A 144,179-nucleotide genomic window follows, 5' to 3' on the forward strand; every position below is an offset into this window, starting at 1 on the left:
TGACACCGACACCAGGCGAATATATCCCAATTTTCGCAAAGAAAATCCCGTAGTGCGGCATCGACCATTGGTTCTAGCTGTGCCCAATAGATGTTGTCTTTTTGGGGTCCATTGGATGGACCTGGAATTTGACTATTTCTTCCGCTGGCTTGAAGGAGGTGGATTTGGGGCATTTGTCTAAGACTACATCGTCTCTGTCCATCGTGGAGTGCAGTGCGGTTAATTCTTCAGCTGCGACGACTTCAGATAATGCCTCAAGGGCCAGGGATGCGGTTTTATTTTCGCCGCGGAGTGCTATCTCCGGATCACTGGCGAGAGTGATTATGCCGTTGGTCCCGGGAATCTTAAGCTTCATGTACCCATAATGTGGTACAGCTTGGAAGCGTGAAATGCCTCTCGCCCCAAGAGGGCGTGATATCCTCTGTTCAAAGGGGCCACTTGGAAGGTTATTTCTTCTGATCGATAATTGTCCGGCATGCCGAATACCACATCGAGTGTTATTTCCCGCACACGGCGCCTCCCGACTGGGAATGATTCCTCGGAAGGTCGTGCTGCTTTGCTCGATGCGGCTCCTGTCAATCTCCATTTTGTGGAGTGTATCTTCACAGATGAGGTTTAGTCCACTGCCGCCGTCCATGAGAACCTTGTTGAGCCGAAAGCCGTCCATGATTGGACTGAGGACCAAGGCGGCTGGTGCTCGGATTGTCCTGTATTTTGGTTCGTCACTGGAATTGAAAGTTATAGCCTTGTCGTTCCAAGGGTTTATTGCTGCTATTTGACAGACTTCGGCGAGTCCGCGGAGTGCCCTTTTGCGCCTATTGTTTGAGGCGAATGTCTTGAAGACCGTCAGTACTTTGGGGTCGTCGTCTTCCAGGGGGTGTTGTTCTGGGGTATACTCGGTGAGGATATCCTCGCCACTCTTGGCCACTTGCCGAAGTATCCAACATGCTCTAAGGCTATGTCTTGGTATATTGTCCGATGTTGCGTGTATTTTGCATGGCCCATCGAGCCATCCTTCCAGAATGGTTCCGCGCGTCGTACTGGACTTATATTTCTTTATTATTGGACCGGGCATGTTGCAAGGGTGCTCCCTTTTCGCCTGAATGAGGGGTTGAGTGGGGACCGATGGTGTTGCCTTGTCATTCGCTTGCATGTTGCATCTTGTCATGTCATCATCTGCATTGCATCTGCATGTTTTCTAAACTTGCATCCGTCCGGGTCTTCCGGTTCTCTCCGTTGTCCGTTCTGAGCCTAGACACACTTGCACGCGCCCGCGGCACCTTCGAATTAGTATTTTATAAGTGGCTGGAAAATGTTCTCGGAATTGTTTGAAAGTTGGCGTGTGGTCTTATTATAGTGTAGAGAGACCGCTTGTCAATTTTCGTCGCATTCGGAGCTCGTTTGATAGCCCAACCGTTAAACATGTAGCGGCATTATAGTCGGTCATATGTCGGACGTTTTCGGTCTCCGAAAACCGTGCCGGGCTGCATCTCTCCCCTCAGCCCAACCCTCCTACACAGCCCACCTAGTCCATCTATCTATCCTTCTTCACTGCAGGACCGTCTGATGGCCATCAAATGGTCTGGAAACGGCCTCAAACACCTCTAAACTCCTAACCCTAGCCCCCTTTCTATTTATAGATGTCTTCCCTGCCATTTTGGTCTCCTACCTACCCCCTTCGCAAATTCCATAGCCAGCCGCCGCCTCCCTCCTCGGATCAGCTGCCGGCCACCTCTCCCCACCACTTGGCAAGCCACGAGTGGCTGCGCCGCGCCAGCCGCCACGTGTGGTCTCTCCCGCGCCGCCATCTCCCCAGGCCAGACCCGCGTCTCTCCCTTCTTTCTCCTGTTTCTTACCCTCTCTCTCTCTCTCTCTCTCTCACCTGATCCATCTCTCACCAGGGACTGCCGCCGCCCGGAGCTTCCGGACCCAACGACCTCGCCATCGCCGGGAATGAGGTCCCCTGGGCCAGATCCGCCCGGATCCGCCTAGGCCCTTCCCGTCTCGCCTTGCCTCCTCTGTGCCCTGAAGCATCGCCGTTCTACTGCCACCGCCATGACTCGTCTCGCCTCGGCAGGAGGTCGGGGACGACCCCTCCGCGTGGGCCCCGTCCAGTGCCCCATGGGCCCACGGCCTCCATGGCCCAATTGGCCCGCTGGCCTGCCTCGCCTACTAGGCCTCGGTCCACTATGTTGAGGTCATTCACCCCAGCGCCCAGACCACTGTTCAGTTTCGGCACAACTCTATTTTTTTCCGTCAGCGAATTTATCTATTATCTAGGGAAATTCAGTTTCGCAGAATAGTCCCTAGACTTCATGCATTTAATAACTCCACAACCGTGCATCGGATTAAAATGATTTATATATGAAAAATGACTAGAATTTCATCTAGTTTCACAATATCCAACTTTCATGCATGTTTGAAATGTTTAAATTGTTATTTGCTTTAATTTGCTCCAATGCCATGCTAAAATGCTTTAATTCATAACTAAATAGCTGTAGCTTGGTTTTAAATAAGGTTTATATGTAAATGGGGTAGAAAAATTCATAGATTAACATGGTAGCACTACTTTGCATGTTAAACAACTCTAAAATATCCTTTAGGGCAAAACAGTACCAACCTTAAAATATGCACATGAGGATTTACCAAAATTGTTGTTTGTTGTTTCCGAGCTCATTTAAACCTGCCTAAATAGTTAGTTTATTTATGCTTCACCCTCTTGCCATGTTTAACAACATTTAACATTGTTTGGTACATAAACGGGAGATAACTAAATAAGTCATGTGGCGTTTCGTCAATATGCAACTCGTTGCATATTGAGCTCCACTTAACTTGTAGTTTTGCTTGTGCACTTTGCCATGCCATGCCTCATTAAACCGGACATGCATCATACGTGGTTGTGCATCGTGCCATGTTTATGTGATTGTTGTTTACTATGCTGCTTGCTTCTTTCTGGGTTGCTTCTCTCGTTAGCTTCGGTTTCGTTCCGGAGTTGTGAGGATCCGTTCGACTACGTTGGGTCATCTACTTCATGGACTCGTTCTTTTTTCCTTGTGGGATCTCAGGCAAGATGACCATACCCTCGAAATCACTTCTATCTTTGCTTGCTAGTTGTTTGCTCTATTGCTATGCCGCGCTACCTACGAATTACTATATCATGCCTCCCATATTGCCATATCAAGCCTCTAACCCACCTTTTGCTAGCAAACTGTTGTTTGGCTATGTTACCGCTTTGCTCAGCCCCTCTTATAGCGTTGCTAGTTGGAGGTGAAGTTGAAGTCTGTTCCATGTTGGAACATGGATATGTTGGGATATCACAATATATCTATTGTTTTAATTAATGCATCTATATACTTGGTAAAGGGTGCAAGGCTTGGCCTTATGCCTGGTGTTCTGTTCCACTCTTGCCGCCCTAGTTTCCGTCATACCGGTGTTATGTTCCTTGATTTTGCGTTCCTTACGCGGTTGGGTGTTATGGGAACCCCTTGACAGTTCTCTTTGAATAAAACTCCACCAGCAAGGCCCAACCTTCGTTTTATAGTTGCCTAACAACCCATTACCCTTCCCTTGGGTCGGCCAACCTGAGGGTCATCTTTATTTTAACCCCACCCCCCGGGCCAGTGCTTCTGTAATTGTTGGTCTGAACCAAGTAGACTGCGGGGCCACCTCGGGGAAACTTGGGGTTTGGTTTTACTCGTAGGATGTCTCATCCGATGTTGCCCTGAGAACGAGATATGTGCAGCTCCTCTCGGGTTTGTCGGCACATCGGGCGGCTTTGCTGGTCTTATTTTACCATTGTCGAAATGGCTTGTAACCGGGATTCCGAGCCTGATCGGGTCTTCTCGGGAGAAGGAATATCCTTCGTTGACCGTGAGAGCTTTTGATGGGCCAAGTTGGGACAACCCTGTAGGTTTGAACTTTCGAAAGTAGTGCCCGCGGTTATGTGGCAAATGGGAATTTGTTAACGTCCGGTTGAAGAGAACTTGACACTTGACTTAATTAAAATGCATCAATCGCGGGTGTAGTCGTGATGGTATCTTTTCGGCGGAGTCCGGGAAGTGAACACGGTTCTTCTGTTATGTTTGAACATAAGTAGTTTCAGGATCCCTTCTTGATCATTTCTAGCTTCACGATTGTGCGCTGCTTCTCTTCTCGCTCTCTTTTGCGTATGTTAGCCACCATATATGCTAGTGCTTGTTGCAGCCCTACCTCACTACCTTTTCCAACCCATAAGCTTAAATAGTCTTGATCTCGCGAGGGTGAGATTGTTGAGTCCTCGTGGCTCACAGATACTTCCAAACAGTTGTAGGTGCCGATGATACTAGTGCAGATGACGCAACTGAGCTCAAGTGGGAGCTCGATGAAGATCGTGTTTGTTGTGTTGTTTCGTTGATCAATAGTGGAACCCAATTGGGACGATCGGGGATCTAGGATTTGGGGTTGTCTTTCTTTATTTTGGTTCCATAGTCGGAACTTGATTGTAATTTGGATGATGTATGTTTAACTTGTATTTGTGTGAAGTGGTGATTGTAAGCCAACTCTTTATCCCTTTCTTATTCAGTACATGGGATTGTGTGAAGATTACCCCTCTTGCAACAAACTTACCATGCGGCTATGCCTCTAAGTCGTGCCCCGACATGTGGGAGATATAGCCGCATTGTGGGTATTATAAGTTGGTATCATGCGGGTATCTTGGAATTGTTCCGATAGTCTTGTGACGAGAACATTGTTCTTGGTGCCTCCTGACATTAAGGGTTGTGGCAGTGTCCCAGGGAGTTGAGCTCTGAGGTGTTATCCTCACAATTTTATCATTGCAGTTCTGGAATACCTGAGTTTCGCCGACATCGAAAATCTCTTTTATGCAGTTGTTGGTGAGATAACCTCGACGCCACCCAGTACTGGGGCGGGAGTTCGGGAGTATTTCCATAACTCGTATAACAGATGCTTTTCGAAGGTTGAGGTACATGATTTCTGAAGGTTTCTTGGTTATGTGTTGAAGGATGGTTACAGCTGGATGTAGGGATTGTTAGTTTGGGTGAGATATTATGCTTCCCCTGTATCCCCAACACCTGATTGCATAACCAGAAAGTTTCGGGAGTTTTATAGGTGGGAATTCAAGTAGCTCCTAGAATATCTTTCCAATAGACACATGATACGATATGGGATCTATCATATGTTTGTTTCCGGCTTATTTTCTAAGCCAATCCTTTGTTTTTTTTGAGCTGTGGTATTCGAGTTGCTTCGAAGTCAAATGTTGATTCCATACATTTCCTAAACGGTGTTCTCATATTTCTATGTGGATACTAATCCTTCTTGATCATTGAGGTTGTCATGTCAACTCTTTTCCAACCGGCGTGCTTCTCTTCAAGTGCATCCGATCATTTCAACATTTCGCAAGATCAATCCTAAGTTTTCCCAACGTTGTTCGTTTCATCCGTCCCCAAGTTGCCTTTGTTTATCCCGCACTCCCACCCTTTTTCTTCAAGGAATCATATGTTCTTATCCGGTGATTCTCAGGAACATACTAACGGAGCCTCAAGTTCATCATTATTCGTTCTCTTTCTTCTTCGGTGGATTCAAGTCAAGCTTTGTCGATCATATCCTTTCCTCTTTTGAAATGTCTTCTCATGCCAGTGCACCTCTTAATCATCCACTTCTCGCTATTCAATTGTTCCGGAGAGCCGTGTTGTAACATCCCAGATTTTCAATTTGGAATGTTATACATTTGGTCATCCTTGCATATCATATTTTATTGCATTTTGACTTGATCCTCGAAATCCTAAGCAACTCAAGGACCCTCGGAGAGAGAGTTGGGGATTTCACTGTTTTCATATTTGAGATTTTATCAAATATTGAAACGAGGATTTTGGTTTTATTTATTTTTCTCCCCAAAAATATTTCATCTTAAAATATATGAGAGTAGATAATATGACTTCTCCAAAATAAATGAAATATTGGATGAAAAATATTAAAATCAAATATTTTATTTTATTCTGATTTATATTGCTATTTTATTTGCATTAGAAAAATTGCACGTTTTCAAAATTGCATTTTAGGACCAAGAAAATGGTCAGCCTTTTCTAAATATTTTATTTAGACGGTGAAAAATTGTTTTGGCATTTTTTGATTTTTATATATTTTTCTAGGATTTATTTTAGGCGGAATATGTTTTAAAAAAACTTCTTCCGCGCCCGACTGCGCCAAGGCCCAGTCGAGCCAGGCCGCCGTCCCGCAAGCCGCGCCCCCGCCTCCCGTGCCGAGTCCGGCTAGGACACGGGCACCGAAGCCGTCGTCGCCCGGGACTCCGCCCCCGCCCCCTCCCCCTCCCGCAAGCAACGACCCCCCCTTTATAAGCCGAAGCCGGGGGCCCCTCGGGACCCCATGCCGCCGCCCTCCGCCGCCGCCTGCCCAAGCAACCGCCGCCTGCAAGCCGTCGCCACTACAACACCTAGCTGTCGTCGCCGCGCCTCGCTGCCGCCGCACCGCCGCCTCGCCGCCGCACCGCCGCCCCGTCGCCACAGCCGAGCCCCGCCGGAGCCGCCCCTCCTCGCCGGTGCCTCGCTTGGAGGTATACGCCGCCGTCGCCGTCGTTCAGTTTTATTTTAAAACTGCTTCGGTTTTTTTAGAAAATCCTAGGTTTTTTTATTAGAATAGACTGGTTCGCTGGTTTTCTCGGTTTAATTACTTAGCGGACGTTAGTCCGTACGTTCGTTTTATCGAACGGTGTTCACTCGTTAGCCACAGACAGCAAACGTTCATTTGTTAGCCTGTTCATCAGTTTTTCTTTTGCTCGGATTTTCGGCCATTATTTCCGATCGTGATTTCTGATCTGATTTTCATTTTAGTTTATCTTTTCGCTCGTTTATCAGAATCAGGCGATTCGAGCGCCTAGATCTTCGTCTCAAAACCCTCTTTCCGTTTAACCAACTTGAACAAGATTTTGATACAGTAAGATTTCACCTTAGTCCAGATTAGTAATTCGATCTTGTTTCTTTCGCAGTTTGAGTTTTGTTGTTCCGTTTGATTTGATTCTTTTTGCAAACCGGAATTAATCAGTTGAACTTTCTGGTTAGATCTCTTATTTGAGTTTTACCCATTCTTCTTTGCTTGATTTCTTATGTATGCTATTGTTTTTTGCGATAGAACACCCAGAGGGTGAAGCGTGCTACTATGAGTCTCTAGGTTTTGCGAATCATCAGCAAGGCAAGTAACACTTTGATCATATCCCTTTATCACCCAGTTTTGATGCATTAGTTTCGTACCTCAAACATTGCATGGTTAGGACTTGATAACATGTGGGATTGGGAAGTAGTTGATGAGTTAGAACCTATTGCCCTGTTATTATCAAACCCCTGGGAGTTACTTCTACGTTGCTTATATTGCTATGCTATGCTCGTAGATGTGGATTGGGTTTGAGTGAAACCATGAGAGATGTGATATTGTTAATTAATGGTTCAACTTAAGGTGGCAACTTTAATACACATCTGGGTGGATTGTTTGTCGGGCACGTGGAGAATCCAGTGTTGTCCTAGGATATCTCGGAGTACCCGTGTGATAATCCTACGGTGCGCCACCCAAGCTCAAAGGGAACTGAGATATTTCATGCTAGAAACTTCTGTGTGCAGCCACAAGCTATTATGGGCTCTAGCATAGTTGAGTAAGTTGCGTGAAGCTCTTGAAGAGGTAGAATAGCAGGTAGTGGGTTGTAGGTGGTATAGTCTATCCGGAGTAGAGAGTTAGTGCTTCTGAAAAACTGTGTCTCGGTCATCCGTTTCTCAAACATCATGTAGTGCGAGAAATCCAACGGAGGAGATCAAGTCTTGTGGGGAAAAGTGCGCAAACCTCTGCAGAGTGCACAAACTAATCATGGTTAGCCGCGTCCCCGGTTATGGACATCTTGAGTATCTAGTACTTGGATTATCATATGTATCTCATAAATCTAAATTAATATTGTTGGGCTGATAATTACTTTTAATTGGGATTGAGTTGGAGGAACCTTTCTGAATGATGTTTCAACTACCATGATAGTTAAATAAAATCTATTCCTTTGTTGTATGGAAAAATTGGCTTTTCGCAAAACATTAACCATAGAGCTTTCCACCAGCCAAATATGCATATAGTGATAGCATTATTCTGTTCTTGCTCTACTGTTACATTGCCAGCATATTCCATGTGCTGACCCGTTTTCGGGCTGCAAATTATTATGTTGCAAAATTTTCAGACGAGGAGTAAGGTTCGTTAGGTCGTTGCCATACACCTCAGCTATGCCGTTGGAGTTGATGGACTCACTTTATCTTCCAAGCCTTCCGCTGTTATCGTATTAGATGGCCTTAAGCCATATTTACTGTAATAAGTTCTCTTTTGAGGCATTGGATGTAATAAGTGTGTGATTGCTACTCTGTTATAAATCCTTCAAGTACTGTGTGTGTCAGCATTACCGATCCAGGGATGACACTGAAGCACAGAGACTTGACCGTTTGAGGTCGGGTCGCTACACGTGTTTTCATTCCTAATACGTTCAAGATATCTCGACATTGTTATCTCATTGAAGCCATTTAATTCAACAGGTGCAATCTCTCTTCAAATCATTTCAATGGTGTTTCTCTTGAGTGGGCCCTAACCCACAGGTCTTTTCCTAGGATCTAACCTGACTCTTCTATTTTTTCCGGAGTTATTCTCAAATTCATTTCAAAGTTTGACGTAAGAATGGATTGTCATCAGTCATATGTCTTTCTTCCAAATCTTTCAAATTCTTTTCATCGTTGGCTCAACCTTTCCATTCTTCATTCCGGAGTGCCTAAAAATTCATGGTGGTGTTTCTCGTTGTGATTTCTTGAATCTTCAAGACCGAAGAAGAGTTTCTCTTCAATCTTGGTCCGTTCTCTCGAAGATTCATGGTTTTGGCGTTATGCCATCCTCTCATAATTGTTTTTTCGATTGTGAGAATTATTTTCAGCCATTCGGATCAATTCAGGAGTCTCATCAGTTTGATTCTCTGGAGCCCATCATCTCAGAATTATGCATTCTCAGCTTTCAGATCTCATTCTCTAAATATTATCGGTGCATCATTCAAATATCCTCTAATCAGTTCATGATCTCTTCGTTCTCATGTATCCAAATCCCCGCAAGTATCTTCTTTCGTTTTCCAATTCTTCCTGGTGAATTGTGCCTTTGCTACTTTCATTTTCAATCCTAACGGTGGTTCATTGAAGACTTTTCTCAAGTTTGTGCTATATCTATCTTAATCCTTTTCACAGGAATAAGTAGTATGCCAAATCCATTGCTTGTCATCAATTTAAAGTGGTGAAGGATACGCATAACATAATTCTTATTCTTGCTTCATCCAAATGATGGATTCATTCTTCCGGAGTTTGTTCATGATGAATAAATTCTTGGTTTCAATTGTTTCATCTTTTCTTTTCCCGGTGTTCCATGCTCTCTCAATTATATCGTCGCGAAGCTCCATCTAAATCATCGCAAGGTTTTCACCTTGTGTTTTCAACTTCTCTTTCTTTTTATCATCCTTTTATTACCGGAGTTCTTCATGGAGGCTCTACATGATGGTTCATCAAGGATTTAATTCCTTCTTGATGTATTCATCAAGATTCTTTTCAGAGGAGGTCCAGTTTTCCTCATCTTGCATTCCGAAGTGCAATTCTTTCTACCTTATCTTTTGAGATGGTGTTATGTCATTTTTGACAATTTCCGTGTGCTTCATGATTCACAAGTTCAGGAATGAGATATTTAAATCCATCACTTTCTTCCTTGGAGTTATCTTGGTATAGATTTCACCTAAAGCCTTCTATTGGGAATGTTGCTCTTTGTGATGATTAACTATGATCCAAGTTCTCTGATCACCTCGGTGGGATAAGCTTTCTATCTTTTCTAGCTCTCAATCAGATCTTTTTCCCATGGGTGGCAGGTTGTTACCTCATAATTTTGAGATGTCTTCCATTATCCCATATCAAGCTTATGCTTTCGTTGTTGTTAATCCAATAACCCCGTTCAACCTTTTCTTCGTAAGCATGCTCTTTCAATTTTATTTGCGGGAGTTGTCATTCTTCTTCTCCGTTCTTTTTCTTTCCAACCATATAGTTTTCCATTCATTTGTTCCGGAGGCATGGTGATGTTGCTTTCTTTGTCCCACCATCCCATTTTTGCCAAATATCAGGTTCTTTCCTTTTGCTTATCCATTCAATCAGAGTGTCGTGTTCTTCATTCAAGTTCTCTCATCTTATCAAGTTTTGCCTCCCTTCTCAACCGGAGTGCTGTCTGAGATCTTTCTTACCCCTTGTGCCATTCTTTCAATTGTTCCGGACGCAGTGTGTTGATCATTTCGTCAAGTATCCTCTCATCTTGTCAAATTCGTGTTCAATTCCTTCCATTTACAGTCTGAGTGCTACCCAAATTATATCATTTGTTTTCCTCCTCTATCTTGTTTTAATCGGAGTGTGGTGGCTATCATTCCTCTTTTAACTGGAGTCTCATCCAAGTGCTTTCATTTTTCCAAGATCATATTCTTTACCTTCCATTTCCAACCGGAGTGTTGTCATAATTGATCCTTATCGTTCCTTGTACATCTCGTTTCAACCGGAGTGTCTTGTCCATTGCAACCGGAGTGCCTTGTCCATTTCAACCTTTTTCTTATGTCTTTCAACCTACAAGATTCTCGTAATGTTCCTTGTTCTTTTTTTTCTAACAGTGTGTTTTCAAATTTGTTCATCTTCGTTGTATTCTTTCATTCAATTTGTTGAACCTCTCAAGGTTTGTGGTTTCACTCATTTGTCAAAGAAGCAACTTAGTTTTACCTCTTCTCTTCCTCTTCCGCTTCTCTCCGGTGCCATTCTAGATCTCGGGACGAGATCCCCTTGTAGTGGTGGAGTGTTGTAACGCCTCGAGACCGTTGCACCAGGTGCCTTCCAGTTATTCACTGTTGTTGCCTTGTCATTCGCTTGCGTGTTGCATATTGCCATGTCATCATCCGCATTGCATCTTCATGTTTTCAAAACTTGCATCCGTCCGGTTCTTCCGGTTCTCTCTGTTGTCCATTCTGAGCCCAGACACACTTGCACGTGCCCGCGACACCTTCGAATTAGTATTTTATAAGTGGGCGGAAAATGTTCTCGGAATGGGTTGAAAGTTGGCATCTGGTCTTATTATAGTGTAGATAAACCGCCTGTCAATTTTCGTCGTATTCGGAGCTCGTTTGATAGCCCAACCATTAAACATATAGCGGCATTATAGCCGGTCATACGTTGGACGTTTTCAGTCTCCGGAAACCGTGCCGGGCTGCATCTCTCCCCTCAGCCCAACCCTCCTACACAGCCCACCTAGTCCATCTACATATCCCTCTTCACTACAGGACCGTCCGATGGCGATCGAACAGTCTGGAAACGGCCTCAAACCCCTCTAAACTCCTAACCCTAGCCCCCTTTCTGTTTATAGACGTCTTCCCTGCCATTTTGGCCTCCTACCTACCCCCTCCTCAAATTCCGCAACCAGCCGCAATCTCCCTCCTCGGATCAGCCGCCGGCAACCTCTCCCCGCCACTTGGCAAGCCACGAGTAGCCACGCCGCCGCCAGCCACCCCCTCTGGTCTCTCCCGCACCGCCATCTCCCCAGGCAAGACCCGCGCCTCTCCCCTTCTTTCTCCTATTTCTTACCCTCTTTCTCTCACCTGATCCCTCTCTCACCAGGGAATGCCGCCGCCCAGAGCATCCCGACCCACCGACCTCGCCGTCGCCGGGAATGAGGTCCCCGGGGCCAGATCCGCCCGGATCTGCCCAGGCCCTTCCCGTCTCGCCTTGATTCCTCTACGCCCCGAAGCGTCGCTGTTCCGCCGCCTCCGCCGCTGATACATCTCCAAGGATCTATAATTTTTGATTTGTTAGATGCAATTATATTATCTGTTTTGGATGTTTATGGGCTTTATTATGCACTCTCATATTATTTTTGGGACTAACCAATTAACCCAGAGCCCAGTGCTAGTTTCTGTTTTTTCCTTGTTTTAGAGTATCGCAGAAAAGGAAAATCAAACAGAGTGCAATTGACCTGAAACTTCACGGAACTTATTTTTGGACCAGAAGAAGCCCACGGAGTATCGTGGATGGACCATAAGAGTCCTGGGCTGCCCACGAGGGTGGGGGGCGCGCCCACCCCCCTAGGCGCGCCCCCTTGCCTAGTGGACAGCCTGGAGATCTACCGACGTACTTCTTCCTCCTATATATATATCCATATACTGTAAAAATTCGGGGAGCACAATAGATCGGAAGTTCTGCTGCCAGAAGCCTTCGTAGCCACCAAAAACCAATCTAGACCCGTTCCAGCACCCTGCCGGAGGGGGCAATCCCTCTCCGGTGGCCATCTTCATCATCCCGGCGCTCTCCGTGACGAGGAGGGAGTAGTTCTCCCTCAGGGCTGAGGATATGTACCAGTAGCTATGTGTTTGATCTCTCTCTCTCTCTCTCTCTCGTGTTCATGAGGTGGTACGATCTTGATGTATCGCGATCTTTGCTATTATAGTTGGATCTTATGATGTTTCTCCCCCTCTACTCTCTTGTAATGGATTGAGTTTTCCCTTTGAAGTTATCTTATCAGATTGAGTCTTTAAGGATTTGAGAACACTTGATGTATGTCTTGCGTGGGATACCCGTGGTGACAATGGGGTATTCTATTGATCGACTTGATGTATGTTTTGGTGATCAACTTGTGGGTTCCGCCCATGAACCTATGCATAGGGGTTGGCACACGTTTTCGTCTTGACTTTCCGGTAGAAACTTTGGGGCACTCTTTGATGTACTTTGTGTTGGTTTGAATAGATGAATCTGAGATTGTGTGATGCATATGTATAATCATACCCATGGATACTTGAGGTGACTTTGGAGTATCTGGGTGACATTAGGGTTTTGGTTGATTTGTGTCTTAAGGTGTTATTCTAGTACGGACACTATGATAGATCGAACGGAAAGAATAGCCTCATGTTATTTTACTACGGGCTCTTGAATAGTTCGATCAGAAAGGATAACTTTGAGGTGGTTTCGTACCCTACCATAATCTCTTCGTTTGTTCTCCGCTATTAGTGACTTTGGAGTGACTCTTTGTTGCAATGTTAAGGGATAGTTATATGATCCAATTATGTTATTATTCTTGAGAGAACTTGAACTAGTGAAAGTATGAACCCTAGGCCTTGTTTCAACGCATTGCAATACCGTTTATGCTCACTTTTACCACTTGCTACCTTGATGTTTTTATATTTTCAGATTACAAAAACCTATATCTACCATCCATATTGCACTTGTATCACCATCTCTTCGTCAAACTAGTGCACCTATACAATTTACCATTGTATTAGGTGTGTTGGGGACACAAGAGACTCTTTGTTATTTGGTTGTAGGGTTTCTTGAGAGAGACCATCTTCATCCTACATCTCCCATGGATTGATAAACCTTAGGTCATCCACTTGAGGGAAATTTGCTACTATCCTACAAACCTCTACACTTGGAGGCCCAACAACGTGTGCAAGAAGAAGGTTGTGTAGTAGACATCAAGCTCTTTTCTCGCGCTGTTGCCGAGGAGGTTAGCGCTTGAAGGTATATCTTTAGATCTTGTAATTGAATCTTTTTGTTTCTTGTTTTAGCACTAGTTCAGTTTATAAAAGAATACTACAAAAAAATATGGAATTGAGTTTGCCTCATACGCTTCGTATTTTTAATATCTTTTGTGAGTATGATGGAAAGGCAAATTGTTTCAAAGTGTTAGAAGAAGAATGCATTAAAATGTTTGGCACTAAATCTTTGAATGATGAGCATGATTGCAATGTTATTAGTATGAACTCTTTGAATATCCATAGTACTAATGATGATTGCACTAGTCATGATGAGAATGTCTCTTATAAGCATGTCGATTTTTGTGAAGTGAATAGAATTTGCAAGTACACACCAATTAGGGAAGATAGATTTTGCAAGAGGCATAAGTACTTAGAAACTAAATGGTTGAAGAAAGGCTGGATGTTTGTGCTGAAAATTTATATTTTCTTAGCCGTACTTGTGAACTTTGCAATGAACGTGGTCATTTAACCATCCGATGCAAATTGTTTCATGATCTAATCGTTTCCAAAAATTGTGATGACTTGATTTCCCTTGCACATCATAATGAACATAGTTTGCTTATGGGTTATGAAGAAATGAAACATATAACTAACTATCTTCTAGTATTTGCCCGTGATAAACTTCTTGATTTTTATCTAGAGGAAATTTATATGTATTGTGCGGTGAATTGTATTGAAAATCCTTATATTGCCAATTACATAAAGAAAAGAAAACAAATAGAAGATGAAGAGAATACTAATGAAAGGGAAGATACCTCCCAATATCCTCCTATTATTTCATCAATAAGATGCCAATTACATAGGTGATGAATCAGGTAACGAGGAGGAGCCTTCTATTCAACCAATCTCATCAATAAGGAGCTCCAAAAAGAGGGTTGAACCCACACATGATGTGAATAAGAAAAAGAAAAGACGGAGAAGCAAAGGTAAAAAGGCATCCCTCCCAAATGATGTTGCTCCTATTACTCATTGTGATGATGATAATTGTTATACTATCAGTGCTATCCATACTATTAATGATGAGAGTGATTATGCTTATGATATGAAAAGGCCCAAGCTTGGGGATGCTATGTTTGATGAGAATGACATTTTTAAGAATATATTTGCTGCAATTAATGTTTGTCCCAAGCTTGGGGATGCTATGTTTAATGAAGATGATATTTCTAGCCTCCCAAGTTTTGATATGCAAATTTGTTATGATGATAGCATGCCTCCTACTTATGATGATTATATTGATGAAAGTGGGTTTTGGAAGAGTGTAAACTTTAGTAAGTAATGATCCCAGTATTTTGGAGGATGTTGAATATTATTATGATAATTATGAAAGTGGATTTGGAGAGGTCATTGCTTTATTTAGTGATGATTCCACTATCTTGGAACAGGTTTCAATCGATTATGATGAGAAAAAAGTTGCTACTTATGATGATTATTGTGATGATACTTATGCTATAAAAAGTAGTGATGATTATATTGATAAAACTTTTCATGATTATGATTACCCCTTTTCTGAACAGTACTATTTTAATATGGAAACAATTTATGGTATTGGAGTTTCTTATGATACTCCCACTATTCTGAATGAGAAGAATTTTGCTTATGTGGAGAGTAATAAAATTTCTATGCTTGTAGATCATGAAAATAATGCTTTATGTTATTGTTATATTGTTGAATTCATTCATGATGCTACTGAAAATTATTATGAGGGAGGAACATATGCTTGTAGGAATTGCAATAATATCAAGTTTCCTCTCTATGTCCTTAAAAGTTTTGAAGTTATGCTTGTTTTGCCCTCCTATGCTAGTTGATTATTGTTCCCACAAGTTGTTTGCTCACAAAATCCCTATGCATAGGAAGTTTGTTAGGTTTAAATGTGCTAGTCATATTCTTCATGATGATCTCTTTATATTTCAATTCTTATCCTTTATGTGAGCATCATTGAAATCATCATGCCTAGCTAGGGGCGTTAAACATTAGCGCTTGTTGGGAGGCAACCCAATTTTATTTTTTCCTTGATTTTTGCTCCTGTTTAGAAATAAATAATTTATCTAGCATCTATTATTATTGAGTTTTTACGTTTTAATTAGTGTTTTTGCCAAGTAGAACTGTTCGGAAGACTTGGGGAAAGTCTTGGTGATCATGCTCGAAAAAACACTAACTTTAGCGCTCACGAGATTTGCTGCCATTTTTTATTGGAGAGTGATATTTAGTTAATTCTTTTTGAATATGATTAATTGATAAATTCCTCACGTCCAGAAATTTATTTCAGAATTTTTGGGGTTCCATAAGTATACGTTTGATCCAGATTACTACAGACTGTTCTGTTTTTGACAGATTCTATTTTTCATGTGTTGTTTACTTATTTTCATGAATCTATGGCTAGTAAAAGAGTTTACAAACCATAGTGAAGTTGGAATAAAGTAGTTTAACACCAATATAAATCAACAATGAGTTCATTACAGTAACTTGAAGTGGTGTTCTGTTTTCTATTTTGAGTTTTGTGTTGTGAAGTTTTCAAGTTTTGGGTTAAGTTTTGATGGATTATGGAAAAAGGAGTGGCAAGAGCCAAAGCTTGGGGATGCCCAAGGCACCCCAAGGTAATATTAAAGGACAACCAAAAGCCTAAGCTTGGGGATGCCCCGGAAGGCATCCCGTCTTTCGTCTTCGTTCATCGGTAACTTTACTTGGAGCTATATTTTTATTTAGCACATGATATGTGTTTTGCTTGGAGCGTCATTTTATTTTATTTAGTTTTGCTTGCTGTTTGAATAAAATACCAAGATCTGAAATTCTTAAATGTTAGAGAGTCTTCACATAGTTTCATAATTATTCGACTACTCATTGATCTTCACTTATATCTTTCAGAGTAGTTTGTCGTTTGCTCTAGTGCTTCACTTATATCTCTTAGAGCACGACGGTGGTTTCATTTTATAGAAATAATTGATCTCTCATGCTTCACTTATATTATTTTTGAGAGTCCTTTAGAACAGCATGGTAATTTGCTTTTCATATAATAAAAACCTTCATATAGAGTACATTGAATACTAAGAGAAGTTTGATGCTTGATAATTGTTTTGAGATATGAAGATAGTGATATTAGAGTTGTGCTAGTTGAGTAATTGTGAATTTGAGAAATACTTGTGTTGAAGTTTTCAAGTCCCATAGCATGCACTTATGGTGAACGTTGTGTAACAAATTCGAAACATGAGGTGTTATTTGATTGTCTTCCTTATGAGTGGCGGTCGGGGACGAGCAATGGTCTTTTCCTACCAATCTATCCCCCTAGGAGCATGCGCGTAGTGCTTGGTTTTTAATGGCTTGTAGATTTTTTCAATAAGTATGTGAGTTCTTTATGACTAATGTTGAGTCCATGGATTATACGCACTCTCACCCTTCCATCATTGCTAGCATCTTCGGTACCATGCATTGCCGTTTCTCAACTTGAGAGTTGGTGCAAACTTCGCCGGTGCATCCAAACCCCGTGATATGATACGCTCTATGACACATAAACCTCCTTATATCTTCTAAAACAGCCACCATACCTACCTATTATGGCATTTCCATAGCCATTCCGAGATATATTGCCATGCAACTTTCCACCGTTCCGTTTATTATGACACACTTCATCATTGTCATATTGCCTTGCATGATCATGTAGTTGACATCGTACTTGTGGCAAAGCCACCATGCATAATTTATCATACATGTCACTCTTGATTCATTCCCCATCCCGTTACACCGCCAGAGGCATTCATATAGAGTCATACTTTGTTCTAGTATTGAGTTGTAATCTTTGAGTTGTAAATAAATAGAAGTGTGATGATCATCATTAATAGAGCATTGTCGCAAAAAAGGGCAAAAAAAGAAAGGACAAATAAAAAAAGGGACAATGCTACTATCCTTTTTTCCACACTTGTGCTTCAAACTAGCACCATGATCTTCATGATAGTCTCTTGTTTTGTCACTTTCATATACTAGTGGGAAATTTTCATTATAGAACTTGGCTTGTATATTCCAACAATGGGCCTCCTCAAGTGCCCTTGGTCTTCATGAGCAAGCAAGTTGGATGCACACCCACTTGGTTTCTTTTGTTGAGCTCATACATGTATAGCTCTAGTGCATCCGTTGCATGGCAATCCCTACTCCTTGCATTGACATCAATTGATGGGCATCTCCCTAGCCCATTGATTAGTCGCGTCGATGTGAGACTTTCTCCTTTTTTGTCTTCTCCACATAACCCCCACCATCATATTCTATTCCACCCAAAGTGCTATATCCATGGCTCATGCTCATGTATTGCGTGAAAGTTGAAAAAAGTTTGAGATTACTAAAGTATGAAACAATTGCTTGGCTTGTCATCAGGGTTGTGCATGATGAGAGCATTCTTGTGTGACGAAAATGGAGCATGACCAAACTATATGATTTTGTAGGGATGAACTTTCTTTGGCCATGTTATTTTGAGAAGACATGATTACTTAGTTAGTATGCTTGAAGTATTATTATTTTTATGTCAATATTAAACTTTTGTCTTCAATCTTATGGATCTGAGCATTCATGCCAAAATGAAGAGAATTACTTAGAGAAATATGTTAAGTAGCATTCCACATCAAAAATTCATTTTTTATCATTTACCTAGTCGAGGATAAGCATGAATTATGCTTGGGGATGCTGATACGTCTCCAACGTATCTATAATTTTTGATTGTTCCATGCTATTATATTATATGTTTTGGATGTTTATGGGCTTTATTATGCACTTTTATATTATTTTTCGGACTAACCTATTAACCCAGAGCCCAGCGCCAGTTTCTGTTTTTTCCTTGTTTCAGAGTATCGCAGAAAAGGAAAATCAAACGGAGTCCAATTGACCTGAAACTTCATGGAACTTATTTTTGGACCAGAAGAAGCCCACGGAGTATCAGAGATGGACCAGAAGAGTCCCGGGCTGCCCACGAGGGTGGGGGCACGCCCACCCCCTGGGCGCGCCCCCCTGCCTCGTGGACAGCCCGGAGATCCACCGACGTACTTCTTCCTCCTATATATATCCATATACCCTAAAAACTTCGGGGAGCACAATCGATCAGGAGTTCCGCCGCCAGAATCCTCCGTAGCCACCGAAAACCAATCTAGACCCGTTCCGAGACCCTGTCGGACGGGGCAATCCCTCTCAAGTGTCCATCTTCATCATCCCGGCGCTCTCCAGGACGAGGAGGAGTAGTTCTCCCTCGGGGCTGAGGGTATGTACAAGTAGCTATGTGTTTGATCTCTCTCTCTCTCTCATGTTCTTGAGGTGGTACGATCTTGATGTATCGCGAGCTTTGCTATTATAGTTGGATCTTATGATGTTTCTCCCCCTCTACGCTCTTCTAATGGATTGAGTTTCTCCCTTTGAAGTTATCTTATCGGATTGAGTCTTTAAGGATTTGAGAACACTTGATGTATGTCTTGCGTGGGATACCCGTGGTGACAATGGGGTATTCTATTGATCCACTTGATGTTTGTTTTGGTGATCAACTTGCGGGTTCCGCCCATGAACCTATGCATAGGGTTTGGCACACGTTTTCATCTTGACTCTCTGGTAGAAACTTTGGGGCACTCTTTGAAGTACTTTGTGTTGGTTTGAATAGATGAATCTGAGATTGTGTGATGCATATCGTACAATCATACCCACGAATATTTGAGGTGACATTGGAGTATCTAGGTGACATTAGGGTTTTGGTTGATTTGTGGCTTAAGGTGTTATTCTAGTACGAACTCTATGATAGATCGAATGGAAAGAATAGCTTCATGTTATTTTACTACGGACTCTTGAATAGATCGATCAGAAAGGATAACTTTGAGGTGGTTTAGTACCCTACCATAATCTCTTCATTTGCTCTCGCTATTAGTGACTTTGGAGTGACTCTTTGTTGCAATGTGGAGGGATATTTATAAGATCCAATTATGTTATTAGTGTTGAGAGCACTTGCACTAGTGAAAGTATGAACCCTAGGCCTTGTTTCTGCGCATTGCAATATAGTTTACGCTCACTTTTACCACTTGCTACCTTGCTCTTTTTATATTTTCAGATTACAAAAGCCTATATCTACCTTCCATATTGCAGTTGTATCACCATCTCTTCACTGCACTAGTGCACCTATACAATTTACCATTGTATTGGGTGTGTTGGGGACATAAGAGAATCTTTGTTATTTGGTTGAAGTGTCGCTTGAGAGAGACCATCTTCATCCTACGCCTCCCACGAATTGATAAACCTTAGGTCATCCACTTGAGGGAAATTTGCTACTGTCCTACAAACCACTGCACTTGGAGGCCCAACAACATCTACATGAAGAAGGTTGTGTAGTAGACATCAGCCGCCATGACTCGTCTCGCCTCGGCAGGAGGTCGGGGACGACCCCTCCGCCCGTGGGCCCCGTCCAGTGCCCCATGGGCCCACGACCTCCAAGGCCCAACTGGCCCGTTGGCCTGCCTCGCCTACTGGGCCTCGGTCCACTATGGTGAGGTCACTCAACCCAGTGCCCAGACCACTATTCAGTTTTGGCACAACTCTATTTTTTCCATCAGCGAATTTATCTATTATCCAGGGAATTTCAGTTTTGCAGAATAGTCCCTAGACTTTATGCATTTAATAACTCGACAATTGTGCATCGGATTAAAGTGATTTATATATGAAAAATGACTAGAATTTCATCAAGTTTCACAATATCCAACTCTCATGCATGTTTGAAATGTTTAAATTGTTGTTTGCTTTAATTTGCTCCAATGCCATGCTAAAATGCTTTAATTCATAACTAAATAGTCGTAGCTCGGTTTTAAATAAACTTTATATGTAAATGGGGTAGAAAAATGCATAGATTAACAGGTAGCACTACTTTGCATATTAAACAACTCTAAAATATGCTTTAGGGCAGAATAGTACCAACCTTAAAATATGCACATGAGGATTTACCAGAATTGTTGTTTGTTGTTTCAGGCCTCATTTAAACCTTCCTAAATAGTTAGTTTATTTATGCTTCACCCTCTTGCCATGTTTAACAACATTTAACATTGTTGGTTAGATAAATGGGAGATAACTAAATAAGTCATGTGGCATTTCGTCAATATGCAACTTGTTGCATATTGAGCTCCACTTAACTTCTAGTTTTGCGTGTGCACTTTGCCATGCCATGCCTCATTAAACCGGACATGCATCATATGTGGTTGTGCATGATTCCATGTTTATGTGATGGTTGTTTACTATGTTGCTTGCTTCTTTCCGGGTTGCTTCTCTCGTTAGCTTCGGTTTCGTTTCGGAGTTGTGAGGATTCGTTTGACTACGTTGGGTCGTCTACTTCATGGACTCGTTCTTCTTCCTTGAGAGATATCAGGCAAGATGACCATACCCTCGAAATCACTTCTATCTTTGCTTGCTAGTTGTTCGCTCTATTGCTATGCCACGCTACCTACCAGTTGCTATATCATGCCTCCCATATTGCCATGTCAAGCCTCTAACCAACCTTTTCCTAGCAAACTGTTGTTTGTCTATGTTACCTTTTTCCTCAGCCCCTCTTATAGTGTTGCTAGTTGCAGGTGAAGTTGAAGTTTGTTCCATGTTGGAACATGGATATGTTGGGATATCACAATATCTATTATGTTAATTAATGCATCTATATACTTGGTAAAGGGTATAAGGCTCGGCCTTATGCCTGGTGTTTTGTTCCACTCTTGCCGCCCTACTTTCCGTCATACCGGTGTTATGTTCCTTGATTTTGTGTTCCTTATGCAGTTGGGTGTTATGGGAACCCCTTGACAGTTCTCTTTGAATAAAACTCCTCCAGTAAGGCCCAACCTTGGTTTTACATTTGCCTAACAACCCATTACCCTTCCCTTGGGTCGGCCAACTTGAGGGTCATCTTTATTTTAACCCCCTCGGGCCAGTGCTTCTCTAAGTGTTGGTCCAAACCAAGTAGACTGCGGGGCAACCTCGAGGAAACTTGAGGTTTGGTTTTACTCGTAGGACGTCTTATCCGGTTATGCCCTGAGAACGAGATATGTGCAGCTCCTAACGGGACTTTCGGCACATCGGGTGGCTTTGCTGGTCTTGTTTTACCATTGTTGAAATGGCTTGTAACCGGGATTCCAAGCCTGATCGGGTCTTCCTGGGAGAAGGAATATCCTTCATTGACCGTGAGAGCTTGTGATGGGCTAAGCTGGGATAGCCCTGCAGGGTTTGAACTTTCAAAAGTCGTGCCCATAGTTATGTGGCATATGGGAATTTGTTAACGTCCTGTTGTAGAGAACTTTACACTTGACTTAATTAAAATGCATCAACCGCGTGTGTAGCCGTGATGCTCTCTTTTCAGCGGAGTCCGGGAAGTGAACACGGTTCTTGTGTTATGTTTGAACGTAAGTAGTTTCAGGATCACTTCTTGATCATTTTTAGCTTCACGACCATGCCCTGCTTCTCTTCTCGCTCTCTTTTGCGTATGTTAGCCACCATATATGCTAGTGCTTGCTGCAGCTCTACCTCACTACCTTTTCCTACCCATAAGCTTAAATAGTCTTGATCCCACGGGTGTGAGATTGCTGAGTCCTCGTGGCTCACAGAAACTTCCAAAGAGTTGCAGGTGCCAATGATACTAGTGTAGATGAAGCAACTGAGCTCAAGTGGGAGCTTGATGAAGTTCATGTTCGTTCTGTTGTTTCGTTGATCAGTAGTGGAGCCCAGTTGGGACGATCGGGGATCTAGCATTTGGGGTTGTCTTTCTTTATTTTGGTTCCGTAGTCGGACCTTGATTGTAATTTGGATGATGTATGTTTAACTTCTATTTGTGTGAAGTGGCGATTGTAAGCCAACTCTTTATCCCTTTCTTATTCAGTACATGGGATAGTGTGAAGATTACCCCTCTTGCAACAAACCTACCATGCGGCTATGCCTCTAAGTCATGCCCCAACACGTGGGAGATATAGCCGCATTGTTTGTGTTATAGATGGTTCCCAACAGGCTGCCTGAGTTTTCCAGGCGCTTTCCATCGCACTGTACTTCTATACAATAGTTGCCAAGTCAGCGAACTTTATTATGTGACGGCGGTTCATGGCGTTGAGGATTCCTTCGTCCATGCAATTGTTGCGGAACGTTGAGATTGCTTCATCGTCGCGGTAATCTTTAATCTTGTCTTTGACAAGAAGGAATTTGGCCAAGAAGTGGTCGACCGTTTTCTGAGACTGCTGTTGTATGCTCTTGAGAGTGCTTATATTTGGGTGGGTGGGTGGTTTTAAATCTGAACCCTGTCCCAATTTTGGATCCGGAGTCTGAAGGACTTCCGAACTTAACAGATCGGGCTCCGGGATATCCACTGATTTCTTAGGCCCATCGTCCAATTCTATGTTCGAAGGGCAGGATGTATCTCCTCGCAGGTGGGTGTCCGGCTCTTCAAAGCCGGAGATCCGGACATAGACCGTCTTTAGTATGCGGGAAGAGTTGTCGTCTCGCTCCTCGACTATCGCTATCTGGTGGGTGATTGGTGGAGATTTGATTTCTCTCTGATCGGGTTTAAGCCCAATTCAAACGTAGTCTATGGCGACCCCTAGGGCGGTGATGTGATCTAGGAGCTTGTTTAAAGACGAAAGCTCCGCTAGATCCATCTGCTTGGAGTGTTCGGAGTCAATATGAAGGGGATTTTCGATGACCCGGGAGGTCATCATCGGCTTAACAACTAAACGGGCGGTCATGGTAAAGCCGCCTAGCCGGAGGGTTTGGCCTGGGGCCAGTGCTCCTCCGGCTGTGATATTGTCCTTGAGAACAAGGCGAGCCATCGATCCTGTCATCGACGTCAAAGTGGAACTCTCAATGAAAGCACCAATGTCGGTGTCAAAACCGGCGGATCTCGGGTAGGGGGTCCCGAACTATGCGACTAAGACGATGGTAATAGGAGACAGGGGACACGATGTTTACCCAGGTTCGGGCCCTCTCTATGGAGGTAATACCCTACTTCCTGCTTGATTGATCTTGATGAATATGAGTGTGAGAAGAGTTGATCTACCACGAGATCGAGATGGCTAAACCCTAAAGCCTAAAGTGTATGACTATGGTGATGATTGTAGTCCTCCGGACTAAGTCCTCCGATTTATATAGACACCGGGAGGATCTAGGGTTACACAAGGTCGGTTACAAAGAAAGGAATCACTTATTCGATCACCAAGCTTGCCTTCCACACTAAGGAGAGTCCCATCTGGACACAGGTGCCGTCTTCAGTCTTCACATCTTCACAGCCCATCAGTCTGGCTCATGGCTAACAGGCCGGATGCCCGAGGACCCCTTAGTCGAGGACTCCCTCACCTTGTACTAACAATGCAGCTGAGTATGAAGCCTTACTCCATTGTCTTCGGATGGCTAAAGAGATGAATCTAAGCCCGGTGAGGTGTTTTGGTGACTCAGATTTAGTGGCTCAGCAAGTTTCAGGCACTTGGGATTCTAAGGACCCACTCAGGGCAGCTTATCGCCGAGAGGTGGACGCTATTGCTGGTCACTTCAAGGGCTATCAATTAGAGCATGTTGATCGGAGGAAAAATGAGGCAACTAATGCTTTAGGCCGGTTGGGGTCCCAACGTAAGTCGGTGCCACCCAATGTTTTCCTTGATATTCTGCATAACCCTTCAGTGAAATTGCCTACACAGGAAGATCTTGCTATTCCTGACCTGGAGGCACAGCTGGTGGCGGCTTTTCATGCAATTCCTGACTGGACAGTTCCTTATTTGGCTTATATAACCCGGGGCGAGCTACCTGAGGATGAAACTTTGGCCAGGCAGATAACCCGAGAGTCTAAGTCAATGACTATTGTCAATGGGGACCATTGCAGGGTCACATGGGTGTTTCAACATTGTGTTTCTCCTGAGGAGGGCCGTGAGATTCTATGAGAGATTCATGAAGGAGATTGTGGTCATCATGTTGGCTCTAAGTCTCTCTTGGCCAAGGCTTCGTCATGGTTTTTATTGGCTGATGGCTCATGCTGATGCAGAAGATTTGGTTAGTAGATGTGATGGCTGTTAGAAATTTTCAAGACGAGCTCATATTCTGGCTCAAGAATTGAGGATGATTCCAATTGCTTGGCAATTTGCTGTTTGGGGGCTTGATATGGTTGGACCTTTCAAAAGGTCCAAGGATAAAAAGACCCACCTTTTGGTGGCGGTTGACAAATTTACAATGTGGGTTGAAGCAGAGCCGGTTAATAAATATGACGTGGCGACAGCGGTTCAATTCACCAAAAAGGTGATTTTTTCTTTTGGTTTTCCCCACATCATTATAACTGATAATGGCACTAAGCTATCCAAGGGTACTATGAGAAAGTTTTGTCAACGAGAGCATATTCGACTTGATGTATCATCAGTAGCTCACCCCCAGTCCAATGGTCAAGCTTAAAGAGACAATCAAGAAATTTTGAGAGGCATCAAGCCCCGACTTATGGTCCCTTTGCAGAGGCCGCCGCATTGTTGGGTGGAGGAATTACCCTCAGTGTTATGGAGCATCAATACCACCCCAATAGATCTACGGGTTACACGCCTTTTCTTCATGGTTTACGGAGTAGAGGCGGTTCTCCCTAGTGACATCCTTCATGATTCGCCTCATGTGGCTGCTTATGTTGAAGCTGATAATGAAAAAGCACGTCAGGATGCTATTGACCTGTTGGATGAGGAGTGTGACCTTGCGGCGGCTTGTTCAGCGATTTATCAGCAAGATGTGCGCCGGGTTATAACCAGGACCTTTCAAGACGGCGATTTGGTGCCCCTGCTTATCCAGGATCAAACTGATATGCACAAACTATCCCCACCTTGGGAAGGACCCATTGTGGTCAGAAAAAAATCTGAACAATGGGTCATACTACCTTATTGATGTTCGAGACCACAAGGACTCATGCACGTCACCGGCTTATCCACCAGTCATGGACTATTGCTCATCTTCGGCCTTATTACACCTAAGCCACGGGCTCTTGTGATGTACATATTTTGAAAATGTATATATTATGATGAATATAATAAAGCCAGCATCCCTGCTATGTCAGGGGCTCTATCGTTTCATTTATGAGAATAATGAGTCTTTATTGTCACATCATATTGTCACTTGGGGGCTTCCTTCTCATCGAGCATAGCTATGACTACCCTCTTGATCCGGCTTGTGCGCCATAGTTACCAAATACTTTGGGGCTTCCTGCTCATTGAGCATAGGTATGACTACCCTGCTGATCCGGCTTATACGCCTGGAATGAAATATTAGTTGGGGGCTCTTGTTAATGGACAGAGCTTTGATGACCCTTGTAGTAGGCTTGGACGCCCGGTGTATTCACCAAAAAATCCAGGTTAACCTTCCTTTATAAGTCTTCCACTCCGCCTAGGTAATCCTAGAATGACTCGCCGTACTCTTGACAGTCAATCTTATAAAGACCCTGAACTTGTCAAAGTTAAAATGACAATTGGTCATGTGAGGCCCGGCTTACAAGGTTTGAATGAAGGTTTAACTCAGCGGCTGTGCGGCCCTTGAAAAGCACTTGATTTTGAGGCTTGGCACCCTATGAAAGCCTTGTGTTTGATTTATATTTGATTTGAACATTTTTTGAGATTCATCTCTTGGGACATGTTAATACATGGTTGAAAACCGATGAGGGCTATGTTGCCTTATGGTTCATATATGAATCTATCCGAAGTTTATTAATCTGGCCTAGCTTTGGACTTTAAGTCGTCAGCGTATGATCATTTTTTTCTTAGAATACTGGCTCTAAGTTTTTGGCTGATTACCCCTTACTACATATGGCATTATGAGCCGGCAATAAGAATCAATTAAATAGGGCGTTGTGCTCTCAATCCTTGGGTTGTAACCCTTACTGGACAGGTAAGATGAGCCAACAGTGTGAGCAAATATCAGAGGTATAATGTTTTGTTATGATTATATGAGGTTGTGATTAAACCAGCCCTGGTTATGGACTATTATAGTCACCAGTGGTTTTTATATGGGATATTGTGACCCACCTTGGGATAAACTGCCAGGGCACTTGTGATCTGTTTGTGTGCAGGAAAAATGATGAATCTGACTTGCATAATTGATTATATCGTGAGCATAAGTGGCACATCTTCAACTGACGGATTAGTACTATTATGCAAACAAAACATGCATGATGGCATGATAGATCAGAGTTTAACTAGCCTATTACATGGCTCTGTGGGCCCAAATGAATAAGTGTTTTTTCAAGAAAGACCTGATGATGCCCATTATTAACCAGCCAGTGGATCAGTTCTCATGAGTCTTGGCGGGTCGAAGCCTCCGCATCATCTTGTGCTTTTTTCTTTTTCTTCAGCTCCTTGATTATCCATTGGCTGGAAGTCAGGCGTAGACCAATTGATACCGGTCAAAGCTCTAAACACAGCCTTATCATCAATAATATTGGATGAATCAATGTCAGGAGGAAAGGTATGTTCATGCGTCGGTGGGATCAGATCCACCTCTGGATGCACCGGAGTCTTCATCTTTTTGTTATCAGCATCATAAGCCACCTGGTATTGAGATATATTGGTTTCTTCAGCCATCCGGGTCTCTAATGGACACATGGCTCTTGCTATATCTGCAAAGTCATCAACGCTAAAGGGTGATCCATCCTCCTTTTACACTTGGGCAACCAGTGTCTAATTCTTCAAGATCAAGGTCTGATTGCCATGCTTTTGCCCGGCTTAAAGCAGTCAAGGCGCCGGCTCGGGTAGATGCTCGTTTCAACTCTTCAATCCTTTGAGGTTGTACTGACAACTTCTCCAATGTGTGCTTGATAAGGGTGGGAGGTTGTTTATTGTGAATAGCAGTAGCAATGGTCCGTTGAGCGCCAGTGTATAAATGTTCTACAAGAGTATAGACAGCCTTTAGCCTGATGCGCATGTATAAGCCCAACTTGATGCTCCGGGAGCCTACATCAACAAAGTTATTGGTAAACCGGTGAATGTTTATAATATGGGATATGAGAAGTCATGTTTCCAACTTACCGAAGATGGCTAATGACATATTACTGATGTGCTGTCTCAAACCGGACAACCCGTCAGTCACCGGTTTAAGCGCTTTTTCAGCATCCTCTACTCTCTTCAATAGAGCCGCCTTCTCAGTCTCCCAGCCGGTTTTATCATTATTGAAATTTTTATTAAGTTTCTCAATGTTTTCCAAAGCACTCTTCAGTTTTGATTTGGCCTTGGATGTATTAGATTGCTAAGTTTTAATGTTGGCCTTCAGATCATTTAGCTATGAATCTTTCTCACTCAGTTCAGCCTGTGACATGAACAAACATGGAAGATATTATGATCATGATTATTTTTGGATGTCCCAAGCACAATACAAGTATTTTCCTTGGCACTTGGGGGCTAATTCCTATTTCTCTTTTTAAGAAAAAAAATTCTGTTGTCCTGGACAAAATGATATGATCCGGTCTATAAAGACCACATGTCAGGATATTGGTTTCAAGCAGTGGTATAAGTCCCGGTTTACTCATACTGATTACTGCTATTTAAAGTCCTGGCTTAACTTGATTGTTTAAGCCGGCCCTTGGGGGCTACTAGTGATGATAACTAGTACAACGAGGTGCTAAAAACGGTTTATAACCCCTTTCCGCGATGGCATTTGGAACCGTAGCCAAGTGAGTGTGGGCGATAGGGGGTACTTCCCACATGGCCCAGAAACCGTCGGTGATATGCCCTGATGGCACACATGCTCGGCAAAATGAGGTCGTGTGAATGTCATGTGTGATTGTTCATTGATCCAACAAGGTTTATTCCTAGAAACTGTGTGCGTTGCCTGAGGTCATCACCCATGGTGTTTTCTCAATAACCATTTGCAATAGGAAAACCCAATTTCCAAGCTAATTGGCCAATTAGTAGGCTAATTGCCCTATTATTAATAATCCATTTACTAATCTAATTGACATTCCTATTAAGCACATAATATATTCCATTTCCATATTAAGGAAGCTAGATTTCCTAATTCAAATACATCAGAGTACGTCATGATATAGCTTCAGCACTCAGCTAGCCCATTACACAACTGCACCAGCAGCAAGTTTCACATGCAGCATCTAGAACCTTTCAAAATTAGCATCATAGATGGTACCTAGAGAGATGCATCTCATCTGGAAAATTGCTGAAGTGGAAGGCGGATATTGAGCCTTCATTCATGTTGAAGGTCTTTGCAACTTTAGGCCAGCGCCTGTGGATGATTGACCGTCCATCCTTCGACCTCTTCAAGAACACTTCAATATTGAACCATGGGTGTTGTATGAAAAATTTCCTTGCCTCCTGACCACAGAGGTGGTTTGGGAGGTAATCATCACTAAAGCCAGAAAACAAGGATGTGCATAAATATCTTCTCTATATTGGTAATGGGGCAAAGGAATAAAAAAGGCAAGGTATAATAGTTAGTACCATCTTGTAGACCTCAGTTCTTCCCATTGTTTCCCTGCAACACATATAAGGTAGTTAGTCATCGGGTTAAGTAAGGGTTCGCATGCTCTCAGTAAAATATGTTGATGATAAATAAGCACATTGCAGATTCATCAGATTAATTCAAGCCACATGGAAAACCCATTTATCCAAACCAATCATGATTAAGAACTAGGAAATATAGCACTTGTATATGTTTCTCATGTATTAAGTGCAGCCAAATTCGATTATTCCTCACATGGTATACAATAACAGAACGCATCCACAACAATTGAACATCGCATTGCAGAAGTGAACCAAGCAGTTTACTAAACACCACAACAAATGAACCAAACGTTAACTAAGCACCATATTTCACAATATAACATACTCCTAATAGAAGATCAGATAGTTAACCAAACCAAGTGTGCTTAACAAATTGGAAATATAGCAATTGTATTTGTTTCTCATGTATTTAGTACAGCCAAATTCGATTTATTCCTCACATGGTATACAATAATAGAATGCAGCCACAACAATTGAACATCCCATTGCAGAATTGAACCAAGCAGTTAACTAAACACCACAACAAATGAAACAAGCGTTAACTGAGCACCACATTGCACAATATAACATAATCGTAATAGAAGATCAGATAGTTAACCAAACCAAGAATGCTTAACAACTTGGAAATATTGCACCCTGAAGAATTGAACATCACATTTATAGAATTGAACCAAGCAGTTAACTGAACACCACATTGCACGACATATAGAACATATACACTATTGCAGAAGATTGCATGGTAAAAGTAGATAGCACAATTCACTACAATTTGTTAAGGAAAGGCAGTAGCTAGCAAACTGAACATGGGTCCTTATAGTGAGCTAATAAGGCAAGCTACTCGTCATTGTCGGAGATATCAATGATGATTGGCTCCTTGGACATAGAAGAGGGCGAGGCCTCTGCATCGTGGGTGCCCTCGTTGTAGTGGCGACTTGCCTGAGCCACTCGGGGCACCAACCTGCTGGCTCTCGAGATGAGGTAAGCACATGCACGCTGAGAAAACACTTCGTAGTCTTCATTGAAGGCACCGATGGTAGCCTTGAGTAAATGCCACAAACTATCGTTTAAAGCAGCCAATTGCGTCACGGCATTGGCGCACGAGGCATCAATGGTGGCCTCGATGGCAAGGTGCTCCTCCAAGATCTGGGGGTCAGCACGAATGGCAGCCATCATGACCTCATCCAAGCGTACAGCCGTGATTTGCTTCTCCGCTGCCAAATGCTCCTTGAGATCCTAGCTATACTATGTGCACCAAGGCTTAGGCCGTCGCTTATTTGGTGGAGGGGTCGATGATTTGGGTGGAAGGTGTCGCGCTCCCGCTGGCGATCAGGGCATGTGGGATGTGGAAGGAGGAGGAGGATGGTGGTCGGGTGTGGATTACCTGCCTAGATAGGCGAGGACGATTAGGGTGAAGGAGGGTTGCCGGCGAGGAGGCGGTGCTGCAAGCAAGGAGTGAAGGTTTCAACCTGGAAAGGAAGGTGGAAACAGGGGAAATGTGGCTTTTGGTAAAGGGGATGGGGCGGGAGGTAGATATTTCCGCGGAAGCCGAAAATTTGGAATCGCTTCAGTGAAAAAATTGGCACGCAAAGTGTCATCAGACACGGTCACTTATTCAGAGCGGGCTATGGACTATAGCTGTCGCACCTTCTCGCGTAAGCCATATGCGTAGTATTCTCTGACGGTGCTCCATGATATTTTGTGCCGCATCTCAAACGGTTGGTTATAATAAACTATGTGGGATCTACTTGATTTTTCATCTTGATTTGAATTACATAATGCGGTCATAGAGGCCATGGACGGTGTATGAATTGCTAGACCTTTTATCTGCAGTGATCATGCAACTATATGTGTGTCATGAAAGAATTAGAGTTATTCAGGGTTCATTTGGACATTTTTATGCATTAATTGAGTTTTCAATGCATTTATGTGCATAATTCAAATTTGAACTACATGCACATGCTCTAGTGTGTATAAATTGGTTGAAAATCAAATCTTTGTCCTTGGGTGCATGCTTAGGTCCCATGCAAGAAATGTGAATGAATGTCAAACACCCTGCCGCCGTCACTCGGCCGCAAACATTGAGATACCTTGTTTTTAAATTCTAGTAAATCCAAAACTCGTCTGAAATTCATGAAACTTGGCATGCTATCAAGGAGTGGAAGCAACATGCCATGATAAATTTTGTCCCATTTGGGGTAGGTTTGGGTATATGCTTCTCACAACAAGCATGCTGGTCTCGGTAGGGAACACCCTACCTTTGGGGACGAAATGATATCCATTGTCTCTTATTGCTTTCAAAATATTTCTCATGTCAACATAGAACAAGCGGAGTGTTGTGCTTTTTTGTGATTTTTCGGGGTCCATTTCAACATTTTTATGCATTAACTGAGTTTTCAATGCATTTATGTGCATAATTCAAAGTTGAACTACATGCACATGCTCCTGTGCATATAAATTAGTTGAAAAATCAAATATGTGTCCTTGGGTGCATGCTTAGGTCCCATGCAAGAAATGGAAATGAATTTCAAACACCAGGGCACTGTTGATTGCTGGGAAAACATTGAGATACCTAGTTTTTAAACTTTAGTAAATCCAAAACTCATCTGAAATTCATGAAACTTGGCATGGTATCATGGAGCGGCATCAACATAGTTAATGCATTGCCTCTTATGGTTTCGATAAGTTTGGGTATAAGCTTCTCACAAACCAGAGCTTATCACAACAAGCATGATGGTTTTGATAGGGAACGTCCCACCTTTGGGGACGAAACGATATCCATTACCTCTTATTGCTTTCAAATTTTTTCTCGTGTCAACATAGAACAACACGAGTGTTGTGTCAATTTTTGTGATTTTTCGGGGTTCGTTTCACTACCGCAGGATGCTGCTAACGCGACACTATGATCAGAGACCCTTTGACGAAACTGTGTACGATGCAATAATCCCAAATGATGGTGTAAAAAACCATCAAAAAGGTGCAAAACGTTTGTGATGGAGGATGCATCAAACACGGTTCAGATTTTAGTTGCGTGTGTGATGAAGGGCACATGGTTAACCTGTTTTCGAACTGTTTGCGATGGGCAAAACAACAAAAATGGGCAACCATATCAATGTGTGTGGGATAAACGGAATATAGTTCGCTCCGATGAACTGTTTGCTATTAGGGAGTGCAACATAAACTGTTAGCCAGATCAAGGTGTGTGTGATATAAAGCATACGGTTCACTCAGACGAACTGTTTTCGATTAGCGAACGCAACAGAAACATTTCAACTTAACAAGATGTGTGTATCACAACAAAAAACAAGACACATCCGTGACATTTTGGGCCGAACGAATTTTTTTCTGTCATACATATGACACTTCTATGACGAACTCCCACAAGGTAAAATCCCATTGTTGACATGGGAAGATCCGGCGGATGAGCATAACTTGGACTTTGTTGACAAGCTTGAGCTTCTTGCTCGCCATACTCCAGACACATTTATGGAGTCCATCCAGCTCCACCGACGAACCCCACGACAAGCCCTTCTCTTTCCAGGAAGTGAGCCATGTAGGGAATCCGGATCGAAACTTGGGGGCTGCCACCCATTTGGCGTCGCGCGACTCGGTGATGTAGAACCACGCTGATTGCCATCCCTTTATTGTCTCCACGAAGGAGCCTTCGAGCCATATAATGTTGGGCATCTTGACCACCATGGCTCCACCGCATTCTGCTTGTTGGCCTCGTACCACCTTCGGCTTGATATTGAAGGTCTTTAACCACATGCCGAAGTGGGGCCGGATGCGGAGGAAAGCCTCACACACAATGATGAATGCCGAGATGTTGAGGATAAAGTTCGGGGCCAGATCATGAAAGTCCAGCCCATAGTAGAACATGAGACCACGGACGAATGGATGGAGGGGAAACCCTAGTCCGTGGAGGAAGAGGTGAAGGAAAACTACCCTCTCGTGAGGTTCCGGGGTAGGGACGATCTGCCCCGTAGCGGGCAGCCGATGCACGATGTTCGCGGCTAAGTATTCGGCTCCGCGCAGCTTCTTGATGTCTCCCTCTGTGACGGAGGAGACCATCCACCTGCCTCCTGCTCCGGACATGGTTGGAGAAGGTAGAGGTGGGAAGTGCGGACTTGGGTGCTAGAGCTCGAGTGTGCAAAAACGGATGAGCAAATGAGGAAGAAGGGGTGGATAGAAAGGTGAATCCTTATCCCTTTATATGGGCGGACAAAGCTAAGTGTCCCCACTTGCCTGGTAAAACTCGCTTATCCCCCAAGCGCCATAATTGATGGCGCGGTTGGGTTACCCACGCCCGTATTGATGAGTATCTCGAAATAAGGGGACACGATATCTGCTTTGACAGCACGTGTCGAAAAACTGCCTCGCGTTATGTGCGGGGCTGGTTAAAGGGAACGGTTTGAATAATCACCGGGCCATGACATAACGTCATACTGTCAAAACAAGCCAGCAAATTAGATCTGCGAAAATATTATTCTCTCTACGGTGGAATGTCGAACTTATTTTAGAGGGTCAGACACTATCCTCGTATTCAAATTCTTCTATGATGTATTCGGAGAAGGAACCCGCCTTGCAATGCCGAAGACAATACTGTGCGCCAGACTCATCGTCATTGAAGCCTAGTTCAGGGGGTACTGAGGGAGTCCTGGATTAGGGGGCCTCCGGACAGCCGAACTATTTTCCTTTGGCTGGACTATTGGACTATGAAGATACAAGATTGAAGACTTCGTCTCGTGTCCGGATGGGACTCTACTTGGCGTGGAAGGCAAGCTAGGCAATACGGATATGGATATCTCCTCCTTTGAAACTGACCTTGTGTAACCCTAACCCTCTCCGGTGTCTATACAAACCGAAGGGTTTTAGTCCGTAGGACAACAACAACGACAACATACAATCATAACATAGGCTAGATTCTAGGGTTTAGCCTCTCTGATCTCATGGTAAATCTACTCTTGTACTAACCATATCATCAATATCAATCAAGCAAGACGTAGGGTTTTACCTCCATCAAGAGGGCCCAAACCTGGGTAAAACATCGTGTCCCCTGCCTCCTGTTACCATCCGGCCAAGACGCACAGTTCGGGACCCCCTACCCAAGATCCACCGGTTTTGACACCGACAGGCCCCTTTGCTCGAAAACAATACAGGCGCTCTTCTAACGAAGATGCTGACTCCGGCTCCTTATACGGTGCCTGAGAAGACCAAGAAGGCCAAGGGAACCCAAAAGAGTTCCCGACGCCAAGCGTGATCGGACTCACCGTCCGAGGACTCTACTGCGCAATCCTCCCCCGAAGACGAGGAGGCAGAAAAAGATGCTCCTCCTCCAGACGGGGTAGACAAGAAAGGGAAGGCCGCCCCAACTGTGGAGGCCGAAGGGTCCAAGAAGGGGGGGACTCTCCTTCTAGACAGCTCTACCACCGCCGCCGACGACGAAGACGAGTGGCTGCCCAGGGCCAAGCCCCTGGGGAAGTCGTAAGTATTCGGATACCAGAGTAACTCATAGTATTCCTTTGTCGCACTACTTCACCTAACGCCGAAATATGATTATGCAGGCCGCCCCGAGCCCGTATCGATGTATCATCGGACGGCTCCCTGGGCTCGTCGAATATGGATAGCGATCTAGTCCCGACCGCCACCTCCCCTCCTCCTGCGGACGACGCCAGTGTGCTATCTCATGAGGCACCGGGTCGAGGGGAGATAGTCCGGAGGTGCCTCAAGGCGGCCTCCCGGAATCCGGGAGCCGAGGGGACAAGGCCCCTGAGGGCTCCGTGTTCGGCCCTCAGCCGAACGCCGCGCCGGAACCTCCAGTGGTTTCGGACTCGGGCAGTCGGCCTCCTTCTAAGAAGGGCGAGACGCTTGTACCGGTGACCTTCGTCCATCCAGAGGCGCCGGACAATCTGCTGGAAGCGCTTCGCACCGCTTCCATCGACGAGGAGCACCGTACTATTATGAGTGTGGTGGTCCAGAAGGTTGAGTCCGCCAAGAGCGGATTGACTGAAGCCTGTGCCAGCCTTCTAACAGGCTTTGAGGTAAGTGTTAAAATATAGAAAAAATATTACCGCATAGACAGTAGCCCCTGATGCTCTGTTCGGTGTTCACAAAGAAAAGCCGAAGAGAGGATCAAACAATATCACAGGAGTCTAATTTAAGTATGTCGATATGCGTATGCAGGCTTCAATGCTGGCGTCCGCCGCACTGACCGCGGAGGTCGCCGTACTGAAGCAGGACCTTGAGGAGTCCAAGAAAGAGCTCGGCCTTGCCAAGAGGGAGCTCGAGGAGAAAAATGTTAGTAATACCCTGTCTATAGATATGTATATATAAAAGAAGATGCGATTACAAAATGACAGGATCATCGTATATCTGCCAGGGGCCACAACTGAGGTGGCAACCCTGAAGCAAGCGCTAACCTAGGCCGAAGATAAAGTGGCCAAGGAGCGCACCGAGCGGGAAAAGCGAGAGGCTCGTGTGGGCGAGGTGCAGTAAGAGCTCCAGGTTCTCGTGACGAAGCACGAGGCATTGGAGCTTGACTCGAAGAAGCGAGAGTCTGAGCTTGCCGCGGCCCTCGAGAGCGCAAAAAGTGCCAAGGCCGAAGCCCAAAAGGCCCTCCAGGAGAACGACACAATGAAGAAGATAGCGGCGGGTAAGGCATTCTATATGCAGAGCAAGCATGTAAGAGTAAATTACCGATTACCTACCCGAATTCAGAGCTCTCCAGGAGCATTCGCAGATTTTCCCCACAGCGTGTCGGATGCCGCACAGTTTACCAGGCCGAGGAGGGAAGCTCAACGAAGAAGCTGTTCTGGTCTCAGTATACTGGGACCGAACACCCGATGCCTCTGAGCGACCAGCTAAAGCAGCTGGTCGAGCTGCACGAGGCGGCCGAACAGGCCATGAAGGGCCTTATAGTCCGGCTGTGGCCGGGCAACGCCCTTCCGAATAGCTACTTCGGCCTGGTGAGGCGGCTTGTGGATGCCTGCCCATGGCTGGAGGTCGTCAAGTGATCCGTCTGCATTGAAGGTGCACGCCAGGCTTTCGCCCGTGTGAAGGTGCAGTGGGCCAAGCTAGATGCTATGAAGCTGATCAAGGAAGGGCCGCCGCAGGGCAAGGAGCATCGCACCCCCAAAATTTATTATGAGGGTGTCCTGAAGGGTGCCCGTCTTGTAGCGGACGATTGTTCAAAGGATGTAATATTTGAGTAAACTTGCTCATGTGATCCTGTATGATAAACCTTGTTTCATATGCGCTATGCAACGCTTGTGTGAATTTCAAATATTACCTTCTGTTTGGCTGTTTATCCAATCTGAGATATGGCTAGCCCTCGGCTTCTGCCCCCATGCCACGAGTGGTGGGGTGTTCGGGATAAACCTGAGCACTCTTGTTCCCATATTTGGGTCCTTCGAGGGAGGTGCTCAGCACAACGAACAAGGCAACCGTACTAATAATGCTTTATCACTCTCACTTAGCCATAGAATTCTATAATTTTAAAATTTGGTGAAGCCCCTGGTATTCGGAAGGCCGAATTCGGGGCGCAATACACGCCTTTAAACCGGACAGGGCCGGCCCCTCGCTCTAAGCGGCATAAGTCTTTAGGGACTCGAAAAACCTCGCCGAACAACGACCAGTCTCTCGCCTTATCATGACAGTCAGTTTTAGCTTTCTCTACTAAGGTGCTTTAGCCCAGCAGAACCGGGGCACAATCGCAGTAGTTCTCCGAGCGCTACCTTAGCCGATAGAGCAGAACGTAAGGTACCAAAACATAGGAGCCGGGCAAACCCAACATTTGACCAAAGACATGATTCGGAGCTGATGCATATAATGCTGTAAGTTCGGGGTGCCACACTTGTGAAAGTGTTCGGACTTTTCACACCATGTTGTGGGTACATAAGCCCCTGGTGTATTGGCCGTACCAAAGTGTACGGTTGCAAGGCGTCATTAATGAACACACACACACACACACACACACACACACACATATATATATATATATATATATATATATATAACAAGAATGCAATAACAGTCGTAATGTTATGCGTTGTTTATTCAAAAAGTTGCATTAAAGCAGAATGATACAGATGGTGCGATAAGGACAGAGTAGGACTATGTCCCTTCCAAGGGCAAGCTGAGGAACAATATTAAATTAAATATTTCGCTCATTATTGTAATCCACCTGGGAATTCCGTGGTGTGACGTAGCTTTCTCTCTCCTTGGTTGTTGCATCATGTGTTCGGCAATAGTGCTGCCGGACAGGGTTTCCAGAGATTAAGGTCCTGAAAAAGAGAAAAATAAACAAACGGGAAGCCCCTAGTGCGGTTTAAGCCGCGTCTTGGGGCGTGCTGCAGTTGTGTCCCCCTCCCCACCTGTGCCCATGGTATTTTTAATGCGTAATGATGTACGCATGGAACGAGTTTCGCTGTTCGGCTGGGACTAGGGTGGGGGCCGCATTGCTATGTGAGCTCAGATCGCACCAGTCGGTCTAGTTGCCGATTGCTCTGAGCACTCTTGAAGGTGTCCGGGTCTTGAAACCCCGAACTGGTGGATTGCCTTGAGAGGTTGCTTTGCGCTTCTGCTGCGAGGGCCGCGGTGTGCTCATCCATTCGGGGAGAGTGCTCTGTGTTTCCATTGACTGTAATAACCCCGTGAGGTCCTGGCATCTTGAGCATGAGGTAGGCATAATGCGGTGCCGCATTGATTCTCGCACATGCGGTTCGCCTGAGCAGTGCATGGTAACCACAGCGGAATGGGACTATATCGAAGATTAACTCTTCACTTCGGAAGTTATCTGGGGATCCGAAGACCACTTCCAGTGTAATTGAGCCTGTGCAATGGGCCTCTACGCCTGGAATGACGCCTTTAAAGGTCGTTTTTGTGGGTTTGATCCTTGAGGGGTCTATACCCATTTTGCGCACTGCCTCCTGATAAAGCAGGTTCAGGCTGCTGCCGCCATCCATAAGGACTCGAGTGAGGAGAAATCCGTCAATGATTGGGTCTAGAACCAGGGCGGCGAATCCGCCATGACGGATACTAGTGGGATGGTCCCTACGATCGAAAGTGATCGGATAGGAGGACCATGGGTTTAACTTTGGGGCGACTGGCTCCAACGCATATACGTCCCTGAGCGCATGATTCCGCTCCCTCTTGGGATGTGGGTTGCGTATATCATGTTCACTGTCCGCACTTGTGGGGGAAACCTCTTCTATCCTCTGGTGTGTGGCTGTCGGGGCTCCTCCTTGTCATCTCTATGTGGCCCCTTGTCCTTGTTTTCGGCAATTAACTTGCTAGCCTGCTTGAACACCCAACAATCCATGTTGGTGTGATTGGCTGGCTTTTCCGGGGTGCCGTGTATTTGACACGAGCGATCGAGTATACGGTCCAAGCTGGATGGACCCGGCGTACTTTGTTTGAATGGCTTTTTCTGCTGACCGGGTTTAGAGCCTTTGAATCCGGCATTGACTGTCGTATCCTCGGTATTATCATTGTTAATGCGACACTTATGTTTGTTGCGACGTGACCTGCTATTGCCATCCTTGGTATCCGAAGTACCATGGTTCTTTGATATGTTATTACTGCGAGCCAGCCAACTGTCTTCTCCCGCACAAAAGCGGGTCATGAGTGTCGTGAGGGCTGCCATATATTTCGGCTTTTCCTGATCAAGGTGCCGGGCTAGCCATTCGTCGCGGATGTTGTGTTTGAAAGCCTCTAGTGCCTCTGCATTCGGACAATCGATGATTTCATTTTTCTTTGTTAGGAACCGAGTACAAAATTGCCTGGCCGATTCTTCTGGCTGCTGAATTATGTGGCTCAAGTCATCGGCATCTGGTGGCCGCACATAAGTGCCCTGAAAGTTGTCGAGGAATGCGGCTTCCAGATCTTCCCGACAACTAATGGACTCTGCTGGCAAGCTGTTGAGCCAATGCCGCGCTGGTCCCTTGAGCTTTAGTGGGAGGCATTTGATGGCGTGTAAGTCATCACCGCGGGCCATGTGGATGTGGAGGAGGAAATCCTCGATCCATACCATGGAATCTGTTGTGCCGTTGTATGAATCAATATTTATAGGTTTGAAACCTTTTGGGATTTGATGATCCATTACTTCGTCTGTGAAGCATAAGGGGTGTGCGGCGCCTCTGTATTGGGCTATATCGCGACGCAGCTCGAATGGGTCTTGCCCGCTGTGTTCGGCCTGGCTGGATTTATTTTTGTATCCGGCATGACGTTTATCGTCTCTCATAGTGGCGCGCCCTCATGATCCGTAGATCGATCTTGCATGCTTTGCTTTGTCCTCCAATATGTCTCGTAGGTCTGGCGTATCTCCCCATGCCTTTTTATTTGAATGGCGTCGGGGTGCAGGCTGAGTTTTTGGCTGGAATGCCTCTGTATCGCGGCCACGAGGTGGCCGATCAGCCACGTCATACGCTTATTCCTCCAGTCGGGGTAGCAACCTACATTTTGGGTAACTCTTGGAGAGGCGCTCGAGTTTATATTCCTCGGCCGCGAGGACTTCAGTCCATCTGTCAGCTAGCAGATCTTGATCAGCTTGAAGCTAGTGCTGCTTTTTCTTAAGGCTATTTGCCGTGGCTATAAGCCAGCGTTTGAAGTGCTCTTGCTCGATGGGATCCTCTGGTATGGCGAATTCGTCGTCGTCGCCGAGGCTTGCTTTGTCTTCGGAGGAGACATGTAATTATCATCCTCCGCCTCTCCATCTGCTGCTCTCTTAGGAGGGCTGGCTCCTCCATCCTCCTGCTCTAAATCTTGCTGGAGGGGATTGTTGTTGTCTTCGGCACTATTTGGAGTGTTATTATCTCCTATGCCGGTATCACCACTTTTTGCTTTGGCGGGGGTTAGAGCGGCGCCGCTGACATCGGCGCTTGGGTTGCTTCTTGGAGGGTTCATCCTCCTCCATCTCGTCGCCATTGCCTTCTTTGGGTGTATCCACCATGTATATATCGTATGATGAGGTGGCTGTCCAGTGCCCTGTGGGCAGTGGTTCCTCTTCGTCTCCCGCATCGTTGTCCATACCGTCGATGTCTTCGGATTCGAAGTTGAGCATGTCGGTTAAGTCATCGACAGTGGCAACTAAGTGGGTGGTGGGTGGGCCGCGAATTTCTTCGTCGTCCGCATCCCAGTCCTGCCGGATATAGTTTAGTATGTCGCCAAAGGGCGAGTGCTGAAAAATATCCATGGAGGTAAACTCCATGATAGGCGCCCAATCGGATTCGATAGGAACGGGCGCCGGCGGCTCGGAGTCCGTGGCCGGAGAAGGATCCGGCAGTTTAACAACACGGCTCTCGTGCAAGGTAAGGTCGATGTTTGGCTCGATCGCCGATGAGGGTAAGGCCTCTATGGCGGGGTCCATCCACCCGTCCATGGACGGCGCAACTGGCTCCAAATTGAGGGTCGGAGCGGCTGCCTGTGCGATCTCCTGAACACTGTCCGATGGTACAGCTAAATCGTGCTCATCGTGACCGCGTGACGCACAAGGCAGAGGCTCGAATCCGTCAAAGATCAAGTCTCCACGGATATCAGCCGTGTAGTTTAAGCTTCCAAACGTGACCTGGCGGCCAGGGGCATAACTTTCAATCTGGTCGAGATGGCCAAGCGAATTGGCCCGCAATGCAAAGCCGCCGAACACGAAGATCTGTCCGGGGAGAAAAGTCTCAATCTGGACTGCATCGCTATCGACGATAGTAGGAGCCATCAAACCTAACAGCACAACACAGAGGAACTCTCAATGAAAGCACCAATGTCGGTGTCAAAACCGGCGGATCTCGGGTAGGGGGTCCCGAACTGTGCGTCTAAGGAGGATGGTAACAGGAGGCAGGGGACACAATGTTTTACCCAGGTTCGGGCCCTCTTGATGGAGGTAAAACCCTACGTCCTGCTTAATTAATATTGATGATATGGGTAGTACAAGTGTAGATCTACCACGAGATCGGAGAGGCTAAACCCTAGAAGATAGCCTATGGTATGATTGTATGTTGTCCTACGGACTAAAACCCTCTGGTTTATATAGACACCGGAGAGGTTAGGGTTACACAAGGTCGGTTACAAAGGAGGAGATACACATATCCGTATTGCCTAGCTTGCCTTCCATGCCAAGTAGAGTCCCATCCGGACACGAGACGAAGGTTTCAATCACGTATCTTCATAGTCTAACAGTCCGGCCAATGGAGATAGTCCGGCTGTCCGGAGACCCCCTAATCCAGGACTCCCACACTCCCCAACACTCAACTCTCTCTCACAGGATATGGATTTGGTGGAAAGAAGATTTGAGTGGAAAGCAACTCGGGGAAGGCTAGAGATCAAGATTCATATGGTAGGAATGGAATATCTTGGTCTCAACACAAGTGTAGGTGGTTCTCTCTCAGAAAATATAGGTTGGAAGTATAGGTTTGTTTTGATGGCTCTCTTCATGAATGAACAGGAGGTGGAGGGCTATATATAGCCTCCACACAAAATATAACCGTTACACATAACTTTCCCAACTCGGTAGGACCGAATGGTTAAACTCGGTTGGACCGATTCAGCAAAGCTATTGACCGTTAGGGTTTTCGGTGGGACCGACATGCAACTCGGTAGGACCGATATGATTAGGGTTAGGGCATAACGTAATCTCAGTGAGACCGATTACACAAACTTAGTGAGACCAATTTTGGTAACAAGCTAACCAGAGAGTTGGTCAGGTAAATTCGGTGGAACCGATCGCTCATTTCGGTGAGACCGAAATGTTACGAAGGGAAAACAGAGAGTTTACATTGCAATCTCTGTGGGACTGATCGCTCATCTCGGTGAGACCGAAATGTTATGAAGGGAAACAAAGAGATTACAACCCCATCTCGGTGAGACCAAGATCCCTATCAGTGAGACCGATTTGCCTAGGGTTTGTGGCAGTGGCTATGAGATTTGAAACTCGGTGGCTCTGGATAGAAAGAATCGGTGGGGCCGAGTTTGACTTTTGGTTTAGATCATATGTGGATGTGAGAAAGTAGTTGAGGGTTTGGAGCATATCACTAAGCATTTTGAGCAAGAACCTCATTAAGCAACATCTCATCCCTCCTTGCTAGTATTGGCCTTTCCTATAGACTCAATGTGATCTTGGATCACTAAAATAGAAAATGTAGAGTCTTGAGCTTTGAGCTTGAGCCAATCCTTTGTCCTTTGCATTTTGAGGGGTCCACTTTTCTCATCCATGCCATGCCAATCATTGAGCTTTCCTGAGATATTAATCTTGAAATAGAATTACACTGGTAGAAAAAGGGCCTGTTGTCCCGGTTCGTAAGGGCCTTTTGTCCCGGTTCCTGAACCGGGACTAAAGGGTCGGTACTAATGCCCTGCCCCTTTAGTCCCGGTTCAATCCAGTACCGGGACTGATGGGCCTCCACGTGGCCTGTGCGCAGAGCCCAGGCAGGAGACCCTTTGGTCCCGGTTGGTGGCACCAACCGGGACCAATAGGCATCCACGCATCAGCATTTCTGTGGCTGGGGTTTTTGTTTTTTTTTAAGGGGGGGGGGGTTGGGGGTTTTGGGGGGTTAATTTAGGTGTTTCATATATTGTGTTAGCTAGCTATAATTAATAAGAGAAGTGTCCTCTCTTATGTCCGTGCTTGGTCGACGCTACGTACTATACATACGTATAGAGAGGACTAGACACGCTAGCTAGCTAGTAAGCAAACGAAGGAAACAGAAGATCGTCATAAACATATATGCATACAGAGAGAAGTGATATCGACCACCTCTCCTTCTCCGAGAGATTGGTCGAACAACAAGTTCTCGTATATCTATCCGACACTACCGGCTACATATATACAATAATTATCTCTTACAAATATAATCATGCGGACTCATGGTCCACATAGTATTCTCCGTCTTCAGCGATCACGTGGACAAGAAAGAATGCCGCCAATTCCTCTTGAATTGCTCGCATGCGAGCTGGTGCTAGGAGTTCATCCCGCTTCAGAAACATCTAATTTGAAGAAGGGGGTCAATACATATATATATGAATGAATGAAACTCAACACAAATGATGGTAATAAAATAAAATTGTGAATGTTGTTATTTACGTACTTCATATTGTTCGTCAGTGTAGCCCCGCTCACAGGTCGTGTGGCGGATGGACTCGCAATCGTAGTATCCACAGAAATCATTCCCTTTTTCCTGCCACAACCACTTTACAAGAAATAGAGTTCAATCAAACTGATAAGCAAGAATGCCAAATCAATAGGAGATGCGCGGAACATGCTACTATAGTACTTACTTCCAGGTGTCTAAATTGCAGCTTCTTCGGGAGTCCTAGAGATTTTTTGGAGAATTTTTTCCAAACCCTGCCAGACAAAGAAAACAATTACTTGATATATCAGGAAATTAACAAAGTTGCTGATATGGTGGATAATGATCGATTTAACTTACTTCTCGAGCATTTGAGTCATGTCCGCATAGTCCTGGCGATCTTTTTGTTTTGAGTTTAAGACAGTTACTAGTCCCTGCTCAAGCTTAATCTCTAGGAGAATATAGTGGTAACTGCACACACATGCATATCTCATCAATTACATTACTATAACCTTGACTAATATATATAAGGGAAACCGAATACGCACAAGACAGTAACACTCACTTGAAGTTGTAAGGAAAGAGTATTATATCTTTGTTTTCATTTATTACCAATGATCGTAGCAAGTTGGCCTCGGTATCTACGGCATGAAATTTAACCTCAGTTGCATCTATGAGATATGTGTTAATGAACCCAATATCACCGACTTGTATTTTCTTCAATTCGGCGATCTTCAATCTGCATAATATAGTGAGGATGATTATAAATACATGCAATGAAAGAGCTGAGCTATATAGAGAGACTTAATGACAGAAGTAGTACTACATACATACAGTAGCCGGTGACCGTTGTTTTATCGAGGGCCAATTGATTGAAAACCTGAAAGAAGTCCTCAAATGGAACAGGCAAAAGTTCAATTCCAACGAGGTCATGCTCCTTTTTAACTTTCACATACAAAGTACTCCTCCCCCAAGAGTCTCTGCAAATTTTCAAGTACCAATCATGCAATCTTCGAATCATCGTTGATAGAGATCTTTCAGCTTTGATGAGAGGATTCCCGTACTCGTATCTTTGTATCTGCACCTCCATGGGTTCATAATGTACATCATCGGGCAGGTAATCGGCAAGATTGCTATAACCGGGCACCATCCTCAGATCATTAGTGACGTTGTCGCTAGGCACCTTGAGAGGGGGGCACGATTGCTTCGCTTCTTCACTGAGCTGGGCAATTTGTTTCCTAGCTCGTCGTTCTTTCAGCCTTTGATCACTGACAGTACTTCCCAACCGCTCCACTTCGGCAAATTCCTTTCCAATAATGCACTCATAGTTTCCTTTCGACGGAGACTTGGGTGGTTTTGTCAGGGCAGCCAGAGTGCGCTTTGCTTTCACCGGATCTACCTTCTCCTCCGGAGGTGGATGTATCTTTGCTTTCAACCCTTGAAACCAGTCATCCACTTCGGTTCGCGCGATCTCGGTGTTCTCCTCCGGGGTCCTCTCGTATGGTAACTTCTCTGGAGTCTTTAGAGAAAGACCGAATCTATATGTCCTCCCGCCTCTGGCTGTACTGCTAGATGCCGGCCGAGCAGACGAAGCAGTTGTCTTCTTTACTTGCTTACGAGGCGGAGGAGAAGGACTACGACGCGCCGGAGCAGCCGAAGCGACGGTAGTTCTCCTCTGCCCTTGCTGACAAGGCGGAGAAGGAGGAGGCTGGATGCTCGGGCACGTCGGCGCAGGCGGAGAAGGAGGCGGAGTGCCACCACGCGCTGGAGAAGGAGTCGGTCGAGTGCCCTGATCGTCACTCGCCGGAGGAGGAGGCGGTGGAGGAGGTGGTGGAGGAGGCGGAGTGCCCTGACTCGCCGGAGGAGGAGGCGGTGGAGGAGACGGAGTGCCCTGACTTGCCGGAGGAGGAGGAGGAGGCGGAGGCGTCCAATTCGGAAGGTTGATGAGCTCCTTCCGCCATAGGCATGGAGTCTTCAGAGCAGACCCTAGCCTAGTCTCCCCTTCACCGGTAGGGTGGTCAAGCTGGAGGTCCTCAAATCCCTCCGTTATTTCATCCACCATCAGCCTAACATATCCTTCTGAAATCGGCCGGCAGTGAAAAGTTGCGCCGGGTTCAGTAGGATAAACAGAGCCAACAGCCGCCTTGACCTTCAAATTCATCCATTGCGTCATAAGGTGGCAATTTTGAGACTCTGTGATAGCATCCACGGGATAGATGACAGGAGCCGTCAAGGCATGCTCCGGCTGAAGCAGCACGGTGGAAGCCACGCTGCTTCTCCGCTGAGATGGCGGGGTAGCTTCGCGGGAAGCTTCGGCAGTACGTTTGCTGTGATTTGCTTCTCGTTCCTCTATCGCTTGTACCCTTGCTTGCAGCGCCTGCATTTGGGTCTGCTGCACTTTTTTCCTCCTCTCATGGGATTTGTAACCGCCTGCGTCCGGAAACCCAACCTTCCACGGAATGTAGCCTGGCGTGTCTCGTGTCCGTCCAAGGTACTCAGGATTCCCGAGGGCCATTGTGAGCTCGTTGTTCTTCTATCTGGAAAGAACGTCCCTTGCTGCGCTTTCTTCGATATACTGCTGAAGCTTCCTGACTGGTATGTCCATTTGATCGTTCGTCCAAATGCACTTTCCTGTTACAGGGTCCAAGGTTCCGCCAGCCCCGAACAACCAAGTCCGGCAATGGTCTGGCCAGTTAATTGTCTCTGGTTCGATCCCTTTATCAACCAGATCATTCTCAGTCTTGGCCCACTTAGGCCGGGCTACGAGGTAGCCACCTGACCCCGTGCGATGGTGATGCTTCTTCTTCGCAGCATTTTGCTTGTTTGTCCCCGACATCTTCTTACTATTTTCCGATGTCTTGTGGGCCACAAATGCGGGCCAGTGATCTCTGATCTTCTCATATCTGCCCTTGAATTGTGGTGTCTCATTATTTTCGAAAAACTTATTCGGCTCTTTCTTCCACCTCCTGAATAGTTCTGCCATCCTCTTAAGAGCAAAAGACTTGATTAATTGCTGTTTAACTGGCTTCTCTGGATTATCCTCTGGCGGTAGGGTGAAATTTGACTTCAGCTCAGTCCAAAGATCATTTTTCTGCATATCATTGACAGAAGACACCTCAGGGTCTTCTGTAGCCGGCTTAAACCATTGCTAGATGCTGATCGGGATCTTGTCCCTAAGCAAAACCCCGCACTGAGCAACAAATGCTATGATCTCAAACTTTTCATCCGAGCTCAACTTTTTCTTCGGGCCTCGTCTCTTTACCGAAGTTGTGCTCGATCCAAAGGGCTAGAGAAAAGAACAAAGACTTAATTAATATGTGTACATACCAAAACAATGAATGCATCAATTAGCTAGTCAGCAGAAGCTTAACTAATATATATACCTGGCGGGACTCGGTTCGGTCACCGGAGACGTCATCACGGTCTCCTTCTTGCAGTGGCATTGGGTCACCGGAGCAGTCCTCACGGTCTCCTTCTTGCACCGGCATTAGGTCACCGGAGCCATCATAATCATAGCCAGCTGCTTCCAGACCATCAGTGTCATTGAGAAACAACGCGCAAATGGCTTCACTTCCTCGTGCGATTATGTCCCCCAACAACTCTTCTTGTACTTCGTCTCGGGCAGTGTCCATAGTTTCTACAAATATTGACAACATGGCAATTATTATTCAAACATGACATATGGATATATTAGTTGCAAACGTAGAACTAATATTAATTAGTGGTCTCGACGCTGCTTCTCTAGGGTTTGGGGTGGCCTCGACGCTGCTTCTCTAGGGTTTGGGGTGGCCTCGACAACGCTTCAAGGATAAAAAAAGAAGAGGAAGAAGAAGAAAAAAAGAGGAGAAGAAAGAATAGAGGAGAACTCCTCTATTCTTTCTTCTCCTCTTTTTTTCTTCTTCTTCCTCTTTTTTTATCGGCAACGAGGGTCGTCGACGGTCACCGAGCGGTAGAGGAAACCCTAAATAGCAAGTATCCTGGCTGTGAGATACATGTGGCCGTCGGTGTCAGACACTACATTCACGTCCCACAAGTGACGTGGGCGCCGAAGCCCGCGCCACTTGTGGGACGTGGATGTAGTGTCCGACACCGACGGTACATGTATCTCACACCGACGATACTTTCTATTTAGGGTTTCTCCTCTACCGCTCGGCGACCCTCGACGACCCTCGTTCCCGATAAAAAAAAGAGGAAGAAGAAGAAAAAAAAGAGGAGAAGAAAGAATAGAGGAGATCTTCTCCTCTATTCTTTCTTCTCCTCTTTTTTTCTTATTCCTCTTCTTTTTTTATCCTCTTCTTCCTCTCATGTTCGACTACCCTCGACCCCTCGGCGACCCTAGACCCCTCGAACCCTCGACGACCCTGGAACCCTCGACCCTCGATCCCTCGACCCTAAAGAACCCTCGAACCCTTGACCCTCTACCCTAGTTCCCGATTCTATTTTCTCTTATTCTCCACTATTCCTTTCTTCTTCTCTTCTTCTTCTTCTTCTTTTTTCTTCTTCTTATTTATTTCTCCTTTTCTTCCTCTCCTCTTGCTCTTTCTTTCCTCTTCTTATTTTCTTCTTTCCTATCCTTCTTTTCCTTCCTTTCTTAATATCACTTAGCAATTTTGCAACGATAGGGAGGGGGTGCTCCCGTGGTCTAAAATCCGTCTATGCACGATAGAAAATTCTGAAAAAATACATCTATTATCCCTCAACGTCCCGCCTGATCATGAACAAAAAAATCTGTGAATTAAAAAAACATCATGTTCTATGAACAAAAAAACATTATATTTCATCCACATTCGTGCATACATCATATATGGGATCATCTATGAAAAAAACATCATATTCTATAAAAAAATCATTACATATATATATAAAAAACTAGCATATATATAAAACAAGCATCTATCTTTTGCATATATACATGAACATATATATACATAGAGAACATATATACATACAATCATATACTCACACATATACATATAATCTGAAAAAACACCATATATACATGAAAAAACAGATCGGGGGGGGGGGGGGGGCGCGGCGCCGGCCTGACAGGGCAGTGGCGGCTGGGCGGCGCGCGGCACCAGCGCAGGGTAGGGGCGGCGCATGGCAGCCGCGCAGGGCAGGGGCGGCGGCGCGGCGGCCGCACAGGACAGGGGCGCAGGGGCGCGGGACGGGAGGTGCTGCGCTCACAGGGGGCGGCGGCGACGGCGAAGGCGATCAGCCTGACGGCGTCGGTGGCGGCAGCGACGGCAAAGGCGAGCAGCCCGACGGTGTCGGTGGCGATGGCGACGAGGAGGAGCAGGGGCGTCGGGCGGCGACAGCGACGAGGAGGAGCAGGGGGCGTCGAGGGAGAAGTGGGTGATTTGATCGAAAACTACTAAGTGCTATATATATAGCAAGAGCATTGGTCCCGGTTCGTGAAACCAACCGGGACTAATGCCACCTTTAGTCCCGGTTGGTGCCACCAACCAGGAGCAAAGGCCAATTTTTAGCAGCCCAAAGGGCGGGAAGCGGCGGCCTTTGGTCCCGGTTGGTGGCAGCAACCAGGACTAAAGGGGGCTTTGGTCACGGTTGGTGCCACCAACCGTGACCATTGCCCCCTTTAGTCCCGGTTGGTGCCACCAACCAGGACCAAAGGCCTTGTGCTGCCCCGCGCCCAAATGTTTAGTCCCACCTCGCTAGTTGAGAGGGAGCCGCACCTGATTATAAGGTGCGGTGCGCCTTCCCTCTCGAGCTCCTCTCTAAAGCAGGCTTTCGGGCCTAACCGTGCAATGTGTGCCTGTGGGCCTACTGGGCCTCCCGCGGGCCTGAATCCTGGCCCATGGTAGGGTTTCTAGTCGTATTCAGGCCGTGGGTGCCCAGTAGGTGGCACTTTTTTTGTTTTTTTGTTTTTTTGTTTCTACTTACAACAAAATACTTATTGTTGCTATATTTAATTTTTTTCCAGTTTTTTTGTTTTGTTTTCTGTATTATTTATTTTCTTTTGTTTTTTGCTTTATTTTTTAATTCTTTTTGCTTTTAGTTTTAGAAAAATTATAAACTATCTGTTAGTGCCATTAGTTTTCAAATTTGAAAACACTTTTTTTGTTTTTTTGTTTTCTTTGTTGCTTTATTTATTTTATTTTGTTTCTACTTACAACAAAATACTTACTGTTGCTATTTTTTTCCAGTTTTTTATTTTGTTTTCTCCATTATTTATTTTCTTTTGTTTTTTGCTTTATTTTTTTATTCTTTTTGCTTTTAGTTTTAGAAAAATTATAAACTTTCTGTTAGTGCCATTAGTTTTCAAATTTGAAAACACTTTTTTAGTTTTTTTTTGTTTTCTTTGTTGCTTTATTTATTTTATTTGGTGATTAACTTTACTATAAAAATAGTTTTTTTTCCTGTTTTTTGATTTGTTTTTTGCATTATTTATTTTCTTTTGTTTTTTGCTTTAATTTTTAATTCTGTTTGCTTTTAGGTTAGCAAAATTATAAACTTTCTGTTAGTGCCATCAGTTTTAGAAAAATTATAAACTTTCTGTTAGTGCCATTAGTTTTCAAATTTGAATAGTTAAAATTTGAATTCTTTGAAAATTGTTTGAATCACAAGTTTGTGATTAACTTACTAAAAAAATGAGAATAGATGCACTCTGGTTTGAATCACACTTTTCTCTATTAGGGCATCTATTTTCACTTTGAGAGGAGCTCAACAAGGCAGAGAGGGAAGGGCTTATAAATCGGTGTGAGCCCCCTTCGGTTGGCGAGGTGGGACTAAACTCTGCCCGCAACGAGGACCAACCCTTTAGTCCTGGTTTGTGGCACAAACCGGGACTAATGGTCATGGGCCAGGGGCGAGGAGCAAAATTATAAACTTTCTGTTAGTGCCATTAGTTTTAGAAAGTTGAAAGTTGAAAGTTGGCATGGGCCAGGGACTAATGGTCATGGTATTACGGGGGCCGGACCATAAGACATGAAAGCATTTCAAATGAACTCTGAAGAAGTTGAAAGTTGGCATGGTATCATAATTTCACCCACATAGCATGTGCATGTACAAAACGGATAATGGTAGCATGTTCGTGTGTTATAAGTTGGCATGGTATCATCATAATAGTTGCGGGAGAAAGTCTTCACTTTTTCTTCACTTGTGTCATTTTGCTTATTGCGCTGTAACCATGGATAATCTTCATTGTTTATCAGGATGCTTGGGTCAGCCTTGACATTGAAGGGAGGAATTTCATGAAACTTTTCATAATCTTCAAACATGTCTGTCTTGCCGTCCACTCCCAGGATGTCCCTTTTTCCTGAAAGAACTATGTGGCGCTTTGGCTCATCGTATGATGTATTCGCTTCCTAATCTTTTCTTTTTCTCGGTTTGGTAGACATGTCCTTCACATAGATAACCTGTGCCACATCATTAGCTAGGACGAACGGTTCGTCAGTGTACCCAAGATTTTTCAGATCCACTATTGTCATTCTGTACTGTGGGTCTACCTATACCCCGCTGCCTAACAGATTGACCCATTTGCACTTACACAAAGGGACCTTAAAATCATGTCCGTAGTCAAGTTCCCATATGTCCACTATGTAACCATAACATGTGTCCTTTCAGCTCTCGGTTGCTGCATCAAAGCGGACACCGCTCTTTTGGTTGGTGCTCTTTTGATCTTGGGCGATCGGGTAAAATGTATTCCCATTTATCTCGTATCCTTTGTAAGTCAATATAGTCAAAGATGGTCCCCTGGACAACAAGTACAACTCATCACAAACAGTGTTGTCACCTCTGAGACGTGTTTCCAACCAACTGCTGAAAGTCCTGATGTGTTCACATGTAATCCAGTCGTCGCACTGCTCCGGGTGTTTGGAGCGCAGACTGTTCTTGTGTTCATCGACATACCAAGGTAGAGTTCTGTAGAACTGTGTAGTGTGCTTGAGACCAAGAATATCCGTCCCTGCATATTATTGAGTCTCTTCCAAGAGTGCCTTTTCCAGTCAGTCTCCCCTCATACCGCGATTTAGGGAGACCTATCTTCTTAAGGCCAGGAATGAAGTCAACACAAAACCCGATAACATCCTCTGTTTGATGGCCCATGGAGATGCTTCCTTCTGGCCTAGCGCGGTTATGGACATATTTCTTTAGGACTCCAATTAACCTCTCAAAGGGGAACATATTGTGTAGAAATACGGGCCCTAGGATGACAATCTCGTCGACTAGATGAACTAGGATGTGCGTCACGATATTGTAGAAGGATGGTGGGAACACCAGCTTGAAACTGACAAGACTTTGCGCCACATCACTCCTTAGCCTTGGTACGATTTCTGGATCGATCACCTTCTGAGAGATTGCATTGAGGAATGCACATAGCTTCATAATGGCTAATCGGACGTTTTCCGGTAGAGGCCCCCTCAATGCAACCGGAAGTAGTTGCGTCATAATCACATGGCAGTCAAGAGACTTTAGGTTCTGCAACTTTTTCTCTGGCATATTTATTATTCCCTTTATATTCGACGAGAAGCCAGTCGTGACCTTCATACTGAGCAGGCATTCAAAGAAGATTTCTTTCTCTTCTTTCGTAAGAGCGTAGCTGGCAGGACCTTTATACTGCTTCGGAGGCTTGCCATCTTTTTCGTGCAAACATTGCAGGTCCTCCCGTGCCTCAGGTGTATATTTTGTCTTCCCATACACGCCCAAGAAGCCTAGCAGGTTCACTCAAAGGTTCTTCGTCACGTGCATCATGTCGATTGAGGAGCGGACCTCTAGGTCTTTCCACTAGGGTAGGTCCCAAAATATAGATTTCTTCTTCCACATGGGTGCGTGTCCCTCAGCGTCATTCGGAACAGCTAGTCCACCGGGACCCTTCCCAAAGATTACGTAGTGTAAATCATTGACCATAGCAAGTACGTGATCACCGGTACGCATGGTGGGCTTCTTCCGGTGATCTGCCTCACCTTTGAAATGCTTGCCTTTCTTTTGACATTGATGGTTGGTCGGAAGAAATCGACGATGGCCCAGGTACACATTCTTCCTGCATTTGTCCAAGTATATACTTTTAGTGTCATCTAAACAGTGCATGCATGCGTGGTATCCTTTGTATGCACCGCGGTAGAGGATGCAGTCATTAGGGCATGCATGTATCTTCTCCACCTCCAATCCTAGAGGGCATACGACCTTCTTTGCTGCGTATGTACTGTCCGGCAATTCGTTATCCTTTGGAAGCTTCTTATTCAATATTTTCAGTAGCTTCTCAAATCCTTTGTCAGCCACAGCATTCTCTGCCTTCCACTGCAGCAATTCCAGTAAGGTACCGAGGTTTGTGTTGCCATCTTCGCAATTGGGGTATAACCCTTTTTTGTGATCCTCTAACATGCGATCGAACTTCAGATTCTCCTTTTGACTTTCGCATTGCGTCCTTGCATCGACAATGACCCGGCGGAGATCATCATCATCGGGCACATCGTCTGGTTCCTCTTGATCTTCAGCAGGTTCACCCGTTGCAGCATCATTGGGCACATCGTCTGGTTCCTCTTGATCTTCACCAGCTCCCCCTGTTGCAGCATCACCATATTCAGGGGGCACATAGTTGTCATCGTACTCTTCTTCTTCGCCGTCTTCCATCATAACCCCTATTTCTCCGTGCCTCGTCCAAACATTATAGTGTGGCATGAAACCCTTGTAAAGCAGGTGGGAGTGAAGGATTTTCTGGTTAGAGTAAGACCTCGTATTCCCACATTCAGTGCATGGACAACACATAAAACCATTCTGCTTGTTTGCCTAAGCCGCATCGAGAAACTCATGCACGCCCTTAATGTACTCGCAGGTGTGTCTGTCACCGTACATCCATTACCGGTTCATCTGCGTGCATTATATATAATTAAGTGTCCAAATTAATAGAAGTTCATCATCACATTAAAACCAAAGTGCATACATAGTTCTCATCTAACAACATATAGCTCTCCAGAGCATCTAATTAATTAAACCATACATTGAAACTATGTAAAACATTTCAATACAAAAACAAATGCGATCATAATCGCAACCAAGGTAACAATTGATCCAACGGCATAATGATACCAAGCCTCGGTATGAATGGCATATTTTCTAATCTTTCTAATCTTCAAGTGCATTACACCCATCTTGATCCTGTGATCATCGACGACATCCGCAACATGCAACTCCAATATCATCTTCTCCTCCTCATTTTTTTTATTTTTTTCCTTCAACAAATTGTTTTCTTCGTCAACTAAATTTAACCTCTCGACAATAGGGTCGGTTAGCATTTCCGATTCACATACATCCTACATAAATAAAATCTATGTCACGTTGGTCGGCATAATTTTCATAAACAATAAATGAACCAATAGTTATAAAGATAATATATATACCACATCCGAATCATAGACAGGACGAGGGCCGACGGGGGCGGATACCAAAACCATCGCACTATATAAGATGCAATAATAAAAGTAAGAAAATAATACAAGTATCTATGTAAACATACAAGTAAGAATATTTTTCCTTTCAGAAAGAAGATAAGAACAAGAAGCTCACCACGGTGGTGCCGGCGATGAACTCGGCGCGGGTGATCTACGGCAGTGAAGACGGGGACGGGGCCTGACGGACCGCTAAACCTAGACAAATATTATGGAAAATGGAGCTTGGAGGTCGAGCTTGGAGACGAGAAAGCTTAAGTAGTGTGGCTCGGGCATTCCATCGAACACCTTGTGTGCATAGGAGGTGAGCTAGAGCACCACCAAGCCCTCTCCCCCTCGGCCAGAGAAAAACAGAGCACTGGGGTGCTCTGCTCGCGAGCGAGGGGTATATATAGGCACCTCATTGGTCCCGGTTGGTGACATGAGCCGGGACTAAAGGGGAGCCTTTGGTCCCGGTTCAAGCCACCAACCTGGACCAATGGTGGTGGGCCAGGAGCGAGGCCCATTGGTCCCGGTTCATCCCACCAACCGGGACCAAAAGGTCCAGATGAACCGGGTCCAATGGCCCACGTGGCTCGGCCGGCCTCCTGGGCTCACGAACCGGGACCAATGCCCACATTGGTCCTGGTTCTGGACTGAACCGGGACTAATGGGCTGACCCGACCTGGACCAAAGCCCTGTTTTCTACTAGTGTTAGCTCAATGAGCTATATGTTTTTAGGAATTACCAAAACCACCTAGGGATAGTTGCACTTTCAGTGTGTGTGTGTGAGATAGAGGGAGAGAGAAAGAGAGAGAGAAACCAGTTGATAGATTAAGATCAAGATCGTGTTGTCACCCTTCTGGTGTGTCATTGTTGGGGGGAGGGGGAGGGGGAGAAAGATGTATCGAGAGTGTGCGTGCAGTAGGCATAGAGGCACAACTAGCGAGTGTGTGCGTATGCGTGTGTGTTTGAGAGAGAAGCCAGTAGATAGATTACTATCAAGATCAAGGTGCCACCCTACACCTTCGGTGTCGTGTCGGATTTCCGGTTCCGGCAAAACCCTTGAGGTTCGAACACTGGGGTGCGCATGAAGATCTCTCCTCCCTCTAGCTCATGACCTCAGCGCAATCTCAAGGTTCAGCGTGTCAAACTCGCAGAACGAAGGGACACAAGATTTTTACTAGTTCGGTGCACCGATGTGGTGTAATACCCTACTCTAGTGTGGTGTGGTGGATTGCTTCTTGGGCCGAGGATGAACATTTACAAGGGAAGAACAGCCTCCTCAGGGGAGGTGCTCTTGTGCTTGATGAGTGTGGTGGCCTTGGTGGAATGGATCCGGTCCTAGATCATCCCTCTCCCTACGGAGGTGGCTAGTCCTATATATAGAGGCCTGGGTCCTCTTCCCAAATATTAGGCAGGAAGGGGTCCCACAACGGCCAATTTGAAGGGGGGCAGCTAGTACAAGCTATCCTGACAAAAGATGGTCTTCGCCTACCAAAGGCTCTCGTGGTGACGCCGTCCTGGGCTCCATGGTGACCTCCGTCCTGCCGTCCTCCTGGTATTGGTCTCATTGCATCGATATGGAAACCTTTGCCTGATGCCTCAGGACTCCTCGCATGTGCTTGCCTCTTTAGCACCAAAGAGGAAACAAGGACACTGTGCGCGCTGGCGCTCGCTTGGCCTTGGTTGTCATGGCTTGCGTCATAGGAACCTCGCGAGGTGCCCCTTGCCTTGATCTCTCTGCCCCTCGTGAGCTATCCTGGTGAGGCCGCCCCAAAGGAGGTCTTGCGTCGTCCGCCTCGCGAGGCTGAGCCCCTCGCAAGGCTTGGTCCCTCGTGAGGGTCTTGATTGTTTGCTGGTGAAGATGGGTCGTACGAGGATGCTGACGGATCCATGTCATGGGCCGCAGGCAGGCAAGTCTGGGGACCCCCGTTCCTAGGACACCGATAGTAGCCCCCGCGGCCCAAGTCGCGCTCGGACTTGGCCTTGAGGCGAAGACAAGTGGCAAGTGCGGAGCGCCACGGGCCCCAACAGCCTACGGCCTCGGTTGAGGCATGGCGATTGATGGAACGTTTGCATCTCCGCTTCTCCACGCCACCTCGGCAATTGCCAGACTTGACTAGTCCCTGCTGCATGCAGAAAAAAGGTCATTATTACCTTAGATCATGGAGGCCGGCGGTTGGCCTCCTTTTGGTTATAAATGGGAAGGGGGGGCGGAGCCCCCATCACCCATCTCTTCCTTTGCTCCTCCTTCTTCTTCTTCTTCCTTGCTTCATCGCTAGTAGCGTCACTCATGGCACCGATACGGAGGTTCTCGGCCGCAGAGAAGGGAAAAAGCCCCCTCGACAAGCCCTGTTGGGGATATTACTACTAGACGTAAACCGGCCAGGAATAGACAGATTAGCTTTATGAAGATTAGAAGCCCATGAAGACATAAAGATGATGGCGCTTTACAAAGGCCCAAGGCCCAGAAGCCAGTTAATGCCTGTAGATGTAAACCTACATAATCATGTAACTTGCTTTGTAAGATAGGAAGTGTGGAGACCGAACCAGACACTTTTTATGATCCGGATTCGGGAATCCGTAAACCGGCGAGCGTCAACCTGTGTATATAAAGGGACGACCCGATAGCGGTTAAGGGAGAGACAACAACTCGAGAGCCAGACAAAGCGGATTCGCTCCCTGGCCTTCGAAACCCTAGCAATACCAATCACAACTAGACGTAGGCTTTTACCTTCCTTGAAGGGGCCGAACTAGTATAAAACTCCCCGTGTCCCTTTGTCTGGTTTAACCCCTTTAAGCTAACCCGTTGCAATGGCTCCACGACAAAGTCCTTTCAAAAGGACATCTGCCGTGACAAACCCACGACAGTCGGCGCCCATCGTCGGGCTATCGCACGACGGTTTCGAGTTCTTAAAGGGCAGCTTTGATGGACACAAGGGATACGCTGTGGGCCGGATGACGAAGAGTCATCGCGGCAAGCTCTACATCGACAACACGGGATGGGGTCCCGAGGCTGATTCAATTGAATATGGATACCGGGTCCCCTTTGGTGGGATTCACGTCTTCATCGGCAAGATTGGCGAACCGGCACCTGAGCCGGACACCTGCACCGACATCATCGAAACAGCTGAGCATGCAAGTTCTTCGCTGGTTCAGCCAATGACGAAGCATATTTTCGTAGGTGTCATCCATGGAGCAGAATACGAGGATGGACCGGTGTCCGATGGAGAAACCGTTGTCTGTTCCGATGACGAGTCTTCTGGAGAGACAGAATCGCTCTATCAGTTGCAGGTTGGCCGGATTGGTGGAGGATCCGAGGGCAACAGTATTCTGGACCCCCCTGATGTGCCAAACCGAGCCGCTATCTTCATGGCCGGTACACATTCGGCGCCTCACTCATCAACTGCTGCAACAATACTCTCCAGTTCAACAACGGCCACGCCGGCGGGGGCAGGAAGCTCTGTGCCGCCTCCGGCTCAAGTCCTGTCTGACCTGTTCGACGCTTTGGCAACATTAATGGCTGCAGAGGTGGATGCAGCAGCCCGAGATTAGCACAACACGGAGATTGCGGGGGTGAAGGATCAAATAGCTCAGGCTAAAGCGGACCTAGCGGCAGAGAACGCTAGGATGGCTACAGAACGGGCCGAGTTGGAAGCTCAGGCCTACCGGATTAGACTGGATCAGAACGCTTCCGAAGAAGTCATGAGAAGAAGGTACCGATCGCATCTCCCGTCGGTTATGACCCACTAAATCTCTTCAACACACCAGGAGCAGGAACTAGTAACCAGCCAATACTAAACCGGGCGGAGGTACCAGGAACAGGAGCGCCGGTTCAACCGCGCACGATGGACCCGCCTCGTCAGAACAATGTTGTGCTGCAGTATGTACCAACACCTGCCGGCATTATTCCAACCAGTTGGACGATATCATGGCCGCCGCTTCACGCCTGGCAGCCCTCCCAACCGACGGCAAATCACCAGTTGCGATTGAGGCGCGTCGGGCCAGAGATCTCCTTCTAACGGCGCTAAATCAGCAGCAGGCATATTCACACAGTCGTGAGAGGATTCATTCCACTCCCCGTCCGAGCCGGAGCTATAGCAGACATGTTGAGGATGAACTGGTTGTGTCAAGCAGTGCACGCCGCCATAATTCGCCGCGAGGACACAACCCAGCAGGGGGAGGTGCTAATGCGCAGGATGTTGTGGATCACGGCCACGCGCGTCGGGAGGCCGACTTAGCAGCTCGACACACAGCGCGTCAACACACTCCGGTTCACCCTACCGCTTCAGTAGAACCAGGTGTGGTATTCAGTTCCTTAGGGGTGCCGTGTCTCACCCCCGCTTTGCGTAATGTGAGATTGCAATGGGTTTAAAGCTATGAGATGGCAATGGAGATGTTAGATGTGGATGAGGCAGTGTGTGCTAAATACTTCACCATGATGTTGAAAGGAATAGCTCGTACTTGGTTGAAGAGCTTACCAACTAACTCCGTTGGATCATGGGCCGAATTGAAGCACCGGTTTATCCAGAACTTCAAAGATACTTGTAAGCAGCCCATGTCAACTGTGGATCTGGCCGCTTGTGTCCAAGAGGAGGGGGAGTCCACGACCCATTGGGTCAAGCAGGTCTCAGCGATTTTACATTCATCGGATCGTATCAATGCAGATACCGTAGTACTAACATTGGAGGGCAATTGCCGTTTTCTGCCGCTCAAACAGAACTTAGGAAGGCTCAAACGTCACTGCAATGATATGTCAACGCTCATGGCCGCTTTGGTTAACTACGCCGATTCAGATAATACCAAGGACCCAGACTCAGAGGAGGACAAACCGGGGAAAGGGACTCAGAGGAGGACAACGCCAAGGGTCAGCAGCATAATCCGGTCGGGCACGGGAACAGTGGTAAGCGCAAGGCCGACAGTAGCTTGGACTTTGTCGCTAACACTAATGCTCAGGAAAATGGCCAGCGCCACAAGGGCAAGCAGCCCCAGAGGGGCGGAGGTTCAGGCCCCAATTTGGAGCACCTGTTAAATCAGCCATGTCCAAAGCATGGATCAAAGGCGAAGCCAGCATCGCATCTTTGGAAGGACTGTTATATCAACGGGATTTTAAGAACTCCAATATGTTACAGTATGATAATGGCCCGCCCGGCGGTTCAGGAGGTGGTTTCCACGGGCCGGGTTACGGAGGTGGCAGTTCCGGTTCAGGATTCCAAGGCAATCAAACCGGACACATCAATCAAGGGCACCAAGGCAACTAGGGAGGCTACAACCATCAAGGGAACCAGCAGCAGCAGCAGTCAGGTTATCAGAGCAATCCTAAGCAGTTAAATAGTGGGCAATGTCATGTCTTCACTAGTAGCTTGTGTAAGCATGATCAGAAGCTTCACAAGAGGGCAGTAAACTCTGTTGAACCGGCAGTGCCTCAGTATCTACGCTGGTCTGAGCAACCCATTTTGTGGAGTAGAGAAGATCACCCACCCCAGGTTGACAATCTGGGTCACTTGGCCCTAGTAGTAGCCCCTCAAGTAGGGGGATATAAGTTCACTAAAGTGCTCATGGATGGGGGAAGTAGTATCAACATTCTATATTATGATACATTCCACCGAATGGGGTTGATAGATAAGAATCTCAAACCGTCAAATATCGTTTTTCATGGTGTGGTGCCTGGTAAGTCCGCATATCCAGTGGGCAAGATAGCCTTAGAGGTGGCTTTTGGAGATGATTATGATTCAAGGTCAGAAACATTGACTTTTGAGGTGGTGAAAATCAAAAGTCCGTATCATGCCTTGTTTGGGCGGCCAGCTTATGCTAAGTTCATGGTGAGGCCGTGTTATGTTTATCTACATCTTAAAATGCCAGGTCATAAGGGGGCTATCACAGTACATGGAAGCAGAAAGATCGCTTTCGAGTGTGAGGAAGGTGATGCGGCTTATGCTGAGTCGGTTTGTGCCACGGAGGAGTTGAAATTCTATAAGTAGCAAGTTGATCCGCCAGATATGACCTCTTTGAATAAGCCGACTACGGAACATGATCCGGCGTTGAAGTTCAAATCGGCTACAAACACTAAGATGGTTGATTTTGTTCCTGGCGACTCATCCATGCAATTCAGCATCAGCGCTAACCTGGATCCCAAAGACCACCACCTCACCCTGGCGGTTTGAAGCCACGGCCTATGTGGTCGACAAAGACCACCACCTCACCTTGGCGGTTTGAAGCCACGGCCTATGTGGTCGACAAAGACCACCACCTCACCCTGCCTCGGGGTTGGATGATTTTTTGCTCCTGGAACTCGCCATTTAATTTCAGTTTTCTTAGGCAGAGTATCGATGCTAACCATATCGTTCAATTGTTCCTCGGTGACCCGGGAACGAGCCCAGTTGCAACCGGTAAATTGCTTGGCCATTGTGGAACAAAAAGGCTACAGAAGAAAGGACGGTTTACAAATCACTTAGGATGACATCCAAGATGTAATGAAATCAACATATACTGGTACATAAAATTGCGTAAACCGAAGACTGATATAATAGTAAAGGACAAGGTCATATCAAGGTTATAAGCATATTGCTAAACCGGAGTTGGCAATTTTATACCAGATTATCATTCTTGCAAAGTTAAACCGACCTTTGGGGGCTACGTTGTGTAAAGTTCTATAATATCTAAAGGATGGATCTTGGTTTTTATTAAAGACCTCACATTTTGAGGTTCAATCAAGAGAGTCTTAAAGTGCTACAAATGCCCGGTTTATGATTAACATCATAAAACGTCCCTTGGGGGCTACTTGGGTTAGTATTTCAACTTTGAATCAACAAGCAAGGGGAGATGAAAATACCTCATATCGTTCCTTCATCTAATTCACCAAACCGGCTTCATAATCACAGTTTGAGTGCAAACGGTTTAAAAAACCGGAGTGAAGCTCTTCGGCATTGAGATGGGCATAACTTGATAGATCACTACTCCATTTGCCTTTTCCCTAGCAGCCCGCTCTTCTTTGGCACTATGTTGAGCCGAGACTACGGGATGGCCAGGAGAGTTGTGGCCCATTCCAGTAATGATAACATCGTCTCCTTGGCCTTTAGTGTTTTTGGCTGGTGATAATGGAGTCTCAGCATCTCTCACTGGACTAGCCTGGTTTGGCGCTGCTGGTTCAGTATCAGGCGCGGTAGGCTCAGCGTCCATTGGTTCATCAGTGTTTGGACCCTGAAGGGGCGGGTCGTCAGAGGCGGCTTCAGGATGAGGGCCCTCCGGTTCACAAGTTTGGTCCGGTTCACCTCTTGGTTCTTCTTCAAAAGTGGCTGGGTCTTCGGGTGGATTGTTGACCCGTGCTTTCTTGCTGGGTCTGTCTTTGGCTCTGCAGACAAAATTAAAAGAGGTTTAGCATCTTATTCAAGATTTACAACACATTGAAAGGAAAGGTTTTAAAAGCTTACCCAGCCACAGTTTTCAGAGGAGGGAGTTGAGTTGCTGTCGACTCGCCAGAGGATGAGGGAGGTGTCACCTGATAATTTGAATTGGATGGATTAAGAGGTTGTCTTAAATAACCTGCCTTGGGGTAAGAATTGTCAGAAGTGGGAGAGACCTTAGACCGGCGCTTCCGAACCGACGTATCAGGTCAACCTGCCGAAGTGACCTGTTGGCCACTATGCCGGGTCGTCCGGCAAGCTTCATGCTGCTGAGTCTTCAAAATAAATGTTGGGTCCAAGTAAGAAAGGGGATGAGAAAAGCTTACTTTCCGGACTGCTTGACGGGTTTTTTGTGTAGGCATAGAGTCTGAACCGGAGGAAAGGGTAATTACGTCTACATCCTCAGCTTGGCAGCCTTCTACGTCCTCCTAATAAAGATCACTCTTAATGAGGTGCATGAAAAGGGAGCCAAGTGATTCAAGTTCTACCTCAACTTCCGGATCATCAGCATCGTCATCAAGTTCCATGTTGATCTGGTCAGCCGTTTTCTGTTTTGATGTCTGCTTGACAGCTTTGGTTTTGGGGCGAGAGGGTTTGACCGCTTTATCCCTAGTTGGTTTTACTTCTTTCTCTACGGATTTCCGTTTCCATATGGGATCATCACCCTATTACATACATACACAGAAGAAGGATTACAAGTTGAGAAAATTAAAAATATCAAAGATGAAAAGGAAATATAGTGCTTATAGCAGGCGGTTTGTTCTTAGTATAGAAGGGGTTCAAGCCAGTTTGACTACAGACTAATTCCGATTCATTCAAAATTTTCTTTACACCTTCGGTGACTTCTTCATCGGTCACCTGAATGTTGCAATGGCGTTGAGGGTCTTCAACATCACCAGTGTACTCACACATTAAACCGGGGCGCCGGCTTAACGACAAGATGCTCCAAGATATCCAACAGCACATGAAATCAACGCTTGTTAAACCGTTGGCCATAAAAGCCCGGAGTTTGGCGAGTTGAGGAGCATATTTGGCCCTTTCTGCGGAACTTAGGCGTTGCGGCATTGGATGGGTGTTGGAAAGCCGGTGATCACGGAAGCCTGGGAGGGGATTCTCATCTTCATGAGAAGTATCTCTGCAGTAAAACCAAGTCTGGTTCCATTCCTTAGGGTGACTATGCAGTTTGGCATAAGGAAATTCAACTTCCTTCCGCTTCTGAATTGCGACACCAACAAGTTCAGTGTTGGGGCCATTTACAAATTCTGTGCGCCGGTTCAGATGAAAGAAGTCCCGAAACAGCTCCGCAGTTGGTTCTTCTTGTAAGTACACTTCACAGAAGACCTGGAAGTTGCATAGATTGGATACTCAGTTGGGCCCAATGTCTTCAGGATGAAGTTGGAAACTGGCAAGCACATCTCGGTAAAACTTTGACCCTGGCGGTTTGAAGCCACGGCCTATGTGGTCGACAAAGACCACCACCTGACCCTGCCTCTGGGTCGGAGGATTTTCTGCTCCTGGAATTCGCCATTTAATTTTAGTTTTCTTAGGCAGAGTATAGATGCTAACCATATCGTTCAATTGTTCCTCGGTGACCCAGGAACGAGCCCAGTTACAAGCGGTAAATTGCTTGGCCATTGTGGAACAAAAAGGCTGCAGAAGAAAGGCTGGTTTACAAATCACTCAGGATGACATACAAGATGTAATGAAATCAACATATACTGGTACATAAAATTGCGTAAACCAGAGACTGATATAGTAGTAAAGGACAAGGTCATATCAAGGTTATAAGCATATTGCTAAACCGGAGTTGGCAATTTTATACCAGATTATCATTCTTGCAAAGTTAAACTGACCTTTGGGGGCTATGCTGTGTAAAGTTCTATAATATCTAAAGGATGGATCTTGGTTTTTATTAAAGACCTCACATTTTGAGGTTCAATCAAGAGAGTCTTAAAGTGCTACAAATGCCCGGTTTATGATTAACATCATAAAACGTCCCTTGGGGGCTACTTGGGTTAGTATTTCAACTTTGAATCAACAAGCAAGGGGAGATGAAAATACCTCATATCGTTCCTTCATCTAATTCACCAAACCGGCTTCATAATCACAGTTTGAGTGCAAACGGTTTAAAAAACCGGAGTGAAGCTCTTCGGCGTTGAGATGGGCATAACTTGATAGATCACTACTCCATTTGCCTTTTCCCTAGCAGCCCGCTCTTCTTTGGCACTATGTTGAGCCGAGACTACGGGATGGCCAGGAGAGTTGTGGCCCATTCCAGTAATGATAACATCGTCTCCTTGGCCTTTAGTGTTTTTGGCTGGTGATAATGGAGTCTCAGCATCTCTCATTGGACTAGCCTGGTTTGGCGCTGCTGGTTCAGTATCAGGCGCGGCAGGCTCAGCGTCCATTGGTTCATCAGTGTTTGGACCTTGAAGGGGCGGGTCGTCAGAGGCGGCTTCAGGATGAGGGCCCTCCGGTTCACAAGTTTGGTCCGGTTCACCTCTTGGTTCTTCTTCAAAAGTGGCTGGGTCTTCGGGTGGATTGTTGACCCGTGCTTTCTTGCTGGGTCTGTCTTTGGCTCTGCAGACAAAATTAAAAGAGGTTTAGCATCTTATTCAAGATTTACAACACATTGAAAGGAAAGGTTTTAAAAGCTTACCCAGCCACAGTTTTCAGCTGTCGCCTCGCCACAGGATGAGGGAGGTGTCACCTGATAATTTGAATTGGATGGATTAAGAGGTTGTCTTAAATAACCTGCCTTGGGGTAAGAATTGTCAGAAGTGGGAGAGACCTTAGACCGGCGCTTCCGAACCGACGTATCAGGTCAACCTGCCGAAGTGACCTGTTGGCCACTGTGCCGGGTCGTCCGGCAAGCTTCATGCTGCTGAGTCTTCAAAATAAATGTTGGGTCCAAGTAAGCAAGGGGATGAGAAAAGCTTACTTTCCGGACTGCTTGACGGGTTTTTTGTGTAGGCATAGAGTCTGAACCGGAGGAAAGGGTAATTAGGTCTACATCCTCAGCTTGGCAGCCTTCTACGTCCTCCTAATAAAGATCACTCTTAATGAGGTGCATGAAAAGGGAGCCAAGTGATTCAAGTTCTACCTCAACTTCCGGATCATCAGCATCGTCATCAAGTTCCATGTTGATCCGGTTAGCCGTTTTCTGTTTTGATGTCTGCTTGACAGCTTTGGTTTTGGGGCGAGAGGGTTTGACCGCTTTATCCCCAGTTGGTTTTACTTCTTTCTCTACGGATTTCCGTTTCCATATGGGATCATCACCCTATTACATACATACACAGAAGAAGGATTACAAGTTGAGAAAATTAAAAATATCAAAGATGAAAAGGAAATATAGTGCTTATAGCAGGCGGTTTGTTCTTAGTATAGAAGGGGTTCAAGCCAGTTTGACTACAGACTAATTCCGATTCATTCAAAATTTTCTTTACACCTTCGGTGACTTCTTCATCGGTCACCTGAATGTTGCAATGGCGTTGAGGGTCTTCAACATCACCAGTGTACTCACACATTAAACCGGGGCGCCGGCTTAACGACAAGATGCTCCAAGATATCCAACAGCACATGAAATCAACGCCTGTTAAACCGTTGGCCATAAAAGCCCGGAGTTTGGCGAGTTGAGGAGCATATTTGGCCCTTTCTGCGGAACTTAGGCGTTGCGGCATTGGATGGGTGTTGGAAAGCCGGTGATCACGAAAGCCTGGGAGGGGATTCTCATCTTTAGGAGAAGTATCTCTGCAGTAAAACCAAGTCTGGTTCCATTCCTTAGGGTGACTATGCAGTTTGGCATAAGGAAATTCAACTTCCTTCCGCTTCTGAATTGCGACACCAACAAGTTCAATGTTGGGGCCATTTACAAATTCTGTGCGCCGGTTCAGATGAAAGAAGTCCCGAAACAGCTCCGCAGTTGGTTCTTCTTGTAAGTACACTTCACAGAAGACCTGGAAGTTGCATAGATTGGATACTCAGTTGGGCCCTATGTCTTCAGGATGAAGTTGGAAACTGGCAAGCACATCTCGGTAAAACTTTGACCCTGGCGGTTTGAAGCCACGGCCTATGTGGTCGACAAAGACCACCACCTGACCCTGCCTCGGGGTCGGAGGATTTTCTGCTCCTGGAATTCGCCATTTAATTTTAGTTTTCTTAGGCAGAGTACAGATGCTAACCATATCGTTCAATTGTTCCTCGGTGACCCGGGAACGAGCCCAGTTGCAAGCGGTAAATTGCTTGGCCATTGTGGAACAAAAAGGCTGCAGAGGAAAGGCTGGTTTACAAATCACTCAGGATGACATACAAGATGTAATGAAATCAACATATACTGGTACATAAAATTGCGTAAACCAGAGACTGATATAGTAGTAAAGGACAAGGTCATATCAAGGTTATAAGCATATTGCTAAACCGGAGTTGGAATTCTATACCAGAATTTACTAAATAAAGGCTATAAGGGGAAGTACATTGGCGGTTCAACAAGGGGACTAATGGTGTATACTGGATTATCATTCTTGCAAACTTAAACCGCCTATATTGGTGAGAGGAGTACAGATCTAAAAATACCTAAGTAAGGGGAAAACATATTTCACAGAGTTATATGAAAATTTTAGATCTAAGGTATGACAGAAACTGGAATATATTCAGGTTCAAGCTTCAGGTATTTAAACAGTTCAGCAGATTCAGATAAGTTGTTCTTGATATAAAGGGGGGGGGTCTAATGAGGAGAATATGATTATGGCTACGGCCGTGCAAGAATAATAGGTCCAACCTACCCTTGGATGCTAAAGATAAGAAAAGAGAAGAATAGCACTAAGGTTTTCGATGAACTTCGACAAACAGTGAAACCCTAAAAGACAAGATCTATGGTGGAAGTAAAGAAGGGTTACCAGTGTCACGTGAATGGCGGAGAGATGCCGTTGTTTTCTAGTTCGATCAGGGTGATGCAGCGACCGACGATGAGACAGAGGTGAAGCTTGACGATGCCGACGGCGCTCAGGACCAGAGACCTCGCGAGGAAGAAGAAGGGACAAAGGGGTAGCGGAAAGAAAAGAAAATGGCCCCCTGCCCCTATTTATAAGGCGAAGCGATACAACAGCAAGTGTAGGAATTGAGGAGCTCAAAATGGATAAGTAATAATGGTGTCGCCTCGGTGACTGGATATGCATTAATGAAGGTAATCTTCAGCTTCGACGAATAGATGACGTCAGGGTGGTTTGTTAAAGGACCTGGAGCATGACGTCATGGTGGTTTACAAGATCAAGGGGAAAATGCAAAGGAGGAATTTTTCTAAGTAATGAAGATTGACATGAACCAGTTCAAATCAATCTGGGACCTAATGTTGGGGATATTACTACAAGACGTAAACCGGCCACGAATAGACGGATTATCTTTATGAAGATTAGAAGACCATGAAGACATAAAGATGATGGCGCTTTACAAAGGCCCAAGGCCCAGAAGCAAGTTATGGCCTGTAGATGTAAACCAACTTAATCATGTAACTTGCTTTGTAAGATAGGAAGTGTGGAGACCAAACCGGACATGTTTTATGATCCGGATTCGGGACTCTGTAACTAGCGGGCGTCAACCTGTGTATATAAAGGGACGACCCGGCAGCGGTTAAGGGAGAGACAACAACTCGAGAGCCAGACAAAGCGGATTCGCTCCCTCGCCTTCGAAACCCTAGCAATACCAATCACAACTAGACGTAGGCTTTTACCTTCCTTCAAGGGGCCGAACTAGTATAAAACTCCCTGTGTCCCTTTGTCCAGTATAACCCCTTTAAGCTAACCCGTTGCGATGGCTCCACGACTAAGTCCTTTCACAAGGACATCTGCCATGACAAACCCATGACAACCCGGTCCACTTCCGCCGAAGAAGAGGCTCGCCCACCATCACGACATAGTCGTGAGGCTGGAGGTGTCGAGACCTTGGTGCGAGCGGCCACCTCCCGGGTATCCATTGCCTCTGTATGCCCAAGCCGAGGGCTTCGGAGGGAGAGGCGATGAGCGGCACTACCCACGTCGTAGCCGTGGTCACCGCGTTGTGGTGACGCATGCCGTCACCCCAGGAGCCCACGTCGTGGACTCCTTCCGCAAACTCGTGGTGTGGGGCGCGATGCCTCCGTGCACTTGGATTCGCTTCCCGCAGTTCTTCTCCGCCGAGGGGCCCCCTCGAGCTTTTGCTGCAGCACGCCGACTGCGATGTCCCGGCGACTAGAGCGGAGGTCGACGTCGTCTCCTAAGGAAAAATCTTCATGACCCGTGCCTGGGGCGAGGTTGCTCGAGTCCGTCGTGCAGAAGACACCCTTGCCATGCACTTCGAGTACGACAGCGCCTCCACGAAGTTCTTCAAGGTCTTCGACGAGGAAGGCCACCGCTTGGAGTGATGTCTTGAAGGGGGTCGTTAGGACGGCGCAGCGGCCAGCGTCGAGCCTGCCGCTGGCTTCGCCAGCAGCTCCTCCATCAGCAGCGAAGACTCTTGGTGGTCCAGCGATTCTCCCGAGCCCGACGAGTCTCCAGAGACGAGCGATGACAGCTACGTGCCCCCCAGCTCTCGCCGCGCTCGGAGCAAGGCCGCCGCGTCCAGCCGCCGTCACTGATCTGGATGGGGTTAGCACCAGCCTCCTATGGCCCACTGTTCATGATGGCGTCGGCGGCGTTTGGTGCGCGTACATAGGGCCCGAAAGCTCCCTTCTATTGTTCCCTGTGAGGAATCAAGATGGACCCCATGGGGGCGTGTAAAGGCTCCATAATGTCTTATTATCCTCATTATGAAAATTTGCAAACACATGTCGTTTTTCGGCTTGGTCTCCCCTTTCGAACCCCGTGGCAGCTTGGTGCTCTATGCCGACAGGTCCCGGTCCCCAGGCAGGCTGCAGCCGTCGCTGGTATGCCAGGTCGCGATGCCGTGGTCAAGGCCAAGAGGTGAGCGGGCCGAGGTCCAGTAAGAGCTCCTGAGGTGTGATGCTTAAGAGGTCCCCTTTAGCGTGCAAGCAACTACCTAAGGATGGGAAATGGAGGAAACGTGGCCGTAGCAGGGCAGCGAGAGGTGAGAATCTTATGCCATATCGCTCGACCGACCCGGGAGCGAAACTTATCTTGGTAGTCCAGAGTTGGTTCCTTGTGCTACGCCGGTCTCGTGTGCCGATGGCCGTAGTGTAGCCATGCTAGGCCTGTGCGAGCCTCCCCCTCTTCTCAACGCTCTTCTACGTGCTCTACTTCCTGAGGTCCCGACCCTCGAGCGAGCTCACCTGCCGCTGGTATTCCAGGTTGCGATGTCGTGGTCAAGGCCTCGGGGTGAGGGCTGGAGAGCCACTAAGAGCTCCTGAGTCGCGATGCTCGGGAGCCCCCCTTTTAACGCGCAAGCGAATTGCATGGGAAAAGAGGGAGCCCACGGTACCACCTGCTGTTGTCCTCGGGAGGTTCCTGCAGGTTAGCGTGAGGTCGGACACAAATTGTCACTATGATTGCCGGTCTACCACTGGTCACTCCGCAAGAAGATGAAGGCACAGAGGGCCTGGTGAGGTGACATGCGTGGGCATGCCGCGAGCCAGAGCTCAACCGCTCAGATTTGTCAGCGTTGCAGGGACGGACCTGAGCACAAGCAGGTGATCGCTATAAATAACTCATGCATGGGAACCGGATAGCTTAGATAGATGCGGGAACGATACATGCCACTGGGACGGACCCGAGCAGCCTAGGGATGATGCAGCCCGGGGGCGCCCCCAGTAAAGTAAGCTAAAGACATAAAAATGATACATGCCGCAGGAACATGCCCATGCGACCTGGGAATAATGCAGCCCGGGGCGCGCTCCCAGCTGAATGAACTTGGAACATGTCACCTGGTTTTGTTGCTGAAGGAGCATTGGGGTAGCTGAAGGCGCGCACTGAAGAAGCCGCTCCTCATGAGCCGGCAAGACGCTGATCCTCGGGAGGCTCTAGGGGCTCAGATATCTCCCTGAGGACCGTCTCCATCTCCGCCAGGAACGCATGATGCCTGGCCTCCTGGGTTGCCAGGATACTCCGTAGGTTGCGCTGGAAGGCGGCTGCCATGCTCGGCAGGCCAAATGGCATGCGAACATAGCTATGAGGTGGACCCTCGCATCGGCCAGCACGCGAAGGCTAGAAGCGCTCCTGAGATGCAGCCCTGTTGAGCCATGGGATGTCGATGCAGACGCGCGGCTCACCACCCTCTCCTGGATGGGGAGCTACACCAGGTAGGCAGCGGTCGCCGCGTATTGCCCTTACTTCCTGAAGCTCCTTGGTGGCCTTGATGATGAACTCTTGAGCGCCGGGCGCTCCTCGCCCGGTTCCCCCCTAAGGGAAACGTGTCGCGAAGCACGCCTCCACGTGGTGCCCGAGCGCCTCCCTCTTGATGTTGGCCAGGTCTGAGGCCCTCCAGAAGAGAGCCCCCGAGCCCTGCCCAAGGAAGGCGCCGAGCACGCCTTCCTATGCGAGGGAGGGAGGCTCCCCCGGCGCGGGCGCCGATCCTGATGTGGCACCGCTAGAGGCGCCGCCCCCTGAGGCCTTGTGCGCAGTAGTTGCTTATTCTTCTTGAGGGTGGCCACAGGAGGGTACACGCCCTCGCTGTCAGGGTCTTCGATTGTTGTGGCTTGGAAGGCATGCTCGAGGGAGCACACCACATCTCTTTCTTCGCAGGGGACTGTGATGATTCCGCCGCTTCCTGGAATCTATAGGACGTTGTAGTAGTGGTGGGTCACTGCCATAAAATTGGCTAATGCTGGGTACCCGAGGATGACATTGTACGACAGACGGATGTGGGCGACGTCGAAGTCGACGAGCTCAGTGTGGTAGTTGTCGCGCTGACCGAATATGACAGGGAGATGACCTTGCCCTATCGGGGTGGTGGAGCCATCGGTCACTCTTGAGAAAGGCTTGGTCGGCTGAAGCTGATCGTATGGCACTTGGAGGCTATCGAACATCTCGACGGACGGGACACTGAGCCCCGCGCCACCATCGATGAGAGTCTTGGTGGCTTGGACATTGCTGATGACAGGTGAAGAGAGCATCAAAAGGACGTCGGCAGTCGCCGCGCACTCGAGTTGGTCAGCCGAGCTGAAGGTTATGGCGTACATGGACCACCGGAGCGGGCGCGTGGACTCGAGCCTGGGGAGGGCTGCATTCACCTCGCGAGAGAACTCCTTGAAGATGCCCTGGGAAGCCGGGGCCTGAGCACCACCCAAGATGCAAGCGATGGTGCGCGGCTCCTGGAAGCGCCCAGCCCCCTCATCCTGATGGAGGTCGTCATTCTTTCTTGGTGGTGGCGGTAGTGGAAGGAGGCCAGGATTGCCCTGAGGATGGTCTTCATGAGGCTGGCTGCGCCAGGCGCCCTTACGAGGCTGCTCTAGCCAGCGGTCCTCACGTGGCCGGTCGCGCCACTCCTAGCGGGGACCGCGGTCGTCCTAGTGTCCTACACCTCGTCCTCCTCCTTGGTCGTAGCCCCAGTCGTTGCGCTTGGGGTGCCGCCCGAAGAGTCCATCTCGGATGGCCCTGAGCTCTTGACAATCATTGGCGTTGTGGCTGTGCACATTGTGGATGGCGCAGAACAGACGGCTGCCCTTGGATGACTCGGGGTGGTCCCGGCCATGCTTCGTGTCTAGCTCTGTCGCGAGTACGACCACTCCCTTGCGCTTCACGTCCTTGACCTTGGCCTTCTTCTCCTCTGGGTTGGCAGCAGGGAGCTCGAGGAGGGACAGACGCCCCTCCTCAGCTCTCTTGCACACCTGGTTGCTATGTTGAATAGCTCCAGAGTTATGCATAGTTCCTCGTGGATGGCGAGCTCCTCCTTCATCTTGATGTCACGGACGCCATCGGAAAATGATGAGATGATGGCTTCATCCCTCACCTTGGGGATCTTGAGGCGGACGCTGTTGAAGAGTTCGATCTATTTCTGCAGGGTCTCTTGAAAGTGCGTTATATCGACTAGAGGGGGGTGAATAGGCTATTTTTATGAATTCTTCACTGAGGAATTTGCAGGTGAGGAAATTCCTTAGCGAAGAACTACTAGCAGCGGATAAGTACTCAAAAGTAAACATAACAGAACACAAGCATAGTCATCATGATGAAATGAAGACAAGCACAGAGTACAGAAAGCGTAAGCACAGGATAACACAGGATGAAGACAAACAGACTGAAGAAATTGAACTGAGGAATTTGAGAAAGTCTTCAGTCAAAGTCTTCAAACACATACATGAACAAGCACTATGAGGAAATGAAAGAGTTGAGGAAATAGAACCAGTGAGCGTGGTGAAGACAATGATTTGGTAGACCAGTTCCAACTGTTGTCTCAGTTTTACATCTGGTTGGAGCGGCTAGGTATTTAAACCTGAGGACACACAGTCCTCACCGTATTCTCCTTGAGCTAAGGTCACACACACCTCACCCAATCACTCGTGGTAAGTCTTCAGGTGACTTCCGAACCTTCACAAACTTGGTCACTCGGCGATCCACAATTCCTCTTGGATGCTCTAGACCTTGACGCCTAACCGTCTAGAAGAAGCACAGTCTTCAAAGGTAACAAGCGTCGGATCCACGCAGGATCAATCTCTTCAGTGATGCTCAATCACTTGGGGTTTGTAGGTGTTTGGGTTTGGGTTTTCCTCACTTGATTATTTTCACTCAAAGTCCTCGGAGGATGGGATGCTCTCAAATGAAAAATGTCAGTTTCTCTCGGAGCAGCCAACCAGCCAGTGGTTGTAGGGGGCGGCTATTTATAGCCTAGGGAGCAGCCCGACATGATAAGACATAAATGCCCTTCAATGATATGACCGTTAGGTGGGTAGATATTTTGGGACAGCTGGCGCATAGCACAGCAACGGTCGGAATTGTGAGAATCAAATTCCTCAGGGCTATCATGTTCCTCACTATGTAGGCAATCCGCACTGGCGAATTCCTAACTCCTCAGTCAGAACAAATTCCTCAGAGACCAGAAGAACTTCGTCTCTGTCACTGAAGAATATGACTGAACTGTATGAGATTTCCAATGGCTTCACTCGAAGGGATTGGTAGGTGTAGGATTTTGAGTTGAGCATCACATGGAAATTTTTCCTTAGTATTTCCTCGACCCCCTTTAACAGTACGGTGTTTCCTGAGACTCAAGAAAGAGAAAATGAAACTACAAAAACAAAAGTCTTCACGCTTCATGTTCCTCAAATGAATACCAAGTCTTCAAGGTCACACCAATTTCTTCACTTTCAAAGTCTTCAGAAAGTCTTCAGAAATTCAAAGTCTTCAGTCGAAGAACTTCATTTTTAGGGGTCGACTTTCTCTGTAAATATCAAACTCCTCATAGACTTATAGACCTGTGTACACTCACAAACGCATTATTCCCTTGACCTATAAGTCTTCAATACACCAAAATCACTGAGGGGCACTAGATGCACTTACAATCTCCCCCTTTTTGGTGATTGATGACAATATAGATTAAGTTTTCAACGGGGATAAACATATGAAGTGTAAATACTAATATTGAGGAATTTGATTGCAAGATATAGAAGAACTCCCCCTGAAGATGTGCATAGTGAGGAATTTGCATTTGAAGCAATGCACACTTGAAGAGTTGAATCATGGAGATCTCCCCTATATCTTGTAATTCATACACGCATTTGACATATCATAATGAAGAATTTGGAATGCATGATGAAATTTGGTGACTGATGTAATTCAGCATGCGTGCATTAACATATATGAGAAATAAGCATGTAGAAAAACACATCAAAAGTATCAGAGCACCATCGAGTTTAAGTTTACAACTCGATCCAATAAAGTTTCACAAGAACGAGAGTTGTAACTTAGCAAAAAAACGCCCATATAGACAGACCCGCTTGAAGACTAACTCAAAATTCTCCCCCTTTGTCATCGAATGACCAAAAGGATCGAAAATGAGGACTAACACCCCTGAAGAATATCAAGTTGATGAAGGAGCGTCAGCATTGTTGAAGTCGTTTGTCGTGGAAGGGCCTGCTGCAATGTCGTCCAAGTCTTCATGCTCGTCAGTGTCGGGAGATGAAGAATAGGAGCTAGACACCAAAGGAGGAACCTTGACCTTCTTGTATTTCTTCGGTGGAGGTGCAGACCAGTCAAAATCTTCCTTGAGACCCATTTTCTTGAGATCTTCTTCACCATACAGATGTGACAGAATGGCCCAGGTGCGACCGAAAACTTCATGGAGGTAGTAATGGTTTTTCTTCATTGCATTGTGTGTAGTAGTCATGTTGTGAAGAAATGAACCAAACTGACGCTTAACCCATTTATGGTTTCGATCCACCTTCTGGTGAAGACTAAGCAGAAGCTCACGGTCAGTCATCACATGAGAAGCAGTGGCTTGGCGAGTTGACTTGGGTGCATTGGCAGCAGAGTCATGTGTGGCAGAGTCATCATTGGTGGAATAAGATGCAGCTTTGCGAAACTGACCATCCAATGGACGAATGCCTTCATTAATGACAGCAGGAGCCTTGCCCTTTTCATCAGTTGAACCAAAATCCTGCTTGAGGACTTCAATCGGGGGCAGATAGCTAAGGTGATTCTGAAAATCAGCTGTGTAGTTGAGTGAAGACCTTGTCCTGAGGAATCTCATAATCCAAGGTTCATAAGGTTTCAGCTCAAACGGAGAAAGTGCAACATTTGCCAGAGTCCTCATGAAGAAATCATGATTGTTGATAGGAATGCTATGTATGATGTTGAATAGCAGATTCTTCATGATGCCAACTATTTCCTCATCATATGACTCGTGGCCTTTGATGGGACTCATTGTCCTCGTCAAAATGCGATAGACAGTCCAAGGCACATATAGTAATTCCTTCAAGAGGAATTTGGTTCGTCGGGCCTGACCTAGCTTCAAAGGCTTCATCAGAACTTGCATGTAGTGATTTGTAAGCTCACATTCACTGTAAATGCAACGAGCAGCTTCAAGGGGAGGACTGAGTGGTAAAGCACGAAGCAATTCTGTAGCTGGTGTCGTGTAGTGAGTGTTTTCAGACATCCAGTCCAGCACCCATGAATTCACATCTTCAGAATCTCATGTGATGTGCAGCGTCGCATAAAATTGAAGAATAAGTTCTTCATTCCAATCACAAATATCAGTGCAGAAATTTAATAGTCCAACGTCGTGAAGAACACTGAGGACTGGCACGAAGCACGGCAAAGATTCCATATCCACGTGAGGAATGTGCTCATGGTAGAAGATTTTATCTTTGTTGAACAACACTGAGGAATAGAAATTAGCCTGGCTGGCAGTCCAGAAACGCATTTTCCTAATGCGAGCAGAGTCATAGGGGTTGTAGTCTGTGAAGAATACGTGCTCGCCGAAGAAATCATCAGCCTTGTATTTTTGCTTCCTGGAGAATGGATCTTTTGGCTTGGATAGAGGAGTGTAAGTGAGTTGCATCACAACCCCAGGAATCACAATCTAAGGTTCTTTAGGCTGAGGAATTTCTGGTTCCTCTTCAGTGGCAGTCTGCGTCTTCAGATGTTCAGCTGCAGCAGTTTCTTTAGCACTAGTGGCTGGAATTTCTTCATGTACAGACGAAGTGGGTGAGTTTCTTCAGAGCCCGTTTGAATAGTTTGTGCAGGGGACTGAGGTATTTGCTGTAAAGGTGTGAATAGTGGAGAGTTGGGATGCTGACTTTCCCAAAAGTCATCATTCATCACTGGTGTGGTGCAGCCAATGTCGACATCTTCATCTTCCCTTTCTTCAATACTATCCTCTTCAGCTGTGAACTGAGGCATAGGCGAGGAAACAATTGGTGTTCAAGGTATTTGATCCGCCTCAATTTCTTCATCCATCTGCTCTGACGAAGCAGCCGAAGGATTTTCTTCATTAGATCCACTAGGGATCACATATTATTCATCAAAAGGAACAAGGTCCTTTGATGGTATGGTTGAGATTGGAACAACATCAATGGGATTTGGGAACGAACTTTTCATAGACTTCATTTTCTTAGGAGCTGAAGAATTTGAAGTAGCTGATGCTTTCCTTTTCTTCACAGCTGCACGCTCTGCAGCCTTGGTCTTCTTCACATCTGATGCAGATGGAGGGATCGGAGTTGGTGTAGGCGCAGGAGGAGCAGAGGAATCTGGTTGATTTTCTTCAGGTACAACTGATGCAGTTGCCCTGACTTCTTCATTTTCTTCAGGCGCACCACTAGTGGATGCCCTGGCAATTTCTTCAGCGGCTGGAATGCAGTCATCAGCCCTGGAACTCACATTTTCTTCAGCAGCCTGAAAGTCATCAGCGGTGCTGGCATGTTCTTCAGTTGGCTGAGCAGATGCTTCAGCCTGAGGAATTTCCTGTTGCGATGGAGCTGCAACATTTGAGGTGAACTTCTCAGTCAGTTTAACAAACCTGACCTTGGCTCCTTGCCAATCAGCATAGTAGGCTTTGAAGTCATCGCTGAGGGTTTTGATTTCAGACTGGATTTTTACAAGTTCATCAGTTGTCATAGTGACAACGTTGTTCTTCAGAAATTTCTCCTTCTTATATTGCACTTTCTTGATCTGCCTGGCCTTCTGATATTTCCATTTTTCTTCTTGGATGAAATGGGTCAGCATGTGACTTTGGCCAGGAGTCAACTTGAAATCAGGCGTAGGAGTGTTTGGGTCCTTGTGCCAGAGAGAATATAGTCGAGGATGAACCTTGGATCCAAAAGCAGTGGCACATTTGTGCCTTTGGCTCTAGCGGCCCTGACTTGCCTATCTCCGATGATCTCAGCAAGTTCTTCATCATCAGCTTCGTCTTCTTCAGATGGCACTTGGAAGGCGACCTGCTTCTTCTGAGGACTAGGGCAAGGACCTCGTCTAGCAGTGGCCTTTGTCTTCAGTAGAGAGGGTCCCGTTGAAGAATTGGGTGTAGCTGAGGAACTAGCTGAAGCTCCTGAGGCAATAGAGATGCCTGTAGTCCTTTGGCACGTGGCAAGATGCACAGGTGTAGAGGACTTTGTCGGAGAAGCTGAGGACTTTGGAGGAGCTGCTGAGGACTTTTGAGGAGCTGAGGATTTTGGAGGAGCCGGAGCAGCATGAGGAATTAGCCTTGAGGGCTTTGAAGATTCTGGCCGTGAGGGCATTGCCGAGGAACTTGGCCTTGAGGGCACTGAAGGTGAAGCACTCGTCTTACATGCAGGCTTCTTTGCCATAGATTTCTTCGGCTTGATAGAGGCCTCAGTGGCAGTATCAGTATCAGAGTCTTCATTGAATTTCCTCACTGCTTCTTTTGCTTGTTTGGCCAACTTGGCCTGGCGCTTGGCCCATTCTTCAGGGAAGTCTTCACCGTGCTTGACGCTGGTGGGATCCGCTTCTTGGCCAGGTGCCAATGGAGGTCTTGAGCATGGAGGGGTAACAACGAATTTCTTCATGTATTTGGGAGTAACATATATGTACTCCCTCCACTCTCTAGCCCATCTCCTCTCTATCTTCTGAATGCGCACCTTGCGCTGATTTTTATCTTCCTCAGGAGGTGTGCAGTACCCAGAATAGATGTCATCAGGAATTTCAAACACTGTGTTGACCTCTGGCTTCTTTCCTCCTTTCTGTGGCTTCTTACTGTCAGCCATTTTCTTTGGTTGAGGAATTTGAACAATCGAATTCTCTGAAGAAGTATGCAATTTTTCTTCAAGGAACGCTGCAAATGAGTTAAGTTGATGAGAACCTAGTGATTCAGCAGCGGACATGAGTACCTGTGAACAGAGTATAGTTGCGAGGAACTTGGAAAGGTCATATGCGTTCTCAAAAGGTTTTGTAAAAAGAACAAGTTTGAGGAATTTGACCAGACGAGTCTTGAAGAATTTCACTGAGCGTTCTTACCCTTAGGTTCCAAAGTTTTACAGATCAGAAATCCACACAATTGAGGTATCTTGAAGAGCAATTTGTAGCTTAGAGAAATGAATTAAGAACAGATGACATGTGAGGTGTTTTAGTGTGTGAAGATTTGAAGAAAAACACCTTTGAAGATTTTGTAGATAATCATTTGAATCACAGAGGGCAGTAAAAGTATATTTTAATTACCCTGAATGAAGAACACGACGAACTGTGAGGTGGAGAAGTGAAGTTCGTCAGTGAAGATCTTCCATGCCCTAACTCGGTGGAGGAATACGGCTACAGAGGCGGCGGAGTGAAGATTTCCATGGCCGGCGCGAGTACGGCGGTGACGAGGTCGAGGCAGTGAAGCTCTTCCTCACCTGCGACGATGAAGTAGCAGCGGCGCTAGGGTTTGAGAAGCTCGAGCTGGAGCAGGAGGTCGAGCGGAGTAAAGGAAGTGAGGAAGGGGAGAGGGGTATTTATAGCCACGGTGAAAAACTATTCGCCCGAAGAATTTGGACGAACGTGCCCCTGACCCTTCTCATTCGCATGACATGTGTCACCCACGTACTGAGAAGTGGAGATCGTGTTAGATCGTGGGTGAATATATAAGTATATCGTGGGATGCGGAATGGTTTGAGCGGCAAAGCCGAAAATTTTGGATAAGATAAGTTTTAACGTTCCGTTCGCAAATTCTTCAGCTGACAAGGACACAGTGAAGATTTTGAACGAGTTTCAAATAGAACGCACATGAAGAATTTGTGAATAGATTGGGTTGAGTTTAGCATAGAGGGGGAAGGGTCCGATCACATTCACTTAGCAGAAAAACCAACTTGAAGAATTAGCAATAAGTGAATGCTGTAGAGGACATAAACTCATATATATATATAGCCAATGAAGAAAAACGACGGAAACAGTGAAGACAATGCAAAGTTGAAGAATTTGAACAACTGAGGAATTTCAACTTTTGGTGGTGGCGAGACCCACCGTATATGAATGATGATTTCAGACACCGCGTACAATTGTCGTAGGGTTCTGAGAATCACATTCTTCATTAATTTCTTCACACTTAGAGTGTTATTCTTCATTGATTGAAGAAAAACGTTTCTTCATGTGTTGCACATCTAAGTCATCAATTTTGCATAAGTGTTAGGATGAGTGTCCTTTTCAGAGAACATTCGAAGATTCTAGGATATTTAGCTCACACCGCAACTTGCTAAATCTCTTCTCATCCAAGGGCTTTGTGAAGATATCGGCTAGCTGTTCTTCAGTCTTCACATGCTCAATAGAAATGTCACCCTTCAACACATGATCACGAAGAAAATGATGACGAATCTGAATGTGCTTTGTCTTCGAGTGCTGAACTGGGTTGTGAGCAATCTTGATGGCACTCTCATTGTCACAGAAGAGAGGCACATTCTTCATGTTGACGCCGTAGTCCTTGAGAGTTTGCTTCATCCATAGCAATTGAGCACAGCAAGAACCAGCGGCAATGTACTCAGCTTCAGCAGTAGATAGTGATACGCAGTTCTGTTTCTTCGAGGACCAACAGACCAAAGATCGTCCGAGGAAATGACATGTACCAGATGTTGACTTGCGGTCCACACGATCACCAGCATAGTCAGAGTCAGAATATCCGATGAGATCAAAAGCCGAGCCCTTGGGGTACCATAATCCAAGTGTTGGTGTGTGAGCTAGATATCGAAGAATATGCTTCACAGCCTTATGGTGTGATTCCTTTGGTGTAGCTTGAAATCGGGCACACATGCAAACACTAAGCATTATATCTGGCCTAGATGCACATAAGTACAATAAAGAACCAATCATGGAGCGGTATACCTTATGATCGAAGTCAATACCATTTTCATCAGTGCACAGATGGCCATTTGTGGGCATAGGAATTTTGACGCCTTTGCAATCTTGCATGCCGAATTTCCTCAGTACATCCTTGAGGTATTTCTCCTGAGATATGAATATGCCATTGCGTTGTTGACGAATTTGAAGACCTAAGAAGAATTTCAATTCTCCCATCATAGACATTTGATATTCTTCACTCATCATATAGGCAAATTCATCACTATAACGTTGGTCAGTACAGCCAAAGATAATATCATCAACATATATTTGGCACACAAACAATTCACCATCATAAGATTTAGTGAAAAGAGTAGGGTCGAGTGAACCGGGTTTGAAGCGTTTCTTCATAAGGAATTCCTTCAAAGTATCATACCACGCCCGTGGGGCCTGCTTGAGGCCATAGAGGGCCTTATTGAGTCTGAAGACTTTGTCAGGATTCTTTGGATCTTCAAAACCTGGGGGTTGAGCAACATATACTTCTTCCTCAAGCTTACCATTGAGGAATGCACTTTTCACATCCATTTGATATAAAGTGATATCATGATGGTTAGCATAAGAAAGTAATATGTGAATAGCCTCAAGTCTAGCAACAGGTGAAAAAGTTTCATCGAAATCAATCCCTTCAACCTGTGTGTAGCCTTGAGCTACAAGCCGTGCCTTATTCCTTACACAAGGCCATTTTCGTCTTGCTTGTTGCGATAGATCCACTTCGTGCCAATGATATTGCGCTTGTGAGGATCTGGATGTTTGACCAGTTCCCAGACGTTGTTGAGCTCGAACTGATGTAATTCTTCTTGCATGGCCTGAATCCACTCAGGCTCCAGAAATGCTTCATCTACCTTAGTGGGCTCTGTGATAGAGACAAAAGCATAGTGCCCACAAAACTTAGATAAATGTGAAGCTTTTGAGCGTGTGAGAGGACCTGGCGCTTTAATGTCATTGATGATCTTTTCAACTTGCACTTCTTTTGCAATGCGAGGATGAGCTGGTTGTCGTTGATGAATTTGATCAACATTTTCTTCAGCACCATTTTCTTCAGTATTTTCTTCAGGTGCATTAGCTCGACGTTCTTCATGTTCTGGAATGAATTCTTCAGCAGATTCTTCAGTAGGAATGACATCCTCAATATCCTTCAACTTGATAGTTTCCTCAGGTGCTGGTTCATCTATCACAGTAGGTAGGTGCTCTCTTTGCGAGCCATTAGTTTCATCGAACCGCACATCTACAGTTTCAACAACCTTGTGAAGAACGTTGTTGAAGACTCTGTAGGTGTGCGAGTCCTTTCCGTAACCAAGCACAAAACCTTCATGTGCTTTCGGTGCAAATTTTGAGTTGTGATGAGGATCTCTAATCCAACATTTAGCACCGAAGACTTTGAAATAACTTACATTGGGTTTCTTATCAGTGAGGAGTTCATAGGCAGTCTTCTTGAAGAATTTGTGAAGATATACTCTGTTGATGATGTGGCACGCAGTATCAATTGCCTCAATCCAGAAACGACGAGGCGTTTTGTATTCATCAAGCATAGTGCGAGCCATCTCAGCAAGAGTCCTGTTCTTGCGCTCCACGACGCCGTTCTGCTGAGGAGTATAAGGAGCAGATAACTCATGAGTAATACCAAGTTCATCAAGATAGTCATCAAGACCAGAATTCTTGAACTCAGTTCCATTGTCACTTCTGATGTGCTTGATCTTCACACCAAAGTTGGTTGAAGCCCTCGAGGAAAATCGTTTGAAGACTTCCTGCACTTCATGTTTGTAAGTAACAATGTGTACCCATGTGTATCGAGAGTAATCATCAACAATAACAAAGCCATATTGAGATGCCTCATTTGAGACTGCAGAATAATGGTTAGGACCGAAGAGATCCATGTGAAGCAATTCAAATGGACGAGTGGTGGTCATGATAGTCTTCGCTGGATGCTTAGCCTTTGTCATCTTCCCAGCTTCACAGGCTCCGCATAAGTGATCCTTGAGGAATTTGACATTCTCGATGCCAATGACATGCTTCTTCTTCGCAAGCGTGTGCAAATTCCTCATGCCTGCATGACCAAGTCGTCGATGCCAGAGCCAGCCTTCTGAAGCTTTTGCAAGTAGGCACACGGCTGGTTGTGGTCCTGTAGAGAAATCAACAATATACAGGTCTCCTCTCCTAAAGCCTTCGAAGACTTTGGAATTGTCAGCTTCCATAACCACAACACAACGGTACTTGCCAAAGACAACAACCATATCAAGATCGCAAAGCATTGAGACAGACATGAGGTTGTATCCTAAGGACTCGACAAGCATGACTTTGTCCATGTGTCGATCCTTTGTGATCGCAACCTTACCTAGACCCAATACCTGACTTTTGCCTTTGTCAGCAAAGATGATATGCTTCAGATGCGACGGAGATAATGGAGCATCCATCAATAGATTCTTGTCACCAGTCATGTGATTTGTACATCCACTATCGAGGACCCACTCAGTGGCTTTGGGTTGATCATCCTTCAGATGAATTAGTGCAGCTTACGAACTCATATACTTCATCAGTGAAGAATATGACATCAATTCATCAGATCAATTTCATCAAGCAATAGAACAGATAAAGCAGTATGAGGACATGAGAAATGAAAGTTCATTTCTTCATGGTTAGCCTGCGTCCTATCAGGCACACTCAGGTCTCCAGCAAATTCTTCAGACGATTACGTACGTCTGGAGACCTGACCCTGCAGAAGAGATTAGTTCTTTTTCTTCACCACCCACATCTAAAGGGGTGGCAAAGAGTTCATCACTCTGCGAGCTCCATACGAGAAAGGTGGCATAGAAGCCAGTCCATTTCGTTTCACATAAGAGGGGTTAGGATAAGCATATGAATAAGCAGAGTAATTCTTCGAGGAATTATGAACATAATGATTAGAAGAATAATGCTCATATTCATAGCCCTTAGCTCTTCCCTATGAAACAGAGTTGTTAGCACGATGATATTCATATGAGGACTTTGATCCTTTTGAGGAATTTGGTCCATATGAAGAATTTGATCTGGGGTTCCTATTCTTCACAGGTGGTGTCCTGAGGACATTCACCTAAAGACTTTCAAGGCACCTTTTGGGAACCCAGATTTTCTTCATAGGGGAACCGTTCCCGCAGTTAGTGCCAACATATCTAGCAAATACTTCACCATTCTGATTTTTGAACAGTTTATAGTTGGAGTCAAATGACTCATCATCAGAACGAGGAGATTCACATGCAAAGCCAGATAAGTTAGATGGATCAACTGGAGGTCCCTTTGCAGCAACCCATGAGGTTTTGGGGTACTGCTCAGGCTTCCAATATGTACCATCAGCATTGAGTTTCCTCTCAAAGGCAATACCCTCTTTCCTAGGGTTCCTGTTGAGGATCTGCTTTTTAAGCACATCACAAAGAGTCTTATGCCCTTTGAGGCTTTTGTACATGCCTGTCATGTACAATTCCTTCAGCCATGCATCGTCAGTGATACTAGCAGTGTCCTTAGATGAGGAATTAGTGAAAGCAGAGGCATGTAATGAATTTGAAACCATAGTAGCATTTGAACATTCAGGTGAAGAATTAGCAGATTCACGTTCAATGCACTTCAAGCATGGAGGAACAAATTCTTCCTAAGAAGCGCTGATTTGTTGAGCAAGTAATGAATCGCGCTCCTTCTGAAGATCTTCATAACTCACTCTTAGCTTCTCAAGGTATTGCTTTCTTTTAAGAAATCCATAAGAAAGCTTATCATGATCAGATAAGAGAGTGTTATGATGATCTTGAAGGATGTCATACTTAGTATGAAGTCTCTGAAGACTTTCAGCCAAAGCTTTTGACTGATCCATTTCTTCACCCAACATATCATCGCCCTTATTTAGCATGTATTGAACTTTTTCCAAAGCTCTCTGTTGTTTAGTGGCAAGGGAAGCAAGTTTGACATAGCTGGGTCCAAATTCATCACCAGATTCATCATCACTAGACTCGGATAGGTAGCATTCAGTTACCTTAGCATCTTTTGCCATAAGGCATGATGCAGAAGATGATGATTCTGGTTCGAATGTCATCGCTTTTGAGAGATTCCTTGAAGTCCTCAAACCAAGGATCATGACAGGTTCGATGACCTTCATAGACCTCAGAGAGATGGTCCCAGATAAGCTTCGCATGATCGAGATGCATGATATTCCTGAACTGATTTTGAGAGAGACAGGAGCAGATGACATCCTTCGCCGTGAGGTTAATGTCATCATCTTCTGCCATCTTGCACAGATCGGTCAGACCAATCTCGGTGATGGTCCATAGCTTGCTGTTCATCGCCAGGAGGCGCTTCTTCATCATGGCCTTCCACATGGGATACTCGTGACCGTCAAAGGTGGGGCATGTCACTTTCTTCATACCTGTGGGCGACATAACTAAAACTCCAGGCGGTTAAACCAAAATCACACAGAACAAGGGAGTACCTTGCTCAGATACCAATAGACCTTCATAGAACTCAAGTGCGTTATATCGACTAGAGGGGGGTGAATAGGCGATTTTTATGAATTCTTCACTAAGGAATTTGTAGGTGAGGAAATTCCTTAGCGAAGAACTACTAGTAGTGGAATAAGTACTCAAAAGTAAACATAATAGACCACAAGTATAGTCATCATGATGAAATGAAGACAAGCACAGAGTACAAAAAGCGTAAGCACAGGATAACACAGGATGAAGAAAAATAGACTGAAGAAATTGCACTGAGGAATTTGAGAAAGTCTTTAGTTAAAGTCTTCAAACACAGATATGAACAAGCACTCAACACAGTTACGAGGAAATGAAAGAGTTGAGGAAATAGAACCAGTGAGCTTGGTGAAGACAATGATTTGGTAGACCAGTTCCCACTGCTGTGACAGTTGTACGTCTAGTTAGGGCGGCTAGGTATTTAAACCTGAGGACACACCTCCCGGACACCCAGTTCTGAACACGCAGTCCAAAACACTAAGTCCTCACCGTATTCCCCTTGAGCTAAGGTCACACAGACCTCGCCCAATCAGTCGTGGTAGGTCTTCAGGTGACTTCCGAACCTTCAAAAACTTGGTCACTCGGCAATCCACAATTCCTCTTGGATGCTCTAGACCTTGACGCCTAACCGTCTGGAAGAAGAACAGTCTTCAAAGGTAACAAGCATCAGATCCACGCAGGATCAATCTCTTCAGCGATGGTTAATCACTTGGGGTTTGTATGTGTTTGGGTTTGGGTTTTCCTCACTTGATGATTTTCGCTCAAAGTCCTTGGAGGATGGGATGCTCTCAAATGACAAGTGTCAGTTTCTCTCGGAGCAACCAACCAGCCAGTGGTTGTAGCGGGCGGCTATTTATAGCCTAGGGAGCATCCTGACATGATAAGACATAAATGCCCTTCAATGATATGACCGTTAGGTGGGTAGATATTCTGGGACAGCTGGCGCATAGCACAGCAACTGTCGGAATTGTGAGAGTCAAATTCCTCTGGGCTATCATGTTCCTCACTATGTAGGCAATCCGCAGTGGCGAATTCCTAACTCCTCAGTCAGAACAATTTCCTCAGAGACCATAAGAACTTCGTCTCTGTAACTGAAGAATATGACTGAACTGTATGAGATTTCCAATGGCTTCGCTCGAAGGTATTGGTAGGTGTAGGATTTTGATTTGAGCATCACATGAATTTTTCCTTAGTATTTCCTCGACCCCCTTTAACAGTACGGTGTTTCCTGAGACTCAAGAAAGAGAAAATGAAACTACAAAAAAAAGTCTTCACGCTTCATGTTCCTCAAATGAATACCAAGTCTTCAAGGTCACACAAATTTCTTCACTTTCAGAGTGTTCAGAAAGTCTTCAGAAATTCAAAGTCTTCAGTCGAAGATCTTCATTTTTAGGGGTCGACTTTCTCTATAAATATCAAACTCCTCATAGACTTATAGACCTGTGTACACTCACAAACGCATCATTCCCTTAACCTATAAGTCTTCAATACACCAAAATCACTAAGGGGCACTAGATGCACTTACATCTCTCCCAACTGTTGCTTGATGCGGCGTAGGTCACCCGCAGCTGGAGGACGGTTGCGAGTACCCTGGAAGTTGGCGATGAAGTGGTTGCGCATCTCACCCCAGGACGAGATCGATCCCGCGGGCAGGTTCAGGAGCCATGAGCGGGCGCCATCCTTGAGAGCCATCGGAAACCAGTTCGCCATGACCTTTTCATCGCCGTTGGCCGCCTCGATGCTCAGCTCGTAGAGCTGTAGGAACTCCGTGGGGTCGGGGTTGCCAATGTAGCACAGAGGCAGATCCGGCTTGAACTTGCCTGGCGAAACGATGGTGCATAGCTCGGGAGAGAAGGCGTGGTAGCTCGCGTGTAATGCCCCGGATGCAACTTTCCATATTTGTAACTCCGACTCTTGCCTTTTCCGGAGATGCGATATGATTTTCCCTTCGTAGTTGGGTTTTTTGGTCCTTCGTTTTGCATTTTGTTCATGTCATGCATTTCATATCATGTCATCATGTGCATCGCATTTGCATACGTGTTCGTCTCACGCATCCGAGCTTTTTTCCCCCGTTGTCCGTTTTGCAATCCGACACTCCTACTTGCATCGGCGTACCCCTCTTGTCTCTTTTAGTGAGCGGGTGTCGAACGTTCTGGTAATGTACCGAGATTTGCCAAGTGACCTTGGTACAATACCGGTAGGCCGCCCGTAAAATTTCATGCCGTTTGGAGTCCGTTTGATACTCCAATGGTTAACCGCCTAACCAGGAAAGCCTCTTGTGTGTTGGAGCCCAACAACACTCCAAAATGGCCCAATAACCCATCTAAACCCCTTCCATATCCTCCATCGTCGGATCATGATCGTGTGGGCGAAAACTACACCTCATTTGGAAATTCCTACCTCCCTCTACCTATATAAACACCCCCCCTTCCATTTTTCACGGACGAAACCCTAGCTTCTTCCTCCTCCCACCGACGGACATGTCCATCCTCATGCCCGGACATGTCCGCCACCGCCCCTGCCCAATCCGGAGCAGCCACCTGTCCGCCGCCGTCGTCCCTGCGGCCGCGGCCCGCCGAGCCCATCGCGGGCCCGCGCGAGCCCGACTGAGCCCGCCGCCGCGCCCTGTGGGCCCGAGCGCCCTGCCGCCGCCGCTCGGGTTCCCTGCGCTCTGCCGCCCACTCCGACATGCGCCGCCGCCTGTGCCGACCTCGTGGTAACCCCGCCGCATCGTCGCTGCCGTCTCGAACCTCTCCTGCCGGCCACGACGACCCGCCGCTCTGCCTCGCCTCTCACCCGTTCGTCCCTGCGTCGTCTGCCCAGTCGCCCGCTTCGCACTCGAGCTCCCTGCTTTCTGCCGCTGAACATGAACATCTCCTCCCCGACGCCCTAGCTGCTGCTACAAGACCACCGAGCAGGGAAGATCACCAAGTACCACGACACCGAAGACCCGAACTCCATCAAAACCAGTACTCAAAGACCCTAGGGTGTGCCAAGTTCCTCTTCGATACGTGTACGATTACCGTCACCGTGGATCCGGATCGACAAGTACCTTCACGCCCGATGCATAGAACAAATACTGTCGCCGACGATCCGGGTAGCAGAAATGCCAATTACCACTTCGAGATGACGAGACCGACAAGTTCGAATGACCCCAAGTACCTCTTCGAAATGACCGAGTACCATTACCGTCGGACGCTCGAACGACTACAGGCCGAAACGTCGAGTTCCTCGATGAACTGTGTACGACTACCATTTCCCGCGGATTCACCTAAGTACCACGAAATGGACGACCCTACAAGTTCAACTACAGTTGCCATGTAAGACTACCGTCGCCTCGGAGATGTTGGGTTCATCAAGTTCCTCTTCGAAAAAGTACCACTACTTCCACGACGACACGAGAACAACTACCCTCATTGAAGGCCATCAAGTGAACAACTACCGTCGATGTGTACGACTACTTCGTGAACGTTTACCCGACGACCCCGGAGACCTATGTTGCGCCAAGTACCCCCTCGTTAACCCGAACATCTACAGGAAAATGTGTACCACTACCGTCAAGGACCGATAGTACCACTACTTCAACCACCATCGTGAGAACGTCTACCCCCACCACTTCTACTACAAACTCGTTCCGCTCCGGAATTGCATGCTTCGAAGGTATAACCCCGAGACGACGCCCGTGAACGAATGAATGCATGTTGTATGAGATGCACCCTTGTTTTCCTCGAGTCTGAATTGTCGGTGCATGTTGCCCCTCTTTTGCCTTGTCACCGACATGTGGGAACCCGGTATCCGGGAGCACCCCACCATCCTGGCATGACACGCTCCCGTCACTTTTCCTTTTGCACCGGTATCTCCATGAGCTATCGGAACCCGAATGCTGCGGTGGCACCATTTCCATTGTCATTGTCGTGGCACCTCTTTCGTTTCCGCCACGATGACAAATGCTTCATAACATGCTCTTATCAACATTTTTCATAAAAATTGCATCCAACTTGAATATGTCATCCGCATCATCATAAGAACACCAAGAATGTTTAAATTGTTGTTTGCTTAAATTGCTAAATGTATATGGGGATTTACTGGAATTGTTGTTTGATGTTTCCAGCCTCATTTAAAATGCCTAACTGTGTATTTTACTCATGCTTCCTTTATTGCCATGTTTAACAACATTTAATATTGTTGGGCACCTAAACGGGAGAGAACTAAATAATTGATGTGGTGTTCCGTCAATATGCAACTTGTTGCATATTGAGCTCCACTTAATTTGTAGTACTATTTGTGCACTTTGCCATCCTATGCCTTTGTTTGCTATGACATGTTCCTATAGCAAGTTGTTAGCTTGCTCTAAACATGACTTCCTGATGTTATTCCTAGCATGTTAGTATTTTCACAAAGTCTAAGAAGCTGATATCTTTTGAACTTTTGCCATGCTTATTTGAACCTGCGCTTATGTGATTTAGCCATAGCTCAGTGTTCATGTTTTGTCAAGCATCTTGAGTACATTACTGCCATATGCCTTGTTGATATGTTGGGGTGCAGTAGCTTTGTTTCTTCTTGCATTCTAGATGGCATTGTGCTGTTAATCGCAGAATTGTAACATTCTTGTTTTGTTGCCGTTTGCAAACCGTGCCTCTGTGTCGCATATCACGCCATGTTTTGCATCATGTTGTTTGTGCATTGCACCGTGATTGATTGTTGGTCCTTTGCTTTTGTTCTTGCTTTGGGTAGAGCCGGGAGACGAGTACGTGTTGAGGTACCTGTCGAGTACACTTTCGAGGATCAAGCTTTCAACAACTCTAAGAACTTTGCAGGCAATATGACCATACCCTCGAAATCACTTCTATCTTTGCTTGCTAGTTGTTCGCTCTATTGCTATGCCGCGTTACCTACCACTTGCTATATCATGCCTCCCATATTGCCATGTGAAGCCTCTAACCCACCTTTCTTGGCAAACTGTTGTTTGGCTATTTTACCGCTTTGCTCAGCCCCTCTTATAGCGTTGCTAGTTGCAGGTGAAGATGAAGTTTGTTCCATGTTAGAACATGGATATTGTTAAGATATCATTATTATATCTTGTTTACTTTAATGCATATATATATATATATATAGATGGTAAAGGGTGGAAGGCTCGGCCTTATGCCTGGTGTTTTGTTCCACTCTTGCCTCCCTAGTTTCCGTCATACCGGTGTTATGTTCCTTGATTTTGCGTTCCTTACGCGGTTGGGTGTTATGGGAACCCCTTGACAGTTTGCTTTGAATAAAACTCCTCCAGCAAGGCCCAACCTTTGTTTTACATTTGCCTAACAACCTATAACCTTCCCTTGGGTTTTCGCGAGCCCGACGGTCATCTTTATTTTAACCCCCCCCCCCCCCCCACGGGCCAGTGCTTCTCTGAGTATTGGTCCGAACTGGGCGATGTCCGGCGCCCCTTGGGCAACCAGGGTCTATGCCAACCCAACGTCTTGCCCATCCGGTGTGCCCTGAGAACGAGATATGTGCAGCTCCGATCGGGATTTGTCGGCATGGGCGGCTTTGCTGGTCTTGTTTTACCATTTCGAAATGTCTTGTAACCTGGATTCCGAGACTGATCGGGTCTTCTCGGGAGAAGGAATATCCTTCGTTGACCGTGAGATCTTGTGATGGGCTAAGTTGGGACACCCCTGCAGGGTTTGAACTTTCGAGAGCCGTGCCTGCGGTTATGCGGCAGATGGGAATTTGTTAATATCCGGTTGTAGAGAACTTGACACTTAACTTAATTAAAATGCATCAACCGCGTGTAGCCGTGATGGTCTCTTCTCGGCGGAGTCCGGGAAGTGAACACGGCTCTTGTGTTATGCTTGAATGTAAGTTGTTTCAGGATAACTTCTTGATCACTTCTTGTTTATCGACCGTGTGTTTCTTCTTTTCTCGCTCTCTTTTGCGTAAGTTGGCCACCATCTATGCTAGTGCTTGCTGCAGCTCCACCTCACTATCTTTTTCCTACCCATGAGCTTAAATATTCTTGATCTCGCGGGTGTGAGATTGCTGAGTCTTCATGACTCACAGATACTTCCAAATAGTTGAAGGTCCCGATGTTACCTGTGCAGGTGACGCAACCCAGCTCAAGTGAGAGCTCGATGAAGATCTTGATCGTTGTTTTCTTTTCGTTTCCTGTTGATCAATAGCGGAGCCCAGTTGGGACGATAGGGGATCTAGCATTTGGGGTTGTCTTCTTTTATTTTGGTTCCATAGTCGGACCTTGATTGTATTCTGGATGATGTATGTTTAACTTGTATTTGTGTGAAGTGGCGACTGTAAGCCAACTCTTTATCCCGTTCTTATTCAGTACATGGGATTGTGTGAAGATTACCCCTCTTGCGACAAACCTACCATGCGGCTATGCCTCTAAGTCGTGCCCCAACACATGGGAGATATAGCCGCATTGTAGGTGTTATATCGCGATGGCCACTGGGCCCTCGGCAGGGGCGGAGCCTGGCCTTGATATCCGGGCACCCCGCCGCAGGCGGCACGCGGTCATGTCGTGGAGCCGGGAGCGCTAGAGTGTTTTCTTGCGGCCGGGGAACCTCTTGGCACCTTCTTTCTTGGTGGCATCGGGACCGCGCGTCTTGGGGTGAGGACACTGTCTTGGCGCAGAGGGGAAGGTGGCGCTCCGTGAGCTGTGCGTCTTGGCGCGAGGACGCCATCTTGATGCAGAGGCGCTCCATGAGCTACATCACCCGCGGCTAGAGGTTGGCGACACAACAAGAGGGATGGTGTAGGAGAGCCCCCAGCGGCGCTGACGAGCTCGGCGATGCGGTCTAACGAGTCCATTTAGAGGTCGTCGACCGGGCGGTAGCGCAGGAGCTCACATGCCATGAGCAGCGCATCCTGCGCGTCCGTGGGTGCGCGGTGAGCGTGAGACGATGAGCCGTCCGTAGTAAGTGACGGGGTGGCGGTTCGGCCGTCCTGCTGCACAGAGGGGTGCAGTGAGGACGCTTGCTGCTTGTTTGATGCTGGGCCGGTAGCTGTGTTGGCAAGAGGAGATGGAGAATGACTGGGAGGCCCGCCGACAGGGGCTGTTTGAGCGACACGGGAGGCGAGGGCGGCCCGGCGCTCGGCACAGGCTCGACGTGCGACAGACATGGATGTGGTGTAGCGGTGGAACGCGGACCAGCGGAAGGAAAGCTTCAACGCAACCCTACCTGGCACGCCAAATATTTGATTCCGGGTTCCGGCAAAACCCTTGAGGTTCGAACACTGGGGTGCGCACGAAGATCTCTCCTCCCTCTAGCTAGCGCCCTCGCCGCAAGCTCAAGGCTCAGCGCGTCGAACTCGCAGAACAAAGGGACACAAGATTTATACTGGTTCAGGCCACCGATGTGGTGTAATACCCGACTCTAGTGTTGTGTTGTGCATTGCTTCTTGGACTAAGGATGAACAGTTAGAAGGGAAGAACAACCTCCTAAGGAGAGGTGCTCTTGTGCTTGACGAGTGTGGTGGCCTTGGTGGAATGGATCTGATCCCAGATCATCCCTCTCCCTACGGAGGTGGCTAGTCATATATATAGAGGCCCGGGTCCTCTTCCCAAATATTAGGCGGGAAGGGATCCCACAATGGCCAATTTGAAGGGGGGCGGCTAGTACAAGCTATCCTAACAAAAGATGGTCTTCGCCTGCAAAAGGCTCTGGTGGCTCCACAGTGACCTCCGTCCTGCCGTCCTACGGGTCTTGGTCTCATTGCACAGATATGCAAACCTTTGCCTAATGCCTCGGGACATCCAAAGAGGAAACGAGGACACTGTGCGCGTTGGCGCCCGCCTGGTGCCCACCTGGTCTTGGTTGTCATGGGTTGTGTCATATGAACCTCGTGAGGTGCCCCTTGCCTTGATCTCTCCGCCCCTCGTGAGCCAGCCTGGTGAGGCCGCCCCCGAGGAGGTCTTGCATTGTCCGCCTCGCGAGGCTCGGCCCCTCGCGAGGGTCTTCAGTGTTTGCTGGTGAAGATGGGCCGTACGGGGCCGCTGACAGATCCACACCATGGGCCATAAGCAGGCAAGTCTGGGTACCCACGTTCCCAGGATGCCGATGGTCGGGTATTGTACATGTGTGTTTGTGTGTTCGAGAGAGAAGCCAGTAGATAGATTAGTATCAAGATCAAGGTGTCACCCTGCTCCTTCGGTGTCAGGAAGTGTGTGTGTGTGGGTGTGTGGGGGGGGGGGCAGTGACACTTAGATATAAGGAGAAGGAGTTTGTGTGACACGTATCAATATTAAGGGATAGGTAGATAGCATGTGTGCGAGGCATACTTAAAGCATCACCGAGATAAACAAATGGTGTGCATGCAAGTGTCGGAAAAAAATGAAGAGAGAAACAATGTCTATGCGTGTGTGTGTGTATGTGTGAGAGAGAGAGCGAAATCTCAAAACATAAGGTGATCTGCTGGAATCCCATTGTATGTATTCATATGGTTCCGGAACTTGAGTTAACCTTAGGCATATGTGTGAGAGACATAATTATACTTTGAAACATTAGTGGCGGTGGGTGGGTGGAATTAAAGGGGTGGGCGTGTTTGATAGAGAGAGTGTGTGTGTTTCTGTGTGAGAGGCTTGTAGGACGGGGTAGAAAGACGAATTCTAACCTTGATGGAGGGAGAGAAATACACGTGCGCGTGTATGATTCTGATGCCCATGGAGAAATGAGATATGTGTGCATGTGAGAGAGATCGCACAATTCATTCACGTATCTCTATCTAGCGATCGTGGACGTGCATCGCTTGGACATAATACTTTGTATTGTGGCCAAAGATATAATATCGATTCAAGCTATAAATAATGGAGACTCACATACAACATTTTTTTCGAAATAATCCTTTTCAATTGTGCATGCCAAAGTTACAGTGATGTTTCTTGAAACAACCAATGTTTCTATCATGTACATGCACCATTGTTTGTCTTGCATTCAAATTCATTTGTCTTGGATGATTTAAGGTTCTATTATGAACTAATATATGTAATATTCATATATGAATTCAACATCCATTTATTTTTGTGCGCCTCTACAATATTCATTTCTTTTGTGGGACTACAATATCCATTTCTTCGGGTGCGCCTCTACAATAACACGTCAATACATTATGTTTAAAGTAAGTAACCAATGGCACTAAACTATCAATTTACACGAAAAATACATAGGCTGAGTGTTTGATCCCTTGTTTTGTGAACGCGCCTCTACACCCATACGATTGGCCGTGCCCGTGTGAGCGTCCAAGTTATCGGTGCATCATCCCGAGTTAGGACTCCTTTGGTTTGGAGGAATTTTGTAGGAATTTCATTGGGTACGATTTTTATAAGAAAAAATCCTATAGAGCTCTTTGGTTTGTAGGAATGGAATCCTATTCCTATGGAGGAAATCTTCCTATCCTCCACATTTCATAGGAAAAATAAACATTAGCCTAGACTCAATGGAAAAAATCCTGTGATGTGAAACAAAGGACATCTCCTTTCCTATTCCTACTCATAGGATTTGAGATGCATGTCCTCTCATTTACTATGACTTCTATATTCCTATAATTTTCCTACCCTATGAACCAAAGGAGGCCTTATTGTCTTTTTTCTGGGCTGGACTTCACACCAGTGATTAACCGCTGACGCGTGCCCCGTGTACACAGTCTCGCATGACCTTCCCGCTAACACTCTCCAATATTAGTTGAAACTGGATACGATCGATCCTCCGGGCGGAAAAATCTCCTGCCTCCCTCCAAAATTTCCGCCACCTAGTCTTTAGCATGCAAAATTCCCCTTTTGTCCTTATTGCACGGAGAACAATAGTTACAAATAAGCCCTCATTTACATAATAGGTCGGGGCTGCTTTGGTAACTTCCGGTTCCCCCACCACACGGCAACCCCATGTCCTCTCCCCCTCCCAGAAAAATGACTAAATCCACAACACCAGAGCATCTTTCATCACGTCGTCTGTACTTCATCGGCCTTTCTACCCCTCCCATGTCGAAACCCTAGACTGCTCATCCACCGGCGTACCAGAGCCCATTCACTACCAGCGGTGTCCACCTCGCCGGATCAGCTTCTGCGGCCGCATCTACCCCTCCCACCTCCCCTAGAAACAAGTAGACTGCTCATCCACCACTGTACCACAGCCCATTCAGTGTCGGCCCTGTCCACGACGGTAGATTTTCTTCGTCGGTACTCTCATTAACCACAACGCATCTACAGCGGATCCTTCGTACTCCCCACCGGAGACTCTTCATCAACACCCCCCGGAGCTGCCCCACCCACGCCCCCGTCCACAGCCTCTGACCCTCTTCGCCAACACCTTCCTCAACCCTACCGGAGCCGCTTCACCGACACCATCGTCAACCCAACCAGAGTGGCTTCGCCTATACCATTCTCAACCCTACCAGGGCCGCTTTGCCAACTCACAAGTCCACGGCCTCAAATCCGCTTCGTCGAACCCTCGTCCAACCAACCGGAGCAGCTTCTGACGCCCTATCCATGGCCGCAGATCCGCATCATCGACACCATCCTGAACCCAACCACCGGAGCAGCTTCAACGATGCCCTCATCCACGGCCTCAGATCCGCTTCGCCCACACCATAGTCCACCCTACCGGGGCCGCTCCACAAACACCCTACTCCACGGTTCTATATCTCCTTACCAGACGCCGATCCACAGCCAGTGCAGCGTCATCACTCTTGACATTTCTAACCTGATTCCCACCGTCTGGCAAGATGCCAAGCACCCGCCATGGCCTAGGTACTTGTCACCTTTAAACCCGTCCAGCATCACATGCCCTATGTACTTCAAATATACTACTAGGTCACTGTTACATGTAATGTAGCTGGCAAAAACTAAAAGGACGATGTTTCTTCTAGATCTAACAGCTTGGCCAACCAAGATCCTGGACTGAGGCATTGCTATGATCTTGTAAGTGCGTCTCTCTCTCTCTTGTATTGTTGTGTGCTTGTCAGCGTGCTTTTCTAGGATTTTCAACTAGTAATCCCTTTGTGCAGACAATGATTTATACTACTGGCTGCTAAATTAGATATGTAGATGTCATACACGATACTACCTCCGTTCCTAAATATAAGACTTTCTAGAGATTCCACTATAGGGTACATACAGAGCAAAATGAGTGAACCTACACACGAAAATTCATCTATATACATCTATATGTGGTCCATACTGGAATCTCTACAAAGACATATATTTAGGAACAGAGGTAATACATAACACAAAATCGTAGGTGGCATGTAGGAATTCTAGTGCACTACGTACATTATGCTCCCATAGAGTGTGTGGGGACCCCGACTCATATGTCGTGATCACTGAATGCACGTGTATAGTGATCCCAGAGATCAATGCTCACTGAACACACAGAAGCTGAATAACAAGAGTCTTACATCCATACATATCATCTTACACAAATTATGACCATTATGGTCAATTCTTACATAGATAAAGCCACAAGGGCTAAATGCCAAATAAACTTAAGCAGCGGAAATCTTCATCGATAAGTAGAACCAATGCCATCTGCCTTAACCCTACAGGCATTCTGACTGGGAAACATCCTAGTTCGCATGTTCATCTCCAAAGAACTCTTCTTCGAACTCCTATTCTTCCATGCCTGGCCAACTAAATAACTAGTGGCAAGCAAATGAGTACTTGGAATGTACTCGCAAGAAACCCATGTTTTGGCTCAAGACACATCAATATATGATATAGTAATTTTTTTTGCAGAAAGTTAGTCTTGAGTGCAATTACATGTTCAACAACTTGCAAGACATGCATTGGGAGAATTCAAGTAACCATGAGGGCAGGTTACAGATATCAACATAAATAGAGTGGGCATCAACCCCACTCAATCATGTCAAGTCCTTTGACTTGACCCAAGTAGTTCTTCCCACTTATCCAAACACATACACTAGTTTGTAAACATGTGGACGTAGCCCAAGAGCGGTTACCCAACTGTCCTTAACTGTGGACACGACTATTCGAATCGTTTTACACTCTGCATAGGTTGCACACTTTGCCCACAAGATCCAGGGAACTTCCGTGTCATCCACGAACCGCGGTACCTCAAGTACCCGGGGTAAGCACTCGATCACTATGTTTCCCTAGACGACACTAACATGGAGTCCACTCGATTGGTAGTAACCCCCATGCCCAACATTTCACAACTTAAAATTGTGGAGCCTCGCTCCCATATTCATCAAATACCACTGGCACGGGGTACCAACGGTGTGTCCGGTGCCCCATAAAAATGTTCTTGACCGCCCTACCTGGCACGAACCCATCCCGAGAGAGAGCACCAACTCTCCCGCTTCACTAGTAATGCAGGCTCCAAGCTAGTATCGGCCTAGGTAATCAATAATGCCCTTTCCCATATAAGGGTAGAGTGGTTGCGCACGTAAGGTTGGAATAACGGTCGCAACTTAAACTAATCCGTTTTTTAAAGCAACACACACACTTGCCTCGGTACACCACTTCGTCATCAAGCGGTTACCCATCTGATTATCTCCCTCGGGCATAAGTGGCACCCGACAGGGTTTTCAGAAAGTCGTTTGAAAATACTTTGTTTCCATCACCATGCATATTCCCGTCCCTTTTTGTGTAGCAACTACTTTAGCATCCTATCTACTCCCACCGGCATAACCCTCATAAGGAGGTAGGGTCATGCATAATGCAAGTATCAACGAGGAAGTAACGGAGGCAAACCATCAAAGTGGTTCCACCTCATCATGATTCCGTTGCAACAACAATATGGTGCTATATGTCATGCATAAAAAGGGCTGCTTGCCTGGCTCAACAAAGCCTTCTGGGTCTTCAAAGTCTTTTGGTCCAACTCCTTCGTCACGAATGATAATAACGAGAAAAATAAGGCAATAATAAAACAGAAAAACCAAAGTGCTCAGAAAAATGTCAACTCATTTTTGTTAAATACTAGGGTGAAATCTAAGAAGGGGAAAATTCCTAGTTTTGGATTTGTAGTCATGGAAATAGTGCTAGGAATTTCAAATGAGAGGCATAAATGCTCAAATTCAAATTTAAATTTGAACAATGAAGAAAAGTTGGTTTGATAAGAGTGAAAACTGCACCAATAAATAGGTGGGATTATTACAAGAATTTAGGAGTTGGAATTATTGCATTTGGATTATTATTTAATCCTGTGGATTTTTTTTTGAAAAGTCACAGAAAAAGAAAAGGAAAAAGGACACTGTGCAACTGGGCCTATTCGGCCACAGTGCAGCAGGCCCAGGGGGAATCCAGCCCGTGCAAGGCTGCCATGTCGAAGGCGTATTTGGGAAATACACCTCCAGCCGACGCAGCGAACCGGTGCGCGTGGGTGTTTTAAACCTAACGTGTCGGACCCACACGTCAGGACGTGAGGCGGACGGACGGGCCCCACGGCCGTCGTCGTCAACCTCGGGTCAGAGAGGGCGGCGAGCTCACCGGTGCCGCTTTGGTCGACGGTGGCGCGATCTAAGGGCACCGACGTGCTAAAGATGGAGTCGCCGTTCGGGTGGAGGTGGAGTTCGTCGCTGGGGTGCAGGGGTTCGCCGGCGACGAGGAAGCCGGTGGCAGAGCTTCGTGAGGTGCTTGCCCCGGTCGATTCCGTCTGTAATAGAGAGGGGGACTAGAGGAGAAATGGTCAGGGAGGTGTGGAGGTTCCAGATCAAGAGGTAGAAGAGGCGGAGAGAGCCTGTACCCCGAGATCGACGGCGACTAGAGGCGGCGGAGCTCGAGCTCGATCTCGAGCTCGGGTGCTCCTGGAGGAGAGTGGAGGGCACAGGGGGCCGACTTGGAGTAGGTTGTAACACCCTCGATGCGACTGTATCTCCCACGTGTCGAGGCACGACTTAGAGGCATAATCGCATTGAAGGCATATGTCGCAAGTTAGGCAATCTTCACAACATCCCATGTAATATAGATAATAAAAGGGGAGATAACATAGTTGGCTTACACTCGCCACGACAATCAAGTACATAAATAACATTACATCATCCAAACACTCATGGACCGACTACGTCACCAAAATAAAAGATAACCCAACATGCGACACGGTCCCGATCACCCCCAACTGTGCATCACTACTGATCATCAGGAAAGGAAACATAGTATCGTTGAGAGTCCTCGTCGAAATCCCACTTGAGCTCGAGTGCGTCACCTGGAGCGGAATCGTCTGGCCCTGCATCTGGTGTAATAGTAATCTGTGAGCCACATGGACTCAGCAATCTCGTACCCTTGCGATCAAGACTATTTAAGCTTGTAGGTAAGGCAAGGTAAAAATGTGGAGCTGCAGCAAGCGACTAGCAAATATGGTGGCTATCCTGTTCGCAAAAGAGAGCGAGAAGAGGAGGCAAAGCGCGAGCGAGAAACTAGAGAGCAACCTGCGCAAACATTACTCCAACACCATGTCCACTTCTCGGACTCCGCCGAGAAGAGGCCATCACGGTAACACACTCAGTTGATTCATTTTAATTAAGTTAAGGTTCAAGTTATCTACAACTAGACATTAACAAATTCCCATCTGCCCATAACCGCGGGCACGACTTTCGAAAGTTCAAACCCTACAGGGGAGTCCCAACTTAGCCCATGACAAGCTCTCACGGTCAACGAAGGAATAGACCTCCTCCCAAGATGTTCCGATCAGACTCGGTATCTCGGTAACTCAAGACACACGACAGGTTAAAACAAGACCAGCAACACCACTCGAATGTGCCGACAAATCCCGATAGGAGCTGCACATATCTCGTTCTCAGGGCACACTTAGATGAGCCAGATGTCGGGTAGGCCAGCCCAGAGTTTCCCCTGGTAGCCCCGGACATCGCTCGGATGGACCAACACTCAGAGGAGCACTGGCCCAGGGGGGCTAAAATAAGATGACCCTCGGGCTCGGGAAACCCAAGGGAAAAAGAGGCTAGGTGGCAAACGGTAAAACCAAGATTGGGCATTGCTGGAAAAGCTTTAATCAAGGCGAACTATCAAGGGGTTCCCATTATAACCCAACCGCGTAAGGAACGCAAAATCCGGGAACATAACACCGATATGACGGAAACTAGGGCGGCAAGAGTGGAACAAAACACTAGGCGAGAGGCCGAGCCTTCCACCCTTTACCAAGTGTATAGATTCATTAAGATAACATGGCAATATAATGATATCCCAACAAGCAAAATAAGGTTCCAACAAGGAACGGTCTCCAATCTTCACCTGCAACTAGCAACGCTATAAGAGGGGCTGAGCAAAGCGGTAACATAGCCAATCAACGGTTTGCTAGGACATGGTGGGTTAGAGGTTTGACATGTCAATTTGAGAGGGTTGAAAGCAAGTGGTAGGCATCGTAGCATTGGCATACCAAAAGAGCGAGCATCTAGCAAAGCAAAGATAGTAGTGATTTCGAGGGTATGATCATCTTGCATGCAAAGTTGTCAGAGTTGACTGGATCCTCGAAAACAAACTCAACAGGCTCCTCATTAGCGAACTCGTCTCCCGGATCTACCCAAACAAGACAAACAAGCAACAAGGACACAATCAACCACGTGCAAATCTCAAACAATATGATGCAAAGATGGTATGCTATGCGGGATGCAATGCGGGATGCATTTGCAAGATTTGACAAGGGATGCATGAATCTGGCCTCAAGATGGAAATCCAAGTGTGCCACTAGAAAGATGAGATGAAATCGCTTGAAAACGATATAAAGAACGCCGGAATCGGAGTTACGGTTTGGAAATGGCAAGCAATTCAAATATGACACCGGTCTGCGATTTACAGCAAGTAGCCATCTAAATGCAATGAGATGAACAAGCTACCGAACCCAAACATGGCAACAAAATATATGGCAGGGATGCATTCATGATGCTTAACAAAAGTCTAGCACTGAGCTACGGCCAATTCATCCATTAACAGGTTCAAACAAGCATGGCAAAAATGCATATGACAAACAAATTTCAGACTTAGTGAAATTAACACTTGTCTGGAATTTCAGATCAGATAGCACTCTTCGGAGCAACAAAGCTACATGCTACAGGACCTGAACATGGCAATGTAAAGCATGGCATGGAGCTACTCAAAGAGCTTAACAAAAGTACCTTAGTGACCTTGAGCCAAAAGGGATCAGAAAATACAATTGCAAGCATGTGAACATGGCAAAAACATAATCAGATCACAGACTTGGTGAAAACTGGAGCATGCTGAAACATATCTCAAGTAGGCATGTTTATGAGCTCGATGCACTCACTACGGAGGAAGTCATGACAAGCAGAGCGTACACCCATCAAGAATACACAAAATAAAAGCTATACATGGCAAGAAAAATAGCATAGCATGCACGGATCAACTACAACATCCTCGGCAAAATCGTTAACAAGTAGACAATCTGCCCAGATTCACGAAGTAGTAAAAGTAGAGTTCGATTGACTCAAGCTAGAGTGCTCCATAATTGCAAACAAAGACATGGATGGATAGAGCACTACAAGATTAACAAAATATCCTTACTGAATCATCCTCAAAAGAGGCACGTATCACTAGGAAACAATATGAACATATGGCCATATGAGATAGACAGCTCAAGGACTTAGTGGAAATGCTAAGTCCCTGAAATCAGGATTACCAAGTGCCTCACTTTGCAAGCTTGTGCTAGTCACCACACACATCACAAAAATAGATAGGTTGCACCTCTGGAAAGATTGCAAAACCCTTAACAAAATATATGTAGAACTCATGGGCATATCATGCACACAATAATCATGCCAAAAATGACAATTATCTAAATGGAGTAGCAGATCTAACAAATATCTCAAGTAGCACTCTTCTAACAGCATTTCGGGCATCAAGATGAACTCAAATGAAAATGATGCAATGGAATGAAATGATGTACTCTCTGAGATGAACATTTTAATATGTTATATGCCTAAAACGGAGTTACGGATGCAATGAACAGGAGCATATGAGCTAGGGTTTTGGGCAAAAAGTCAACCCGAGGCAATCTCAGATCTGGATCTGGCACGGATTACGAGGATGGACGGATTTACTGTAGCCGGCCGGACAGGACGGATTTCGCCGGATCCGTGGACGAGGGGCTCGCCGGTGACCGGAGTAGACGAGGACGACAACGAGGTGACCGGCGAGGTGGGGCGGCGGCTCGGCGAGGTCAGGCGGCGGCGAGGCGATGCGGTGGCACCGGGGTGCGGCGAGGTGCGTGCGGCGGCAGGGCGGCGAGGCTGACGCCGGCGAGAAGGAGGCGGGCGGCGCGGCGAGGGCGCTGGAGGCCCGGGCGGTCGGCTCGGCCCCGGGCCGCGGAGGCTCTCTACGGGCCGGGCGGGCCGGCGCTGGCAGGCGGCGATGTGGGGCACGAGGTGGCGAATGGCGTGATGCCACGTGGTGGCAGCGGCGGGATTTTTCATCCGGCGGCAGGCGGACATGTCCGGCCGCGCGGAGGGGAGAGGGATCTAGGGTTTGATCCGAAATTTCGGGGGAGATGCCTATTTATAGGTAGAGGGAGCTAGGAGACTCCAAATGAGGTGTGGTTTTCGGCCACGCGATCATGATCAAATGCTCTAGATGATGGAGAGGGTTTTGGTGGGTTTTGGGCCAAATTGGAGGGGTGTTGGGCTGCAACACACACGAGGCCTTTTCGGTCCCTCGGTTAACCGTTGGAGTATCAAACAAAGTCCAAATGGTACGAAACTTGACAGGCGGTCTACCGGTAGTAAACCAAGGCCGCTTGGCAAGTCTCAGCCCAATCCTGAAATGTTTAATCCCCACACACGAAAGAAAGGTAGAATTGACCACCAGAGGAGAACGAAGCGCTGGAATGCAAAAGGGACAACGGAGAAAATGCTCGAATGCATGAGATGAACACGTATGCAAATGCAATGCACATGATGACATGATATGAGATGCATGACAACGATAACAACACACGGAGACAAAATCCTGAACCCGAGAAAATAAAATAACTTAACGCCAGAAACGGCAAGAGTTGGAGTACAAATTGGGAAAGTTACATCCGGGGTGTTACAACACTCCACCACTACGAAAGGATCTCGTCCCGAGATCTAGGACTGAAAGAACGTCGGGTACACAGAACGGAGGTGATCCTCGCGTTCCCAGGTAGCTTCACGGTCGGAATGGTGTGACCACTTGACTTTGAGAAATTCGATTGACTTGTTGCGAGTCTTGCGTTCAGTCTCTTCAAGAATAGCAACTGGGTGCTCACGATAAGAGAGATATTCTTGGAGCTCAATGTCCTCGAAGTTGACGGTGCGGTCAGGAGTCTTGAAGCACATTCGGAGCTGAGAGACATGGAACACATCATTAACATTGGCAAAGTTTGAAGGAAGCTCGAGTTGATAGGCGAGGCCACCTCTCTTGCTGACAATCTTAAAAGGTCCCACGTATCTAGGGGCAAGCTTCCCTTTGATACCGAAGCGACGAGTACCTTTCATAGGAGAGACACGGAGGTAAACATGATGTCTGATCTCGAAAGCCAAATCACGGTGCTTACTATCATAGTAGCTCTTCTAGCGGGATTGGGCTACTTTGAGGTTATCTCGAATGACTTTGCACATCTCCTCTGCCTCTGTGATTAGTAATTTCCCAAAAGCTGATGTTCACCGGTTTCGGACCAGTTGAGAGGGGTACGGCACTTCCTGCCATACAGAATTTCAAATGGGGCCTTGCCCGAACTTGCTTGAAAACTGTTGTTGTAGGAGAATTCAGCATAAGGAAGACAATCCTCCCACTTCATGCCGAAGGAGATCACACAAGCCCTGAGCATATCTTCAAGAATCTGGTTGACACGCTTGACTTGACCGCTAGTTTGAGGATGGAAAGCTGTGATGAAGCGGATGTTGGTGCCCATGGCCTTCTGAAAAGAATCCCAAAACTTGGAGGTAAAGATGCTGCCACGGTCTGAAGAGATCACTTGTGGAATACCGTGCAGAGAGACAATTCGAGAGGTATAGAGTTCCGCCAATTGAGCTGCAGTGATTGACTCTTTGATAGGAAGAAAATGAGCCACTTTGGTGAGTTTGTCGATGACAACGAATATAGCATCATTGCCATGCTTGGACTTTGGAAACCCAGTCACGAAGTCCATATCAATGTGGTCAAACTTCCATTTTGGAATGGCAAGAGGTTGGAGGAGACCAGCTGGCCTTTGGTGTTCTGCCTTCACTCTTCTGCAGACATCACATTCATTCACGAATTGAGCAATCTCGCGCTTCATTCGAGTCCACCAATAAGCCTGCTTGAGGTCCTGATACATCGTCGTGCTCCCAGGGTGGATGGAGAGGAGAGAATTGTGAGCCTCGTTCATGATCACTTTACGGAGGTCACCTTTGGGCACAACAATATGATCCTCGAAGAAGAGAGTGTCCTTGTCATCAAGGCGGTAGCACTTGTACTTGGGTTGACTCTTGGCAATCCCAATCTTCACCCTTTTCACCATAGCAGCAAGAAGGTGGGCTTGGCGAATCTGGTCTTCCAAGGTAGGTGAGACTTGAAGGTTGGCGAGGAAACCTTGAGGAACAACTTGCAGGTTAAGTTTGAGGAAAGCTTCACAAAGCTCGGGTTGATAAGGCTTGAGAATCAGACTGTTGCAATAAGCCTTTCTGCTCAATGCGTCAGCAATCACATTGGCCTTGCCTGGAGTATACTCGATACTCGGATTATACTCTTGAATCATTTCGACCCATCGAGTTTGCCTGAGGTTGAGATTAGGCTGAGTGAAGATGTACTTGAGACTCTTGTGATCAGTGAAAATGTCCACTTTTCTTCCCAATAAGAGATGTCTCCAAGTCAAAAGAGCATGGACAACTGCCACCAACTCGAGATCATGAGTGGGGTAGTTCTTTTCATTGGGCTTCAACTGGCGAGAGGTATAAGCAACAACTTTCTTCTCTTGCATCAACACTGCGCCAAGACCTTGGAGAGAGGCATCACAAAAGACCTCGTACGGCTTGGATTCATCAGGAGGAGTCAGAACTGGAGCAGTGATCAATTTCGCTTTCAAAGTGTTGAAAGCAATGTCACACTCCGGAGACCAAACGTACTTGACGTGCTTTTGGAAAAGATTTGAGAGAGGCTTCGCGATCTTAGAAAAGTTTTCAACGAATCTTCGACAATAGCTTGCGAGACCGAGGAAGCTACGGAGTTGCTTCATGTTCTGAGGAGGTTCCCAATTCACAATTGCAGACACCTTCTCAGGATTCACCGCAATGCCCTTGGCAAAGATGATATGACCAAGATAAAGAACCTCATCGAGCCAAAATTTGCACTTGGAGAACTTGGCGTAGAACTCGTGTTCCCTCAGCTTATCGAGTACCAAACGCAAGTGCTTGGCATGATCTTCCTTGTTCTTCGAGAAAACCAGAATGTCGTCGAGATAGACCAAAACGAAGTCATCGGTGTAGGCGTTCAAGATGAAGTTCATCATGCGAGAGAACGTCGGAGGAGCGTTGACGAGGCCAAAAGACATGATAGTGTATTCATATGAACCATAGCTTGTCCTGAAAGCCGTCTTGGGAATATCTTCCTCACGGATTCGAATCTGATGATAACCCATACGAAGATCAAGCTTGGAGAATACTTGGGCACCTTTGAGTTGTTAGAACAGCTCGTTGATGTTGGGAGGTGGATATTTGTTCTTGATGGTCTTCTTGTTCAATGGACGGTAATCAACACAAAGTCGGTCTGTCCCATCCTTCTTCTTCACAAAAAGAACACCACAACCCCAAGAAGAAGAACTAGGCCAGATGAGACCCATTTTCTCTTGAATATCGAGTTGCTTCTTCAGCTCCTTCAACTCTTCAGGTCCGAGCTTGTAAGGACGCTTGCACACTAGTTCTGTGCAAGGCTCAAGATCAATAACGAATTCAACTGGCCGGTGCGGAGGCATTCCTGGAAGCTCTTCTGGAAAGACGTCTTGATATTCGCAAACGACTGGAATCTGCGAGATGGCATCTAGTTCACCCTTCTCATTGAGAGAAAATAGACGGATGGTATCATCACGAGCGGCAAACACAATTACATCCTCAGATGAATGAGTCTATTGAATCTGCCTGGCTGCACAGTCAAGATAAGCCTTGTGCTTAGAAAGCCAATCCATCCCAAGAATAAGATCAATATCCGAATCACCAAGAACAATAGGAGAAGCTAGAAATTTGTAGTCGCCCAACGTGATAGTAATATCCGGGACGCGGAAATTAGCTATCATTTGCTTGCCAGGTGACACGATTTGCAAAGAATTTTGCAGATACTGATAGTCGCACTCATACTTCGATGCAAAAGGTTTGGAAATGAAACAATGTGATGCACCAGTGTCAAAAAGAACTTTTGCGGGAACATCATTAACAGGAAGGTTACCCATAATGACATCTGATGAGTCCTCTGCCTGAGCTGCATTCATCAAGTTGACCTTGGCGGACTTGGGGTTATGCTTGATCACAGCTGTACTTGCCGATCTCACAGGTGGAGGAGGAGGAAGACGCCTCTGGTTGAAACACTTGTTGGCATAGTGACCCTTCTGTTGGCACTTGTTGCACGTGACCTCTGAAAGCGGACGGTGATACGGAGCACTCGATCTTGGAGCTTGAGACGAAGTCTTGTTCTAAAAGCCAGGGTTGGGTGGGTGGGAAGAACCACTGCCACCTTTGCTCTTCTGCTGATACGGCTGACAGAACGGAGGAGGAGGAAGCCAATACTTCCGCTGCTTGGCCACTTGAGTAGAGGAAGAAAGCATCTCTGACTCGCTTCTTGGAAGCATCACACCTCAATTGAGCAGCCTCTTGCTTCAATGCCATGTTGTAGAACTCATCGTACCTCAAGGGCTCAAAGAGAACAAGAGCTAGCTGAATTTCTTCTCTGAGCCCACCCCTGAACTGGTATCTCACGCTCTTCTCATCAGGGACGTCCTGCTTGGCAAAGCGGGCGAGCCTCTGAAACAATTTGTTGTAGTCATAGACAGACAAAGAGCCTTGCTTCAGGTTGCGGAATTCCTCACACTACCTTTCAACCACGCTCTGAGGGATATGATGAGCTCTGAAATCTTGACGGAATTCATCCCAGGTAATAACATGTCCACCTCTGGAATCCTTGTACTGCTGGAACCATTCTGCAGCTTGATCTTTGAGTTGGAAGGAAGCGAACTTGACGAAGTCCTCAGGCCTGATGATACTGCACCCGAAATGCTTGCCCAGATCCACAAGCCAATCGTCAGCATCGGTTGCCTCAACACAATTGCTGAAAGTCTTTGGCCCATTAGCAAGGAACTGGTTGAGTGTAGCAAAGTGGTTCTGATTGTTGCCTTGATTCCCTTGGTTGCCTTGATTGCGCTCTTGAAGAATTTGCATGATCAACTGTGTGTTTGCATTGGTTGCGGCCATCACAGCTTGCCATGCCTCCGGAGGAGGTGGAGGTGGTGGCGGATCAGGATTCGGAGTCGTGCGTGTTGGAGGAGCCATCCTGAAGAGGTTGACATCCATTAGCACATTGATAGACAAATATTGAAGCTGAATCCAACGGAATGAAAATTGCAACATATAGTCTTCACATCCGAACAAAATGAACGAATGCATTCCTCTTGAAATGGTCACATATCCATTAATTGAGAAGCCACGTAGAATTAAAGTAGAGAAATAAATCAACAAGGTACGGATCAAGAACGAATAATCGGTAAGAAATCCCAATCTCAAACCAATATCCATGGAAGAAGAACTAGAGCTACTAGAATTCCCACCTATGAAACTCCCGAACCTTTCCGGTTATGCAATCAGGTGTTGGGGATACAGGGGAAGCATAATATCTCACCCTAATCTAGCAAATCCTACATCCAGCTGTATCAATCCTTCAACACATAATCTAGAAAAACTTCGGAAACCATCTATCTCAACCTTCGAAAAGCATCCGTTATACAAGTTATGGCGATACTCCCGAACTCCCGCCCCAGTACTGGGTGGCGTTGAGGTTATCTCACCAACGAACTGCATAAAAGAGATTTTCGATGTCGGCGTACTAAACTCAGGTATTCCAGAACTGCGACGATAAAATTATGACGACAACACCTCAGAGCTCAACTCCCGGGACACTTCCACAAAACCCCTGACAGGAGGCACCAAGACAATGTTCTCATCATAAAACCATCGGAACGATTCCAAGATACCCGCGTGATCCTAAATTTTTTTTGTGAAATTTGAGAAGAGAAGAGTCAAAACTCTACGTCAGGATGCCTTACCACAGCGATGAGGAGACTAGGAAGTAAAAAGAATTCCTAAACTCTCCGATATATAATTCCTAAATGACTCAAAGCATTTTTTCTAGACACAACACGGCCGCTAATAATGATCAAGCAATGGGGCTCCTAAGGTCGGGGAAGGCTCTGATTACCAACTTGTAACACCCTCGATGCGACTATATCTCCCACGTGACGAGGCACGACTTAGAGGCATAATCGCATTGAAGGCATATGTCGCAAGTTAGGCAATCTTCACAACATCCCATGTAATATAGATAATAAAAGGGGAGATAACATAGTTGGCTTACACTCGCCATGTCAATCAAGTACATAAATAACATTACATCATCCAAACACTCATGGCTCGACTACGGCGCCAAAATAAAATATAACCCAACATGCGACACGGTCCCGATCACCCCCAACTGGGCACCACTACTGATCATCAGGAAAGGAAACATAGTATCGTTGAGAGTCCTCGTCGCACTCCCACTTGAGCTCGAGCGCGTCACCTGGAGCGGAATCGTCAGGCCCTGCATCTGGTGTAAGTAATCTGTGAGCCACAGGGACTCAGCAATCTCGCACCCTCGCGATCAAGACTATTTAAGCTTATAGGTAAGGCAAGGTAAAAATGTGGAGCTGCAGCAAGCGACTAGCAAATATGGTGGCTATCCTGTTCACAAAAGAGAGCGAGAAGAGGAGGCAAAGCACGAGCGAGAAACAAGAGAGCAACCTGCGCAAACATTACTCCAACACCATGTCCACTTCCCGGACTCCCCCGAGAAGAGTCCATCACAGTAACACACTAAGTTGATTCATTTTAATTAAGTTAAGGTTCAAGTTATCTACAACCGGACATTAACAAATTCCCATCTGCCCATAACCGCAGGCACGACTTTCGAAAGTTCAAATCCCTGCAGGGGAGTCCCAACTTAGCCCATGACAAGCTCTCACGGTCAACGAAGGAATAGACCTCCTTCCAAGACGTTCCGATCAGACTCGGTACCTCGGTTCTTCAAGACACTTCGATAGGTTAAAACGAGACCAACAACACCGCCCGAATGTGCCGACAAATCCCGATAGGAGCTGCACATATCTCGTTCTCAGGGCACACTCAGATGAGCCAGACGTCGGGTAGGCCAGCCCAGAGTTGCCCCTGGTAGCCCCGGACATCGCTCGGGTGGACCAACACTTAGAGGAGCACTGGCCTAGGGGGGCTAAAATAAGATGACCCTCGGGCTCCGAAAACCCAAGGGAAAAAGAGGCTAGGTGGCAAACGGTAAAACCAAGGTTGGGCACTGCTGGAAAAGCTTTAATCAAGGCGAACTATCAAGGGGTTCCCATTATAACCCAGCCGCGTAAGGAACGCAAAATCCGGGAACATAACACCGATATGGCGGAAACTAGGGCGGCAAGAGTGGAACAAAACACTAGGCGAGAGGCCGAGCCTTCCACCCTTTACCAAGTGTATAGATGCATTAAGATAACATGGAAATATAATGATATCCCAACAAGCAAAATAAGGTTCCAACAAGGAACGGTCTCCAATCTTCACCTGCAACTAGCAACGCTATAAGAGGGGCTGAGCAAAGCGGTAACATAGCCAATCAACGGTTTGCTAGGACATGGTGGGTTAGAGGTTTGACATGGCAATTTGGGAGGCTTGAAAGCAAGTGGTAGGCATCGTAGCATTGGCATAGCAAAAGAGTGAGCATCTAGCAAAGCAAAGATAGTAGTGATTTCGAGGGTATGATCATCTTGCCTGCAAAGTTGTTAGAGTTGACTGGATCCTCGAAAACAAACTCAATGGGCTCCTTGTTAGTGAACTCGTCTCCCGGCTCTACCCAAACAAGACAAACAAGCAACAAGGACACAATCAACCACGTGCAAATCTCAAACAATATGATGCAAAGATGGTATGCTATGTGGGATGCATATGCAAGATTTGACAAGGGATGCATGAATCTGGCCTCAACATGGAAATCCAAGTGTGCTACTGGAAAGATGAGATGAAATCGCTTGAAAATGATATGAAGAACGCCGGAATCGGAGTTACGGTTTGGAAATGGCAAGCAATTCAAATATGACACCGGTCTGCGATTTACAGCAAGTAGCCATCTAAATGCAAAGCGATGAACATGCTACAGCACCCAAACATGGCAACAAAATACATGGCAGGGATGCATTCATGATGCTTAACAAAAGTCTAGCACTGAGCTACGGCCAATTCATCCATTAACAGGTTCAAACAAGCATGGCAAAAATGCATATGGCAAACAGATTTCAGACTTAGTGAAATTAACACTTGTCTGGAATTTCAGATCAGATAGCACTCTTCGGAGCAACAAAGCTACATGCTACAGGACCTTAACATGGCAATGTAAAGCACGGAATGGAGCTACTCAAAGAGCTTAACAAAAGTCCCTTAGTGACCTTGAGCCAAAAGGGATCAAAAAATACAATTGCAAGCATGTGAACATGGCAAAGACATAATCAGATCACAGACTTAGTGAAAACTGGAGCGTGCTGAAACATATCTCAAGTAGGCATGTTTACGAGCTCGATGCGCTCACTACGGAGCAAGTCATGACAAGCAGAGTGTACACCCATCAAGAATACACAAAATACAAGCTAGACATGGCAAGAACAATAGCATAGCATGCATGGATCAACTACAACATCCTCGGCAAAATCGCTAACAAGTAGACAATCTGCCCAGATTCACGAAGTAGCAAAAGTAGAGCTCGATTGACTCAAGCTAGGGTGCTCCATAATTGCAAACAATGACATGGATGGATAGAGCACTACAAGATTAACAAAACATCCTTACTGATCATCCTCAAAAGAGGCACGGATCACTAGGAAACAACATGAACATATGGCCATATGAGATAAACAGCTCAAGGACTTAGTGGAAATACTAAGTCCCTGAAATTAGCATTACCAAGTGCCTCACTTTGCAAGCTTATGCTAGTCACCACGCACATCACAAAAATATATAGGTTGCACCTCTGGAAAGATGGCAAAACCCTTAACAAAACATATGTAGAACTGATGGGCATATCATGCACACAATAATCTTGGCAAAAATGACAATTATCTAAATGGAGTAGCAGATCTGACAAATATCTCAAGTAGCACTATTCTAACAGCATTTCGGGCATCAAGATGAACTCAAATGAAAATGATGCAATGGAATGAAATGATGTACTCTCTGAGATGAACATTTTGATATGCTATATGCCTAAAACGGAGTTACGGATGCAAAGTTACGATGCAATGAACAGGAGCATATGAGCTAGGGTTTCGGGCAAAATGTCAACCCGAGGCAATCTCAGATCTGGATTTGGCACAGATTACGAGGATGGCCAGATTTACTGTAGCCGGCCGGAGAGGACGGAGTTCGCCGGATCTGTGGACGAGGGGCTCGCCGGTGACTGGAGTAGACGAGGACGGCGACGAGGTGGCTGGCGAGGTGGGGCGGCGGCTCGGCAAGGTTAGGTGGCGGCGAGGCGATGCGGGGGCGCCGGGGCACGGCGAGGTGCATTCGGCGGCAGGGCGGCGAGGCCGACGCCGGCGAGAAGGAGGCGGGCGGCGTGGCGAGGGCGCTGGAGGCCCGGGTGGTCGGCTCGGCCCCAGGCCGCGGGGGCTCTCAACGGGCCGGTCGGGCCGGCGCTGGCAGGCGGCGATGTGGGGCACAAGGCGGCGAATGGCGTGATGCCATGTGGCGGCGGCGGCGGGATTTTTCGTCCGGCGGCAGGCGGACACATCCGGCTGCGCGGAGGGGAGAGGGATCTAGGGTTTGATCCGAAATTTCGGGCGAGATGCCTATTTATAGGTAGAGGGAGCTAGGAGACTCCAAATGAGGTGCGGTTTTCGGCCACGCGATCGTGATCGAACGCTCTAGATGATGGAGAGGGTTTTGGTGGGTTTTGGTCCAAATTGGAGGGGTGTTGAGCTGCAAAACACACGAGGCCTTTTCGGTCCCTCGGTTAACCGTTGGAGTATCAAATGAAGTCCAAATAGTACGAAACTTGACAGGCGGTCTACCGGTAGTAAACCAAGGCCGCTTGGCAAGTCTCGGCCCAATCCGAAAATGTTTAATCCCCACACACGAAAGAAAGGTAGAATTGACCACCGGAGGAGAACGAAGCACCGGAATGCAAAACGGACAACGGGGAAAATGCTCGAATGCATGAGATGAACATGTATGCAAATGCAATGCACATGATGACATGATATGAGATGCATGACAACGATAACAACACAAGGAGAAAAAAACCCGAACCCAAGAAAATAAAATAACTTAACGCCGGAAACGACAAGAGTTGGAGTACAAACTGGGAAAGTTACATCCGGGAGAGGCTCGGGAGGCCTTTAAGTAGGCGAGCCACGGCTCACCGTAGAACCGTGCGCCGGCGAGGTTGTTGCCACTATTGGTCATGGGGGTGCGTGTGGGCGTGTCTGGGGCGCTCGTGGGTTTGGTCCAGATCAAGGGAAAGAAGAGAGAGGGAGCAGGAGGCCAGAGGCGTCGCGCGTGTGAGCACGCACACTGGTTCGCTCGGGCGGTCATCGCGTGTGCGAGCTGGGGCGAGAGGAGGGAGAAGGAGGAGGGGGCCGACCAGCTGACGTGTTGCGGACATCGAGGCATCTCGTCGGGCGCGCTAGGGATGCCTGAGGTGAGCGGAGGTGCTTGGCAGGGGGCGGCTACAGTGCGGGAGTGCACTGTAGCGCGCTCCAGAGCGCCCAAATGGGCGACATGGCCATTTTCTAGGCAATGTGGGCACCGCCAAAGGTGTCTGGTGGCTCTAGCGGGGAGTAAAGAATGGGGGAGGGGAATTGGATGCCCTGGGTGGCCACTAGGTGAGGAGGGAGGTGAGAAAGGATAAGAATGTTGCTGTCCAGAAGGGTAAATGGGGATGTTTCCCTCTTCAATCATTGAGCTGAGGCCAGGGAAGAGTTACTGGAGGTAGGAGAGGACTAGGAGGAGCTGTGGTAAAAAGTTGAGCTCAAGGAGAATAGTGTTAGTTGTCAAAATGGTGATTTTTGAAAAGTGGCAGAAGGTGTTTGATAATGGTTTGGGCAAGTAGATCATTTCCAAATGCCATGAGACTCCACAGGGTGAAATGACACATATAATTAGGGCCTTCCACCAATTTGGAGCTTATTTGGGCAAAGTTGCCAATGCAACTTTTGTAAACCCTAGAAATTAGCAGAAATGAACTTGTGTAGATCTAGTTGAGCAAATCACTTCCCCTTGATGAACCACTTGGTGTAGTGGCCTCATTTGGTCATGTGATCATGCTCACAAAAGTTGGGGTCAAGGAGATAAAGTTGGTAGTACAAACTTGTTCAAATTTCATTCTGGTCAGAGAGGGTTTTGGGGCATTTTGGTGAACCAAAATAGTTTGGTTTGGGCTGAAACTGTGCAATATCATCATATTATGCATATGTGACTTCCTAGAATTTTCCTGGATTTATTGGAAAATATTTCTTGTAGGGATATTTCAAATCCTTGAAATGGGCAGAAATGGTTTTGGGAGGTTTCGTCCAATATTTTGATCATGACCATGTGTTGAAACTCATATATATGGAAAATATATGTCCACTGATTTCCCCTGATTTTTTTCAAATATTTTTGAAACAATAAAATAATTTTTCCCTATTAAAGACCATTTCTGGCCTTAAGAAAAAGCTTTTTAAATAAAATAGGAAAATAGCTTTTAAAATTATATTTTTGTGGTTTATGGGAATCCTATATCTAATAGGCTTCAAATATTCTCTATTGAAAGATTTTTCACACCCCAAATCAAGTACTTGCAGGGCAAACCTCAATTCAGGGGTTTTTGGAAAACTAATTTTAGAAAATACTTTTGGCCAAATTATTTTTGTAAGGAAATACTATATTGCACTATACACATGGCGTGATCATTGGGCAGAAGTTTGGGGCAAGGAGATGAAGTACAGAAGGTGGAGTTGTGTTGACTTTAAAGAGCACTTGAAAAACGCAGAGAGAAAACCAACTCCAAATAAAAGCCAATTGATGCAAAAGTTTTTGTCAAACCACACTTTATCATGATTTATTAGCTTAAGTGTTGTGGCTTGAAAATCAGGGTATGACAGACCTACCCCTCTTACAAGAATCTCGTCCCCGAGATTCCCAAACTAGGCGTGGAAAGGAATACGAAAACTGGATTCGGGGTACTCTTCTTGTCCTCATATCGCTTGTGCCTCTGAGTGGTGCTCCATTGAACCTTGAAGTACTCGATGGCGTGGCTTCGTGTATCACATCCTGCTTGATCCATATTGCCATTGGGGTATTTCGCATAAGTCATATTGGGCTGGAGGTCGATGGCTCGGTGATCGGCGTCCTTGTAGGGATCGGGTTGGTTAGGATGTTGGAAGCACTTCCGAAGCTGTGACTCGTGGAAAATGTTGTGCACAGTGGGTGGCTCAGGTGGTAATTCTAGCTGGTAGCCGTCTTTTCTTCGTCTTGCAGTGATCTTGGAGAAGGACGATAAATCTTGGTGCGAGTTTCTCTAGACATGAAAATGCTTGGTCCTCTTTGAGAGAAGTGGCTCGCAGATACACCTGGTCTTTGATGAGAAAGTTCACTTCTGGACGATGGTGGTGGGTGTAGTTCTTCCTCCTTGGCATGGCGGTCTTCAAATGTTCCTGACTAGCTGAACAACTCTTCTTCCGTCTTCGGGTGGACAAGTAGGTCACCAAATGATGATGACAACTATCTTGTCTAAGCACTCCATGAAGACTTTGTTCACGGGGTACATAAAGTAGGCTGGGGAATTAGTGGTGGTCTTTGTTGAGTATGGGCCAAGGTGTTCTAGATCTAGTGTCAAGGCCCTAAGGTCCTGATCTGACCATGTTGTAGCTTGGTAGGGCTTAAGGGTTTCAAGGATTCTAGTGTGCGAGTGAACATTTATCATCTTATCTTTAAGCACGGTTTCTGAGATGCCAATTGTGCTATCTAGTCCTTTAAACAAATCACATCATATCACTGATAGCATCATTTCGTATAGGTCAACTCCAATCATCACTCATTTGATCCATATCCTCATGACTCTCGAGAGGAGGTCTAACAAAATCATATATATCTACAATCCCCAAACTCATATGTATGTCTACCCCTAAAAATCCATGGGTAGAACATATAAGCTGCTAAGCTTGAACGTAACAATCCAAGTGCTCAACCTATTCTTCCAAGGTCTAAGATAAAGCACCTCTATCCTAAGGAAACACATCGTAAGCCACTCCAAGATCTCGTTTCCTTCCTATGAATCAACTACAATAGCCCATTGACTTCCATCAATCACTACAAAATCCATTTAATTCTACAAATACAATGTTTATGGTGTTCCACATGATCTTCTAATGTCCTATAATGCTCAAATACTTGAAAAGGGTTATCTTTACTATAGCCAGTCCACCAATTCCCATTATCGGGGTCAAGTAACTTCCAACCGCCAGCTTATATAGATCCTTAAATCAATTCCAATCTCCTAGTTTATTGTCCATCGAGAAACATGGTATCACGGTCGAGATCATCAGTCTAAATCCAATTTATTCCGAATCCCGCAGGCTTACTCAACATCTATACTCAACTAGGATCACCTATTTAAATACAAACCTCTTGTCCAACGAGGAATCCTACATGTTTCCCTCAAGTTATTTACGTAATATCAACTATCTCCTATCAATATCATCTGATCAAGTCAAATCCTTGCACTTCCAGGAGTTTCAGCTTGCGATTATAATTGTCCTATAAATCCAATTTACTCAGGGGTAATGAAAGCTATGCTACTCTATAATCATGATCCCACCAAGTTCGTCTATCAACATGAAAGCCTTATAATCCACCAAAGAGTCTCAGATAATTCCTCAAGGGAACTGATATAAACTCACCAAGTCATTTGTCCTCTGTTCATATATATCCCAAAATTGGTCTTTCCTATGGCATCGCCAGTTCTGGTGCTACCCTAGGATGATAATGTGCTCGCTCACTATGCCCACTAGTTCCATAATGAACCCAGTGATAAGCAAGGGTTACTGTAGCTTAACTTGTTCTCTTGTGATTCCATAGGTTAAGCTCATGGTTAAGGATTCGAGCTAGGGTATCTTGTGAAGTCTCGAAGGGTCTAGGAATGGGTTTCTAATCTTGAGGGGCAACCATAACTCTATGGGGCTATACTTTGTCAAGGAGGTTGTAGAAAAAGTCCTCAGTGCTAGTTGGTTCCAAAGTAGAACCCTTGGTGTATCTTGTCTTACTGGTCTTCAGAGATGAGAGGGAAAAGTAGCATAGAGGAGGGGGGTGCCTAAAAGGGGGTTTTATGGTGTAAGTGTAAACAAACAAGTGCCGTCAAGGCCACACACAATTCCATTAAGACATGATAGGTGATATAGTCGCGTACAAGCTGCCTAGGGCAAATGTGCGACTTACACAAACAAGTAAAAACAAGCAACACAAAACGCGGTTCCATTCGAACCATCTCACGGACTCGACTACGCATATGGGGGTACATGACTCATCCTACCCTAGGGGTCCTCGGACTCGGTAGTCATGCTTGCTCGAAGAGAAGGGCTCTCAGTCTTCAGTTTCTGGGTTCCCCTTGTGGTGCCAAAGGGTATGCGACAGCCGGCTGCTTGTTGGGACACATCCTTTTAATTTGCCCAAGTTCACCACACCCGTGACAAGTGACGGAAGCAAAAAGGTTGTTATCCAGTCTTGGGTTATGTCGTCGATGGCCTGATGACGATCTTCTACGAGGTGGATATGGAAATTCATTCCTATGCCTCCTGCGTGGGGTTTGGTTGCGGGTTTTCCGAAGTTCCTCGATTTGTTGCTCCTGATTGGCAAGGTGGGCTTGTAAGGCAGTGATTTGCTGTCCTCGCTCGGCCACCTTCTTCTTCTCGAGGCAGTGGAGGTGCAGAAGTGAAGGGAGGTCTTGGCGAGCCTTAAGGAATGCTTCGGTAAGGTGACGTAGAAGGTAGTCTCCTGCGTTGATGAAGCGGATCTGGTACTTGAGGGTTGGATCCTCATCTTCTGGGGAAATCCTTACTTGTGTCGGAGCCCCAAAGCCACTCTTGCCAGGTAGGTAGCGGGTGGCGTTTTCTTCTTTCATTTCTGGAAGGAGGTCTCGAAGACGGAGGAGCGCTTCATATGCCACCTGCTGAATGGCCAGGTCTCTTGTTGGCATGGGTGGTCCAATGAAGAACCACCCCTGGGGTGAGGTCTTTGCAGGCACAAAAACCTTGGCGTAGAACTCCTTTTCGAGCACATCATTTTCCAGTTCATGCAGGGTGTATATGGGCAGCAAGGGATAGTGGCATTATTGGAGGGAGTCTTTTAGGAGTGATGGGAACCCTGTCATAAGGAGTCTCAAGGGGGCGACGACCATCTACAAAAGTTGAATAGGAGAGGTCATTAAGAGAAAAATATCCCTTAGGTTTGGGAAATCTCAGAAAAGAATAGGAGTATAGAGGGTTTTGCAAAACAGGTTTTGTCCTATCTAACGCCCATGCTAACTAAGGCTTCCTATAGTCAGGATGGCTATGATACCAACTATGTGGGGACCCCGACTCATAAGTCGTGATCACCGAATGCACGTGTATAGTGATCCCAGAGATCAACGCTCACTGAACACACAGAAGCTGAATAACAAGAGTCTTACATCCGTACATATCGTCTTACACAAATTATGACCATTATGGTCAATTCTTACATAGATAAAGCCACAAGGGTTGAATGCCAAATAAACTTAAGCAGCAGAAATCTTCGTCGATAAGTAGAACCCATGCCATCTGCCTTAACCCTACAGGCATTCTTCCTGGGAAACGTCCTAGTTCGCATGTTCGTCTCCAAAGAACTCTTCTTCGAACTCATGTTCTTCCATGCCTAGCCAATTAAATAACCAGTGGCAAGCCAATGAGTACTTTGAATGTACTCGCAAGCAACCCATGTTTTGGCTCAAGATACATCAATGCATGATATTGGTAATTTTTTTTGCAGAAAGCTAGTCTTGAGTGCAACGACATGTTCAACCACTTGTAAGAAATGCATCAGGAGAATTCAAGAAACCATGAGGGCAGGTTACAGATATCAACATAAATAGAGTGGGCATCAACCCAACTCAATCATGTCAAGTCCTTTGACTTGACCCAAGTAGTTCTTCCCACTTATCCAAACACATACACTGGTTTGTAAACATGTGGACGTAGCCCAAGAGCGGTTACCCAACTATCCTTGACCATGGACATGGCTATTCGAATAGGTTTACACTCTGCAGAGGTTGCACACTTTACCCACAAGATCCGGGGAACTTCCGTGTCATCCACGACCCGCGGTACCTCAAGTACCTGGGGTAAGCACCCGATCACTATCTTTCCCTAGACGACACTAACATGGAGTCCACTCGATTGGTAGTAACCCCCGTGCCCAACATTTCACAACTTAAAATTGTGGAGCCTCGCTCCCATATTCATCACATACCACTGGCATGGGGTACCAACGATGTGTCCGGTGGCCCATAAAAATGTTCTTGGCCGCCCTACCTGGCACGACCACGTCCCGAGAGAGAGCACCAACTCTCCCCTATCACTAGTAATGCGGGCTCCAAGCTAGTATCGGCCTAGGTAATCAATAATGCTCATTCCCATATAAGGGTAGAGTGGTTGCACATGTAAGGTTTGAATAACGGTCGCAACTTAAACCAATCCGTTTTTGAAAGCAACACACACACTTGCCTCGGTACACCACTTCGTCATCAAGCGGTTACCCATCTCATTATCTCCCTCGGGCATAAGTGGCACCCGACAGGGTTTTCGAAAAGTACTTTGAAAATACTTTGTCTCCATCACCATGCATATTCCTGTCTCTTTTTGCGTAGCAACTACTTTAGCATCCTATCTACTCCCACCGGCATAACCCTCATAAGGAGGTAGGGCCATGCACAATGCAAGTATCAACGAGGAAGTAATGGAGGCAAACCATCAAAGTGGTTCCACCTCATCATGATTCTGTTGCAACAACAATATGGTGCTATATGTCATGCATAAAAAGGGTTTCATAGACATGGTCAAAGGGCTGCTTGCCTGGCTCAACAAAGCCTTCTCGGTCTTCAAAGTCTTTTGGTCCAACTCCTTCGTCAGCAATGCAATCTATTGTCACAAAATAATAATGAGAAAAATAAGGCAATAATAAAACAGAAAAACCAAAGTGCTTAGAAAAATGTCAACTCATTTTTGTTAAATACTAGAGTGAAATCTAAGAAGGGGAAAATTCCTAGTTTTGGATTTGGAGTCATGGAAACAGTGCTAGGAATTTTAAATGACAGGCATAAATGCTCAAATTCAAATTTAAATTTGAATAGTGAAGAAAAGTTGGTTTGATAAGAGTGAAAACTGCACCAATAAATAGGTGGGATTATTACAAGAATTTAGGAGTTGGAATTATTGCATTTGGATTATTATTTAATCCTGTGGATTTTTTTGAAAAGTCACAGAAAAAGAAAAGGAAAAAGGACACTCTGCAACTGGGCCTATTCGGCCACAGTGCAGCAGGCCCAGGGGGAATCCATCCCGCGCAAGGCTGCCACGTCGAAGGCGTATTTGGGAAATATGCCTCCAGCCGACACAGCGAACCGGTGCGCGCGCGTGTTTTAAACCTGACGTGTGGGATCCACACGTCAGGACGTGAGGCTGACGGATGGGCCCCACGGCCGTCGTCGTCAACCTCGGGTCAGAGAGGGAGGCAAGCTCACCGGCGCCACTTTGGTCGACGACGGCGCGATCTAAGGTCACCGACGTGCTCAGGACGGAGTCACCGTTCGGGTGGAGGTGGAGTTGGTCGCCGGGGTGCAGGGGTTCGCCGGCGACGAGGAAGCCAGTGGCAGAGCTTCGGGAGGTGCTTGCCCTGGTCGATTCCGGCTTTAATAGAGAGGGGGACCAGAGGGGAAATGGTCAGGGAGGTGTGGAGGTTCCAGATCAAGAGGTAGAAGAGGCGGAGAGAGCCTGTACCCCGAGATCGATGGCGACCCGAGGCGGCGGAGCTCGAGCTTGATCTCGAGCTCGGGTGTTCCTGGAGGAGAGTGGAGGGAACAGGGGGCCGATTTGGAGTAGGTAGGAGAGAGTGGTGGTGAGGGAGAGGCTCGGGGAGGCCTTTAAGTAGGCGAGCCACGGCTCACCGTAGACCCGTGCGCCGGCGAGGTTGTTGCCGTTGCTGTGGGTCATGGGGGCGCGTGTGGGCATGTCTGGGGTGCTCGTGGGTTCGGTCCAGATCGAGGGAAAAGAAGAGAGAGGGAGCAGGAGGCCAGAGGCGCCGCGTGTGTGAGCCCGCTCACTGGTGCGCTCGGGCGGTCGTCGCACGTGCGAGCTGGGGCGAGAGGAGGGAGAAGGAGGAGGGGGAGACCAGCTGCCGTGTTGCGGACGTCGAGGCATCTCGTCGGGCGCGCTAGGGAAGCCCGAGGTGGCCGGAGGTTCTTGGCAGGGGGTGGCTACAGTGCGGGAGTGAACTGTAGCGCGCTCCATAGCACCCAAATGGCCGGCATGGCCATTTTCTAGGCAATGTGGGCACGACCAAAGGTGTCTGGTGGCTCTAGGGGGGAGTAAAGAATGGGGGAGGGGCATTGGATGCCCTGGGTGGCCACTGGGTGAGGAGGGAGGTGAGAAAGGAGAAGAATGCTGCTGTTCAGAAGGGTAAATGGGGATGTTTCACTCTTCAATCATTGAGATGAGGCCAGGGAATAGTTACTGGAGGTAGGAGAGGACTAGGAGGAGCTGTAGTAAAAAGTTGAGCTCAAGGAGAATAGTGTTAGTGGTCAAAATGGTGATTTTTGAAAAGTCGCAGAAGGTGTTTGATAATGGTTTGGGCAAGTAGATGATTTCCAAATGCCATGAGACTCCACAGGGTGAAATGACACATATAATTAGGGCCTTCCACCAATTTGGAGCGTATTTGGGCAAAGTTGCCAATGCAACTTTTGTAAACCCTAGAAATTAGCAGAAATGAACTTGTGTAAATCTAGTTGCGCAAATCACTTCCACTTGATGAACCACTTGGTGTAGTGGCCTCATTTGGTCATGTGACCATGCTCACAAAAGTTGGGGTCAAGGAGAGAAAGTTGGTAGTACAAACTTGTTCAAATTTCATTCTGGTCCGAGAGGGTTTTGGGGCATTTTGGTGAACCAAAATAGCTTGGTTTGGGCTAAAACTGTGCAATATCATCATATTATGCATATGTGACTTGCTACAATTTTCCTGGATTTATTGGAAAATATTTCTTGTAGAAATATTTCAAATCCTTGAAATGGGTAGAAATGGTTTTGGGAGGTTTTGTCCAATATTGTGATCATGACCATGTGTTGAAACTCATATATATGGAAAATATATGTCCACAGAGTTTCCCCGATTTTTCTCAAATATTTTGAAACAATAAAATATTTTTTCCCTATTAAAGACCATTTCTGGCCTTAAGAAAAAGCTTTTGAATAAAATAGGAAAATAACTTTTAAAATTATATTTTTGTCGTTTATGGGAATCCTATATCTAATAGGTTTCAAATATTCTCTTTTGAAAGATTATTCACACCCTAAATCAAGTACTTGGAGTGCAAACCACAATTCAGGGGTTTTTGGGAAACTAATTTTGGAAAATACTTTTGGCCAAATTATTTTTGTAAGAAAATACTATATTGCACTATACACATGGCATGATCATTGGGTAGAAGTTTGGGGCAAGGAGATGAAGTACAGAAGGTGGAGTTGTGTTGACTTTAAAGAGCACTTGAAAAACACAGAGAGAAAACCAACTCCAAATAAAAGCCAATTAATGCAAAAGTTTTTGTCAAACCACACTTTATCATGATTTATTAGTTTAAGTGTAGTGGCATGAAAATCAGGGTGGGACAGAGTGCCTGCTAGTCCAGCACACAGAGTCGTGGCTAGTTTATGCTACACACACAATCATTAATTGATGGTTTAAATATGCGCAAGGAATATGCAATGTATTATCATGTGGAGATGTTTGAAATTTGCCATGTCGACTTGCAGATAGGTTTATGAAATGAATAAGTACAAGATGTATGTGGCAATTTCATGGAACATCACAAAAAAGGAGAGGCATCGATGAGCCTATATAGTGTGCCATGGTAGGTCACTCCGGCCCAATTCTTTTGTAGGATTCTCCCAGAATCTGCTCCTCTCTAGCGTCTCCTAGAATCTTCGACCCCCTTTTGTTTTACAATCCTACCTAATTATACCCTAACTAGATAGGATTGTAAAACAAATGGTGCTAAAAGATTCTGGGAGAGTCTGAGTAGGGGTCAGAGTCTGGGACAATCTGGCAAAAGAAATGGGCCTCCATTGCAATCATTGTGACATGTTATTTGTATGTCAGATCTATTGGTCAAGTTTCTTAGGGACAGTTATTACGAGTTATCCTAAGAAAATAAGCACCGGCGAATATAAGCTCTAGGTAATAAGCCAACCAGTTCTTTTCATTGCCTTCTTTTTCATCTTATCTTTGGTATGATCAATGAAAAGTCTAGATTGCTTTATATTTTGTCATTTTGCTGCCCATATGAAATTAATTTGACTTGCAAACATGACAAATTGAACCTAGTGTAGTAATAATATGATAGGAAAATATACCATCAATATTTGTTCAAAATGCAAATACAAAGATACCATCTACTTGGCACAATCTACTTTGGTCAATGTCTTCCATAGAGATCCCATTGCCTAATTTAAATGAAGAACGCATAACCCAAATTTAAACGAAGAACAATTATTTATCGAAATTCGATAGTACAAGTGGCTGGTTATTATCATATAGCAGCAGCACCTAAAAGCATCATATATCAGTAGCATTATCTCATAACAACTCATCATACAGCAGTAGGAGCAGCAGTGTGCAATTCATGATATACCACCAGCAGCTCATAGCAATCTATTATATAATTAAAACAAGAGTCAAACAAGCCATCATGTTCATCCACACAGATTAGATTATCTTGACAATTAATTTTAGATATGCATAGCTTAGATTTAAAGATGTAAATGTTACATACAAATATCATGTGTATGCATTATTTTGCACTTATGAAGTCTGTCACGTATATGTGGCTATGATGGAAAAGTGCAGCCGCAATCATGTGTAATAGAAGGACACCCAAACTTGTTTTGGTGGAAACAAAGGAACGCATAAAAAAATCCTGTCAAATTCTTCTAATGGAAAGACACAACAAAAATTAGGATTGCTACACGTAGGACAAAGCTACCTATATAGGCTACCTAAAAAGCTAGCTAGGCAACGTGCTCATCCAGGTTATTGAATCCGAACCAAGCACCTAAACTAGATCACGTACATCGTATAAAAAAAGAAAGGACCAGACGGCCATGTCTTTCTAGCAAAAAAACATATGGGCATGTCTTTCTAGGAAAAACATATACACGCATATAATGGATCATGTACACAGTATAGAGAAAAGGAAGGAACATACGGGCATGTCTTTCTAGGAAAAGAACATGCACGCATAAATCTCCCTAAAAAAGGATTTATCGGCATTTCTTACGACTAAAAAACAAGTCTCTCAGTGAGTGAGTATGATATAATACGAGGTCGAGATGTGGAGACGGCTGCGATGCTTCAAGGACGCATAGAGGATGGCTTGGCTCACATGAAGTGCAGATAGCTGGGCCGTATTACAGCGGTAGTGCTTGCGGCATGCTCTGTTGCCGAGGCACGAAACATGGCGGAGTTATGAGAAAGACTCAACCGATCCCCAAGGTGGAAATTTTGATCCAGAATCTTCCTGGCGAAGCCCTTGACATTGCTATGAATTTTGGTGTTTCGGAGTAACACTGGACCTATTTGCAATTAGATCGTTGCCGCAAGCATGAAACACGATGTGACACTCGGCTAGGTTGCCAGCCACGGCCACATAGTGGCCCACATTGATTGCACCGGCAAAGTGACGAGGAATAACTGGACCAGGGAGTTCTCTTGATGACTAGGGGCTTCGTTGACCTAGACTATGGGTAGAACGAGATGCCACTTGGCTGGTCTACATAGTACAAGATGCCAGAACCATTGGGGTTGTAGTGCTATCGACATATGGGAGCAACGACGGGTTTATCACACGAACCAGGTGTGCATTTTTACATCATGTATGCAGGTATATCGATGTCATCAATGCATGTATTTCTTTAGTTCGGAATAGAATGTGGTGCTAGATGAAAATAGGGGAGCTATTCGATGGTCGATGGTCATCACATACTGCAGAGAACATATAGGAACATGCAGGCAGATTTAGGATTTATTGTCAAGGTAAACCAGGTAACCATACATTCTTGATTGCTTCACACGGGCATACACAAGGTCATATCATCCAGGAAACTTAGCATGTATAATCTGCAACCAACTGCATGGAATACATGGATACATGTACATTACATAAACAGATTAGGCGTCAATTGAAGACAAGCCACCACGACTAAGACATAAAAACAGATAGCAATACTATACTTATCAGCAAATCAGATACATGTATGGGACGTTGAACGACCTGCAGGACAAATCAAGTATCATGGACTAGGCCAAGCAATCCAAGCAAACCTACGGTGAGGTCATATTTATTACATCATAGTAAGTTCATATGCAATAATACTGACACTTATTTTTTATATGAATCATACTTAGCATTGAAGATTTAAAATGCTATGGTTAAACAAGCGCTATAAATGAACATGCTTGGAATCTATAATTGCATGGAGCAAATCGGATAATATTCTTGTCACAAAAATTCGGGTAGCATTGCATATGCTCATGTCCTAAGTGATGTGAGAAAAATGTCTGGGTTGTGCTTCATGTTTTTCCTTGGTTGCATCAACATAACTTAATTAATATATGATATTTAGTATATACCAAACATTCCTATTTTTATAAGTAATCTAAAATATTATCTTGAAAGTGTTCATTTTAAGTTGAAATATCATTTTCTATGGTACACGGTTTACAATAAATCTAGGAGAGGATACGCTGGCCATTCAACATCTTACGATGCAAAACTGTCAACTCCACCTTACGTACTGACATGGGAAAGCCAGTCTTAGAGAGAGAGAGAGAGAGAGAGAGAGAGAGAGATTTTGTAAATTTTAATTTTTTGTTGGTAGCTTACTAAGCTGGCCGCTTGGTGAGAGAGAGAGAGAGAGGGAGAATTTATGAAGCCGCAAGGAAGCAGTGTTACACATTGCAGTTGGCACAATCATTCAATAAAAATAAATAAAGATAAAATAAGACCATGTACATGGCTCAAAATTTTAAACAACATATGCAGCTAAGTACATAAGCAAGGAGAATTTACTACCAAACGACAACTAGAATTATAAATAAATATCAAAACAACAACAAATTACATATGGAGAACTACATACTTTGCATCGCGATTGAACAAAAAATATGCCAAGTTTCTAAAGGGATGAATAAAATAAATGTTAAAAGTTATATTGTGCACTAGACTTGCATAAATTAATATGGATTGTAGGTAGTAGTACAATTTCCCCAAGGAAACAACACATATACTTAACTAATGTAGTCGGACAAAGGAATCAACAGTGGAGAGCGGACGTTTGGCTCTCAGCCTCCATAGAGGCCTTTTTTTAAACCAAATCAAAATTCAAACTTTTTGGTTTCAAAAAAGTATGAAAATTTTGTGCAAGTAAACAAGGATGTTATGTGTATGTGTGTAAAATTTTTGTATGAAACCTGTTGACATGCGACCTATACTAAAAAGACAAATTCATGGCCTGGGTGGATGAATAATATCATGTGTTAAAAACCTCATATTTGTCTTTTTTGCACAGCCCTCATTTCAACATATTTTGCCATGAAAATTTTCACACGTGTGTCTTATGCCTTCATGTATATCTGTGTTTTTTCAGATTTATTTGAAACATATTTTTTTTAAAATTTGATGAAATTTGAATTTTTCAAAGCCGAGCTCCATGGAGCTCGGCCACCAAAGGCAATATTCGTCAAGTGTGCAGACACATAAATGCAAACCTTCTTGGACCATATGTTTGAGTTGAAAATGTCATTTTTTGATGCATATATATTTAGTTTAATGGTTCTATATAACACATTATTAGTCAGAAATGATTATGAGTTTTAAAATATCTTACGAGTGAAATAAGATTATTTCAATACATAATTTTAAAACTAATTGAAGTATATGATGTATATTAAAAAATGCAAATATATGATGAAATATAGCTTTTTAACATATTAAATTGTAGTTCAAAATTTCTAGACACGCAAATGCGCGAGTGACCCCGCTAGTTCATCATATAGCAGCAGGAGGAGCAGCTCATAGCAATTCATCATATAGCAGGAGCCAGAGCAGCTCATAGCAATTCATCATATAGCAGCAGCAGAAGCAGCTTATAGCAACTCATCACATAGCAGCAGCAGCTCATAGCAATTTATCATATAGCAGCAGCAAGAGCATCTCATAGCAATTCATCATATAGCAGCACTAGGAGCAGCTCATAGCAATCCATCATATAGCAGCAGCAGAAGCAGCTCATAGCAATTCATCATATAGCGGATCAAAATGAAAATTTGGCAAAAAATGAGAGGAGATCCTCACCTTGTTGGATGAGCTCATCCTTCAACAGCACCTCAAGGCCACAGCCTGGGAGGAGGGGAGGGGAATGAGGTGCCTTCTGTCGCAGTGTGGCATCAACCGTAGTTGTGCGGCGACCGCCAGAGTAGTGCGTTGGATGGACCACAGTGGAGCAGCTGCTGGAGACCATGAGAATGAGGGGCAGCGCTAGAGGGAGGAGCAGCCGGGGAGATTGTGGCTCTACTCGATGGCCATGTAGCCTAGCTGGACAGAGCATCGTCGAGGACCAGGCCAGATGGGACCAGTGGCCACAGCTCGCTGGAGGAACCCTAGTGTTGCATGCAAGGGGTCGAGGTACAGGGAAAGGGGAGAGGAGATGCAAGTGGGCAGGGCAATGAACACTTGCATGTTTATTTTTACTTGAGGGTCAGGTGTGATGCGGGCGTGGGCAGTGGCATTTTGAGTGTAATATAGGAAGACAATAGAGTCATTTCACTATCCCCCTTCCCTTCAATTTTTAGCGAGCTTCTACCCAAAACACCCCCCTCCAAAGTGATATAAGTTAAGCCCAAGCCCATAACTCAAAAATGACTTCTTTACATCTTTTATGCCTTATTTTGACAATAAGCTCTGAAAAGGCGGAATAGAACTGGCCCTTAAGTTGCAATTCAATTGTGCGTGCAATGATGAATCACTCCTGCCTGCTATAGTGTACATTTAGGCATCATCATACATGGCAGAACCTAATACATGTGCATTCCATTGTAGAATCTGGAATATACAATGTTTATGCTAGTTCATACGTTGCACATGATGTTTAAATACCCCTTAAATCTGGTCAGTCAAGTGATGGTCTTTAAGCCTGCTTCTTTGCTTCTTTTCTTGATATGTAAGATTTGCTCACACATCTGTTCAATTGCTTGTTTGTATCAGCTAGCCATACCAGGACTGTTTGCTTTGATTACCTGTTGTTCATGACCTAACACTCTAACAGAGCATGTCAACATACATAGTGCACACTAAAGTAGGCTCTCCAATAGTACATGGAGATCAAGTTCGAAGGTATGCCTAGTTTTTACATAGTGCGCACATAGTAAATGATCATTTCATTGTGTGCAAGTGCAAGAGATGTGGCATGTTTCATTATGTGAGTTGTTTTGTTATAATCTCATTCTTTTGTGTTGTTCACAGACTGGAAAGTATGCATATTTATCTTCTAAGGAGACGAGTAACTAGTTTGTGTCACCTTGCAGAGGGGGTGCAATGAAGATAAGATTGAGGATTTCCAAGTACAAGATGTTAGGAAGGAGACTTACAAGAGAAGGAGGAGGAGTGCTGAGCCTGTTCAACCAGTTAAGGTAAGTCACTGTATCCAACTCAACAGTTCAATTGCTTGTTTGTTTCAGGCATCGTTAATTTGCTCTTTTCAATTGCTTTATTTGTCCTCGGTTAATGAGATACCCAAACAATGATGCCTGATGTTGGGTACTTGCATAACTATTAGTTGACATAATTAAAGGCCTTCCCATTTAATTACTCAGGCGAAGTGTGCCTGAAGCTTTGAAGCCTATTAACCAACTATTACTGCATGAGGCTCACAATTTAGTTTATACTAGGCTAATGATTGCATAGTTTTTCCTGCTGTATTACTTCGTATGAATCCCTCTGCTGTTCATTATGCTCCCTAAGACTTTAGTTGAGCTACAGAATGGCCAACTGCTTGCTTACTTATACACAACATGCTGTCTAAATTTGTAACTTCTCTATGTTTTGGATTTGGCCCCAACATCTTGCTCCTCTAGTGAGCTAGGAGAGATTTCTGTTTGCGGGCTGCACAAACTACCACTTTTTTAATTTTTAAAATATCACCTGCTTATGCTTCATGACGTGTAACATTATTGTTAGTGCTGTTTTTCCATGTACAAAATAGTTTGTATTGCTCGCTTCATTGTTGTAAATATATTTTGCCCTATTCATGTGTACTTACAGAAACATTTCACGATGAAGTGACATCAACACAAAGATCTGCGAGCAGTGCGGCATGGCCATTACCAAATGATTATGGATTGGAAATGGAATGTGTGGATGTTCTCAAGAATAAACTAGAGGTGGCAAGACAACGTGTACATGATTCTCAACGTACAATCAACATGTTGAGGCCGGATTTGCAGGGATTAGATGCAGGAGTCAAAAATTGATATGAGACACTAAGGTAACGACGAAGGAATTGGAGATTTTGCAGACTGAAATTTGTGCTATCTGAATCCGGTCAATCCTCTTTTCTGAAGAGATTATAGTTCAGATGGGAAGTTCTATTGATGCGTGTCCATGATGTATGAGCTTTATTTGTCTAGTGTGTATAATTTGCTGTTTGTGTATGCTTTTATCACAGGTGCCGAACTATAATGCCCAGTGCTTATATTCGGCTGTAATTTCTTTATTGTATAGTGTAGTATTATTCTACGTTTCTATGCCTTAGTCTTTTTATTGAATAGTATGTTTTTAGAGGCGATAGGATAGAGTAGGATAATTCTTGAATATGCTATATGTGGCACCCCGGCTCAGAGAAAACCGGAACGCCCCGAATTCTAGCCCAAAGATCGAGGTGAAGTCTTCTAGAATACGACACTACTTAGTATAGAAAAAACCAACTCTCTATTACACACGAATATGAATACAAGGGTTCCGATATTACATTGAATAACATTGGCACGGCGACACTACGCCAACCACGGTTGCTCTATACAACCAGCATAACAACTCGAAGCAGCGGTACAACTACTGGCAGCGGAACAACGAACGGCGATGATGGACTCCAATCCACAGGGACTCTGGCTGGAACATTTATCCTAGTTCGCGAACACGGGAACAACACCAAACAAGCAAGCAATCCAGGCACGACCAGCAAACCGGCATGACACGCCAGGTCAGTACATTGAATGTACTTGCAAGCTCACAATAACCAGAAGCATTCAAGACAAACAACAGCATGGCAATTACAGGATAAGCGGGAATTATCATTGGATCATCATGATAACATGGCATGAACAACATGAACATAATATCGCTAGAATAATATGATCATGGCATGAACATATAAATCTGATGATACTAGCATGCAACACGATGACACTACATGCACCATTTATTCTGCTCGGGTTACCTCGTAACCATCACATGCATCACTTACCAACTTCGAACATTACGCGATCATCTCAGGATCAAATCAAGCTTGGTATAAATAAGACCGTAGTAATCATCAAATGACCATAAGGAGCTTGATCTTTACCCACGACTCTCGCACAACATCACGAATATCCAACAACTCGGTATCCTCGATACCACGGTGATCATTCCGGTGATGCCAACCATGACCAACACTTGGACTCAACAGTGATCCTTCCGGCGATCACAACAATGACCAATATCTGGCCTCAAACGGTGATCCTTCCGGCTATCACAACCAACTTATCTCCTCATCGAACCGGGGTTGTTATTAAACACATTATTATTATTACTATTGACTCATAGTGTGGCCGACACGAACTGGGCCCTTATCTGCGGGTGCGGCTATCGATAGATTTAGTATACACTCTGCAGAGGTTAGTACAATGTACCCACACTAGGGAACCCATGGCCTCGCACTCCCATTCGGGTGGACCAATGGCATTCCGACAAAACTGATCTACTGCCATGACACTCTCCCAGCCACTACGACCCACTCCCAACCAGGCTAGTCCTTGGTAGCCCCGTGTCTAACAAAGACACAACGACCACCGTCATGGCCAAAACGTCCCTCACAGGGACCGAATCCATAACAAAAACAGCATGCACACAAGGTTATGTCTGCTTACCGGGCCAGGGTACCGCATGCCCATAACCTTTCCTCGTTGGAGGCACCGGTGAGAGGCACGACAATATACCCAGTTAGGACCTTCCCATAAAGGTAAGCGTGGTTGCGTTGGTCAGTTCGATATGGTGGCACCATGATTCAGCCAACAAGTGTTCAAGTTCAATTTAATCTGGTTAAACTTGAATGCAATATGCTGAGCCATGATAAAATAACATGATGCAATTATAGTGCATGAGCATGATATCAACATAATCATGAGAGAACCACATAACTATCCACCATATCAACAATGAACCATATCCAACTAAGCATGGCATACTGACTAGCATGAACATCATAAGTACATACTTCTCCGAAACATAGCCTGAACACTAGCATCAATCAATAAATATCATGCAAGAACATATCAACAATGCCATCATGCAAGCATTTAACCAACTGGATGCAATGGAGCAAGCATAACGACGGTACTTGGGACAGACAGCAGTCATGCACCGAAGACCATTACCAACATCAACATGTACCACTAGCAAGCATAAACATATGAAAAGAATACTAGCAACTAGCAGGGCATGACAACCAGGTGCATAACAACATAGCAAGAAAGTAAACACTAATCCAGAAGCCTTACAACGATAACCATATTTTAAACAAGAAAACATTTAATAAATATTCAAGTTGAGAACCATGGCTACTGCATGACTATGATGCAAGTGGGTATTGTGGCTTGCTTGGGGTGATGGAGACTCCAGAAAGAAGTGTGGTGAAGCCGCGGAACAAACCGTCGGACGGTTCTCTCTTAGAGGGGGCTGATTAGATGCAAGGGCAAAATGGTCATTTTCACTATGAGAACACCTACTGAAAATGTTACCAAAAGATAGAGCTCAACAAGACGAAGAAGTGAGCGTTGGTTTCACCTCAATCGGAGTTACAGTTGAAAAGTTGTGAAGGTTGGAAGAACAGGGATTAATGTGTGAAAAATTTGTCACCAACAGGTCCCTGAGTGGATAAGGCAGAAACACATATAAGAGAATACGTTTTCAGAACTGGAAAACGTACTTTGAGCCGAAGTAGAATGAAATACGCTTTCCCTGAAGGAAAGCGTAGTCAACAGTATATTTTAGGGCCATTTGCATTTCTGTCCCTAACTCGATCCACCCAATCAGATATACCCCTAATTCAAAAGCCTGCTCAAATTTGCCCCTCCGCCATTAGGTGCCCTTGTAGAAATGCCCTTTTGCGTCATTACCGTTCGGTCAAACAGCTTTGACCGTCCTGAAAAAAATAGCAAAAAAATCTAAAATTTTGTGAGATCGAAGATACTCATGTTCCCAAGGTGTGTGCAAATTTTCGTGCTATTTGGACATTCCAGGAGCTCGTGGCGAGCAAAAACAGTTAATCTGCACACTTATGAACAATAAATTTGAAATAAAATAGCAAAAAAATTAAAAAAATATGAAATTGTTTGGCATCAAAGTGGCTTGGGTGCACAAGGTGCTTGCAAGTTTTTGTGATCAAATGACATGCGAGGAGCTCTAGCAAGAAAAAACAAAATACTCATTTTTTCCCAAGTTTTTTCCCGAGCCAAATTTTGTTTTTTTATCCACAAGCCCCTCCAATGTCCAAACAACAACAAAAATTTGCACGCAGCTTGCAGACCCGAGCCTCTTTGATGCCAAAAAATTTCATATTTTTTGAATTTTCTTACTATTTTTTTGAATTTACTGTTCACAGGCTTACATATTTACTGTTTTTCCTCTGACATGAGCTCTTGGAATGTATGAACAACACGAAACTTTGCATGCACCTTGCGAACCTGAGTATCTTTGATCCCACAAATTTTCAGATTTTTTAGAATTTTTTTGCTATTTTTTTCAGGATGGTCAAAGCCCTTTGACTGGCTTTGACTGGACAGTAACAGCATAGAAGGGTATTTCTGTAAGTGCACCTAACGGTGGAGGGGCAAAATTTGAGCAGGCTTTGAAATTAGGGGTAAATCTAAGAGCGGGCGCAAATTAGGGGCATATATGTAAATGTCCCATGTTAGGGGCATTTGCACTATATGTTATTGGAAAGAGAAAACATACTCTGGTGGAGTACATCTCCACTTGAATCCATGCGGGCCCGAGGCTAAGACAATGACCAGAGGCTGACTGGCGGGGCCCGGGGGGCAGGGGCCAGGCTGGCGCTTGTCGCTTTCTTCCACCTCGCGCCTTTGTTCCCTCGTGGAACATAGTGGAGGCAGGGGAGGGAAGCGGAGATGGGGTCGGCCGGCTCCGGTGGCCTCCGGCCAAACCGAGCGCACCGGCGGGCTCGCAGGATGCAGCAGCTCCATTCAGAGGAGAAATGGCTCCCGTGGAGGCACGGGGAGGAGGGGAGGCCGCGGCGACGGAGGCGGACAGAGAGGCGGCGGTGGTGATGATCTCCGGTGACGCAGGGTGCTCCGGCGAGGGGTGACGGGTGTGGCGACTCAACGGAGCACGGGGAGGACGGTGGTGGGGTCGTGTAGGCAGGAGGAGCTCGGGATAGCTCGAGGTGGAGTGATGCAGAGAGGCGGGCGGCGGCCTGCCTTGCGGGGCACGCGGCCAGAGTGGACTCCGGAGAAGGGCGAGGTGGTGGGGCGAACCGCGGGGATGAGGGGAATGCGGTGGACAGCTCTGGAGGAGAGGGGAGGGGCTAGGTTCACCAAAACAGAGGAGGAACCGAGGCGGCCATGGCGACCTCCGGCGAAAAGAAGAGAGGACTGAAGACTCCGGTGGGCTAGGGAGGCAAGCGAGGAGTGGATGAGCTGCGGGAGGGCTAGGGGCACGCTTATATAGCCGAGGGGAGGGCTTTAGAGCACGCTAGCGAGCTTGAGCAGTGCTCTAATGGAGGTCAGAGGCGGGGCATGGCACGAGCACTGTTCTAGCGGCGAATTAATGGTGAACCACGACGAGGCAGCGACGTAGGGCGATGCAGTGGAGCACGGGCGAGCTCCAGGACATGAATGGAGGCCGAGACGAGGAGGGAGGAGACGAGCACAGTGGCCGGACCGAGCCAGAACTTGCACTGTGCGTGACGCCACCGTGATCACCACGAGCACTGGTGGAAGCAGCGCTCTTTGGCATGGCCAACCATGTCCAGTAGGTTGACCTTGGTGCCCTTAGTCCAACTGAAGAAATAAATTGGTCCAGGGGCAAAGAAGAGATTTGCACTTAGCTCCAAAGTAAATCAGCAAGAAGGTGTTTGTAACTCTCCGTGGTTAAACCAGCTAGGTAACGTGGTAAAGAGCTTGTCTGATGATGATCACATCCTAAGGTGATGCTTATCACCAAAAATCAGACTAAGAGGAGGAGTTTAGATGAGGGTTGCTATAGAAAGTGCAAAGCTGGCCAGAATTAGGGATTTGGATGATACACTCACATACTTGATTGTCATGAGCTGAAATTTGGCATAGAGGGGTTATTTGATGATATGAAGTTGTTGTAAAAGTTTCATGCCATTTGGAAATACCAAAGTGGCACTTGCTTCACAAAGCTTCATTCTGGACAGAAACTTGGAAAAATTACACAAGGCAATTGGATTAACTAGTTGAGGTAAAACATGGTGGAGGGAGTTGATATAGATAGAAGCATGTCTTGGTAAAGTTTCAGCTCAATTGAAGCAATATAAAATATAGTTGCTTCACGAACTGAAAATCTAACCAGAAACTAAGATTTGGGGCTGGGCTCATATAGATGAGTTACATAAGCTCATATTTGGTGGAGAGTCGTGATTTGATAATAAAGGTCCTTGCAAAGTTTCAACTCATTTGGATATGTCTAGCTTGTACTTCCTTCACAATCACTTCCCTCAGACAGGAACTTTGAAAAATTGGTCAGGAATATTTACTAGGCAAATTGAGTTGAATTTTAGCATGAGCCAACGACATGGACAGGAATATTTGTCCAAGAAGTTTGGGTTCAAATGGGGAAAGATAAATAGCACTTGCTTCACAATGTGCCATTTAGGTCAGGATAGGAAATGAATTTATTGAGCATGATGGGAAACATGGCCAATGATATATTTTGCCATATTGGATGAAGATATTACCCAAACAATTTGAGAATTATTTGGGAATTTTAGGAGTGACAGAAATATAGGTTGCTTCACAAACTAGGGTTTTAAGGGTTATTCCTTTATCAGAAAAGGAATATCCCAACAAAAGAATTTTGGGTTAGGTCAAGGATGGAAATGACATGATCTTGGGATGATGAAGAGGGTGACAAGCCACTATAAAACCTAGGAAGACATGATCATCCCAAGTTTCAGAACCACATAGCCATGGAAAAGCAAAACAAAACAGGAAATCCAAGAAAATCAAAGGAAAAAGAAAAGGGAAAAAATCTAGGTTGTTACACTATATCATTGAAATGGGGTCCAACATGCCCAAACATTTCCTAGACACCATACAAACAAACAAACATGTGTAGCCAAAGCGGGCCTTAATTGGGCTGGTCAAAATAATATTTAGTGGTTCCCAAATGATGTGGCCCACCGTAACAATGGCTCATAGCAGGCCGTTAACATGCCAAAAGCTTGATAGGGCCGTATAAATGGAAATGGCCCGCGGACGTCTAGCAGGCTGAAATAAATGTCAATTTTGCAAACTACGCTTTAAATTGGCCGAAAGTTGCGTTGGGCTGAAATTTTGCCCTGCGGAGCGTGGGCCCCTAATGGACCCAAAGTCAAAGGCCCAACTGTTGTGCGGGCCGTAACAGGCCGGAAGACAAAATGGGCTAGGAATTGGCCCATTTATCGAATGGGCCGAGGACAGGCCTAAAGTCACAACGGGCTAGAATTGGCCTAACTACAGAATGTGCCAAGAAAGCGCAGAAAGACGTCCCGGGCCGTTAACGGGCTAGAACTGATGATGGCCTGGTAACAGGCCGAAAGAAGCTTCGGCCGTAATTGGGCCCAAAGACGTAGTAGGCCCTTAACTGGCTGAAACTGACGATGGGCTAGAAATTGTCAAATTTAGAATGGGCCTTTGATGGGATGATTCTGTGTAACTTGTATGGGCCGTGCTTGTGAATGGGCCTAACTCAAGTAGGCCGCTAATGGTCCGACCCGCTTATTTTGACAGGCCCGACCTTTTAATCTACTTAGGCCACTATTGGGCCGAGACACATGTCGACGTATCATAGGCCCGTTCCATCCATTCGGTGGATGACAACTATCCGAACGTCGGGCCGACACGGGGATCTGTCGGCGAATGAGAATTTTACACATGGAAAATTCCCATTGGTCAGTGTTGTTAACGGGTTATCGGATCCAAACCGAAACCCGAAAGCTTAACGGCGACCCGTTAAGGTGGATGCCATGTGTCAGTTACCCTTGACGAAAGCACTTCTATGATGCATGATTTATCTTCATGGAAGTGGACACTTATGTGATGATAATTTTTGTAATGTCATGGAACACTTCTACAACCGCACAGGGATGACTATCTTGATTCTGTCATAAAATCGTCATGGATGTACATGCATGACAGAAAACGTGACCTACTATGACAAACACATATCATCACGGTAGTGTATTTTTTTCGTAGTGTAGACTGCTTCAATGTGGAGCGCTCAACAAGTTTAGCATGCAGTTAATTTCATGCCAAATATAGTGCTAATCACATAATAACATGCAAATAATATCCTACTTAATATCTACATGCACAAAATATACTTCCAAATTAACATGCATTGCATGTACACATTGACTAGTATTCCAGATTAGCTTAAATGACAGTCAACTAAATTTCAATTTGGGGAGTCCATTTTTGAGAGTTCACCGGAGGGAATGAAGGGACTCGCTGGAGGGCTGCCCCTTTATCTATCATAGGGTTTCGGCTGGGATCAGTCATTGTGAGGGCCGGTAGTCGGGCTATGGTGGGGCCTCGCCGAAGGCAAAACTCGACATGGGTCGGTGGTGGGGGAGGGGTTTGCTAGAGGGATGGCCGGGGGTGGCAGGAGACTGGAGCTGGTGGGCTGTTCAAGGGAGGGCGGGGGCCGGTGGTTCGGCTGGCGACCCATGTGGTGGTCCGTAGAGGAAGATTAAGAGGCGAGGAAGAAGAAGGGTTAGGAGACGTAGGATCTTAATCCAACCACCTAAAATGGTGAACTGACCGAAATGACGAAAGTCAGGTGACTTGCAGGTAGACATTCCCATATATTCAGTACCATCATCATAGGTGCTTCGGGACGTGCAAGTAGTGCTCCTCAACCCATCAAGCTAGAAAACATGCCACTCATAATTCTAAACTTAGTTGCTCAAATACGAATCTGATATGATGCTGACATGTACTAAAACAAAGAATGTTTAATTGGTCAGCTAATGTTCCTACTTTACTTTCGATAAGCACGTGCGCCACATATCGAGGGACAATAGGGAGTTGCATTCTTTATGCGCTCTGGTTCATCATGTGTGGGCAACGAACATTTTATTATACAAAATTTGCTTGCTCTTCTTTAGTGTGCTCCTCTTCTATTCTTCTTTAACAATTACTCTCTCTGTTACTAAATATAAGTCTTTATAGAGATTCCTCCATGGACTACATACGGAGCAAAATGGAATCTACACTCCAAAATGTATCTATATACATCCGTATGTGATCCATAGTGGAATCTTTACAAAGACTTGTATTTAGGAACAGAGGGAGTATAATAGTAGTACAATATGTTCCTTGTAGTGAAGAGGAGCAGGGACATTTGTAGTGTACAGGTTTATTCAGACGCTTGTCATGGACGCTTTCAACTCTTCGTGTTTGACTTCATGTCGCTTGTCATGGACGCTTTCAACTCTTCGTATTTGATCATATGTGTCGCCTTTGAGAGTAAGACTGATAGTAACAGTACTACGCCTTTAGTTGTAGGGAGCTAGTATCCAAAGCCATTCTAGCCGTACTGACAATACTAGCACATATTTTCTAGCAAGTTTCACTTTACTATTTTACTCGTGATGCTTAGGTTTTTCCCATTATATCTATAGTATTATCTGCGTAGGTGATTTGTGTCCTACTAGCAGCACTCCACCCTTAAAAGCTAAATAACCCACCAATCATAATTCCAAAGCTTACTTGTTCCAGTACGAATGTGACATAATATTCGTATTAGTTAACAGACATACATTTAATTGTCCAGCTAATGCTCCCACTTGAGTTTCCAAATGTCTGTGGCCACATAGAGAGAGAGACAACATCGAATTGCATTTCTTTGGATGCTCTGATTCATCATGGGTGGGAAACCAACATTGTATAGAAAGAAACAAAATCTCCATAATATGCTTCCTGTTCCATTCTTTAACATATTCCTCTTCTATTCTTCTTCAATAAGTACAATAATATGTTCCTCGTCAAGAAGGCAAGCAGGGACATTTGCAGTCGACATTTCTATTTGGCCGCTTCTACAAGTTCCTTTTAGCAATTTGAGTTGGTCTACCATAATATCCAGGAAATGCTGGGAGCTGTGTCGCCTTTGAGAGACTAGACTGATAGTAATAGTACTGCGCCTTCAGGTGAATAGAGCTGGCCTGTAGATGATCGGTAGGCTTTCAGTTAGTAGCGGCAATACAAAACCATATTTTCCAACCAGTTCCACTTCCCCGATTTATTTATGATGCTTATGATGTCCACCTTTTATCCACACTACAATCTACGTAGTGGCTTTGTGCCGTAATAGGAGAACTCCATCCTTCAAGCAAAACTACATGCCATATTTCCAAAGCTTACATTTAATTCATCAGCTAATGTCTAATGTTACTACGTGAGTTTTGAAATGCATGTGCGCCACATATAGAGACATGTTGGAATACTATTTCTCTGTCCACTCTCGTTGTTATGGTTTTGCAATAAACATTCAGTACAATATATTATGAACCTATCATCTGCCAACTATCCTTACATCTGGAGCTCCCAATAGGGAGCCTTTTTTGTGTAGTTGCGCCAGATTATATTATTGTATGCACGAAATTGCAGCAAACTAGGGATCTCTCATCCAAATCCAGTGATAGTACACAAGGGTTTACAAGGAGCCCATATTATATTAGAATATCCTCTCCATTACAAAGATAATCTCACTACTATTTATGTTGTCATGCTTCCCAGATATTGAACAAAATCACAATAAATATGAGAGTGCACACATCAGAAGAGTATCGCGGAACAGTGCAATGACTAACAAACATGACTTCAAGGCATTGAGTTCCATTCTGGATGGAATGAAGCCCACACTCTCTGCACCTACAGATTCGTGTTTAGAATATGATCCTAATGACTATTCTGAGATCAAGGAGTCAAAGGCAGGTGGCCTATCCTCTTCACCCTGCAAGGTGCCTATTCTAATTTGGCAAGGTTTTATTGGTTACACGTAACTTGTGTAAGCTGCCTTGCATTTCTTCTACTTCTTTGCACTGCCATCTACTTAGTTTACTTATCATATATGTGAAGTTGCAATGCCCACCCATTATCAATTACATTTATCATCATGCCATGTTTTGATTCAAATGTTGTTCTTGTGTATCAGACATCCAAAAGCAAGAGAGTGATTGCAGAACCTGAAGGAGTTGTAGCAAAGTCCTTGAAAAAGGTGGTGGTACCGTGGAAATGAAACAACACCCAACTTATATTGGCGATAGAACAAGTGCCACAAAACCTAGGATATCACAACTATGCTGCTCGTTGCTTTGCTCTTGTTAGTTCATGTTGTCTTGTATCACTATACTTACATTCATGCCTGGTTGATTGTGTGACATCAGTGTGCATGATAACCTGCATATCCACTGGTCTCTCTTGATTATCAGATCTATAGAATAAACCCACTGCTTATGAAGAAGTTTAGCTCTACATTGTTCTTATAAGTACCTGTTCTCCATTACCACTGTACTTATACTGTCATCTAGTTGTTCATGTACCACCACTTTGGAGCTTACTTTCCCTTGCCATCCATTTTGTACACATCAGATCTATGTTTACTCTTACCAAAATTTTGAATAAAACCAATTCCACTTAAGAGGTTTTGCTCTGCATTACTCTTGTTAGTACCTTTTGGCTGCATGTTTTACCTACATTTATAGCTAGTTGATTATGTAGAATCATTCTGCATCTTAGCTTAAATAATGTCCACTTATTCCTATATTATCACTTCTATATTTAATCTTAACAAAATGTAGAATCAAGGCAATGCTTATGAAGAAGACTCTATGGTAAACTTATTGAATTGCCCCCCTATCAACATGGAAAGGGCTTTATAGAGCCGGTCTTCATTAGTAACGTAAGTTTGTCCTTCTTGAGCCTTCAAACTTTATTGTGTACATTTGGATAGTAATGAATGCAACTGTTGTTTATTTTTGTCGCTTGCATCAAATTGCATGTTTAAAGTTTATTATGAAGAAGTTCAAAAACATAAGTTTCTCCTTATGAATTTTAGTTTTTAATAGTACAACCTACTTCCTTATTCGTACCATGTAAATTGAACTAAACATAGCAAGTGATCTTCCTTAGCACTGCATGTATGCTTGTATTGTTGATCTGTAATCCAGTGGTGTGGTCAAACTACCAAGTCCAGGACAATGTCATATCATGCTATGTATTGACTATCAACAATGCAAATTATGTTTATGTTATTTAAATGGTGTCTCTTTATTTACCAATCTAAAATGGGATAAATTGATAGTACACTCGCCATCGATGCTTATTAAATCTTTAGCACTGCATGTATGCTTGTGTTCTTCATCTGTAATCCAGTGCTGTGGTGAAGCTGGCCTCTCCTGCACAATGCTATTTTCCTACCATGTCTTAACTATGAACAATTTCTATTCTATTTTAATCCAGGTCTCTTTATTCGCCACTAAGAAATGGGATGAATTGACACATTGTATGCTTATATGTGCAAAGCATGTTATCTGTCTACTTTTTTCTCTTTCAGGGTGATATCACTGACGCCAAGAACTACCATTGATGCTATGCAGCTAGAGTTGGATATAAGCTTCAAACAAGTGCAATCATCAGTTTTGCTCAGCTGCTTGCGCTGCAGCTCCCAAGCAGGGCTAACCTTTCTTGAACTATGTTGGAGTGATGTCGGTTCTGTATATTATTTTAAGTGGCGTGTTTATTTGCACTGGTGGCGATTTTTGATGCCTGGTGCATGGAATTTTCTGTCTAGTTGCGCTTTATTATCGCTGGCGGTGAACTTTTATGCCAAGTGCATGTAATATGCAGTAATTTCTGGTTGTATAGTCTAGGTATATTCTTCGTCATGATGTTGTAATTTAATTTATATATGCTGTCGTTGCTCCCTGAAAAGGTCATAAGCTTTCATGGAGCGCAATGGGCCTAAACGTGTGGTTTATTATATTAAAAAATTACGTTACTAAAACAGGTCGGCCCGCCAATCGTTGTGAATGGGCTAAAAAGTGGGCCTACAATCATGTTCGACCAATAGCAGGCCTAGACGTAAACTCACCAACTATTAATTTTGGGCCTTTAACAGGCCGAGTAAACAAGTTTCCTAAGTTGGACCAGAAAATAGAATGGGCTTTTAACATACTAAAAGTAGATTGGGCCTGAACAGTGTTGGAGGCCCATGGTTGGCCTAGCCAAAAAACAGGCCGGTAATACGCCAAAATATGATTTGGGCCACAGTTGGCCCAATAACATTATGGGTCATAAGTAGACTAGTTGCAAAGCAGGCTATCATTAGGCCTAGTTATCTCACGGACCTTTAATGGGGCAATAGGCTGGTTGGGCTAAAATGTATCTACGAAGACTACATGCCTTTAAGAGGCTGAAACTCACTTCGTCCCAGAAATAGGCCCACATGCAGCATAGGTCGTTAAATGGCCGAAAGTGTAACGAGGCCGAAAACGGCCCATATCTACCAATGGCAATTAATAGGTTGAAAGTAATATCAGTTTGAACTATTACATGGGCCTTTAGGAGGCCGTAGTTCAAATGGGCCCCTAATGGGGCGAAAAGCACCACACCTGTTAACGGGCCAGATCATATATGGGCCATAATTTGGCCCAAAATATGTCAGGCAATTAACGGGCCGGATCCAGCCGTCATTTGGCCCAAAACATGGCAGACCGTTGATGGGCAGGATCTGATGTGGGCTGTCATTTGGCCTAAACCAACACATCTAACGGGTCATATCTTATGTGGGCCGTAATTTGGCCCAAATCGTGGCAGGCTGTTAACGGGGGCCAACCAAGTAGAGTATGACAAAATCTTGTGGGCCCTTGGCTGGGCTGACCTTTTTATCTTAAAGGGCCTACTATTGGGCCATGCCACATGTCGAGGTATGATAGGAGTTTTCCCTTCATTGTACGGATGACATTTGTTCCAATGCTAAGCCGACACATAAATCCTCCGGCGAATGAGAATTTTACACGTGGAAAATCCACATTGGTCTGGGCTATTGACGGGTTATCGGATCCAAACCAAACCCCCAATAGCTTAACGGTGACCCATTATGGTGGATGCCACATGTTGGTTACCCTTGAATAAAACACTTCCATGACATGCTATTTATTGTGATGGAAGTGGACAATTCTGTGATGATAATTTTGGTATTGTCATGCAACACTTCTACGACATCACATGTATGACTGTCTTGATTCTGTCATAAAATCTTCATAGATGTACATGCATGACAAAAAACGTGACCTACTATGACAAACAGGTATCATCACGGAAGTGATTTTTTTGTAGTGAATATACTAGATGCATGCTGGATAGCGGTCAATGTGTGGAGTAATAGTACACTACTGCAGGATGCTGCTAACGCGACACTACGATCAGAGACCCTTCGAGAAACTGTGTGTGATGCAATAATCGCAAATGGTGGTGTATGAAAACCGTCAAAAATGTATAAAACATTTGCGATGACGGATGCATCAAACATGATTCAGAATTTAGTTGCGTGTGTGCTGAAGGGCATACGATTCAGTTTCAATTAATTGTTTGCGATGAGGACGAACAATAGAAATGGGTAGCCAAATGATGGCGTGTGTGCGATACACAACAGACAGTTCACATGGATGAACTGTTTGTGATTTGGCAACACAAAAGAAACGGGCAGCCAGATGAAGGTGTGTGCGATATACAACATACGGTTCACTCAGATGAATTGTTTGTGATTAGGCAACACAAAAGAAACGGTCAGCCAAATCAAGGTGTGTGCAATATACGCATGTGGTTCACTTGGCCCTTGTCGTCAGTGTGTGACCTCTGTGGCAACCGTTCACTCCCTAGGCGCCTCTTCGTGTACCGTGGAAACAGTCCACCAACTCTTCACCTTCCCCTCTCAATTTGGAAATGCTGTCGCACACTCTTCCTCCCTCCTCCATTTTCCTTCACCCTTCCTTCTGCCATTGTTCGATCTTCTTCTCCATGGAGGGAACAGGCTGGAAATGACCCCATTATTCTTGCCCCATTCTGAATGATGACGTAGTGGAGGAACTCATTGATCGGTAAGATGTCATCACCTCGACTAGCATGGCTGGTTCGTTCAAGACCATTCTCGACTCAACTAATAACATCATTACAAGGAACCCAAGGGTCCAGGAGCAGTTTGATCTCCCCTATCTTCTTCGCCATGACCCTGCTGACCGGTGCGGGGACAAGGGAAGCCTCGCCTTGTGCAAGTTGATGCCGCTTGATAATGATATGTATGATGTTAAGATGCCATCGCTTGAGGGCAAGGCTTGGCAGGCGCAAATGGACATTGGGTTGTTTATATTGGGTACAACTGCGAGTGGGAACTTGTGAATGTGCACACTCTTCAACGGGTTCCACTTCCGAAAATCTCAGACGACTGCCGAGAGGTTGAGTTCACTGGTATTCTACGTGAGTTCAAATATGATCATGGTGATTGTCGTCTACGGAAGATAGCAATTTGTCGAGTTCCCAACCGTTCTTGGGATTGCACGAACTATCAAGTTGTTGCTATCTTCAACAAGCTTGTTGTCGTCCTTACTTCCACGCCTCAATGGATATTGCTCAAAAACCAATTTATGTACATGGATGAGTAATGTGATCCAATTCAATACGAGGGTCTTGTGTTTGCTGCCACCACTCGTGGCACTGTTTTTGTATGGAATCTTGATGCTTTAGGTACGTTTGTCTTCCACCGTAATTATAATTGTTTCATTCACATGCATGCGGGTTAGCTAGTTTCCCTTTACTAATTAACCTTCTTGTGTTTCCAAGGTCCTGTGAACATTGCACCACCTATACTTGAAAAAAATTTATAACTAAGGGGGAGAAGACGATGCTGATGATCATGAGCATGAGGACGAGCAGGACCCATATACTTAGTGGCGCCTGGAAACTTATTCCGATGGATCGCCTCTTCTTGTCTGTATACAGGTCACTGTAGATGTTACTAAGGAAGCAGGTGTTGTCTCGCATGGTCGCACTCTCCGAACCTATTCCAACATCCATGCAGGGTATTCGGGATGGATACTAGTGTACTAGCACCAACATGTTCTCCCTGGTTTGGTATTGAAAGTCTTCTAGGAAACTTGCTCTTCCTTGGACAAAACTATCCAATGATGGTGGAAGGCGATCCAGCTGTTGTTGACACAACGTTACTACCATTTATGAGAAGCAACTGTATCTATACCTCAGACATTATTGTGCTTCCCTACCGTCCCAATATGGGTCCCGACATAGGCCGCTCCAGCCTAGATGATCAGTCCTACGTTGGTCTCGAGATTGACAGTAGCTGGCCCTTCCCAGAGAATCACTTCTGGTTCAAATCAAGTGTTTCCAAGGCTGATGAGTGGTTGAGCTAAAGTTCATTTCATTGCTTTGTTATTTGTTGTGTGAGGAAAACTTTACTATAATGTTTTGTTGGAAATGATCTATAATCCAACGTGTATCCTCGTTGTTGTTGTGGGTTGATGACTTGTTGTATGTAATCAATGGTACATTTGCATATGCGTCCATCAACTCACGCCTGCTAGTGGTGTCCATATGAACAGTGCTAGTGATTGTTGCAAAAATTAGGTATGCGTCCATCAAATCGCAGTGTTACAAGGTTGACAAATGGCAATATTACTAGACAAACAAATGTCAATCTTTCCAATATGACAAATGGCAACATACCCAAAATTACAGATATGCAAATCTTACCCAATTGTTTGTACGTGGTTGCACACGGGTCATGCAAAACAACCGTTTGCGTTGAAGGGATGCAGAAATCCTGCTCGGCACATTTTCCCTTGGCTTCCTGGGGAAGATGTCGGTTTGCATACGGGTGTTCTAACTAAAACATTTGTGATGAGCGTTTTATATTTAAAAACCATTGACGTTTTTTTCAAAATAAAATCGTTTGATAAGTTTGTAAATTAAGAGAGAGAAACGCAAGTTCGTTGAAACAATATCTTTTATTCAGTCACACTTCGAATTTATATTCATATGATCGAGAATTCGAGATACAGAATTAAACCCCAAAAAAACTATTTCCGGCAGCGGCAGAGGCGATGTGCCGCGCCATCGTTGTCGTTGTCGTCCTCTGGGACGCCGTTGTTGAAGTCTTCAGGGTAGCAAAAAATGTTCTTCACTTGTAAATCAAACATCATGTTGTCGCGCGATCGACGGGCGGGGCGCGAGAGGACGGCAACTAGCACCGCTGAGAGGTAGCGGTCAACGACAGCGTCCCATGCTACTGAAGGGGTGCATGCACGGGCATGGTCATGGGTGCGGTGGGTGCAGCCAAATGCACGGGGACCGGCGCCGCGGTGGGTGGAGGGGCGTGCACGGGCAGGGGCACGGGCGCAACGGGTGCAGCCAAACACATGGGGCCTGGAGCCACGGTGGGTGGAGAGGCCCACACGGGCACGGGCGCTAGTGCTGGCATGTACACGAGCTCACGCGGGTCCATGAAGACCTCGCTGACGCCCACGGCTTCCAGCCCGTCTATGCTACGGGGATGGTCGCTGGCGTGGGCGCGGGGATGGGAGATGGGACGGGAGCGGGGCAGCAACCACCACGGCCAGCTTGTTCTGGGCCATGTCCATGAGGCCCTATTCCTCCTTATTTTCTTTCTCCTCCGGCTCGGAGTCGACTTCACTAAACTTGAAGAATAGTGGCAGATGATCATTCTGTGTTGGTGGAGGTCTGTGGGAGGGAGGGGAATGGGAGGCGAACTTTAAGGCCGCCCATATAAAACAGCGGCTCAGGCGCCATTAATGGAGAGGAAGGCAAGCAACCATGGAAGTCAAAGGGCTCGCTTCCCAGTGAGCCCGCGCAGCGTACATCTCGAATGCTTCCCGGTGAGCCTACGCATTGGAGGACACCTTGCACGCCTCTTAGTCAGCCTGCGCACCAGACTGCCCTCCCACGCCTCCCATTCAGTCAAGGT

The sequence above is a fragment of the Triticum aestivum genome, chromosome 7A (assembly GCF_018294505.1).
Source record: "Triticum aestivum cultivar Chinese Spring chromosome 7A, IWGSC CS RefSeq v2.1, whole genome shotgun sequence".
NCBI classification, from domain to species: Eukaryota; Viridiplantae; Streptophyta; class Magnoliopsida; order Poales; family Poaceae; genus Triticum; species Triticum aestivum.